This window comes from Argiope bruennichi, chromosome 7 (genome assembly GCF_947563725.1).
Source record: "Argiope bruennichi chromosome 7, qqArgBrue1.1, whole genome shotgun sequence".
Classification (NCBI taxonomy): Eukaryota; Metazoa; Arthropoda; class Arachnida; order Araneae; family Araneidae; genus Argiope; species Argiope bruennichi.
The window spans coordinates 109,135,342-109,261,717 of NC_079157.1; the positions used below are offsets into that span (position 1 = coordinate 109,135,342).

The window sequence follows — 126,376 nt, forward strand, 5'->3', positions numbered from 1 at the left end:
AGGACAGCAAAAGCATCACTATTCCAAGTCTTACCAAGTTTTCTAGAAAACGTACCATTTGAGGATTACTAATCGGTTTTGTTTTCTAATGAGCTTTTAGAATAGATTTTAACTCACTAGATGTTAATTCACGAAGGAAGTCATTTTGGTGGTCATTGAATCTGCAGGAACTCATTCTGAACCACTTAAATCGGTTAGTCATTTAATAAAATCCTACGTAAAAGCTCACTATTCTAATGTTTCTAATTGTATGACGCAATTTTTTATACGCTAAAGAAAACCAGACATGTCTTTATCCGCACATCGGTCCCTTCAAAAATGAGAAAGCATTATTTGAAAACAACTTGTCATTTCCTCGCCTTTTATAAATGGATTTTGCTAAAAAAAAAAAAGGGGGGGGGGTATAATTTTGCGAGCGAAATAGAAATTCATTACTATCGTATGAAAAATAGGTTTGAACTTAACAACCAGGGGATAGAACATTTAATTTTAAACATATTTGTTATAAAACGTTAAGAAATCGCTCGTTTAAAATTTTGGAAATCAAGAATTTCTATTCATTTATAGAATTTCTAACAAAAATGAAATTTCTGAGAAGTCAATAGAAATGCAAGTTTAAAATAAAGCACTGTTCTGGTTTTTTTTATTTCAGAAAAGATTAGTGAAGACTTTAAATATCATCATTTTACAATTCGATATAATTCATATTAACCCTCCAGCTGCGTATCCCGCGATTTCCGCTTGTTGGGAATCTGTTCATTTCCTATTGCATCCCGCGTTCTACGCAGTTTAGATTGTTTATTTTCACGATCACAGAATGTTATTACTTATCTTGCAACATATAGTATCAGCCCACTGTTTGAAAAATATTTGGACTTATTTGCAAACTTCGCATCTAAATAGTGATTTTAAAAAACAGCCCTTGTTATTTTTTTAATCAATAAAACAAGCCTTATTGTTGATAATTTTTAACCAAATCTAATTCGTAACAATATCCGTAGAAATCGGATTAATAATAAAGAAAAGGAAAATAGCTGATTAGGTTTTATTTGTTAGATTAGAAAAGTAAAAAAGTTCTTTTAAAAAATTTTACTTATTTTTAATTCTAGCTCAATAATAATTTTAATAGAATCTTGAATTCTAGTTCACTACCGGTTACCGCCAACTTATGAAATGCCATTTAATAAATTAATCTTAATTCTAATTAAGTAGAAATTGAATTAGTGTATCGTCGTTCGGAGTACTTAAGCGCACAATATATCACAACATAAAAATAAACACGCCAGTCGTGAATCTATTAGAAAGTCCTAGCTTTGTAAACAAGTGGAGAATTAAGTTAAACAAAACTGTATAAAAATTTTACAAACATACATAACCTAAAAGTAGACTTATTAACCCTTTGAACACGGATATCTCCTCTCGAGCATTATTCAAGATGGTGCATCATTTTAACGTTTTATTTATTATTTACCAAGTCCTTTTGGTTACAAGTTTATTCGTCCCGATTCCCCGACTTTATAAACTATTGATATGAAATAGATAACTTATCGATTGCCTTTCTGGCAACATTTAAGCTTATGTGAGCGCTTGTTAAACTTCTTGTTTGATGGCTATTTATTTTTCATTTTGTTCCCTCCCACTCAACGGAATGTCAGCGAAGTACTTCTGAAAACATTTTACAGCTCCATTAATTAGCGAAACACTAATCACTAGCTGTGAAAACAATGAAGCGATCATCCATGTAAAGATTTGTTTACATTTCACTGTTACCATTCAGTAATAAGAACGACGAATGGGCCACCTACCTTTCCATTTTATATACAGACTTTAATTTTTGTTTAAAAGTTCCTAATTGAGTGGTAAGACGATTGATTTTTCTGGGAAATTCATTTTAAAATTATTATATTTTGATAATTATAAATATATTTAAAATTATGTTTTGGGGCAATAAACTTCTTGTATTAGGTAAATTACGCATCGAATTACTTTTCCTAGTGTAAAAGCTTAAGTATTTAAGATAAATTTGTTTTCGTCATTATCACAGTTCTCTTTTTGAGACGCTCTTTTTATTCATATGGTTCAAACTAAAAATTCTCAGACATCGCTTATTGTTACTAATTTTTGGTACAGTTGGCAGGATTCATTACAGAAGTTACATGTAAAACTAGCACTTCTTGAGTACAAGAATAAAACTAAAATGAAAATATCCCCCCCTTGTTCTTCGAAGCGTTTTTTTATTTCATAAAAAGTATAATATTTGGATTATTATAACTCTCAAGCCGCGCGTAATATCGGACGCGGAGACACCGAAATTTTTGTTTTCAAAAGAAAGGACAAAAATGCAGTTCACAAAACAGGTCAAGTTTACATGATTGTATTACAGTTCCGCTGGGCTCGACCTATTTTAGCAATAACAATCCTGAAAGTCAACAATGAATTTCCTGTGTTGATTCTGATCTGAAGAGTAGGAAAACAAGAATTATCTTTTTATTACTTTTCCTTGCAACTCCTCAGTAATAAACATTTTTTAGAGAGAATACTTGAAAGAACTATATAACAGCATTTCATTCTCATGTTGAAATTCTCTTTTTGCTATCACTAAAATGAAATATGTTTTAATATATTGTTTTATTTGATCTAGGGTGGAGGAAAAATATTTTATATTTAGTTTTTGGATTTTACCGTCTTGAATCTTTTTATAAAATGGCAAAAATCTTACAACTGGACCGACTATGAAAATTTTCAAAAAAGTGAGGTGGTAAATTCTTTTCTTCTCTACGAATATCAAAAGTAAAACTAGTGACATTTGTTACTACATTTAGAAATGCATTAATTTTACTTATACACATTCAATTTAAATAAATTCTAGTTCCAGAATTCAATACCAGATAGCAGTCAGATTTAGTACTTTATCAGGATTTTTTAATCATCTTTAGGGACAAGTTCATTTTTTCTTAATCTTCCACAGAAAGTACAGTAATTCACAAAAAGGAAAATAAAATAGCAATCAATAAGCCGTTATACTATTCTTTAAATTATACCTTATTCAAAAACTCAAAAAGAAAAAAAAACTCAATATCACACAATGCAAACATTTTTTATATCAGTTTTGAGAAATTAAACACTTTCATTTAAAACAATCCAATATTTCTAGTATTATATTTTTCTTCACTCAATCAATAACCGATATAAAAACAAAAAGTTTCTCCATTTACCCATTAATTAATCAGTATATAACACAATTCAGCAAACTAAAACATCCTATAAAGAATAAATCAAAATTTCTAAAATGTATCTTCAAAGCAAAAAGAAACTCGGAACATTCATTTCCAGTGATGGAAGGGATTATTCATTTGACTGGCGTCCAATGATCTCTTTAGAACTGCAGGCAACAATTACAAAAGAAAAAAAGCATAGCTCTTTTCACTAAACATATGTAGAAACACATTTTTTTCGTTAACAATAAAAGATTGCTTCTTTTAAATGGTTCACACATAAAATAATATAATTATGAATTACGAAAAAAAAAAGCCTAAGCAAAATTACAAGTTTCAATACCTTGAGAAGCCTTTAGTCTTTACAAAATACTTTCGTTTCACAAAGCACTGGCGTACATCTACTTTTGTTTTAAAATTAATTTTCAAGCGATACTGGCGTACTCATATATATATATTTCTAAATTGACAATTCAATACTATAGTAGCATTTATAAAGTACTGCCGTACATCTATACTTCTGTTTTTAAATTCCTTCAATTTTTAACTAGTACTGGCGTACTTAAATATGTATTTCTAAATTGACATTTTAATACTATAGTAACATTTACAAAGCACTGACGTACAGTATATAATTCTGAAAGTGATCTTTCAATTAACACATTTATATTAATTGAAATACAAAATAACTTTAAAAAAGCACTGACGTACTTGAAAAAATATATATGATTTATATTATTGTATTTGCACTGACGTACAATTCTATTTCAGAAGTACTAAATTTCTAATAACACTGGCGTGTTCATTTATAAAATAACTTATAGTATGAAAATTTTTGGTACTCACCCACTTAGCCAAAACAACTTTGAAGATAATCCATACGTGGGTCTTCCATTTTTTCTTATAATTTCTGGAATCCGAGGGCTGCCACCCTTTATTAGGTTGTGACGTCTCTTCAGAGCAATAATGGTCAACAATCCTTTAGTGCAATATTTTTTAATAGGTAATTAATTGCACACAACACAAGTCCACATATATAAAGTGGTTTCAGCATTCAAATGGGCCATTTGTTAACAGGAGACCATATTCCTCAAACACGTCACAGACACCGTTTTATCACACTGCGCCATTTTCACATCAGTCCATCATGGCGTCTCTCGTTGTGGGCTTTTTCTAGAATTCGCACACAGAGGGCGCTAGTCAGTGCAGCATTTACGACAATAAAGGAAGCCATTATGCATTTTGGATGCAACTGAAAGCAAAATTGGGCAGATGTACAATTTCAGTAGCAAGATTATTCATCAAATTTCATATATATCAAAATGGATGTGTTTGAGTTATGTATATACTATATGCATGCGAATTTATTAATCGACAAATAGTCAGCATATTGACAGATTTCATTCAAAAATTGACATTAATTTATTCTTTAGATGCTAAATCAATGCGTCAAGTTTTTCCGATACAGCTCTTATCGTTCTGAAGTTAGCATGTTTATTAGTACTCAGAAAACACAATGGAGCTTATTTTACAGGGAAAAATATATATTCTATGAATGGATCTCATTCAAAATTTGATTGAAATCTGAAATTCGGGGTTAAAACAAATCAAACTTCGTCTTACTCCAACTTTTTCCAGCTGCGTTCTTTAACTTAAACTTAACTTAATTCCAAAACTTAGTTTCTCGAAGGTTTTTGTTGCACAATTTTGAATTCGAATTTAATGATTACGATTCATTGAATACTTTACGAAAGAAGTAAAAAAAAGAATTTTATTGACATTGTTTTATTTGATATCTTCAGCAAGAAGAACAAGTAATGACCTACTTGTAACTTTGGCACATCATAAATAATTGACTTTACTCATTCTTTTTATTATTATTTACTGTACTCTGTATATGCACTTTTAAAAGTCTACAGTGAAATAAATATACATTTTCTTGAAATGTTATCAAAAAGCTCTAACATTTTTCCCCCTCAAAATTTTATCGCAATTTTAATAATTTACAGTTTCTGGATTATTGAAAGATGTTAAAATATAATCAATAAAAGTTCTACAAAAAATATAAACTATGTAAAGAAGTAAAGAGATATTAAACCAAATTCAAAAGTCTAAGATTCACAAGCGTTCCTTTGAAAAAAAACACGCAAAATAAATATTTAATTTTATATTTGATTTTACATGATTTTTCCTGAAGTAGTATTGTAACCTGGCTCAAAAAATTTCTCAAATTCAGAATTTTTATTTAACAATTAAAATTGTTTCTGAATCAGCATGGTAATTGCCATTTAATTTACGTAGCTTTATAAAAATATGCTAGACATAACAAAACAGACAAAAACAAAAAAATGCAAGCCAATAAAATTAATTAGAAACATAGAACAAAAGTTAATTGGAAACGTGTACAATTAGAATATTTCATACAAGCAATCAGGAAAAACTATGTTCATAAATTCTGCAAATCTTTTAGGGAAATATTAAATCATACGCTTTTATTTGTTCATATTTCAGTGTTTTAATAAAAATTGTAATTTTATACTATATTTGTATATAATTTAAATTCTAATTAATTTTCTAATTTCTTAATTCCACGAATATTATTTTTTTCTAAATTCTCTTATTTCCCTATTCAAATAACACTTATTTAATTCTAACACGCGCCCTAAAAAATTGCTTATTCTGAATTCTCAAGTTCAAAAAGAAGGATAAAAAAAAAAAACACCTGCGGTGTAACTTCTATAGATAACCAAGATTCCCTTTCGTGAATCAATACGTGTCAAAGAAATCCCTATAGGTATTTCTTGGGAAAATCCGAGGGGAAAAAATCTGGAAACATTTTCTCTTGTGTCCCTGTGCGAACAGACGCGTTCCATCAGTAGTCTCCACGTACAATCCATGCCCTCCCGTTGAAAAATAAATTGAAATTAAATTCAATTTATCATTTTGTCGGCCATTCATAAAGTGAAACAGAAATAAGTATTTTCCGATTTGAGCCTTGTATCGACTTAATGTGGATATTTTCATACGCATAACTGTAATTTCTGCAAGAGCAAGTAGTTAAATGAAATTTGCTGATGAGAAATTTTAATTCCATGATAAACTTAGTATAATTAACAAAATTAGAAGGATATATGAAATTTAGTTTAAAGATTGTTCCTCTCTTTTGGATTGCGCGAATACTCTAATTCAATTACTTGATTTTCTCGTGTAGTCAGGTAATCAAGAATGTAAATTCATATCAAATCCCGGTCTAATTGATCGAAAGAAAGGCATATTCAAATTTCTCAATATAAAGCACTCGATCCCCTACATTATGCCAATATAAGGTAAAAGAGATTCGCTTACGGTTTTGGCATACTTTTATACATCCTGGTGCTACATAATTTTACAAGAAGCTGCATTATTTTTATAAGAAATTTCATAACTTCACGACAAATCATTTATTTCTATAGTTCGTTTCATTTCCAAATAGATGAACGCTATTTAACCAGTAATGACTTCACATAATACATTATAGACTATAAATCCATGTTAAATTGTGCAAACATTTATTGCTGAAAATTTGAAGCATTAAGAATTGAATAGAATGGAATGATTCGGTATTAACCAAGCTTGCAATAGGACGGCAGAATATGTTAAAAAATTCCATTTCCAGCAATTTTGCTTCAATAAACGGGCTTAATTTATCTCTTCTGATTCTCACAACAGTTAAATACCATTTAGAAAGTTTAAAAGAATTAACCTCGGATACGACTTCATAAATATTTTGTTTTCAATCGAAAATAAGTTCCGAACCTAAACTGATAAAAATGTTTGGGAAATTCTGAAAATATTTCTGGCGTAACCTGGTTTATTTCAGATCATTATCATCCCAGTCTGGCATAATAACGATTAATCAAGATGCAATATTTCCTTTCAGTATATATTAAATATTAAACGGAGATTCGAAATATTAAATATGGACAAACCCAAATCAAACGACAAACATCAACATTTTATAACCTAATACCTATTTTTCAAGCCCAATTTACTTTAACTTTTCAATTAACTACGGAAGACTAAAAGACAGTATCTACTCATGAAATTTGTAGTTAATACAATATTTCATAGTAAAGTACAAAAAAAAAATTAAGAAATTACGAGTAAATTTGATACAAAATTATTTTGTTTGAGCTATATTACTGCAATCTATACGATTGAAAAATCCTAAATTGCATATTAATTACATGTTTTAGGAATGTTAATTACTATTTTAGCAGTGAATAAGCTGTTGAAATAAATTTTAATGCATCATTTATTAATCTATATTTATAGAACAGAAAGCAAATTCTTGCTAATAGACGAGAATACCGTGAAGTCTAATCATGCTATTCAGATGCAAATTCTTTGGTTAATTTGAAGTTAAAGGAATCGCAATAAAAATTCGTTTTAAGAATTTTTGAATATAAAAATGGGCACAATAAAAGAATTAGGATTTTTAATCTAAAAAAGGGATACTTTTAATATTGATGAAATACAAATAAACACACAATATGAAATTAATGGATATGATACTTTATAATCATAACCGTACTTAATTAAAAATAAAAAATTTTATAAACACCTAAAACAAATAATAATGAATGGTAAATTTTAATATGCATACACTTGTTAATAAAAATTCAATAAATTTTTCATTTTAGCAAAGAAATGCAGAACACTTCGAATGCAGGAATTTTACAACAAATCTTCGAAACACCACTAATATGTTCTCAAATTTCAAAGAAGTCATTTTTTTTTAAAATTTAAAACATAATACAGAATTTAAACCTTCTATTGAAATAAAGGCCTTAAAAATTATTAATTTACAGTCACCGAGAAATATAGTCATAATTCCGCTTTAATGGTGTATAACAAAATTTGTAATCTATATTTTAAATTATAAATTGAAATTGAGAGAGATAAAAAAAAATTCTAGTTACAAATGTTTGAATTTGCTAAGTTCCATCGAATAGTTCAATATAGCAAAAAAAAAAATTTTAATACTTAATTCCTAACCTAATAAAATGAACAAATATTTGCAAGATATGTTGGTTTTGCATCTTACCTTAAATGCAGTATACTTGTTTTCATCATCACAGAGAAGGAGAGATTTGGAACTACTGACAGAATTTTTATGATTATGACCATTTAAGATGCTTCCAGATTAGTTCGGTGAACATGCCCCTCTATATTCGTAATGCCATTCGATAAAACTGTTATACTTTATTATTTCGAATCACATTTCTGGTTTCAGCACATCTTCCATTTAACTGCTACTAGGATCACATTTTCTAGTTCTTTCTGCCCACCTAAGTTATTGTTATGACTCGGAACTCTACTTTCAAATCAGTTTATTTTTGTACAACACAAGACAGAGAATTTCATGAGCCTATTTACACGATGATGATAGAAACTGATGAGAGTATTTACAGATGGCGTGTACTTAAATTGACCAAATGATCCGTACATCAAAGAGATTAAATAACGTAACGTAAAAATTCTTTCTTTAAAGCGAACACAGCATATTTTCTTATATCAAAACCGGATTACCAGATTCCAAGTTGGAATAAGATGCAACACAAATCCTAAAATGAAAATAACAGGAAATATAAAACTTATTAGGAATGGCAGCAGCTATTCATGTTATGTACAAATCTCCACAAGCCTTTTACCGCATTTATAACTAGAATAGAGTAATTAGCTCTGTCTTTCTAATGTCTAGAATACTTTATCTCTCCAAAAGAAAGAATTCTATTACATATTTTAAAAAAAACTATTCAAAGCAACTACAGACATATATTGTTTTACTCACACTGAAATTTCTATATCTCTAAAGAGAGCTCAACTCTGATAACTTTGACCAAAATGACCAATAGAAAATTCACTTAGTTATGAAAACTACTGACAGCTCTTTTCATACATTTTATGAGATAATTCGTCACATTTGTTGAGAATTAATTCAACATAATATATAAATATATTCCTTACCTGATCTTCAGTTATTAACATAAATCTCGGTAAAAGTGAAGTTTAATCGCCCCTTGCTGTTTAAAAGATGCCAAGTCGCCAATGAAGATGGCGGACAAAGTAAACAAACACTTCTGCGTAACAGTTACGGTTACCATTTTCCACAATATAATGACTGTTTACTGATAAATATTGTTTTTTTTTTTTTTAGTCTGGATGCGCCGGTCTGTTGCGTGCAGAGCAAAAGTTAGAGCATGCGATACCTTCGGCATCTGTAGAAGGGCACCGAGCAAAATTTTTTAACTTTAAAAAAACATCCTATGGCTTCGCTATCAGCGGGAGTGGGAACCGAGTAGCTTCGCTAGCACATTGAACATAAGGACTGTGTGGATAACAGGAACAGTACATAATCAATAGAAAAGAAAGAATGAAGGACGTTATAGGAACGGATTTCAGAGGGAATTTTAAAGAATTAATGCATTTACTTGATTTATTTAATACACACTTAGAGGGAATCAAACGATTCTCCATACAAAATTTCAAACAAGCATCCTTTCCTTTCATCAAATCGTAAAAAATATACTATATATTCCACTCGCCCTTCATCCATTCTGCAGGTTTGAAATACTGTCTTCTATTCCATTAATCCGACATCCATTTTTGCACAATTGCCGATATAATAAATTATCAAGGGAACCAACCGTTACAACAACAAAAGAATAACGAAAATGCGAACGAAAAATTCCATTGCAGCTGACTTTTAAAGAAAGAATGCAGACGATTTCATAAAGTAAGAATTCAGACTATTTTTTAAAGCGCATACTGACAATTAAAAATTGCAAAAAAAAAAAAAATATTTTTTGTTCGTATTCACATTATAAATAAATTTATTATGTCTTATTAGTTGTAAAAAAACTTTTAATTATAATAAAGAACAAAATTAATGTCTTTAATGATATTTTTTTGTTATTTTTAATTTAATATTTTTCTTAAAATAGTTGTAGTTTATGTATGACTCAATCATTGTAAGAAGTAGTAAACAAAATAGCATTAGGGTTGGTAGAGGGGTGTTCCGTTGAGTTGCCATATTGACAACAAACTCGGGAGGCACACTAATCTTCACTTTAACCTAAATCTCAACTTATACACAATCATCCATCATGCATCATTATTATTATATCCATTATCCATCATGCATCATCATTATTACGGAGTTATTCCGGAATATTTCAGAAAGGATTAACTAAGATTCGGAGCCAAATTCTATCATGATGTACTTTCATTGATTCCCATGCTATTGAGCCACCACTTTTATCCCTACGTAAAAATTCCGATATAACAGGCAAAATAATTACTTGTGTTTGTTGAATGAATGACTGGCCACCTTTGCTTCACCTTGTCCTAATTTTCTACAAAAGGTTGCTGATTTATTTTTAAAGTAATCGCAACAATTACTACTTTTTTAATAACATTTGTATTTACTGCGTATGCCTCTTTCAGGTTTGAATCTAGATCATTTTTAATAGAGACTTGTTGAGTAGCTACCCTGTATTAATCTTTGAAAGAAGAGGAGGATTTATGAGAAATTTCTAGATTCTTACAAATCCTATTAATCGATTTAAGATTAATCGGTTTTCATTTTGTTCTTTACATAGCAAGGAAGATTTCTTTTAGAAATGACACAGAATGACCAGATTACACTTGAACTCGTCAGATTATTAGTATCTTTTAAGTAGATGGAAAAAGGTGGGTTTAAGCAGCGTTCACGCGAGGCGAACTATTGCGTACATTGGAAAGTCACGCCTAATTCAGGAAGAGCACGTGACCACAACGGGACAATGGCAAGTAGTTATCCCGATGAGACAACCATTTACCATTGTCTCGTAAGTAGGCGTCGCTATCCTTTGCGCGTAATAGTTGGCCTCGTGTGAACGCTGCTTTACACACAGCCAACTACAAACAGACCAGTAAGACCACGCATGCGCAGAAACTGTACAGTAGCAAGGACTTGTCTCGTCGAGACAAGAACTTTCTAATGTCGCTCTCTCAGCGCATGCGCAATCCTCCTTCTGCGCATGCGTAACTTGCTGGAATCTTATAAATAGCTAATTTAATGCTTTTAGTACCATGTCGCGCTTTGAACTGCTCAGCTTTGATTACGAAATGAATAACAATGGGTAAGTTACATTGTGTTCATGTTCTCGTAAATATAATAAGAAAGTATGGATATATATCGTTATTTTACCTATTTACGATTCGAAGAATTGTTTTACTGAAATATTCTTTCTCAGTAAAGTTGTTTCTTATAAAAAATTTATTGTTAATACTTCAAACTGGTATTTTCTTAAATAGAATGTATAGTAAATTATGAAATTATTAAGCAAACCATTAATATGTAAATGAAGCTAACCTTTACTAGCTGAGTGAATGAACTTATTTGAGAGGTTTTTGAAGTAACTTTTTGAAAATTGCTTTCTGTAAAGCATAATAGTAATACTATATAGACCAAATATTTGTTAATTGAGTTTTTAAACTGAAAATTCCACATAATTATAATACTATGGTAAAATGATAATTGTAATGGCAAATGGTTATTGCAACCAAGATTTCATTCAAAACGTCACAAAAAAATTAAGAAAAATAATGATTACAAATTTAGAATCTTTCTACTTAATTTTTTAAAGGAAAATTGCAGTAAGAGCGCAAAACTTGCCTGAATTCTTATTTTCATAAAACTTAAAATTTTATGGGAAGTAAATAAAATAAAACATGTATTCAAATCAGTTCTATGTAGAACTGCTATTGAAGTTGTTACAATCGTCCAATTTTTCAAAATGCATGTCTTCTATTAAAAAAACTCTTTTTTTTATGACTTGGAAATACCATCTGAATAGGAAACGTGCATAATTCAGTTCGTTATTTGACCAAGGTGCAATTAATTTTAATATTTGTTTTAATTTTTCAATGAATAGTTTCTATTCATTTCAATGTCGCCATTATAGTGTCGTAGATATTCGATAGTTCGACTTTTATTCTAAACTTCTTTGTTTTACTTAATCATCATCAATTTACAATCATTAAATTATTTAAATGCCTCTGCCTCCATGTAAGTATATAACGGTATGTTGCAAAATTCTTCAGAATTTTTTTTTAAAGTGTATTTCAAGTATTTTGAACTTTGATTTTATCACTGTTTTTGAAGGGGGGGGGAGAAACCGGTTGTATATCTTCAGCACAATAAAGCTAATAATAAGTTATGTAAGGATTTGATATCCACCAGCATTCAAATTAAAGCAAAATCCTAGTTTAGTTTGGCCTTTATTTTGCCAAGGATGCAAATAGAAAATAGTCGGGGAGCAAGCTGGCTGACCATATAGACTGAGAAAGATTTTTATTAAAATTATGAGATTAATTGAACATTTCTTTTCGAACCTTTATGGGTCACAACTGTTGAATCTTTTGAATTCTGAAATAATGAACTTTTGCTAACCGGCTGTACCGGTTTATACTTTAGGCAATAAAATTTGAACATGCGATGTCTTCGGCATTTAAAAAAGGCATTGGGAAGGCTTTTTTAAATTAAAAATATATATACATCCTACGGCTTCGTTGGCAGCTGGAGCGGGAACCTAGTAACTTCACCAGCTCGTTAAACTTAAGGCTTCTGAGAATAAGAACACGAGGGAAAATGAAAGCATCCTAATAGCTTCACTATTAGACCGATGTATACCTATATACCTATTGACGTCGAATTTATAAATGCAATGTCTCACAATATTTGAATATAATATATCTGATAATCCTAATCGTCAGACATCGGATTATTGAACACATAAAACTTATCGAATAATCGCGTGAAATCCAGGAAAAGAACAAGAATCGCAAAGAATTATTTTGGAATGTTAAGACGAAGAACTGTGAAATCAAGACAGGATTCAAAAAGCTCGAGCAGATGTTTTTAGTTTCTGTTCTGATAATTCATGAACTGTCCATTTTAATGAGAATAAAATAAATTGATGTTAGATAATTTTTTTCATTGTTCTCTTTAAAAATAACGTTGAAAGTTTTATTAGAATTAATACTTTCAATTATAAAACGTAATTTAATTAAATTCTTTAATGGATGTTCATTTGTCGATTATTTTTAATTTTAATTTCCTTCAAAACTGCTGTAGTAGATGTCAGCGATTTTTGAAGTTTTTATTAGAATCTTTATTAAAAATTTTACGATTTCTCGCTTAACGAACATAATTCATTCTCAAATCTTATTTGTAACGCGAAACAAATTAAGCGAGCTCTAAGCGAAATTATTTCCATTTGAATCAATATGAAATGACAAATCTGTACTATTTCCAAAAAAAGAGCTCTAATTTTTATTGTAATTTATTATGATTTGAGCAAAGAATAACCACGATTTCTATTCCAGCTTATTTCCCAAATGAAAATTTCGACTACGGAATTGATGTGAAACGTGTATCCTCGCACCCCCCCCTCCCCCTGATGGACTGCATACATTGAAGCTATCATCGCTGCTAGTGCCATTTTTCCCAAGTTCTCGATACTGATTCCAAGGCGATTTGAGAAAAAGAACACCATCTTAATCACACCGTGCCATGCCATTTTTGGATGACGGATGAAGACGTTTAGTTTTGGATTTCGCATTCTACAGTATTGGACTAACCAGGTATGTCTGCATAATTGTGGCATCCTAATCGCTTAAAAGTTTACTTGCATCAAATATTCGAATATTGTAAATATTTCTTTTCTATGCTTTCAGAATACCGAAAGTTACGATTTTAATGCCTTCTAGGAATTCTAAAATTTAATGCCTTCAAAACAACTTGAAAGACAATTTGGAATAGAACAACATGCAAATTCCCTTTCAGAAATGAATATTAAATCGCGAAGCAGAAGTAACGACAATAATTACAATCCTCTAAAGTTAAAACAAAAAAATGATTTTTCCGATGCAATGTTTATTAATGGAAAGGTGAATTTTACATAACGAATCTAGCAAACTGGAATTCTGTTTTATTCCTGTAATTTTCGTAATTGTTAATTTGTCGATCCATTGATTCTGTAAGTATTGATTCTAACTTTGTGTAAAGTCTTTCATTTAACCACTGGTGTTTCTTCTCGGGATATTTCTAACGAATATCGAATACTTCATCTAACTTTACAGTTCCTGGATTTTTTCCCTAACAGTTTTTAATTTCTGAAGTGAATATATTTAAATGCAAATGAATTTATTTGATTACAAGTTCTCATTAAACTTCTGCTTACAAATCGCGATGTGATAAATATCGGATTGCGTAACACAAATGAAAATTTGTCAAAGTAAGTTTTAAAAAGCTTAATCAAAATACGAATCTGTGCGTTATTGTACCTAAAAAAATTAATGTTTATAATTGACTAGGTTGGACCCGGCGAGTTGATGCTACCAAAGTAACTTTAGAAATATCGTTTGAAATTTAAACAGCCATCTTGTATAATTAGGAATGGTAGAATGAATATTTTCTTGTCGGCAATGAATATATTGATTGAAATTAAATAATATATGAAGTATAATATTTATTATTTTTAAGTTATTCAAGTGCACTTAGGGGTAGACGATATTTTTTTCTGTTTTCAGCAAAACCAAATTTTTTAGCTGTCCGACTCGTGATCATACAACTGGGCATGTGAAAAACATGGATTTTCTAGATTCAAAGCAATAAGTTGACAGTTTTATCGCAATCGGATGAAAGATACGGCAACGTATAAAATACGAACAAATTTATTTTTATGTATTGGATATTTGATATTAGGATCAAAACAGAATCTTTATCAAATGCGAGATCAACTGTTTCGAAAGATACTTTTGGTTTAGACATTAGAAATTCAAATATCAAGGTCTACTAATCTTCTGCATTCGAAGAATCTCCTGAATGTACTTTCTTCAATGGCATAATCCACGATTTATGTAGGGCCACGGTGGTCTGATGTTAAGGTACCGGCTTTGGAGACGGAGGGTTTATGGTTAGTCCTCATTCCACGGAAGAGTCGTCGTGTAAACGGGTCTAAAACGCGTTAAATCCGTCGATACAGCTTGGGTGTCGACCTTGTCATCTGTCCGCGGTAAAAATTAAGTTCCATCCCAAATAGTCCTAGTGTTGCTTTAAAACGAAATGTTGAAACATGGTTTAGTTTATATTATGTAAAAATACTTTGAATTTCTCTTATTAGCAGTTTAACTGTGTTATTATTCTTATTTCTCTACTTATTTTGAGCTCATTTGTGTACGTTTGCATTAATGGAATAAATGGAAATTGTATTAACATATTTAGTATTTGTCTTAGTATCATTATCTTAGTATCATTTTAGTATCATTGGTGTTTTCTTTATTCAATTCATGAATTCTCGGATATACTATTACATAAGGTGTAAAATCATTTCAGCCAAGTTGTATTAAAACAATTTTCGGACCCAAACAAACGACATCAAATTAACAAATTACAAAATTTTATTAATTGAAAGTTGGGAAAAATGCATTTAATCTTGTGTTCATCTGATATAAGAAGTATAAAAATCTAGAATATTCGAAACAATAAAGAAATGCCAAGGAAAAAATTAACTAAATTCCTGTATCAAAATATCCATTTTTAAGTATAAGAATACAACTATTCTTGTAGTATTCTATACAAAAAACACTTGAACCAAACTTTTATTAGGTATTTTAATATTTTGAAATATCAATTATATTAATCAATTTTATTGATTGTGATTAATCGAATTTTTCAGATTCGTGACCGAGAATTGTCAGATATCGGGTATGTACAATTTGGTACCAAACTTTGAGAAAATAAAAAACTTAAATTCAAAATATGACCAAGAAATCGGTATAAAATATAGAAAATACTTGAATAAGAATTTAGAAAGTTAATGGTCTTGAACAAACCGCACGTCCGGTTTTATCAATCTATTTTGCTGCCTTAACTTTACCTATTGCTCTTAAAAACTACCATAATATCCGCTGGTTTTAGTATTTTTTTACACCCGTTTTTGGGTTAAGTTCAATGAAAAATAACTAGTTTTCGAGGCCCAATGGGTGTACTGACATGCATTTTATTCCTAGATTGAGATGCATTAGGAGGATGAAAATTACTCATTAATGAGCATTTCTCATGTCTCCTCTAATGGATATGATGCACGGAAAAAAATTAATGTACTTAATTTTAGGAGTTGCATGCCTAATCTGTGCAGTATCGCATTTAGCAGTGAATAGTGGTATCATAGAGGAAGGAGGAATAGTCAATGCGTGATATTTCGCTATGGTTTATGGAAAAGAAATCAGTCGTCATGGTGAACGTGTTATCAGATAGAGTATGCAGTGTTGAGTATTGGGAGCTTGTTGTTGTAGTGGTATGAGTGATGTGTTTGCAAGTGGGAGAATTTTTATTGGATATAGCGTTGCTAGTGTAGGTAATACTTCCAAGATAGCGGACTGGAGGTTAAATTGGCGATGTGGGCAATGTTGAAGTTTCATAGTAGTGTTGGCGGGGTGGCAATGCGTGTGTTAGTTGAGATTTCTCGGTAGTGTCGGCGGCGTGGGCAATGCGTGTGCGAGCTGTGGTTTCTGGGTAGGGCTGGTGACGTGGGCAATGCGCGTGTGAGTTGAGGCTTCGGGGTGGTGCTGGAGGCGTGGACAATGCGCGTGTGAGTTGAGGCTTCGGGGTGGTGCTGGAGGCGTGGACAATGCGCGTGTGAGTTGAGGCTTCGGGGTGGTGCTGGAGGCGTGGACAATGCGCGTGTGAGTTGAGGCTTCGGGGTGGTGCTGGAGGCGTGGACAATGCGCGTGTGAGTTGAGGCTTCGGGGTGGTGCTGGAGGCGTGGACAATGCGTGTGAGTTGAGGCTTCGGGGTGGTGCTGGAGGCGTGGACAATGCGTGTGAGTTGAGGCTTCGGGGTGGTGCTGGAGGCGTGGGCAATGCGTGTGAGTTGAGGCTTCGGGGTGGTGCTGGAGGCGTGGGCAATGCGTGTGAGTTGAGGCTTCGGGGTGGTGCTGGAGGCGTGGGCAATGCGTGTGAGTTGAGGCTTCGGGATGGTGCTGGAGGCGTGGGCAATGCGTGTGAGTTGAGGCTTCGGGATGGTGCTGGAGGCGTGGGCAATGCGTGTGAGTTGAGGCTTCGGGATGGTGCTGGAGGCGTGGGCAATGCGTGTGTGTGTGTGGTTTCGGGATGGTGCTGGAGGCGTGGGCAATGCGTGTGTGTGTGTATGTGGGTTCGGGATGGTGCTGGAGGCGTGGGCAATGCGTGTGTGTGTGTGTATGTGGGTTCGGGATGGTGCTGGAGGCGTGGGCAATGCGTGTGTGTGTGTGGGTTCGGGATGGTGCTGGAGGCGTGGGCAATGCGTGTGTGTGTGTGGGTTCGGGATGGTGCTGGAGGCGTGGGCAATGCGTGTGTGTGTGTGGTTTCGGGATGGTGCTGGAGGCGTGGGCAATGCGTGTGTGTGTGTGGTTTCGGGATGGTGCTGGAGGCGTAAGCAGTGCGTTGTGAGATTCATCCAAAGATAAATATCAATAGGTAATAGGATTATTGTTAGCGTAGAGTTTGCAATGTAGCTTTGAAATGAGTAAGTAATGGGAAAAAATGTTTAATATAATGCTTAGATAATCCAGAAAGTTATTTAAGTTACAAAGCCCCTTTCAAAAACCATTGTCTTTGAATTTTAATTGGCAGTTAAGTATTTTTTCTCTAGTGAATAAGACAAATTGGTTCCCACCTTCCCTAGGAATAATCGCAAATTAGAAGATTGTAAAATGAATCAATTAATTGGCTGAAGTAATGGAATTTATTTCATGTTTTTATTTCAGAATGAGAACTCCCTGCTCATATCAACAATTGCAGTTCATAATGATTGTTATCAATGACGAAAGCTTTTATGGCATATCAATCATCGACGTGTGGCATTTCTATGCTGTCTTCCTGATGTGCCGAATCGATTCAATTTCATATTTTGTTAAATTCAAGATCACTTTCAAAGAACTCGGCCAGTGAAAAGTTTCCTTTGATAGAATCATATAAAAACACTAATGCTAGTATAATATAAATTAAAATATAAATGTAAATTAAATATTAATTAAACAGAACTGTTTTAGATTATGTAATTCTTTGGAATAACATTCACTTATTCTTATTTGGGGAGGAATGTTAAAATGAGGGATCGCTTAGTTGGAATTAAACCTAGATTAGTTTCAAAATTTTTACAACTCCGACTAAAAGTTGCCTCTTATTTTTTAAATTTCAACTCGCAGTTCTTACCATCTAGAACAGTTACAGCTCTGTTTTTGTAAAGTGCAATTTTAAAACACTTCGGTCTTTCAACCACCTTTCTGTCTTGGAATTAAAATTATCTTATGATATGAGAAGTAATCTTATTGGTTCCGTTTTCTTTGTATTCTATATATTAAATCTTCCTCTAATTGACTTAACATTTTCGTAACCCATAGAAAGAAAGAACTTGAGTTTGATTCGGTCTTGTATATCGATTAACCCTAAAATGGTAACATATTTATCAAGCGGAAGGCGTGTAATTCCCACTTAATAAAGTAGCTGAGCTTATTTGAACTTCTCCGCTTCCAGAATTTAGAAATAATTTCATTTATTCCATATTAAAATTAAAAGGAAGTTTTAATCGCCTTTTTATATATCGAATGTGGACGAATTCTAATTGCTTTTGAATTAAATGAAAGGAAGTAATCGGCTAAAACGGAAATAGAAAAAGGTAATTGCGTTAATTTAGTAGGCATTCGGAGTTAAAAAAAAAGTTTTAAAATGAAGTTATTCTGAACTTATTTAAACGCATTTCGCATTGCACTTCTCTGCATTTCGGTGCATAAAAAAATTTCATAAAGTCTTAAAATAGTAAAGTTAAGAGTAAAAGTAGTAAATGTGAAAAATATACTGGTCTCTTCTATTTGAGAACAAATTTGCTAATATTAAACGAAGAAAAGTGTTTTTAAATTTTGTAGCCTTAAAAATTTAATGGTAATTACTAATCAGTTGTCAAGATATTTTTAACTATTCGATAGCTTTTAAGGTAGGTTAAAATTTAAGCATTTCGTGGAATGGAGAAGAAATATTAATCTAAGGATATTCCATGCAAGTTGCTTTTAAGCGAGGTGAATGTTGCAATTATGTAGATTTTACATGGTATGGCCCAATGACAGAAGAATCATGGCAATGATTTTCTTTTGTCCTTTTCTACAAATGAGCAGAAATAATGCGCCTTTGATAAGTTTTAGGTTTAAAGATCTCCAAGGCTTCTATATTTAAACTGTCTCAACAATAACAAAGTTTCTGTTGGATTCATTAGCTTTTACTCATTTAAGTGAAATTCAACATCAGAAATCCTCAACGAAGGAAATACGCCTGTAGTTGTTACTGATGCAGCTCGCTCCAGAGGCAATGCTGTTTACTGGAACAATGGCTCAACGTTATTCTCCACATGTAGAGTAAACTTTTTGATAAAAATAGTACCGATAGAGCTATCTGGATGGCCAAGAAAATCTTTTCAATTTAGTTCAGAATTCATATAGGTAAGTTATACTCATTATAATTGTCATATCGTAATGAATGTAGGCTAGTCATTTGAATTTATCAAATGGCAATTAGAAGTATAAAAATTTACTCATTTTATTTCATTGGATATTCATAGGTTGGGCCACTCATAGATGCTATTTTGCGTGATAAAAGCCCTCCTTCAACCATCAGTAGTACTGATTTCTTAGTTTCAGGTGTATGCCATACTTCTACATTAGTTATGCTGAATGTGAGGAAATACTCTCAAGATGGTACCGAGAATTAATTGTATTAGAAGTTCAAGGACACGGTAAGTTCACGAATTTTAAAAGAAATGACCAAATGTCATGGCTTTGGTAACTATTTTAATTGGGTCGTCTAGAAAGTAAGTTTCTGGAGGCTGTGAAGCGATGTGAAGCGGACTTCAAACTTCTATTGAAGCAGATAGCACTTTTAGGTAAATCCCAGAATAAGAACTAACGAAAATGAAGTAAGTGTCATACTGTGAGACTGGCTATCCTATGTAGGTTTTGAAATGATTGACAGCCTGAGAATGGAATCCTAAACGATCATCTGTTACAGCACCTACGATACGACAAAAAAAATGCCTTATAGGTTATTTTGTTTCGTTCTTTATGATCTGCGAGAAGCTTACTCTCTGTAATGACCAATCTTTCGTTTTTTCAGTTCTTCATTAGTCGTTATCAAATTCATTATTTTCCCAGCATCTAAATGACATGCCATAAAATGAGTTGCAATTGTAGGAACAGGTTGTGAGAAAAGCAAGTTATTGTGGTTCACACGTAATTAAATATTATAAATTGTTAATGTTCTGTATTTGTTTAATTGTTATAATTGTTCATGTTTGTTTTTGAAGTAATTGCTGCAAAAATATTTTATATATTGTGTTAAATGAAACTGTTTTTCTGCTGCTGCATCTGGCAACGGGGATTATGTTGTAAAAGTAGAACGAGTGAGATGATCGCTGTTATTTGGAATTGACGTAGTCTGTGTTTTAATTTCTTTAAAACACTTTCAGTCATTGGTCGTAATATCCTAAAATAAGAAATGTTTATTTTATGTATCGAGCGTTTACAATCTGCACTTTAAAGCGCAGTCATACGCCGATACAACTTTTAAATTATTACAATATTGCTGAAGTGAAATTCAATGTTTTATCATTTCATCTTATGGGTTCTTTTGAATATCATTCAAACATTTGGCGAATAACCTTATTAAATAGTAATTGTGCTTAACGGAGAACAAATAATTGGATGCAAATTTGTTAAATAAATTCGCATATATCTGTCGGAAATGAATTCGGAGTTTTCTTTAGAGAAATCAAATGAAATACTTGCACGAATTATTTTTAATACTGCGAATACTTGCATTTTTAAAGGGAAATGAGCTGGAGTTAGCTTTAATATTTTATTTAAATGGCAGTTAATATAGTTCTAGCAATGAAATCGCAAGCAAAATCTTTTCGGATTTTTGAATTATCGATATGAATTAAAAGAGAAGTAAATTGTATAGTCTTGAATTTCATAATATTCGTGTTTTCGTATCTTATTTGTTATTTTAAATACTTAACCTTTTCAGGTGTTGACATGTTCGACCAAAGTGATCGTGGTTCAGCGGTTCAACAGATACCTGGAGCTTTCAACAAGAGTATATTGGAATTTTGAATCTGAAGAGTAAGTAGTAATTGGGCTTAACGGAGATTTAATAACTGGATGCACTACTTAATTTCCTAAATTAATTAATCTTCAGCTCTTGGGGGGGAAAATGGAATTGTCTGTTTGGAAAGATCAAATGAAACGTTTTGAGGGATAGTTTTAGAAATGTATTTAATAGTGCAAATTTCATTTTGAGAGGAAAAATGAACTGATGTGAGCCTTAGTGTTTGTAATTTAAAAGACGTAGGTAATTTAGTCCTATCATTGGAATTGCAAGTGAATTCATTCCAGGTTTTTGAATTGGATATAGAATGAAAGGGCAATTTATATACTGTAGAAATGAAACCACCCTTCAGGAGTACCATGAAATTCCAATTTGTTAATTTAAATATTTAATCTTTTCAGATGTTATTTCTTGTTCGAAGTTGATCACGGCGCAACAAATAATATCTGGAGTCTTAAGCGAGTACAGTTTGGAATTGGGATCCTCTGAAACCAAATTAGGGACAGAGATCCAACAGATTTCATCTATAATTTGTAAAGCTTGAAATACGCGACCAAGATCAAGTGCTTCATCTGTAGTATCAGAAGAATTGTTGAAACATAAAAAAAACATCTGCACGGTAAATTGAAACCGTAAGAAATGCTTATTTCTCCATATTCCACACATGTTGCTTCTAAGCCACGAGAGTATCGGAATTACATAGATATCAAATACCTAGACTGGGATAAAGAACCATGGCGATCGCTTCTTGTACAGTTTTTTCAACAAATGAATGGAAAGAACAAATGCGAGTCGGAATGATTTTTTTGGAGTACGTTTAGCAAGAATTTTGATATGAATTTAAAATACTTCACTTATACCATTAATTTTTTTACCAATTTCTTTACTTTTATTCAGGTCAGATAGAACGTTATATAAAGGAGTCAAAATATTAGACAATCGACGCAACGGCAGTGCATTGTGCAAAGAACACATTTGACGCCATCTATTGGGAAAATGGCATAACGGCACTCCCCATCTGCCAAGTGAATGCCCTCTCGGCTCCAGTCACAAATTCTCTATATATCGAAGAGATATGAATGGCCAGGAGGATGGTAAATTGTACGAATTATGATAATTGTCATATCAATGAAGATTGAGTGCAATCAGTTGACTTGATTATCAAATGATAATTATGATTTAAAAAGTGTACTTTTATTTTGTTAGGCATTTATAGGATAAAAAATTAACTTATACTGATGCCATTTTTCAGGAAAAAACATGACGCCCACTGTCGGTAGTAAAATGCCTTTGTTCCATAAACACGTCATCAATAGATACTAATTTTACTTGATGTGGAGAAGATACTCCATTTATGACATCGAAGTATTCAAGAACATGGTAAGTTCCCGATTTATAAATCCATGATTTGATATTTGGAAATCACTTCATTTGGGTCTTTCAGAAAATACCTTGGAGGCAATAAAAATGCATAAACCTTAATTCCTTGGAAACTTTTACTGTTTGTTTAGTTGGGATTTAATGGCGCAAGAGCCAGGTTAGGTTAAACTGCGCCAATAGAATGGTAAAACTGAAAACTTGCATAAATTTAAGATCAATCAATGGAAACTTTTACTGAAGTAGATGCAAGTGTCAATTACTTCTCAACATGTGAACTTTTCAACATACGACATATGCGTCATATCGTGATCAATTTTTATAAATGGTTGTCGAAATAAGTGGCCGTCTGAGAATGGAATTGAACTTTATAGGCCTTTTGCATGTCGTCAAGCAGACGGTTGTTGCATGAGTAGAAACCTTTTCAGACCCACGACTGCGACAGATGAGTAAAAGTTGTTTCCGTGCCATTTTGTTTCGCGTCTCCGTTTGACCTCCAGTTACTTGTTTTTTAGAACGAACCAAACAAAATCCCTTGTTAATTGCAATAACTTGTATACATTTATACCAATATGGTTATCAAATTCATTTTTTTAACATTTAAATAATACATAAAACTTCATCCGCAATTTTACGCAAAGAAATCGGAATGCTTCTCAAGCAAAACTTCGGGCCTTGCTTTTTTTTCCTTTACTAAGCACATATGTGTTCATTTTAAAAGCATTTTAAACGGTTCTACGAGCGTTACAGCCTGGCAAAATCGACCATATTCAGTACTGTAATTAATGATTGCGAGTCCTGGTTTACTGTTTGAGCATTCATTATTCGCTCCACTTCTGGCCCGTATGGAGAATACTTGCATAGCTGTCGGAAGATTCTGGAATAATTAAATTGTGCTTAATTATTTTAAGATTGTTTTTAAATCGTTATAAATTTAGTTTCCAAAAGCCGAAGTGCTGATGAACTGGATTCTACATTTTAATAAGGATTTTTATTTTCCCTTCTAAATCGAAACTAAACTTTTTCTCTCTAGGATTCTGAATTATCGGTATAACAGCAACGTTAAGTAATTTATACTCAAATATTTAAGGGCAATTTTAGTTCCAGATCTGATCTAATGTTAATTCAAATTTAATCTTTTCAGATATTAACACGATTTGACCGAAGTGATAATAGCACAGCAGATAACATCCGGAACCTTCATGAAGCGCTCATTGGAAGTTGGAGCCTTTGCTATGAAATTATGGACGGAGATCCATCGTATGAAGTTGAATTTGTAATTATAAATATTGGAACAAACTCAAAATGCATATTTAGTACCAAATCAATTATCGATATATAACCAGTCTGCAAACTGATGTAATCTTTAAATGTGTTTCATTTTTAGTCAAATCAAAATTATTTAAGGATGTCAATACAGTGCGGATGGAATGGCAAAGAACTAATTTTTTTGAAATAAAAAACTAAAATCATTTAATTTGCATGGTGCATGTTCTCGTCTTTTGTAAGTGCCGAATGCACCTTTATGCTGATGGATGATTTATGATTACTTTTCATCACTGATTGTTGTAACAAGATTCAAAAATTTGAGTATTTCAATTGTGAAACGATTATAATTTCTTCACATCCTAATTATGTTGTCTACTTTACAATTTATCTACAAATTCTACGAAAATTGTCCTTGGTTTCCATTTTTCACTGAATATAAATGCTCATAAAAGCGCTTTTATTATCTTACTATTTTTAGAATTTCAATTACGATACAAGAATTCACTATATTAATTCTAATGGCTATGTGCGCGTAATTCAAATATCAAAGAATTTTGCATTTCATAAGAAAATTTCACCTTTCACTCTATTCATCTTCTAAATACGCAAAGGAAATTTGTACATAGGCTTAATTTTTGTTTGTTTGATCTTAATCTCTAAATTTGCAATGATAATTTCTTTCTCAAAATTTACTCTAAAATAATTTGTAATTTTTAAGGTGTATTTGTAAGTTTGTCAAATTCAAATTAAAAAAAAAAAAAAACGAATGAAAATCTAGGAAGAAAATTCTTCTATACTATGCAGGAAAGATAAGGCAAGTTGCATTGTCAACATGCATGTTTGTCCTTCTAAAAATTATTTGAAATTTAGATTTATTTTCAATTAATATTCCTCATCCTTAAATCTTGTTTCTGCACATATGAAATGATGTTGTGCTTTGAAAAGATGTTATGTTTATATTTTAAATTTTATAATTCTTGATTACTGCAACTATAGATATTCTAAAATTATGCGATACGATAGATTTTTTATTCCATTTTTCATTATCTTTCACATTTGAAAATGTAACCAAATTCGAAGGAGTTGTTTCTGAATAGAAATTTAAAAACATGGTATCAATGCTCATTAATTTAAATCGAATTTCAACACTTTCGATAAATTTTACCATAATCTATACAGATAAATTAAATACATTTCTGTTCGTTGCATCCATTTGCAGCGAGTTATTAAATATATTAAACTTAATATTAGTTATAGAAAGATCAATAATTTAAAATACCAAATCTTAAATTCTAAATATCATTTCGTCTTTAAATTTTACTTAAATATGTACATCCGCGAATAAAGGATACTTTGATTGGCTCGGCCGGCCAGCCAATCAAAATGTCCTACGACTCTCAAATCATTTGATCACTGTGCCTGATCACCACGGTGATCAATATGCTTTTAGAGGAAATTGACACTCTCTCGTGATTAGTATGAATTACAATCCCCAAAAATCTACCCGAATAAAACAAAACCCCATTTATTGAGGGGAAAAAAGTGAATGGATGCAATGAATGTTAAATGTAATGTAGATAGCTTTTTGTTTTTTCAATAATATGAAAAAGTTAGATTCTGATGTATCAGTTTTCCAAAAGGATTAAATTTAATAAATTTTGTCTGAAGTTTTTAATTATTTAACTTTTATCTATTCAAATTGAATAAATTAACATGCATTGTAGAAAATCTTACGACTTTAATTAAGCTTTTATCATTGTACAATAGTTTCTATGTTTTTACCCTTTAGAATCAATGTTTGTATTAGCTGGACCAATTAACATATGAATTTTAGATTGAAGGTTTTAAATTTAGAATTGTTTTGAATTCTTGCTAAGCCTATTGCATTTAAAAATAAAAGGCTATTTAATTTGAGACCAGTACTGAATTTTTTTAATTCAATCCTTTCACATGTTATAATTGAGATGTTTATGTTGTAAAATTACAATTCTTTTTATATTGTAATAATCTTGTAAATGATCCGTTTTTGTATATAAAATCTTCCAATAAAGTTTATGTATTTCGAATTCAATTTTGTATTTAATTATCAAATATTTTTTTCTCGTTTCGGATAATTGTTTATTCTGATAGAATTAAAACTTCCTAGGACTACTTCTCTAACAAATTCATAAGTTGAATTTAAGACGGTACATACACCGAATAGTGTATTCTATTTAAAAGTAGAAATGCATAAGATTAATTGTTTCCATCTTTCGCCTAAAAATCATTTTATTAATTTCAATTTAAATATAAGTCATTATTATTCAACTAGACAATAGATATGCGAGAATAGAAACTGGTAATTCTCTAAAAATGTATCAATTTTACGAAATGAAATTTTCTCTGGTTCTTAAGTTTTCTTAGAAATTTCAATGCCTTTAATTTGAATTAAATTTAATTCGAATTTAAAACCAAAAGATCTAATTACATTCTTGGTCCTTCTGATTGTAAAGGGTTATTTTTTGAGGTCTTTAACGAAAAATAATTAGTGGCATTTTAAAAAACTTCTAATGAGTTAGATGTGAATTGTTTATTTTGAAGTTTCATTGCACTATTATTGCTCGTTTTCCATATTAATATATAGCATATCTATAATTAAGCTGAATGTTTCTTTTATTACTATATTAAATCCGTTATTTAACTACCTAAATCATGTGCCATGTTTGTTTAAAAATCTTGCCTTTTGATGTACTCGTTTTTAGACTGTTGTACAAAATTTTAGATTTGTACAAAATTGATAAGTTTGATTCACTCCTGTCGGTTGTGAATTTGCCAAATTTCATTGTGTATTTTCCTCCAGGTTGAGTCAAATTATTGGCCTATATTAAAATCGATTACTACTTATATACCTAAACATTCTGCCATTTAAGGTTTAAAATCGTCTTAATAGTTTTTAAGGAATATCCAAGAAATGCTCTTATTACATTGTCTTTTCTCTATAATATTTTAAGCTTTTCGATAAAATTTCCCTTAAGATTATAAAATGGCATTCGAAATATTTTTATATTCTATTTTTGCGTTTCATAGTTCATGCTTACAAATAATAAGAAACTTTTTCAAATTTAGATAATGCCCTATTTGTTAAACCTGTTTTTTTTTAAAAATATATTAAATGACTTAATATCTTTAAAATTATTAAAATGTCCCACCACGAATTATACTAAATGTCACAACTTTTACACGAGAAAGCGAGAGAAATACCGATTTTCAAAATTTAATTCGAAATTTCGGGCTTAATGATATGATACGCTAACTTAAGTAAAGCCGGTTAAATATTGTGAAAGGAAGTAAATAAAGTCGAAAATGCAGATAGTATTTACAGATTTTTAGAATGATTTCGATAGAATTTTGAAAAACTTAGCAAGTGCATTAATACTCATAATGACTAATAAGTAAATACGGATAAATTAGCCAATGGAAGTTTCGGTTAAAAGTGATAAATAGGCTAAGCATTTGTACGTTTATCTCATTTTTCTTTAAATATAAATTATTTTTTTTTTAGTTTAGATACAGATGCTTTAATAAACATCACCAGCATTTTCTTAAAATAACCTTTTCTCAAATTGATGAGATATATTTCCGAATCTATAAAACTAAATATTTCATTTATCTTTTATGCAGTTTTAGCACTCTTCGTAGCTTAAAAAAATCTTTTTTAAAATGGTAATTTATTTTTTTGCTCTTCAATTAAATACCTTAATAAAGCTAGTTTATTAAAAAATGAAAAAAAGAGTTCACATATAAAAAGAATTGAATGCGAACATTATAATTTTTTTCGTTATGGAGAAATCTCCGGTGCACTGAGAATAAAATTAATATTATACTAAAAACGTAAAAATTTTAAACTTTTAAAACTAATTTAGATTTCCTGCTATAGATTAAAAAGTATTTACATTTGGATGGATTTTTATGCATCATTCAAAATGTATTTAAATATTTATGAAGGAAGTGATATTTCATTCAAGATGTGTTTAAATATTTATGAAGGAAGTGATATTTCATTCAAGATGTGTTTAGATATTTATGAAGGAAGTGATATTTCATTTAAAATATCACTTTCATTTTTTTAAAGTGCTTAAAAATAAATATACATTAAAAAAAATCGCAAATTATTTTTGCTGTACATTAATTAAGCTAAGAAACATCTTGGTGAATTTAAAAAGCTAGGTTAACTTATTAAATCCAATTCTGCAAATTCGCAAATTACCATCAATATTTATTTTTTCATTGTTGACAATTGTTTAACAGCATGTGTCCCCCTCGTGAAAATTCTATTAGGAAAAGAGAGATTCCATTCTTTTTTTGCTCTATGCAAAATTATCCTGTGCTCTAGGACAGCGGAATTCTCAGGCTAACTGGGCTAGGGTAATTTAAATACGTGAATATCAAATCGTTTCAGTGGAGGAAAAGTATTAGTAATTGCAATAAGTATGGCGTTTGAATCTATTTAAGGAATAATACACACGGAATTTTTTGTAGCATTGAATATCTCTAAAAAATTCTTGGAGAAAAAATGACTTTTTTTTGTATAGCACTGAGCGTGAAAGAAATCTCGTTTACGGACAATGAGGTAAGTAACTTATTGCTTCCAGCGATAGTCATTATCACGTGATAGTCTTGGGAGAGTTCCTGTATTTGTCTTTGTGAAATGGAAGCCTCTTTGCATGTCTTTCCTGGAATATGCGACAGTGTGTAAGAGCCTCTTTCTATGCATTAAAAAATCCTTGTTTTCGAGCTTCAGAACATTTCAGAGAAATGTTGTGGAAAATAGGGAGAAATGTTCAGAAACATTAAGGAAAAGATACACAGAAATAGTGAAAATTTTAGTGAAAAACTGGAAAAAATTCTGAAAATTTTAGGAAAAAATAGGGGACATTTTAGAGATAAATTAGAGAAATGCTGGGGAAAATGGGGAGAAATGTTCAGAAACATAGAGGAAATTTTAGAGAGAAATAGTGAAAAATTTTGTGTAAAACTGAAAAAAAATTCTTAAAATTTTAGGAAAAAATAGGGAAAATTTAAGAGAAAAATAGCAGAAATGTTGGGGAAAATGGGGAGAAATGTTCAGAAACGTAGAGGAAATTTTACAGAGAAATAGTGAAAATTTTAGTGAAAAACTGGAGAAAATTTTAAGAAAAAATTGGGGAAATTTTAGAGAAAAATACGAGATATGCTGGGGAAAATGGGGATAAATGTTCAGAAACATAATCGAAATTTTAGAATGAAACAGTGAAAATTTTAGTGTAAAACTGGAAAAAATTCTGAAAATTATAGGAAAAAATAGGTGAAATTTTAGAGAAAAACAGTAGAAATGCTGGGGAAAATGGTGAGAAATGTTCGGAAACATAGAGGAAATTTTAGAGAGAAATTGTGAAAATTTTATTGTAAAACTGAAAAAAAATTCTTAATATTTTAGAGAAGTAGGAGATATTTTAGGGAAGAATAGGATGTTGCCAGCTCAGCAAACTAGCAACGATCGTGATGCCACCTATGAAAATTTCAATAAATATTAACTATTGCAGTGCCACCTACTAAAAGTTTAGTAAACACAAATGATCGTAGTGCCAACTAGAAGAGATCTAGTAACGATCGCAGTGCCGCCTACGAAATTTTTTGTAACCTAGAAACGATCGCAGTGCCGCCTACGATAAATACAGTTACTACATTTAGCAGTATTCAGTGCATTATGATCTGTAAAATTTCACCTGTTTCTGAAGATTTCTTTCCATTTTTCCCGGCACTTCTATTTTTCTCTACAATTTCCCCTATTTTTTCCTAAAATTTTCAGAATTTTATCCAGTTTTACACTAAAATTTTCCATATTTTTCTCTAAGTTCTGAAAATTTTAGGAAAAACATAGGGGAAATTTTAGACAAACAGGAGAAATGCTGGGGAAAATAGAGTTGTTAGTGAAATAAAGAGTTTTTTTTCTAATAGCGATGAAGTGCTTTATACAACACATCACGACGATTCCTTAAAAAAGTGCGAAAAATAAAAACGGTTTTTCTGGGGTCTAAAAAATAAAGGCAATTTAATTATAAGCATATTCAGAAGAGTTCGTAGCAGAAAATGCCGATTATCTCCAGGAAGTCATGATATAGTAATTGAAATTTATGTTCCGGAAATTTTTCTACGTAAAATTTATTAATTAAATAAAATAAAGTTTTGGCATAGGATATTTTAAAGTTAGTGATATATTAAACTCTCAGATAACCCTTTAGGAAAATTTAAGGCACATAACCTTTAAAGTGGTATCACTTCATCTCAGATGGGATCTGTAACTGGACAATACCAGATAATGTTTTTGAAAGATTACATATTTAAACAATATATTTATTATAATTAATTTTGCACACAACAAGCGTAAATTATTCAATATGACTTGCATTTTAGATCTATGAAATCTACACACACTTTCCAGCGACTAATCTTGAAAAAAATAATTTCATTTTAAAGATGAGTTCTAAATTTATAACTTAAGTATAATATTTGTATCTACACTATTATTTTTATTAAATAACTACGATTTTTGTAGGTAAACATTCCACGGTCTCTTAATTTTAATTCAGGTGTAAAAATAAAGACATTCGAGTTCACGGGGAATCCGCTATCTCTATAAATACATCGAGTGTCTAATTTAGTTTTCATCTATAATTCAGACTTTGAGTGCATATATAGAGGCAGTGTATTGTTTAAGAGTACATTGGGGGAAATAGTATTGCTTTTCAAATTTAAGCATTATAAAAATATTGATCAGACAATATATCAATCATCATATTGATAAAAAAGACTACAGCTGGCATATTGGACAAGGGACAGTTACTGTACCGTTTTTGGACAGCTGCAAATGAGGGAGTATGTGGCTCAATTAACTTGCAGGAAACATTCACTAGTTGTTCCTACGACCTTGCTTATTGAAAACAGCAGAACAAAAAGACTAGAAAAATTGAATATGATCCCTAAGTTTTTACCTTAGGTCATAATGCCTATTGGATTATTTAAGCCCAATACGTTCAATCATAAGACTATGATTGTATTCAGGAATGCAGCTCACAAGAGTGCCTACCAAAAATAAATTTAGTCAAGCATTTGTATCGTGTCATTGAATGGATATTCTTATCTCACGGTTTTCCATCATGCGATTTATTCGAATAGCCTAACCTGTAATTAATTATTTTTTGTGATTTTACTTTTGTATGTCAGGAATTATCGGAGTGCATGATTGCATATATTAAAACTGCAAAGCGTCGGTGTCTTGGCATAGGGGTAGCTCGTCCTCCCCATGATCTGGGCGTCCCGGGTTCGGGCATGGTTGTTCTTCTTCTGTGTTTTATCTGAGAGGTGTGTGAATGTGCCCCCTGTAAAAAGGGGTTGTGCAAACGAATGTGACGCATGAAGTAGCTAAGTCGTGCTCTTGGCCCCAGTTGGCGCTACTGAAAAAGCAAGGGAATCTCACTCGGCTTAAATCGCTTACAGAAAACTGTCAGCGGGCTTCTAAAGTGCAATAAGTCACAACACAACAACAACTAAGCTGTTATGTGAAGTAAAATTGGGTCAAAAAAAGAATTTAATTCAGTAATCCTATTTCTTTGGCTGAACCTTCGTATGCTTAACTAATGTGCTCATAATTTAGAACAAAACACATTCGCATAAGCGAAATAAACATAATCCGAATCTGTTTGATCGATCTTTGTAACTAGTTCAAGTATTTCGTACAGGCTTTCAGCAAAATTGGTTATAATAAATCATCTTCGAATTTGTATTTCGTTGCCGCATCTAAGTAATTTGAAGATCCCAATCATTATATTAAGATGTTCAGTGTCAGGTAGCCGTACTGCATATATACATATGCAATTAAGCTTTTCAATTCGCAATATAGTATCGAATCATCAATTAATGCACAAAGCAATTTCATTATGTTAATGCTTAAGGGCAATTCATTTTATGCTTCATTTTATTTCTTTTGTTATTCAAGATTATATGAATTATTATTAGAAACTATAAAATAAAGAAGTAATTTGATAACAAAAGAATTATAGAAATGAGTAAGATGAATGCTTATTTATTGAGTTAAAAGTACATATAACAAATAAATAGTAAAAACCATAATTGATGTCTTCAGTAAGCTTTATTTTAATGAATGTTAGTATCCAATTTTGAATTAAAAAAAATTCTACATTCTCTAATGGAGTTTACGAATCTGAGTACCTTCTCATGAAAACAAATTATTTCAAGAAATTTTAAAGACATCAGAATGATTTTGATTATTTTTTTTGTAAACAGAAAATGTCACACTTGAGTTTTTCCCCCCATTTTTCTGACCAAGCTGATTCAAGAAGTTTAGCACTGGCATTTCAAAGAACAATGATGCTGTGAAGGAAACCAAATATGTGAAGGCAGAGGTATATAAATACAGCGACATCTGAAAAACAAATAAAGCATAATGCAGTCGGTTCAAATAGATGTTATAGTACAGTAGAAAAATTTTATTTTCTTATGAATATTTTTTAAAGATAACAATTGTAATTAAATTAACATAATTATAAGTAAATAATTGTTTATTTTTTTATTTTTCATGAAACAACATCGTTTCGATCTTATAATAGCTGAATTTCTTCTGCTAAAGTTTGTTGTTACATCCATATAAAGAATATACTTTTCCTTTAGATAATTGAGTTCTAAAGTTTCATATTTATTTCATGTGCAAAGTTACACGACCAACTGTTTCTCTAGATTATTGACTATTTAGGCTGTTAAACGATTAATATGGAATATCGTTTCTATAAATAGTATAAAATTGTTATTTGATACAATTGGAAACTTGGATTTAGTTGAATCAAAAAAAAAAAATAGAAAAGAAAAGAAAATAATACGAAATAAAAGCAAAAATAAAAATCCCATTTCAGAGAGTATTCAAAAAAGCAATTTTTTATCTTATTTTTAATAATACCGAAAGCAGGTAATTAAATGTTTTGAAGAAATGATTTGAGCTTCATTACAATACATTTGTATTAATAGAATTTCATAGCAGTAGTTATAAACATTATAAATATATATGTATCGTTAAGTTTAAAAAATATTAAAACGAAAGAGGATAATCTTACTAAAATGAAATTCATATCAATGAAGAAGTAATTTTAGTGGGGTTTTTTTTAAATGTTAAGATAATGCAAAAATTGTTTTCGTGAAATTAATAGTTTTGTAAGACAGGTCATCAATTTTCATATATGTATATATATATATGTTTAGGATAAGTATAATTCTTCTTCTTCACAAAAATATTATAAGCGTTTTTAGCTATTGCATTATTGATGCTCTAGTTGCCATTTGGGTCGAGCCTAGGGTATAGCGAGATTGATCCTCATCATGGGTGCTAACAAAGGGAGAGGGAGAATTAATGGCTATTGATAAAGTACGATTTTTAAATTTGCATGATTTGCAGTATAAATAAGAGTTTTCTGTAATTTATTAAAAAATACGGATAAATACAAAATACATCCGAGTTTTAAAATGGTATTAACTTCAAAATTGCATAATAAATGAAGTAATGCAAGAAAAAAAATTTAGTTTGCGCAAATATTAGGAAAGAGGCATTGTGATATTTTCCATGTGCATAGAAAATAATTTCAAATGTAACTGAAAGATGGCGTTCACATGTCATATTGTGAAGTTTTATGGAAATCAAGTAATCACAAATGGACAATGAAACATATCACAATAACAAATCATTGTTATTTATTTTAAAGTAAATTATGTTTAACAGAATCACCAACATAAAAAAATTATTCAATGAGGCCTGCCACTACACTTATTACAGCTGGGTGTAGCAAGATGTCACTGATGCCATAGACGGTTAGCGCAGTTTAGCCAAGGATGGCTCTTTCGACAGAAAATCAAATCAACCAATCAAGTACAGCCATAGACAATTCGTCGAATGGCGTTTTTCACAATAAAATTGCTGGGGAATACCGATACGAAAGAGACTTTAAATATCCTCACGAACGAAAAGTCTAAAAGGGTGATGTGAACATGGAAGCAGTGACATGAAAAAGTAAACTCTGCTAATAAATTTCAAAAAATGACGTGGGAAAGAAAATGTAAGGTTTCCCAATTTTTAATTTTTTTCTTTCTTTTTTAAGAAAATTGATTATATAATTTTCTAGAATATAATGAAAAAAGAAGTGATTGCTGGATCTTTAAATCTGTCATTTTTTAGTAAACTGTTCGTTTTTGGTTTTCACAAATAATCGAAATGCCAATTATTAATCATAAAAGGATTGGCAGGAGTTTCATTAAAATAAACACATTGCACAAACGAAGCAGATTTCATTCTCTGTTAAGCATTATGTTAAAAGAGGTTTTGTTTTTCTCGTGTAATTGCATAAATATGAATGACGCCCATATATCTGCATGCAAAAGACTTCGTAGCAAACAAATAATGCCAATCCAAATTATTTTTATGTCGTTAGTACATTGAAGATCAGACTATTTTAATAAGAAATTAATACTATTTGATTTAACTCTCAATACCATTAACTATTTTTTAAAAATATATTCAGTGGATAAAAAAAAAGTTAAAAACTAAACTATAACAAATCACATCTTTCGGATTATTAAAATTCTCTAACGTCATTTACTAAAATTTATCAAAATCATTGACTTAATATTTTGAACGTAATAAGATATGTTTCTCTTACTACTTTTATTATTTTATTTATAATGGGATTCTAAAATGACTTATCCCCTCATATTTCTTACTATGTGAAAATCAAACGAACTATAGTCATACTTTGTATTAATAAAAGGAATATGCTAACACATTCTTAAGAGCAAGGAATCTCAAGTTGATTAATGCGACTTGCGCAAAGGCACAGAAAAATCTGATTGAACGGACCGCTACAAAACAACATTGACCAGAAATGAGATTTTCTAAGGGTCAACACCGGCAACAGTACTACCCCTTCAGTGGGAGGTATATTCTATCATCGGCCAGGGGTAGACGACCCCACATCATTTCTGTACCTACTCAGGTGACAAGAATTGCCATACTGGAATCTTTCCATCTTCATATCTGAGGTACTCCCGCTGGGCATGGTAGAAAGGGATATAAATTTTTGTAATATGACTTAATCTAATATATTATTAATATTAAAGTTTGAATGTATGGACTACACGATGCCAAACGATAATATTGTACTAACCAGTGTTATGAGACTGAAATCCATGATACTCTCAGCTTGAAGAAGTATTTTCATCAGAATGATCATATGAGTCAGATTTGAGCAGTAAGATAATCGGCTGAGAGGAAGAAAGGCTTTCCAAGACAGAAAATTATTCAGAAGCTCTGTAAATAAACAAAAACAAGAAAAAGTTGGAACATTTTAAAGACATGCTTTACACATCATTAGAATTCGTGCTCAATTTTGCAAAACATGTGTTTTACTCGATTGACAGCTGAATTGAGTATGGCAGATTTAACATTAATAAATGTTTACATCAACATATATCTTATCAGATAAAGATTCATCGGGAGGATGAAATTTCCAGTTTCATAATAGTAAAAAAAAAAAAAAAAAAAAAAAAATGGTTTAATCCTTTTTGTGCAAACAGAATCTTTTTGTTTGTATTCATTTACTTATAATTTATTTTTAAAGTTTAATGAATTTCTAAATTATCCTCACTTTTTGAACAAAAAATCTGATTAGAAAATCTAAAAAATCATTATTAGAAACTAGTGACTTTATTTAAAATGAATTGTTAGAATGAGGGAATGAAGTGTCTAATTTTGTGACGATTTTTTCAATTGCACTGTGAAGCGTAGATATACTGTGATATCATTTACCTGTGATGAAACCACTCTCAGCATTTTACATACCATCCTTTTCAATTATCACTGATGATAATCGTTACCTAGCACATCAGCATATATTCTGAGGTGCAGTTTTATTCATTAGGGAGAAATTCCAATTTACTATCGCTTAAATATATATTATTAATTGAAGAATGAATCAAATATGACTTACGGAATTCTTTTACGGTAATAATTTTATTTTATTGGTTTCTTATAAAATTTGTAATTTTTCATTCTATTCATTCATAAATTAACTTTGTCTTCAATTAATTTTCTTCAAAATATCAAAAAATAGAAATACTAATATTTGAACTGAAAATGCTTAAAATTCTTCATCTGTAAATTGCTTTTTTTTATGGTACAGAAAATAATACCATAAAAAATTTCAAAGAAAAAATGCAATGAAAGGTAAAAAAATTACAACTAGATTATATTGAAAATCATTTTAATTTACGCAAATATGCAAATTCCAAATAAAGATCTTTAATTGGAAAAACTCTAATTGAATGTAATGTAAAAGTTAATGACCTGAAAAGAACACAATTAATCACCAAATTATATATCTTTTATTTAGTTTATATAAAATAAAAGATTTCAATATATTTTTTTAAATATGGAATATCTGATAATTCAATGCATATCTTGTTCCATCCTTGTAAGTGTTAAGATATTATCTTTTTTAAAGATTAAAATTTTTTCGAAAAAAATTAGAATCCATGAAGACAATAGCTGCAAGAAACTTGATTTAATCTGTCGAATTTTAGTGCAAGCTTTCACATTTATTACTAATCAATCAGTAAAGTAGAAAATTTTAATTAATAAGAATTGTAAAAAAAAAAAAAAAAATTCATGAGGTAAAATGGCATCACTAACCTGCTTGACCAGTGAAGCAGACATAAATAATCCAAACCACGCCGCAAGAGAATAACAAAAATTTTGTACCATTATAAACAGCTGTTTCCCAAAGTACCTCTTCCTTTTTATAAAGTGAGAAAAAACAGATCCACATAAAACTAGCTGTAGTAGCCCATCCACAGCATAAAACCGTCTACAAATAAAAAGATTTCGTAACACAAAAATTCACAGAAAATATTATGATTGTTTTAATTTAAAAATTCAAATCCCATGTTGAAAAATAAAATTAAAACAATTTTAATGTTTTTGTTGTTTATCAAATAATTTCTGTGCACTTAATAATCAGGAATAAGCCAAACTAGCAGAAAATTCTTTGTAATTTATATGTATTTGTCTCTGTGACGTAGAAACAGCAGACAAAGAGATTCTGGAGTCACTCTTAGAAGAAACACAGAAATAAAACAAGTTGTGCATTTATTCCACTTTACAAGGAAAAAATATGAAAGAGATTCAAACTTCAATCCATTGGATTTTATATTACTTTTTAAAAATTATTTATAATCAAAGCAATGATAACATGCTTACAAAAAATGAATTTAATATCGGAACAAAGCGCTTATATATAAATAAAATATTTAAAATTATGAAAAGCATTCTTGCAAAACATACATAATTTTTTTATTTATTAAAATTTAAGAACAGTATGGGAAAATAAAATTGATATCATTGAAAAGATAATGTTTTAATCACGAAGTTATGTAAAATTGTTTCGAGCAATAAAACATTCAAAGATTCTCAGGAGAAAGTTAGCAGTTTGGTTTTAAATTTAATAATTCTTCTTCATTAAACGTTTAATATCCACAAAATATCTATATGCTAAAAATAGTATTTGTAGATCCAACGGTCTATCGTGTATCGCGTTTAGAATTATTTTTGAACTATAGGTGTCGCATCACGTATCTCGACTTTTGATTGTAGACAAAATCCTGCATTTTATATGGTACCAATTTAATTGTTCCAAAAATTATCAGCCGAGACAAACCTGGAATAATTGTGATGATATGTCATTGGTTTTAAAAAATTATATATTCTGAAAATATTGAAAAAAAGCTTTAACAGCACGATTTTGAATTAGAATTTAAAAGCAAAACCTTCGTTTTTGAGCGCCTAATACCCACAAAATAACTATGTGCCAAGTATTATATACGTAGGTCGAGCAGTCTGTCTTGTATCACGTTTAGAATTATTTCTGTTCAGTTGATGTCGTGTCACGTATGTCGATATTTCTAATAAATTGCTTTCTTTTCTTTAATACCTTTGAATTATGCTTTTGTATCTAGCACTAACTTTATAGTTTCGAGCAAACCTGGAATACTTGTGATGATAGGTAATAATATATTTTGAGCAGTTGGATAGTTGGATACAAAATTAAGATTTGTAGCATTTATAACAATCTCAAAATGAAGTACTTTGAGCAAGTAAATATTATTACTATAGTTTCCTGTTTTCCTTGAAAAATAAATTTTCATCCATATAAATACCAAGCTCAGGAATATCTTTTTCTGAACTTTCTGAAGTTGAAACAGTAATTTTATGTTTTTTGAATTACATTTCCTGCATTTGATGCAAATAATTAATTCCAGTTTCCTTTTTTTATGTAAAATGTCAACATCTTTGCTAAACTCATAAAAATAATTTGGCATCGGCATGCAAGTTTTAATAAGTGAATATTAAATTTTCCCTTTTATGCTATCATTTTTTGAAAATTTATAATTTGCCCCCAAAAAATCTCAGTAAAATTTTCTAAAACTTTTTCTTTTTAATACGAAAAGTATCTTAATTATTTTTTATATAAGCTTTTCGTTTTAATGCAAAAATATTTTAATTATCTTTATTATAAATTTTTCTTTTTAATTCAATAAATTCGTGTTCATTTTTAAAGTTTTTTTTATATATTTTCAATCGCTTATTCTTTCAAACTTGTCATCTAAAAAAAATTTAAATTCATTGTCTTTTGATAAAAAGGCATAAAACGCTAAAATTTTGTCATAAAATATTTTTTAAAATTATTATTTACTTAATTATGAAATTAAATCATCTTGAAGTATTATTAAATCCAATAATCATCTTGTAATGTGAATAATACTAACCTTACTATTTCTAATGACATTCGTGCTCATGCTTTTTTTATACAAATAATGACCAAGTGTGAGTCCATTCAAATATGGACCTATCCTCGTGTAAGGTTTCGAATGAATTATATTATAATATTTCCAAAACCTGAAAAATAATTGAAAGATGTAATTAAAACGATACAAAATTTGAATTAACCTGTCAAAAATGAACATTTGTAAACAGAAGATTTTACAAATTCCTACGACATGCTTTAATAACTTTATTTATCGTATTATAATCGATTATTGCTGGTTTGAATTTGGACTACAATCACAGACACAGATTGCTTTGAAAGGTGCCTTTCAAAATTCATTTTGGATAATTATTTCGTAAAAAAAAAACCCTACTAGGGACATCTGGCGAAATCATGTGTTATTACATCTGGTGGTATAAATGTAGAAATGTTTAAAGGAATTTACTGAAATTCAAAGTATTATAAAAGTACGAAATAAAAATATAATAATTCGTAAATATAACCGGCTAATTATTAATTATTATAGAGTCTACAAATTAAATTACAAATTAGAAACTTTTTATTTCAAATAATAATAGATGCGTTAAACGAATATTTATATATACTATAAAAGTAGAAAAAAAAGACCTGTTAATTTCAAAATTATTTAGTTAATGAAAAGCTGGATATTTTGTACAACTGTAATAGCTTTACAGCAGAATTTGGTGCTTAAACAGCAATCCGAATCTTTATACAATAAATTGTTCCTCTAAAAATAAGGATTTTGTATCCTGGAAGTCCTAGGGACTATGACTTCATGCAATGAGTTATCCTAGGACATTCTAAAATGACTTTCAAGGATTATGTTTCAGTTACGTGGTGGCGAAAATCTTATCGCTGGTCCAGCGAACAAGAATAGAACGTGGTATAACTTCTCAGATAGACTTACATTGGCAGTCTGTCCGGACTTTATTGTTATATTTAGCAGCCACAGGATACTTCGAGATTTCAGAAGTCGTTAATTCCCTGTGGCTTTTAGCATTTAATATCAGGTATTGTTCCTCAACAGATGACAATCGTAGTTGTTAATGCACCTTTAGAGTGATTTTATTGTGATTGTACTTAAAGTTTAGCATTGGTTTCATAACTTAAATATTAGAAATCGGGGGAAATATAGCCCAGCACCTTGAAGAATGTTTCAATTTCTTTCCTATCATATATTTACTGGTTGATATCTCAAATACAAGTTCTCCGCATATCAAAGTTTACTTCAAAGAAAATTTAATGTTTTTACTTAGTCGATAAAGATCGGATATTTCCAGCTAGGAGCTCTACTCTTGATAGCCCTTCAGTTAAATTGTACTGATATGTTAGTACGAACGAAGCAGCACATGATCCACTAATACAAGTCAATACTAAGGCATATCCTAGGCGTGGCCTCCTAAAATAGAAAGCTAAAAGTTATTAACATATGAGGAATAGTGGTCTTAAATAATAATAAATAAAAAATTAAATACCGAAATCTATAAACAGAACTACCATTCCACCGGAAGTTGGTGGAGTATGTTCTTTTATACGACTTAGAGTAATGGAATTAGCCCTTTAAGGATATACAGCTTTCAATTCATATAAAATTTCATTCCATTAAATGTCAAATGTAGGTATTTAAACTTAACTATTATTTAAAATATCAAATATTTTTAAATAAGTACTCAATAATTATATTCAAAACAATATACATCTGTATATAAAGAGGAGAATGTACAGTATGTACATAGATAGACAATGCATCTTGTATCTCGTAGGTCAAAATTAGGTCTGGAAATTTTTTAAACAGATTTTGATTATATTTGTTTTCTTCTTTCTAATTTGTTTTTCTCTTTCTAATTTTCTAATCTGATTTCTAATTTCTTCTTTTCTTCCTCTAAAAGTACAGAGAGATATCTAAACAACAGCTATTTTGATTTTCCCCTGGAAGTTTGGCATTACAAAAGGTAGACGAGGTGAAATATTTTGTAAGAACATTAAGAAAATGAATAATCAATATTAAAGGGAGAGGAATACTCCTCCGATTACAAATAATAGAGGAATCTGCATTATCAAAAAAGGCTAATAAAGGAAGTTTCTTTAATGAAATAAAATAACTTTTTTTGCTCTTATTTAATTTTTCTCATTTCATATAAACTTATTTTAAATTTGAAGGGTTGTTTATCTTCAATCAGTTATATTTTTTCATATAATATGTTAAGTAAAATAAGCTTTTATTTCAGATTAACTTAATGTGTTAGAGTGAATAACAAAGCCATCATACAATCAAACGCTCAGGGGCAATGACTAAAATCATTTTTTTTCGGCACTAGAAATCAAAAGAAATATTCTCAGACTAAAGTAATATTAGCTTGTGCTTTTGAAATACTCAAATTCCTAAGTATCATAAATCAATACACATAAATATAAACATCCTTTACACACATGGAAAAGGCTAATTTATAATATAGTTGCTTAGCTAGTATTGGCAAATTAGGATTGTTTAAAAAAAAATCTCCAAATACTTCTAAAAAATGCTTAATTTGCCAAAAAAAATTCTTATTTCTATTGTCAGACACATAATGATAAATTAGTCATTTTAGCATTAATGGTAAGAAATACTTAAAAATAACATATAAGAATCAAATCGCTTTCTCATTCATAATGGAAATTTCTAATGTATATTAGAAAATTTCTAATGTCTATTATCTTCATCAAATTATTTATTCAAGTAGTTATTATTTCAAATAATTTAAGAAATTATCTGCTTGGATTCAAGTGCAAACGAACGACATTATTTTTAATCATTTAATAAGTTTCGGTCAGTTACACAAAATAATAATTTTTCTAATGGATCTGCATGTATTTGAAAAAGAAATGTTTAGATTGTACGAAAATAACACTAATTAGAGCTTGTTTTCCTGTATAGAAAAGGGCAACACTTTTTTTTTTTTTTTTTTTACAATTACAATTATAATGAAAATTTAAAAGTGCAGCAAAATAATGCAAAGTATTTGTTGCAAAATCAAGTGTGTTTTGTTTTTTTCGTTTTTATTTTTTTTATTCTCGTTTGGATCTCACATCACTGAAATGTTGCATTGGTATTATTTTTAATGCAATTAACACATGAATAAGTGAAAGTATTTAAAAATCTCCTTGGACACTTATTAAATTGTAGATTTATTACATTTATCAAATCTGAAGAAATCATGCAGAATGTAATGAATCGAATAACTATACAAGCAACATTTTACAAATTTTCGTGTTCAGATGCATGCTATTTTGATAAGAAATAAAGTGGTTAAGAATAAGAATTTTTATTTCCAAAGTAGTTTTATTTCCTTTTTTATGGAACATCCCGAAATATTATATCTTTAAAAAAGCCTTTTACATATAAAATTGATTTACAAAAGCAAGACTTTTATGGAGTTTAAATTCAGCTTCTGATTCTTAAAACCTCGCAGATCTAGGGCTTCACATTTTTCTAATATCGAAGTTCCTCTTTCTAATAAGAGAGAGATTTCATTCTGTTTCTCAAAATATTGCAATGGCAACTCGCGTTCTAAAGAGATTGATATAAAAAAGATCGAGTACATGATTATTATTAGTGGATTTATATTAGAAAAAGTTTCTCTACTTGTTAGTTATAAATTTTAACGAGAAATCACGTGTTTTAGTAGTTCTGTCAATAAGGGTTTACACCATTTCTCAGCATTCGAACAATTAGCGTAATTTGTTGACATGGCACAGAAAGCGTGAATTAACTATAATTTTGCATCAAGAGTTTTTTTCTAAATTGATCTACAAATAAGAATCACAAATATTTCGGGTTTTTTTTATTATGGCATAGTTAAGAATTCTTTTGTTGGAATTTTTATCAAACTATGTAATTTAACTGGACTTTAAATTCTAATCAAAATATGAAGTAAAAGCAGGTTAATCGGAACACAAAATTTGTTGATAATATTCAGAGCAGCAATATTTTACGATTAATTAAAGGATTGAAGAAATTTTTCCAGCTGATAATCGATATTACAACCTTATTAATAGAGAAATAATTCTGCACAAATCAGGATCATCAAATGAGGCATTTAAAATAAATATTTGGCACTGCATTCATTCATAAAATCTAGTTTGGACTCAGATAATATTATATGATTCCTTTTAAAGACCAAGAAATCCAAAGACATCCTCTGGCTGTTAAAAGCTAAAAAATGAGTGATAGTGTGCATTATTACTTTGGTTCCAAGGAAACCGCATTCATAAAACGCTCACTTTTATTATTACATATATTTGGTCATTTTGATGACATGCATAATACCAACAATGGTTTTGCTGTAAATAATTCATTTTTTGACCGAAATTAATATTGAATAAATTCCATTGTTTGATGCTAGTTAGTTTTTTTGTACGGTAGCAATTTTAAAGCAAAAAAAAAAAATTCTAAAACTGTAATTTATGTTCTAAATCATTATATTGTCCAACTATTTTGAACAGAATATATTAAAAATATTAACTGTAATTTTAAATAAAAACTATTTACTAATAAGCATTACATACCTCATTAGGAGTGTCATGAATAAAGGACTGATGATATAGAATTGCATGTCAGCAGCTAAATACCAACCCCAGACGGTGCACTAAAATCAATACAGTTGAATAATCATTAGAAAATGATACAAAAAAGAAATAAATGATGTTGATATTTAATTTCCAAATGAAAATTTTTTTTTTTAAAAATTAGAAAAGATGTTTGATACCAAACAAAAACATATTTAACTTTATAAATAACTTCAACCATACAAACAAATTTTAAATTCGTAAAACGAGCTTAACGATTCTTTAAATTAATACTGAAGAAAAGTGAAACATTTCGTCACATCATTTGCTGAATAAAGAAATAATGAATACATGATTATGGAAATTATTCTCCTCGATTAACCAAGATTTCAAAAGGAATCTTTTTTCTCAAGAATTTATATCAATTTTTACTTTAACACATTTGATCTCCTAAGATATTAAAAAATGTAAAGAAAAATATCCTAACTGGAAATTTCACATATTTTTAACGCTTTAAATATGACTACAGGTTTTAAATATTGCCTGAAAACTGCGTATGTGAAAAAAAATTACAAAAATTTAAAATAAATTGAAATAAATAATTATGGTTTTTCTGAACCATGTTTAAAACATTATATGGACAGTTATGGATATATGTTTTTTTCATCTAAGAAGAAATGATTTCAAAATCTTAATTAGATAGAATCTCAATAACAAACAAATTGCAACAATCTTTTTTCTTAGATATATTTAAGATTGGTAAATATTTTCGTATTTTTCCTTTATTAAACTATGTTAGGTCATAATTTCTTATACAAAATCTAGTTTTCAGTGTACGTAATATGATGCAGGAATGGCCTATTTCGGTTTCTAAGAATAACTGCAGAACAAATCTCATAATGATAAAGCATTTGTTATAAGATTCTTTTATATATATTTCAGAATTTGTTCAAAAATCCTTCTTTTGTTGAATAATTGAACTAAGTTTATCTTCAACATTTCGGATTCTTTAGTTTTGAAGCGAAAGTCGTTCGTTTAGTCGAGAAAAGACAAACACGTTGGATAAGGATAAGGACTCAGAAGAAAACACAAATCTTAAACAAGAAGAAAAAAAAACACTGAAGAGAACAGCACTCTAAGAAACTAACAGAAAAAAACAGGCAGCACACAATAATAGCCCTCAGAGGGCAGTTAGAAAGTTGGCTCGCAATTTAAAAAAATTATCTCGAACGTGTAAACACTTTCGTAACAGGGTATGAAATTTTCTACGAGAATTCTGGATATCGGATCATAATAGAGGTGCCATAATTTTTGTTTTTTTGTCACCTGAGTCGGGAATCAGTTCAGCCTGTGTTAAAAATATTTGTAAATCATTCTTCCTTAGCCTGAGACTAAAAATAGAAGAAAACAATATAGCAGATTTCTAGCAAATGCTTCGTTTTATAAAATATCATTTCCATCACGAAATTTCTTGAAACAATTTTGCTGTATATTTCTTGTTTTAATATACTATTGAAATCTAAAGGTTCCTGTTATTTCAAATCCCAATTTAATCTCATGTAACAATAATGCGCGATTTTTCTTCTTTTTTATCTTTTTTTTAATCTGTGTAATATATGTCACAATATATGTAAGTAAGAAAGTGAGACAATTAAAACAAAACATAAAAATTGACACGTAAGGTTTACATTTTAAAGTAAAATGTAATACAATTCATATACCACAAATCTGCATCAGAAAGTATAAAAAAACATTTTCTATTTTCCTTTTAAAACTCCCGAATAAAGCTGAGTTTTCGTCCTTGTTGCCACGATATTCGATGTGGGACATCGAATATCGTGGGTAATTTCAATGTCCTTCGTTGAATTTGTTATTGGTATGCATCAATATAACATAAGGTATATATATCGGTTGATTCAATTTTAGTTAAATATTAATGTAGAAAGCGGAATTTATTTAGTAAAAATATTTTCCAGCATTTCTTAAAAACATTTTCGCAAAGAAATACATGAAAAAAGAAGCTAGAGGATTTTTGAACTTCAAAAATTAGTTTCTATCTGGGGGTAAATTAGAAATATCACATGCACCACTAGTGATAATTAAAAAAAATCGAATTTCATGTTAAAGGTACTTTGAATATTTAAAGCTTAATTTATGAACTTAAAATTCCTTGAGTTCTAAGCTTCATTACAATAGACAGCAACTGTATATGTAAACCTGTTTCCTGGGAAATCTTTCAGATCAAAATACATCGTTACATTGTTATTGAATCTACTTAAAAAAATTCGGTGCCATTCAAATGCTCCATCCTATTCATTTCACCATGATTCCAAAATTTAAGATCCTTCTTTTCCCATTAAGTAGTATTAACTTAAAGGACTTTCGAAACCAAAAAATCTAACAGTAAAGTTCTCAGAAATAATTTTTGTCCATATATTTCTTTTATAATTAATTTGTAAATTTTGTATCATTTTTCTTTTTTAAAGATATCATTTTTCCTACCTGGTTTTCTGCTTCTTCGAAATTGTTGATATAAAGAAGTTGCCACCACCAATCTTTCTTGCACACTGGATTTGTATCATAAGTAGGCCATATTATTCCGTTACCCGTGTATGTAAGCAACGTGGTATAGCACCCCAATACAATCATGTACACAGGGGTTAATCTAATAAATTTGATTTTAAATCAGTAAACATTTTCAATTATGATCTTATGCTGAAAATAATAAATTATAATACACAATATTACAGTTAGTAAAAGTTATCAACATAATTTATGTTTAAGAAAAGATTTTAAAATGATTCGATGAAATAAATACACAATCTCTATTTTAAATGAATATCAATGTATATATATATAGAATATGAATATAGATATGTAGAATATAAATCAAATTTCTTAAATAGCATAAAATTGCCATTTATCCCAAAATCTATTTTAAAACCACCATTTAATTACATGAATTTATCTTGTCCATTAGAAATCATGGTAGTAGTAGACCATTATATATATATATATATATATATATATATATATATATATATATATATATATATATATATATATATATATATATATATATATATATATATATATATATATATTGGATCATCCACCGAAGAACCGTCGTATAATCGGATCTGATGCACGTTAAATCCTTCGGAACCAAACGTTCTCTCGCTGGTGTGGTGTGGAAGTTTCGGAAGGGGGTGCCAGCTCAAGTGTCATCCTCGTCATCCGACCGCGGTTCAAAATGACGAGATCCGTACCAAATAGCTCTAGTGTTGCTTTAAAAACCGGACGTTAATATAACTAAACTAAACTAAATTGGATAGTGTTCGTTAATATTAATATTTTTCTCCGGACAAGTCACACATCTATTTGCCAGTTTTGTATATGGAGACAATGAACTGAAATAATGAAATGTCTGATATTTTATTAAGTCTTAAAACACTTTTCAGAGTGTACATTAAGAAATAATAAGAAAATTTAGCGTAGCAACTGAATAACAGGAAGTAATTATACGGCACCAACCATAGCGGAACAAAATATTACTACGTTTCTATCATTTTTAATGTCAAATTTGATGAAGAAAAGGGACAATCGTCTGACTTCATTTACCTTTACTGGTATACTATTGGCATTTACTGGCGAAATACTAATCGTATGATCCGGCGGTCATTTATGTTACTTACTCTAATAACGAAACATGGCATCAGACGGCAGAGAAACTCCGGGCATCTGAGAAGCAGAGAAAATATATATATATATATATATATATATATATATATATATATATATAAAGACATAATAGAAATTCTAAGCTCATATACAAATTTTGAAAGCAATTAAATACAAATGGACCAAAATTTAATAATTTGAAAACTAGTAAAAAGAACTGGTCAAATATTTTCTTCCTGACATTTCTCTGCAGGCCCCCTATTCAGCAATTCATCTTGGAATTAGAACCCAGAAGAAAAAAAAAAAAACTGAATTTTCAAAAAATGTTGATGACGGAATTTGTACTGATTGTAATAGTATTAAATTTTTTCTCTATAGTATCTTCTAGTTTACTAGAAGTAGTATTTTCTATTTTTTCTGGAGATAGAAGCCAAGATCCTGAAAATTGGTTAAAGGAGTTTCATTGAGTTACTAAGTACAGCGGATTTGATGATATGATGGGCTTATACCTATTTCCTCTTAATGGCCACAGCAAAATAATAGAAATATGAAATAGAAATATGAAAACAAAGAAATTGTGCTTCCAACATGATGAACTTTCGAAACTCATCTCAAAATTACATTTTCCTGATAGCGTACATTCACATGTATGTAAAACCGAATCTTTAATCAAAATAAAAGCAAATATCAAATTCATGGAGCATTGAATAAACACTTTGCCAATCAGATAAAGAATCTATAAAATTTCCGCAACCGAGATAATCAACATACAAGAAGAGGAAAAAATGCTTTTAATGGATATTATTCAAGAATCGGCATTCCTATTGAGGCCAATGGAAACGATGGCCTCATAGCTATTGTAATCGAGAAGGGGAAAAATTTGAAGCTGGCGTTTTTGTGTCGATTATCATCAATTAAATAAATGACAAAGAAGGATGTCTATGTACTTCTCAGAATTTGCGACATAATGGTCTGTTGAAAAGGTGTCTTTTCATCCAGTAAAATTTTTTCTGGCTTTTGCAAGTAAAAACGATGAGGCTGACAGAGAAATAATAGCATTTAGTATCCCCAGATGGCTTATGGGAGTTTAAAGTCATTATCTTTGGACTTTTTAATGACCCTACAATATTCGAGAGAATGATAGCAGTATACTTCGCCAATTAAATTTGTTTGTGTTGTGTTTGTGTGTGATATATAATCGTATTTTCTGTTGTGATTGATGAGCATTTGCTTCGCCTAAGGTCTGTCCTAGAATGTGACCCTATAGCAGGAATGCAGTTAAATGCAAAAAATGGCAATATGAAGAATGACAAAACATGGCAGTCAAATTAATTTCGGATTTGGTGATAACTTTTAAGTGATTTAGAGTATAATCGGATAATAATAATGTTAAAACAGTTGCTGAATATCCTGTTCCACTTTTAATACCATGTTTCAAATTTCTGAATTTTCTCATACTATCGAAGATTTATCAAAAATATTTTGTTTCAAAACATACATTTTCCTAAAATTGCTAATGAAGGATACAATAGATACAATATCAGCCATTCACAACTTTAAAAATCGTTTTATGAAATTAACCTTTTTCTCTTTGATAAAAATGCTCACCCCCCTCCAGGACTGCTTGTAAATTCCAGTGCCTACATGATGGAGAGTGGTGCAAATTCAAAACGACATGGAAATATAGCATATGCGCCTAGAGTGTTCAACAAAGCGAACAAGATTTATTCAGCTACAGTGCTGGAATGTCTCAATGTGATTTGGTCGATCACTAAATTTCACTTTTACGTCCTGAGACGTCCCGTTTACACATATTACCGCCTTATGTTCAGTGTACCTACTGTTTTTTTAAGAACGGGAAGTTTCATCAGGAAAGCCAGTTCCTTGAGTGATGAGACTACAGGAGCATGATATCAGCATAGCATACAAATGCGGATGCAAGCACAAAGATTCCGACTGTTTATAAGGACATTCGTTGCCATCTACAATTGACGAAAAAATAAAAAAAAAAGTGTATTTCAATCCCAACACCTTTTACATAAAATCATGATAAGTTTTCTGAAATAATACAAATAAAAAAGAGTCTCCCTTGATTATAGCGAACTAGTTGGTATTATTTGCAAATTTACCTTAAGAAAGTCTCCGACATTTCCATGGTGTTTGTCTTGCGGATTATTTATGTTTTCTTAAGACAGATAGAATAAGGCAATAATTTTATTGGACTCGCATGTATAGAATTATTAGATGATATGTTTAGTCGTAGTAAAAAAAAAATGTTGCGGCTAATTTGCATAAAGCGAAAGCTTTAGTTCATGTGCAAAGAATGCAGCTTTACCATAATTTTTCATGTCAACCAGAAAAAAATTAAACCGAAGATGCTATTGAAAATAAGACAATGAAAAATAAATAACCCATAATTGGCCCTTTCTGTAAACGAGCCTCTGAGCCAGCAATCATTCAGAAGAAAAGAATTTTGGATACAATGACAAAATCATATGATCCCAAGTTGAAAATTTATCAATACATTTCTAAACATGCCTGCATATGTAGGGAGCGGATAGTGTTGCTTTAAAAGAAATAATAAAATTTCTACTCTTTCTTCCTGATGTTGAGAGTTATTTATTGCACGAGAACCCAATCTACGAGCTTGAAGAAAAACTGAAAAATAAATAGTAGAAAAGGAAAAGCAATTATTAAGAACAATTATGAAGAAATCATCTTCTACAAATTCCAGAAGCTGCAAGTACTTTAGCTCTTTTTTGTATTATTTTTTTATTTTGATATCTGAAGCGAGATTGTGAGGATTTCTTTTTGCTTTTTTCTTTATTTTATCTTCAAAAATAATTTTACTTTCCGAAATGTATTTTCTTCCTAGTAATATACATAAATATTCATGTTTTTTCATTTAGAAATTATTCTCCTTTTACTTTGACACTCTTTTACCAAAGCCATCTTAAAATTTTGCACATAATAATGTTTGTGCTAATATCAAAGTATATACTAAGTATATATAAGTTATGGGTAGCCACGGGTAGTCATTTTTATCTATAACCATAATATTCAGAGTAGAAATAAGTATTTTTCAAATTTTCATTAAATGAAGTTCTAGGAATTATGCATTTTAAGTGAAACTAAATAATGTTAACCTGACTGGCTATGAGCGTGGTAAAGACGTTTGTAATCAAGGTACATTTTGGCATTTTTTTTTTATAATGCAATGGTAAATAAAAGAAAGTTTTGGAAGAAGAAAAAATCTTCCTGTTGATAGATTTAATCTAAATTTTTAAAGCCTTATTGTAATTCTATCCATTCAGTCCATGTTAGCAAAAATAGGATGCTCGTTTCATATTAGGTTTTTCTTTCCATCCGAATGCGTGTACACAAACTGTTGATGATTCGAACCCCGTTCGCAACGATTTATCACATGAAGTGAAATGATGCTTCCAATTATTTATGCAAGAGGTTATTTGACGGTTTTATGCAAATGTTTTTTTCACTCTTTATAAGAGCGGAAGCACTCGTGCGCGCTTGCTTAGACGTATATTCAGATTCTTTTTTTTCCCCTTGTGTTCATAGTCTGTGTCGGTGTAATATGTGATATTTTTATAATGTATTAAATGTTTGTTTGTCGCAAGAAATAAAAGTCTGTGTTTTTAAGAAGACTTCTCGACCTGCAACATTTTACAAGCACCAGTCACATGCATTTTTCACTGCTATTATTTGAACATTTTACTCTGCGGGCCTTACAGACGATTGATCTTGACAATTACAGGGTTTGAACCCAAATATCGTCTGACAGTCTATTTAGTTCTTGATTTGCCGTCTCCTCATACATATGGGAAAATTAATGCATTTCTAGGTTTTATATTTTTCGTATAAAGCATGGTGTGAAATTTCTCATGATTGCCAGGTTAAATATGGGAAAGAAAATATTTATGAATCGGTAATTTTGTTAAATTGTATTTCGCCATTTGGTTAAATAAATATTTGATTTAAATCGAACTGTACAATGAAAATGTTAAATAAATTTAGTAGAATGCTAAATTTTACTTTTGTTGTGAGAAGAAATTCAAATCAACTTTAATAAATGTGATTTTTATTCATTCACTTAAATTTTTGTGCGAGTTTATTTCGAAATATTTAAATACATTGACGAAAAATATTATTTTTAAAATATAATCTATATGAATTTCGTTTAAAACGTGAAAAAAATGAATAGAAAAGAAGCGTGGGATGCCATTAAAAAATATCATCTCTATGAACATTTTGATCAGAAATATTTCAAAGTAAAAGATTTTTAAAAGGTGAAATCATTTTGGATATTATTGTTGATTAATAAGTGTTTTTCTAAATTATTCATTACTATTTGGATATTTTTAAATTTGCCATTCATATGCGATACGCGAGGCATAACACAAACTTCAAAGTTCAGATAATGTTTTCTATACATGAAAAATACAAGAAAAACTGGAAAATACGAAGATGGACTTTACCTTGCAAATCGTTTGAAATAGAAAAAACCCCAGGAGATGTTTCCATTGCGCTTACTATACTTGTGAAAAAAAAGATAGCCATTCAGGAATCCACTAAAATTTGAGAAGAAAAATAATAAGTTATTAAAATATTATAATTTTCATATTTTTTATTTTATCAAGATGTTAAACTAAAGATTAGGAGTGAGACATAAATATTTTCTAATAGGTATGCTATCTTAGAAGCCGTATACCCTGTATGGCAAATTTTGGAAGAACGGGCTCTGCCATTAATTACAATGGTGCTTTCAATGTAATCGCGCATGCATGGTAAATTTCATTTCGATGGTATGCTTAAAAAATATTCTTTTTATTTTTTAAAAATTAATTGAAAATTTACAGTTGTTTATTGGAATACTAAATTCTTTCAAGCTGTAATATTAGGATATAACAATGTAAATTAATTGAATTCAAAAGAAATTTTATAAAAGTGATTTGAAAATGTACCAATGCATGAATAAATTCTTGTAAGTTTAATTTAATTAATAAAATGCTTGGAATAAATTTTTTGTAACAGATGAATTCAATTCAAGCACGATAAGCACATCTCCAAATTGTATAAAATACCTGAGATTACAGCAGAAATGTTCGATCCCATCATAAAATTCACCATTATCATCACTTATAATGGTGAAAAAAATCTTTAAACACCAATGTGAGATATTTAAGGTCCAGACAAACAAAATGTTTGTGTTTATTTTGCTCCACATAATTTAAACCAATAAATCATCACAAAATGCGCATTGCTTTCAGATAAGCTGCTGGAAATGTATCTGTCTTCAAATCAATGTTACATGTGATAAACCGAAAAGATAAGAGTCTGAAATAGAATAAAGGTAAAAATTACACTAGAAACTAAAAAACGAAAACAAAAGAGTTAAAATTTAAAAAAAAAACATTTTTTAATGATAAGAGCATTAAAGAATTTGTTAAAAATGGACAAATAATCACTAATGATCATTTATATATAAAACGCTATGATGTTTGGTAGCAAAACTGTATGGAAGTTTTTTTTTTTTTTTTTTTTTTTTTTTTGCTTATTTACCATTTAGTTTGTAATCTCAAGCTAAGCATATCTTTAAATACCTCGCATGTTCTTTACTATTTATGTAGAAAGGGACTTTCTAATATAAAATATTTCTCACAAAAAATATATAAACTTATTGCATAAAGTTAATAATATTGCCTACAATAAGTGTAGAAGAAAAGAGCGTGTGATTGAAATTATGGATGCACTGATTGAAAAGAAATGAATTAAAAATGAAGCAGAGAGGACTAGGAGAGTTAGAGAATGCCATGATGAAAGTCAAATTAAGCTTTGCACAGCGAAAGACAGATCATGCTGATTCAGAAATTTAATATGAAAGAGCATAGATGAAGCAGCATGACTAAGGGGGTGAAAGTTTTGTCACGTAGTTTATCGGAAAAAAGGAAACAATCTTGTGCAGAAAATATGCAAAATTCTATTACAGTGTAAAGTTTTGTCCTTCAAATTTCATAGAACATGGTATATATATATATATATATATATATATATATATATATATATATATATATATATATATATATACGGGGATCAAGCTATTTCCTTGATTGAAATTCTATATATCTATGTAGATTCTGAATTGTTCACTCAGTTTTCAAACTAGTTCTTACTTGGTATCCGATTTCAATCTGAAGTTTGAAAAAATTATTCAAAATGCATCGTGTGCATATCATTTACACATGCGCATGCATTGTTAGCTATCTGCAAACTTTTATAGAGCATTAGTAAATTTTGTTAGCTGATTCGATGGAAAAATAATCCGAATGAATAGAATTTTCCTTCATTCCTTAATTATCTGTCTTGTTGAGATGTTCACATTTATAGTTTTAAGTTGTCTAAAGAAATAGAGACGCTATTTTGAATTTTTAAAAATGTAAGCACTCATGATTTTGAGAAAGAATTTGTAAGAATTTGTTGTAGTTTTAAGTTGTCTAAAGAAATAGAGACGCTATTTTGAATTTTTAAAAATGTAAGCACTCATGATTTTGAGAAAGAATTTGTAAGAATTTGTTGTAGTTTTAAGTTGTCTAAAGAAATAGAGACGCTATTTTGAATTTTTAAAAATGTAAGCACTCATGATTTTGAGAAAGAATTTGTAAGAATTTGTTGTAGTTTTAAGTTGTCTAAAGAAATAGAGACGCTATTTTGAATTTTTAAAAATGTAAGCACTCATGATTTTGAGAAAGAATTTGTAAGAATTTGTTGTAGTTTTAAGTTGTCTAAAGAAATAGAGACGCTATTTTGAATTTTTAAAAATGTAAGCACTCATGATTTTGAGAAAGAATTTGTAAGAATTTGTTGTAGTTTTAAGTTGTCTAAAGAAATAGAGACGCTATTTGGAATTTTTAAAAATGTAAGCACTCATGATTTTGAGAAAGAATTTGTAAGTTAACTTTTGCAAGTTGAATAGTGTCAAATTTGGAAAACAATAGAATTGCCCTAATTTTCCTTTGTCGAAAATCCAAGATGCAATTCAACAAAATTGCAGCGATACAGATTTTAAAATAGTGGTCGTCCACCAGCTCCAAGGACTAACCAGTCTTATAATCATAAAAGATTTGTCAGTCGGAATTAAAGATTATGAATTACAATGCATGATGGAAACTGTAGTAGAATCGTGAATGCTTTAATTTTATAATAACTGAAGTTTCAAAAGATCATTTTGAAAAGATCTTTTAGAAGAATTTTACAACGATTTAACACCTACTGGAATGCTGCCTAAGTTAACATTAGGAGTATTCATTACATTATTTAGGAATTTAGTAGCTTCTTAAAATGTGTGTAAATGGTACAAGTCTTATAAATAATTGTTTAAAGAAAATTACTACTGAACCAAAAAAAAAAACATTATTCTAGAATTGATTAATTTTCCTTATGCCTTGACATTTTTCGAAATCAATCATCTCATATGGCTTATATATGCATTTTAAATAAAAGCAAGAACAATTCCTAATTGAATTAGCTTTTTCAATGTCTGCAATTAAAATTCAGACTGAGATTGTTTGATTCTCTAGCTATTCCAACTCCAACCTCCGAGATAAACAGTTATGTATATTGGATGATTTCAGATTAATTTCTGTTTTTAATCAATTATATGTATTTCTACCAATATTTATACATATTTTTTTTTCCAATTTCTAACGGTGCATTTAGAGAAATTGCAGAAATTTTAAATATCCATGGTAAAATATTTATTTCTGTTTATATGATTATAAAAACTGTGTATTTTCATAAAATATATATAATTTTCTGTTTAGATGAATAGTTATTATTTTGATGTTGTTCCATGTGGAATCAATTAGTTATTTAGATAACCTGAAAATTTTTCAAAGATTTGATCGACATTTCAAAATATATTTTGTAATTTTCAGGTCTTCCATAAGCAATAAACCAGTTTATCCTTGTTACAATAACTTAAAAGAAATTGGATTCATTCAATTGAGTTTAGATGCAATTACACAGATCGGCCACTTTATGGATTTTGGGTTCATTATCAGCAACAGTAAAAATATTTGTATAGTCTGATATACAGAATTAGACCAAAACACAAAAAGTGCATGAAATCTTGTTAGATACAATTGATATAAAAAACTTATGTTAGTCTTCCTCAATAAAATTTAACAAAGGAAACTCAAACTCATGTTGGAAGATAGTATCATGTAAGTATTTTGTTAATTCATCTTCGCAGCAATGCATCATCCATAAGTGGTCAGGTGGAAGAAATAAGAATTTCTAAACAGTTTTGATTTCACAAATTTCATACATCTTGTATTTATTGTACGCAAAATTCATGATTTTCTTATAAAATAATAGAAGTTTCATAAAACTATTGAAGAAGAAATATGTTAAAAATTTACCTGATTACGAAAAATATATCAACAGAAAAAATTCCACCCAGCATTAACTGTGACACTCTCAGTTCAAAAGGCTGCTTCACTTCTTTCATATCCTCTTAAAAAATAAATTTAAAATTTTGTTAAGTTCTTAAAAAAGTGGGAATTTGTAGGAAAATATAATTGAAGTTTTATTTTTTCCTTTTTCTGTTTATGCCAGAAGTATGTACGTATTTTTGTATGCAAAATGTGGCTAATTTTATGCTGTATTAAAAAGCAATATTTTAGGAACTTCTTTATCTAGTACTTTTATTGAATATCCGAAAGTTTCTTAGCACTGAAATAATAGCTAGAAATTCTTTTCATTAATTTGTATCAATGAACAATCATTCGATATTTATATCGGTATTATTTATTATACATGAAACTGAAATTATTAGAAAAACTTATTCGCAAATCAGTGCACTCAGTAAATTGTGCTTAATTTTTTCGAATCTTTATTTTTGAAATTAATGTGTGAGTGTGTTTGTTTTGTCTTTATTTTACAGTTTAAAATAAACTAAATTATTTTCTAAAATGCCATTTTTCTTCAAGACAATCATAATCATTCACTAATCATGAGACCTCCTTAAGCATTAAATCAAGAGACTTGATATTCGAAAAGTGTTTCCTTCTTGAGTAGTAGTTCCTTCCTTAAATATGATTAAACATTTTGGAAAGATAATTATTTATTTGCCATCTAAACAAAATGCTTTTCATGAAATTGATTTTTATTGCCATGTTTTCAATTAAGTAAACGGATGTCTGTTATCTTACTAAAGTGAAAAATCAGTTGTTCTTCACATTTTGAACTATACTTTGTAATATTTATTACATATTTGATGTTTTCTATGTAATCCTTTATACTTTGTGCAATAACGTAAGTTTTTCTCATTTCAATTCTTCTTTTTTTAATGAACCTCTTTGATCCAGAGAATATTTTAATATTTCAACATTTTAATTTCATGAATGCGACGCAGCTTAATCAAAGATGGCTTTTGTGCCATAAAAAACAAAGAAACTCAAACTCGATCCGGAGCTTTTACTTGTATCGGTTCCTTAGTCCGATGTCCACCCCTTCATTAAGCGTATAATACGTTAAAAGTGGCAACTTTTACACATTTAATATTGTTACGAACCTATAATATTGCTACCCGGCACGAATAGAGTCGTCGTAAGAAAGACCGTTGTACAATCGGTCCTGTACGTGCTGAGATCAATGAACTTAGAGCTTGGCGACAGACTTGGCGAGCATTTGGCGGCTTGGCAATAAATTTGGCGAGTTTGGCGACTAAATGGATAGTACCGGAAAGTTCGAGAACTTTCAAGATCCATCCACTAACAACCGAGATGCAGCCAGGTACGCCCTGATTGGTCAGAAGATTCTAGCCCCGCCTCCCGGAACTATAAAAGACGGGCACTCAGAAGCTACGAGGTGGTTGTTGTGTGGATATCGGAAGAAGTCGTGTCGTGTGTATCGGAAGAAGTTGTGTGGATCGGCGGAAATTGTGTGTGAGAGTGGTCGTAGTCGCCGACAAGTAAAAAGACTAGAGGATTAGCAAGCAAGCAAGTTGCTGAACTATTGGAGATTAAATGCGCTGCGTCATTACAATTGAGTGGCGGTATTTGCTGTATAGAAAAATTTTGTAACATTTGGTGTCAGAAGTGGGATTAGTTGGACTTTCCTGTGTATGCCTTGAACCAGAAAAATTGATGAAAAATTCGCATTGTTATTTGCCATGATGGCAGAGATAAAGAAAGGACAAGAGGAATTGATGAATGAATTCAAGATAGAAATTTTAGAAAATAAAAGTAACAAAACCGAAGACGTCCATGATATCACAGAAGAAATTGAAGGAAACAGCGAGAGCCAAGTGGAAGAAAAGACTGAAGATCGAATGGAGACCAGTGTCACCGAAATGGAGCTTAGCCATCCGGAGGGTGAACCGAAGTTCAATGAGGAGATGCACGAACAGGGAGACTGTCAAATATCTGCAGGACTGAAACAGGCTTCTCCGAACGAGTCCCCTGAAGTGGAATCGAAGGTGCAAACACTTGGGGATGGAGAAGATGAACTCTGTTTGGACGGGTCTGTTAGTGGCGACCCGTGCTCAATGCCTATGAATGCAGGTGTTAAAGAGACCCTGTTTGGAATGGATTCATCCCGAAGGTCGATGGGACAACCTCTTAGCAAGCCTCTTAGTGTCTCCTTGCATAATGAAACGGATGAAGACTACGTGGCTCGAATCGCTGATCTCTGCAGTCTTGGCCCCAATTTCCTTCAAGAATTCGGCTTTACTGTGGATTTGCAAAGTGGTGTGATGCAAATAGAAGCCGAAGAATCGCCTGTGTATCTGGTCAAGCTACGTCGTCGCAAAAGGACCCTTCCTGCAAAGACAGATGCGCTCTTCAGAAGTTCCTGTGTGGAGGACGGCGGACAATTCTCGAGTGTTGAGAATGGACCGGGAAAGGGTGGACGTATTCCCGTGAGAGCTCTGCCGACAAAGTTGAATCCCTGGCTTTCAAGTGGACTCCAGTGGGCACTGTTGGACCTTCCTGATAGTCGATTGGTTCGATGGAGGAAGTTCAAAATGACCAACCGACCATCCTGGCAAGAATTCGTTCCGGAGAAATCCGTTGCAATACGATGTTTGGCTCCATGGGACATCCTGCATTTTAAGGAGCGGGATCAAGTCTGGGTGTACAATCCGAAACGACGAAGAGGTCCGTGTCAAAAGCATTGAGAAGGTTCGGATAAATCGTTAGTCGCCGCCAAATTAGCGAATGATGTCATCTTCGAAAGTGCAGAAGTCGCCAAATGCATCAACATCATCACATCGTTCGGAAGCCTACGCCAGCTGCTGGATTGAAGTGGACTGCCGGGACGTCAGTCTTTAAAGAGGGGAGCAATGTTACGAACCTATAATATTGCTACCCGGCACGAATAGAGTCATCGTAAGAAAGACCGTTGTACGATCGGTCCTGTACGTGCTGAGATCAATGAACTTAGAGCTTGGCGACAGACTTGGCGAGCATTTGGCGGCTTGGCGATAAATTTGGCGAGTTTGGCGACTAAATGGATAGTACCGGAAAGTTCGAGAACTTTCAAGATCCATCCACTAACAACCGAGATGCAGCCAGGTACGCCCTGATTGGTCAGAAGATTCTAGCCCCGCCTCCCGGAACTATAAAAGACGGGCACTCAGAAGCTACGAGGTGGTTGTTGTGTGGATATCGGAAGAAGTTGTGTGGATCGGCGGAAATTGTGTGTGAGAGTGGTCGTAGTCGCCGACGAGTAAAAAGACTAGAGGATTAGCAAGCAAGCAAGTTGCTGAACTATTGGAGATTAAATGCGCTGCGTCATTACAATTGAGTGGCGGTATTTGCTGTATAGAAAAATTTTGTAACAATATATTTATATTAAATATATATGTTGTATTCGTTCTTACTCAAGCTAGTAGTTACAACTGAAATATTTAAAAGTGGAACACACAATAATAATTAAGAAAAGAAAGTAATATTTTCTTTCCTAACAAAAAAAAAATCAAGCGACGAATTCATAATTTTTATACAGAAATTTTATTCTCTGCATTTAATTATCAGATAATTACAAGCGATTACATTATTGAATAATTACAAACGATGCATTTTATAATTATTTGGTATTTATGTGTTGTGAAATTGCTATTATCACATCTTTGTCACATGTTATTGTTGCGTTTAACTTGAAGTATCTCTTGGATATTATGATCAGAGGACCCCGATTCCCGTTCTAAGCTTCACCATGAATAATATCAGCCAAATATTCTCCAAATCAAGTAACTTTACTGAACATCTTTCATGATCGTGTATCATAAATGCTGATGATTCTAGACATATCAATGATCCAACGATTTTTACTGGCTATAAATAGCCACTTGTATTTATTGCTACGGTTAAGAGTTCAATTCCATTGAGGACACATTGTGAAGTTACTTGGATATACAGTTCATATATCAGGTTAACGTGTTTTCTTACTGAGATTTGGAATTTTGGAATTGTAATTTAAGCTTTTGGTGTTTTCTTTAATGCAATGAATCAAAATATAGAGAGTCCTCCATTCATTCCAAAAATGATTCTCCTATATCTTCAAAATGGAAAATAAACCTAATTAAATTAAACTTCCTTTCAACCAAATCAAATTTAAGGCACATGAAACCTGAATCATATTTCCAATATTATCACAACTAGATTTTATTCAGCAGAGTGTTAATAACCTAATATTTTAACGATTCTTACAATTATTTTATGCATGATAATTAAATTCCTTAAAATACTTAAGGTTAATAACGTAGTAAATATTTCTACAAACTAAAATACCTACTTATGGTGCTGATGTAAGCCATAGAAGTATGTAAAAGAATGAGCCAAGCATTAGCGATAAATCTCAGACCATGTATACAACCAATCTGGTTTTCTGAGGAAGTAGTCCTTAGAATTTTACTTCCATTCTTTACTATGCAAAACATCTTCAGGAAATATGCGCAGTCTTCTAACCAATCTATAAATTGAGAATAAATGAAGCGTATAAATAATTTTTAGAATGTATGATGAACATTTTGAATTACTTCAAATGTGAGACTCGGAGACTTATAAATTATAGTCAAATTATAGACGAATAATGCCAAAATTTTACTCTAATGTTGATTTAATATATGAATTTAATACATTTTGGATTCTAGTGCAATGCAGAAATTGATGTTTCCTTACATTCAGAAACTATTTAAAGATAATGAAAAACAGGTACGTTTAAAACGTAGAGTGGTTCGCATTACACATCATTCATTAACTCATATCTGAAATCACTTAAAACAAAGAATATGAAAATACTTCAACTACATGATTTTTACGTCAGACGTTACAACATTACGTTACGTTACAACATTTTCTAAAATGAAGAACAGAGAAAATGATCATTCAGGGTAGCATGGGTAGTCAGTGCTCAAAAATGAAAAATTTCTTCCATACACCATGTTTTTGTCATTTTAGCTGCGGATAATATTATTACCATTTCATCAGCTCCTTATCAGGTATCCAGTATAAGGCCATTATATCAGGATTTCTAAAGTCAAATTGTATCTTCTGCAATATTGTTATCTTTTTAAAAAGTAAGTGGCAAAATTTTTTGACTTCCTTAAGTAAACAGAAGATGATTGTCTTCTGATTATTTACTATATCATTTTCTTTATGAAATATTTTTTCTTTAGTTTTAATAAATTTAAAAGAAAATTCATTCTTTTTTTTGGAATAATGCCTACAATAATAATCTTTTTACTTTAATGGTTTTTGTGAGGGTTCATAAGATGCAACCCAACTGACCGCATACATTATGTTCCGGATATTTTATGCTCGATAATGTACATAATATAGTCTTACTTTGACACTTGCATAAATCTAATTTTTTTTATAGTATCGAATATTCCTTAATTCGCTTTTTGTTTTACAAAAACTTAAATAACGAGACCTTATTATCTCCTGCTACTATGTAAGTGTTTCTTAGTATTCTTATATTGAACTGAAATAAAAGAAAAAGGAATATTCTTTCAAATAGGTTCAATCTATCGAATGTGGCAATAAGATTGAAGTGGTTTGGATTTGACTCATTTCAATTTAAGGGTAGTCGTAGTTTTTGCATTTTCAGAGATTTAGAGTGTAAATTACTTTCTTGAAGTTTCTTTCACAGATTAGATAGATGCAAATTATGAGCATCGGTTGACTCCAAAAGTAGACTAACATAAAGTAAGCTTCCTAATTACATAAAAATTTATTTTTAGCCATATTTTTAAATAGTCACTGATTGATGAAGAAATCTTTTTAAATGTTTACGGCATTATTTATACCTTAATAATTAATTCAGCAATTATCGAACATAATGAGTTTAGTGTAAAAATCAATGCAAAGTCATGTGAAATTAAAATTTAATTTAAAAAAGGAGTAGTAATTTAAATTCTGGGAAAGGACGTTATTTGAACTAGGTAATCATCCAAAATCACAACAAGTTGAAAACAAAGGTGGCTGCGAGACCTAATGGTCAGCAACTATATTTTCTGGAGATCTGAAGAGCTTTGTAATTATTTAAATTAAAATTGTAATTTTTAAAGTTTTTTTTCCAATTATTCAAATTACCTTCATTTTAATTTCAAATTCATAATTATTTTCATAACGATTCATTTTTTTTAAATATTTGAAAACAACTTTATATAATGTCATTATTTCAATAGTAATTGAAAGAATTCTACAATGAAATTCTTGGAACTGAGGAACATTTGAATAACAATCTCACAAACTCTTAGGATGTTGAGTTTCTTTATATATCATTAAATTAAAATTGACTTTTAATTGATATGAAAGGGAAAATGGTATATTATTTTCCTTGTCAATGTAAAAACCTTGCATTTTCAAAAATAATTGTACATGTGAAAATATTATGCATTTAATTCTTCTCTATAAATCATTGCTGTTTTTACACATGGTTTACCAATTTAAATTAGTGTTATTAAAAGTTTTTCTTTAGCTAAATTACCAATTATAACATTTAATAAATTATCCTATGGATGAATCATAAAAAGAATTAGTAATAGTTTTTATGAGTAATATTTTATTTGACAAATATCTAATCATATTCTAAATTCATACCAGACTATTTGGCATGATGGATTCCTTTGCTCTTCTTTCTTTTCAATTATTGAATGTTATTTCTAGCAATTTCATGTCATATAAGGGAAATCATATCCTTAGATAATGTTTTTTAGGTAAAGTTATGAAAAACGATGTTAGTAACACATAGGATGGCTTCTATATGAAGGTACCACTTATGAAGTGCTTCAAGTAATATATATAGCGTAGACATCTTAATTTTTTTTCGTTGCAGCTATCCCCAAAGTTTGTTAAACGTAATATTTTAAATTGGAGTTGAAATGAAAATTAAAATTTCAGTTTTTATAAAATATATAAAAAAATGTTCTACTATTCTACTTCTAAGCACTATTTCAGAAATCAAAAAAAGTTATTACCATTGCGTTTGAGGTATTTATTTCCATCCCCTTTTTTCTTGACTTCTTTTATGTTCTTATCGCCATCTTCATATCTTGACATTTTCTTATTGTTTTTACAAAAACACTCATAAACAGTGATTGAACTTCCTAAGACAGCAAGCAGCACGAAGAAAATTATCACGCAACTAAAACAATTAAAACAGAAAAAGTTTCTCTTTAAAATCGAAGAAATAACGCATATCGATTTTTCTTCAAACCAAAACTAAAATTACAAAAAATAATAAATAATTCAATAATTTTAATTTAAAAATTTGGTATTATTTTCTTACTTTCTGAGCTTAATGCAATTATTCCTTCTAAAAACAAAGGATTATTTGCAAAATGATAAAGTAATAGAAATTATAAAAATCATTAGAAGGTTACATAAATTGCTTTCGTCACTTAATTAAAGAATTTTATAGTTTTCACATTCTTAAAAATGTTTTCAAAAAGAGTGTGTAGCTAAAAATAACTTTTAAAAATGCCGGATTACAATTTTTTTCATTACCTCTAAATATGTAATTCTTTAAATTGATTTAAGTCATTATAATGCATGCAAATCATATTTATAAGACAGAAGCAAATGTGATATTTATAATTCTTTAAAATGTATATGATCACATTAATGAAATCATTCTTTTATTCTAAATATTCTAGATGCTCAGCATTATTCGAATCACTTATTTTAGGGGTTTAGTATGAAGGTATTTCATGTTCTTATGCATTCTCGTGTTCGTTTAGAACGTAAGGAACTTCAAAGAAGCCATAAAAACATTCTTTCGAAGAATTAACACTTGATGCTGAATCATTCATGAAAAAGGTTGTAAATTAGTAAAATAGAAAGAACAAAAGAATACTATTCTTTTGTCCCTTCTAATTCATATATCTCAATTGATTTACTCCTCTCAAACATCTCGATATGCATGTGGAAATTGTTGTAAATGTGAATTATTTCCCATCACATCTTCAAATCTTTCAATATTTATTAGCGAAAAGTGATATAAAATCTTAAAAACAGTTCACTTACCTTCCAATTTATGTTATTTATTACAATCGCTAGTGAACAGATTATACACAGGTTAAGTTTTAACTGGCACATAACTTAGAGTTGAAATAAATTCTGAATCGTTGCAGTTAATACTACAATTTTATCTTTTTTTAATGATATCTGAACAAAAGCAAAAATTTAGCATTTTTTATTGAAGAAAATGCCTGGAAAAAGAATTTAATATATAATACTTTCAAAGTGAATTCCTCGAACACAATAATGTTATCAAATTATTGTGTTGACTCCGAATTGCAATTTAATCAAAAAGTTATTAGATAGAAGTACAAATATCTCCCTTTATTTATCGTCCGCTTGAAAATGGGAGACTTATGGAGGAGTTTTAAGGTTAATAAGGTCATTTGATTTTTTTTTCTGGTTAATCAAATATTTCCTGTGATACAAATATCAAAATGTCAAAAGGATAAATATCTGGCCAATAATGTAATAAATTCAATGAACCAGAATAACAAAGGATTGATAGGTCATAACTCATGTTCCGGCTTTACTATGGCAGCTTGAAATGCAAATTTGGAAAGTACAATGAAAAAAGATATACATTGTTAACAATTTTTTTTTTGCTTCCTCTCTCGTTATGCGCATTCCTAGCTCTGTATAGTGAGGTTGTTTGTAGTTATTTCTGTTCAAGGGTATAAGCAAATTCAAATGCACTGTTTACATTTACAGCAGGCTATAAAGAAATCCAATCATACTCTTTAAGTTTATAGTAAACGGGGTTGCTATATTTAAGAACCCTAGTATTATAGTACAATCCATAACGGCAATCTCATGTAAATACATTTATATAAAATAAAAGAGACGTAATCTGACATTGTCAGACCAATGAAAATTAACATACGGTGTGAAATTCTTTTTATTTGAATTTCTTTCTAATTAACATCAATTATTCCTTCCCTTTCTATAGTCTAATTACTCCGAGGTTGCAAAAGCTTTTTCGGAACATAATGGTGTCTTACATATTTTTCCAGTTGACATCGAATCTACGTTGGAAAACTTACAATATTTTGCTTTGATGGAAAGAAAGATGAATAATGGAAATTAAGTTTGTTTTATATAAGCGTTTAGAACTATATTGTCCATCAACAGATGCATATTAATTGAAAAGGAAAGTAATAAAATAAAAACATAAAAAGGAATACATGTAAAAAACTAAACAAAATATTAAAAAAATAATTACATCATGCAAGCAGCCTCTTTTGTTAATTCCTTTGGTGATCGCTGATAATTGATTACAGGTGACTGAATAGCAGCAAGTAGCTCATCTATATATAATAAAAAATATTGCATATGCTGTAGGAAAATGAAAGTAAAGGGTTGAAAATAAGCATGTAATGTTTAAATATTAGTTGCATTTTATTTCAATTTACTAAAACACGTTTTTGTTTACAGACATTGATCTTTTTTTCTTTTTGATAAAAAAAAAGTTTGCTATATTTGAATGTAGTATTGTTTTCTTTTCATACGCCTTTATTTAACTTGTTACATTTTTGTAAAGATTAACTTTTGTAATCGATTTTACCTTCTATTTCTCATGTTTTAGACCTTAAAATTAGTGATCAACATCAATTTCTGAAGTATGTCTGCGGATCCGGATTCTTATACTTGGTTTCGGAAGAACAATCGTCTCCATGGAATGATTATGAATCCATACATTCCTCGGATACAAAGTGTGGACATCACTTCTTATACGTTTGTTATTAAAAATGGTGTAACTTTAGCGGAATGATATCTATCTCACAGAAACACTTATAATAAATGAAAATGTTATTTTAATAAATGATAAAAGTAATTTTTATTTGTGCAAGAGAAAAATCTTTAAAACAATAATTTTTTTTAAAGAATATTTTATAATTGTAAATAATATACACAATCAAATATTTGTATATTGTATGGTTATATGCATCGTATTTTAATATTTTTCAAACATTTCATTCCAATTAAAAGTTAGTTAAAAAAATCTGTAACGTCTTCATTCTGCGAATAAAAAAATAAGAATCTTAACTGTCATGAAATCTATTCCTTTTGTATATTGTTTTTTTAATTCCTTATCAGACTCAAAATTTTTTACAATTTTAATTTATTTATTCTATTTTTTTTACTCTCTGTACTATTGCACGAATTTATTAGTAAAATCATATTAATTTGTGAACAAATACTTTTGAATTTTTAATTCAATTTAGCGACTGTCTGCTTCCATTAATTAAAAATCGTCTTTAAATGTGCTTCTTAACAATTTCCTCCTGCAAATCTTTGATGTTTAAGGACATTCTTCACAACTATCTCAAAATCTCCCAATTATGATTATATTGATTATTTTTTATTAACATCTTAATGATTCCAAAAAAAAAATCAAAAAATTATTAAAATCACCGTAATTTTGAGAATATTGGTATTGGGAGAAACTGGAATGATGGAAAATAATTTGAAGTTATGAGTATTATTTTAATCGATGCCAATCTGGTTGCATCATGAAAAGTTAAAAAGATTTGCTTTTAATTTTCAATACCATTAAGTCCAATTCGAACTTATGAAAGTTTTTCAATCATTCTTTTGTTCCATTATTAGCTTCTGGATAGTGTTAGTTTTGCAATGCAAGATTTTACAGAGAAGTGAAAAGCGTATGAAACAACCAGTGCAAATCAAGCGCAAGAAATAGCCATTATAAGTTACCCCCCCCCCCTCTCACCACCACTAAAATAAAGTTCATAGATTTGTTGCACGATTACTACTGAATAAAATTTCATATTCAAATAGTTTCATTTATTTTTATCAAGCTTTTTAAGAAATTTGCTATTGGAAATTATGCATCGATTTTGATTGAAAGAAGAATTTTTCACATTTATGTAATTAAATACTTCACAAAAAATTAAATGATAAAAAAAACCGACAATTTAAAAATCAAAGAAAGCACTTTTTTTACTGCTTTAGTGAATGCTGTCGAGAAAAATAACAATTTATTTTATTACTTTTTTCTTCTCTTTATTTCTAAGCGTTTCACATCACATAGTGACATGAAAAATAGTTTTGCTTATTTTCTATCTACTCTAATATACAAATCCTTCTAGAAGCACAATCGAGATTATTATCAATTGTCAAGTTTAATTTGGTATGTGGTATCCATATTTTCTAACATTCTATTCATTAAAACATATTTAAAAATTGTGTTTTAGTTATCAAAAAGGAATCTACATATTTACAATTACTGTACCTAATGGAAAAAATGCATAATGCCATTTTTTACCTCCTGTAAACAAACATAAAATTCACATTTTGTTTTGAAATTCTTTACCTTTAATATTCAGCATTATTCCAGGAGCAGTTGCTTGCCATGGAATTGCATCGTGGATAACATCCAAAGAAGGTTCCATTTTGGAAGTAAGATCTACGAAGAATAGGGTATAATTTATCAGTGTTATCTTCCAGCGATGATAAATGTGAATAAAGTGCATCAGTGTAATATATCTGAAGAATATAATCTTGCAAAATATATTATTTTATACATACAATTAAGTAGTTGAAGTTGAGGAGTTTATTCTGAGAAATGGGCTTTCTTTTCTGGCATTTTATCTGAAATTTTCTTGCTTCATTGTTGAGCTGTTGGATTTTGCTCTTCAATTAAAGATATTAGTTCTAATTGATTAGCTTTCTTGTTCCATTACTATTTCATTACTTAATGTTTCATTTCCTCGACAATTATATTAGACACAATTATCTTTGGCGTGTTAATTATATTCATATCATGGCAATGTTTTGACCTCTCAAAAAACGTTACAATTAACAATTACCCCTAACTTATTTTCTGGTTTTATAATATTTAAATTCTGCAAATAAAAGGCCCCTTCTAGATCAGCTTCTGTTATATTCTACGGTCACTTGCTTAAGAAAAAACAAAATAGATTTTACATATTTTTCTCCAAGATAACAGGGAAGCTAGATGGCTTATATTTAAGTATAATTTTTTTCTACCTCATTAAATATTTCGCTATTTTTTTAAAAAATGTGTACTGTAATATAAATAATAAATAAAAGAACTGTTATTAACCTAAAGAATGTGGTTAAATGATTATGCTATGGTAATTTGGCTTTTTGAAAAGTAAAGTTTTCATAGAGTTTCCGGAAACCTCACATAATTTTTTTTATATTCTTGAACTTGAAAATTCATAATGTATCGTTCCATTATATTATGTAATCTTTTTAATCCAAGTAATCTATGTATTATTTAGTTTCTTTTTATATTTAAATTTTATTGAGATTTTAGAGAACGTCTTTGGGCCATTTCATGATATTTATGTAATCGTAAATATTCGATTTTAGTGATTAATGATTTCTATAATTAGATTTTTTCGTTTTATAAACACAGTGCAAATATTTTAGAATTTTGACACTTTTAAAGGCTGCTGTGCGCCTGAACACCTACCAAAATATTTGGATAATTATGGCCAAACATAGGCCTTACGCAAATAAACTGATATTCCTTATCTTATCCGTAGTCCAAAAGCAAAACTAAAAAATAGTAATGAAGTAATTCTTAATTTTAAATTGTCCAAGGGAATAATTCGATGAGCCCAAGGGAATAATTTTTAATTGTAATTCTCTTGATTCATTCGATTGATATGCGATGTATTAAATAAAAAAAGCAACTAGATTTTGTCATATTTACAAAACTTTAAGCAAACTTGATGCCCCCCATAATGCTTATTTTTAAGTTTTATTTCACAAATATTGTTTTCAACGTTCTGAATATTGTTTGTTTATTTACCTTAGAAATACTAGGTAGGAATTTGAAGCTTAATATAATATGTGGGGTCATATAGTGTCCCCATAATCTCAGTTTGTTTACCATAACAAATAAAAGCCAAAATATAGTTTTTAAAATAATTTAATGATACGTATAAGACCTGCAGCCTTGAAAATAATATAAAATGCAATATATTTGTAAAAACCATTTCATAGCTAAAATGATAATGAATTCAACTTGGGATTAAGAATTCGAAAACAAATTGTTAAACTGAACTTAATCAATCATTTTGTTTATTACATTCATGACATGATGTTGTTGCTACAATATTGAAATGCAAAAAATTCCATTGCCCATTTCTTGATAGTTTTTGTAGAGTGTTCTAAGACACGAAAAACATGGAATTCGTTTAGCGAAAATCTCATGTTTCTACTTGGCTTTCTGTTTTCTACATTATTCATCAAGTTTTTGTACATTGTCTTCTGCATTTTCCCAAAACAATGATTTGCTATTTGTGGTATCATTTGATAGTCGACTAGTTTGTAGGATTGCTGTAAGTGGTTTTACTAAGGCCATTTCTAAATTGTGAAGAAATATTCTTCTAGAAAGATTTCAATTTTCTCTTAATTTTCAAATAATTCTACAAACACAATAATTATGTCTATAAATACTATGTATACCATTTAAAAATAAAACTAGCTGTCATCGTTTGGTGCGAACACGGACATTTAGCCATCATTTGGTCCCAACGGGACGCATTACTTTTGAAATAATTATAGACAAATATCAGTTATTCGATGTTTTCAATTTAATAATATCAAGTCAAAGTGATTGATTTAAGACTGCTGCTCTCTTACGCTTAGGTACATATAAAATATATCATATATTCTTTAGAAAATGTTAGTTTTCTAAAAAGGCTATGGTAGTTAGAAAATCTTAGTTTAGACTATACAATTTCTGTTTAGATGAAGTTCTACAGGAGCCTCTTTTCGGTTGAAGTGCCAGTGATTGTTTCTGGCGTTTATAGTAATTCTGTTGATCTTCTATGAGTATAATTGGTAATTTTTTAAGATTTTCTGAAAATCAAATGTTCTATTGAAATATTGTGGTTTAAGAATGCTTTCAACTCAATTTTATAGCATTAATGCCTAGATGTAGTTATTTAGTGGCCCCAGATCAAAATGTAATTTTTTTATGCAATTATTTTTCTTCATGGGGGGAGGTATAAATTTCCGAATTAGTTATAAAATAGAGTGAAACTCAGTTTTAAAAATACTGGAGGGACTACAATTTTTTTAAAATTAATTTTCCGACAGAAATTGGCATTGAAGTCCTTTTATGACCCTATTTGATTATCCTAAAATTAAAAGTTTTTTTATTTATTAAGATAAAAATAAATCTGTTTTTGTCATTTTTTTTATATAAAAAAAGACAAAGTTTCTCTCTCTGAGCTCATTTCTATCTTTATTCTATTTCCGTCCTCGAATTTTTCAACTACATTAAAATTTTATTCTTATGAATTTCGAATTTCAAAAAGTTAAAGACAATATTTTCAAATTAATTTTATTAAAATAAGGATTAGATGATGATAAATGCTTTAAATAGGTGCATGAAATCGATAGTGCCTTAATTCTTTAATGAAGTAAAGATTTAATGGCATATGGAATTCTGACTTTATTGCTAATCAGCCGTCTCCAGAGACCTATCGGCATGTAATTTATAAAATATATGTCAATGTCGTATTATTAATGTCTTATATTTTTCAATATTCATTTCTAGAATCGTTAGTTTTATATTTCACAGTCCCTCTCTTTCTAACGTGAGATTTTTCTTGATTATGATAGTTTAGAATAAAATGTTAAAATATATAATCTTACCAGTTACTTTTTACGAAAAATAAGATGGAAAAAATGATGTACTTACATTTTTTCAGACAGCGAAACTTTTTGATAAGTATTGCATAAGTAAAAGTATTTATGCATTAATAAAATAAACAAAACTAATTGTATTTGCAACGCAGCTCAATATAAATGAAAAGATTACTCAACAGTCTAAAGCACCTACAATGCTTAATCACATACTGATAGGGAACTGAAATTTTGTTGATCATGTCTCAATAAAAAACACGTGTTTAACTTTCCACGCATCCTGCTAAAATTATATTGGTTTTTGTTTATGTATTTATGTGCGCAACAGAAAATCCAATTACTTTAAAACATACCTCAGAAAAAAAAGGTCGAAAAATAAAGCTGTCTAATCGTAAAATAGGCAAAAAAAAAAAAAAAAAAAAAAAATTTTGCTCATCATATAACGTTTGCACCATTAAAAAAAACCCAGATCACATAAAGATATTATGAGATTAAAAGCAGAAAATCGTTAATCATAAAAGAGATACAAAAATATTTGCGCATCATAGTGTTATACATTACGGGGTATTGCCGAATTCGACCGATAGATTCAGAGAGATGATAGTAGGCATCAAGAGGATAAAGAATCACCGTACAACACGGGGTCCCAAACGAAGTTTAGTAGGTGAAAATCGCAAAAATATAGGGAGTCCGAGAACTGTTGCAAAATGTAAAAATTTAATAAAAAATTAAAAAATCATGTTTCAACTATTTTCATTCTTAAAAGTTTATTTTCATGTATTTAAAATACGGATTTGATGATCTAGGGGGTCTTTAATTATTGAAAACGAAAATGTAATTTAGAACCCATGTTTACAAAAGTATTAAAACTTTAAGAAAAATAAAATCTTGAAAATGTAAGGAATTTTGTATTCTATAGTTTGATATAAGCGTGTAGTGCGAAAATTGTGGAGTTTTAAAGATATTCAAGAAAAACTAAAATAGGAACCAGAAAACATCGCTCTGACATCAGTACCGATATTTGCTGAAAACGTTAACAAATTCGAAAGATAAATTCAGAGAAAGGATAATAGGCCTTAAGTAGATGAAAAATTGCCAGAAACTGCAGGGTCGCAGGTAACGTTTATTCAATGAAAATCGCAAAAACAAATGTTGAAAAGACAATGAGCCTGGCGAAGAGAATTTAGGAACAATATAATCGAGAAGAAGACTTTTCGTATGTAAATTTTTCATGTGTTCGAGGAAAATAAAAGCAGAGAGCAAGTACTCATTAATGAGCATTGCAGAATCGATGGTCGTTAAACTTCATTCGCAAACAACATGCTAGATTTTTCGAATGCAACTAAAATGTGCAGGTGCACCATCATGCATTAAACAAATGCTTTGGCTTATAGTTGTCGGTATTACCTGGAGTAAATATGGAAGGATATGCTGCAAGAGAATAAGGTAATTTCTGCAACTGAGGTGTTTGGGCAGAAGATACGGCCTCAATAGATACCCTTGCCCACATGTTAATATTAAACTTGTATTGCATGTTCGATGAGATAGTGATGTGAGAATTTTTGAATTACCAAATATGTCCATTGCGCGTGTTGAAAACACCTTTTCTCGTAAAGCAGGCTTCTTCTGAGATTAAAACTCTAGCATAAAAGTGTGCATCTTCCTGGTTGGTATCAAGCATCCTGCATGCGAATTCCACCCGATTTGAGATTTTCACTGAAAAACGGTGCCTGTGACCCAATGTTTTCACTTAATTTTTCATCTATTAAATGTCTCTTATCCTTGCTCTGAATTTATCTTTCGAATTTGTTAACGTTCTCTGCGAACATCGGTGATGTTGCGGCGATATTTTCTGATTTCCATTTTAGTTTTTCTTGGAATATCTTTAAAAATCCACAATTTTCGCACTACACATTTATATCAAACTATAGAATATAAAATTCCTTACATTTTCAAGCTTTTATTTTTCTTCAAGTTTTAATATTTTTGCAAATATGGGTTCTAAACTACATTTTAGTTTTCAGTAATTTACAAACTCCTATATCATCAAATCCGGATGTTACCTACATAAAAATAAACTTTTGAGAATGTGCTTTCACTTAAAAAAATCCATAGTTAAAACATCATTTTTTATTTTTTTGTCAAATTTTTACATTTTGCAACAGTTCTCCGACTTCGTATATTTTTGCGATTTTCACCTACTAAATGTCGTTTGGGACTGTATGTTTTATGGTGCTTCTTCATCCACTTGACGCCTAATATCATCCCTTAGAATTTGTCGTTCGAATTCGGCAAAACCCTGTATAATTATCAAATAACATATATCACATTAAGGTTATATCAGTTTAAAAGAAATTGACATTTAACCTTAAGAACGTTGAAAGATAAGTATTTAAAAAATAATCTCTAGAATGTTTATCAAAAATACCATAAAATTTATATAAGAAATAATAATTATTATAAAATACGCTTAAAGCATTTAGAAATAACTTTATGTCTCTGAAGGTTTTAGTTCTTTAAAGTTAACTAGCTATAATAATGTTTTGAAGCCGCTGCTATGTGCTTTAGTTTCCAAGTGAATGAGTGTTTCTTATGTGAGATTAAAACCTACGTATTTTAATTTTCAAATACATGAGAAGGGAGAAATATAACCGCTAAAAATTCTACTGTCAGCTTTTGATAAATTTACTGGTTCTGACCACTTGAATCAATATTTAAATTACATGATAGCAATTTCAGAACGAAACTCGTCACTTTAGTGTCAGTTTGTGATCGAATATCAAAATGATCAGTTGGTGATTCATGGCCAGATAGAAAGTCTGACACCTCACCTTGTATGATATATTATAAAAATTACTTGTTCAAATTTCCACGTCACACTACCAGGCGGACTTTTATTTTAAGGCGAACGATTTAACATATACACCAGAATCAAACAAACAATGGATCTTTGCTGAAATTCGCTTCTGAAATTATGATCGTCTTATCTTGAAGCCGTGACCTTACCACCAAGCCACCATGACAGAATTTGTCTATGCAATTTTTGATGATATACGGATTTACTTAACTTTATACATAAGGAAATTTCTATTTAAAAAAGTGGATATCTATAATATTTTTTATTCGGGAATCTTGACGATAGCTGTTAGAGTAAAATATCAATAGAAGTATTAACGCATAAAGTCATTTTGCATTTCGATTCAACTAAATGCAAAGCTAAATTTTGCAAGTAATAGACTTTTAAAGGCTAGATAGTGAGTCACATTATACATCATTAAATGCAGAAGATCTTGAATACTGACGGTGCCCATTTCTTCTTGCTGCTTGTGTTACCTGTTAAGAGAAAAATGCTACATTACACATTAAGGTTAACTGAGTTTAGTAACATTAAATCTGTTTTGGACATACATGGTAGCAATTTTAGACAAAAAATTCGCAATTTTCATACTATGCCGTGGTCTGATGGTTGACTATCCATGGTAAGATAATAATGTATTAACTTCCTTTCGAAAATCCAGCGCCATACTCACGGAGGGCAATTATTTTGCGACAAACAATTAAAGTACACCAGGCCCTCATGCACAAAAAATCTTTGCTGAAATTCAGTTCTAAAATTATGAATCTCCATTCTTAATGCCGAGATCTCATTTTGAAACCACCTAGACATCATTAATATCTGACAGGAGTTTCCTGACGGCAAACGTTTAGTTTAATTACATAAATATTCTATTTCGAAACAAACACGATAGTTGTTTTGAACAAATCTACTTACTACTAGTGTCAAACTACTTACTACTAGTGTTTTACTAGTATCAAACTATGAATGCAGTAATTAAACAAGCATATCATTTCCTTCGCCATTCCGACAGAAGGATGTTTGATTATTGGCATTACATTGAACATATGCGAGGTCCACACATGCGGTTGAGTTACAGAGTAGAATATCGAGGCTTTACAACAAGACAAATATCATTGTTTTTGTTTCTAATGGGGTTTTAGATAAAAGAATGATTATCATGACATTTATGAACTTCATTCATAATATTTTGATTCAACTCCTGAAGAAATGGTCTTGATAGGAGACAAAAGAAAAAGGTAGGTGACAACAGTTCTGAGAGTTATTTAAAAAGTGCACAAATTGTTCAAATTGCTCTGTTAGTGCAAAATTTTTCATTTCTGGTAGTTCTCCTATTCCAATTAATTGAGAAAGACTTAATCTAATGTCATTAAATGATCATGTGGATTCAATCCTTTCTGCAAACATTAAAGACTCTGCCATACAAATGGTCTACAAATGAAAAAGACAGAATTATAAATAAGACAAATCAACCAATAAACCGCTCGAGATTCTAATTCTCTAGTCATGTTTTAGAGAAACTTCATCTCAATTCATTTAAGCTGCATTCATTCCTTCATAACCGTCGTCTATTTCGTCTATTCATAGCATTGATCCTCAAATATATAAGAGAAGCAAGGAATTTTAAAACATAAAAGCAAACTGCACACAGTGCTCGTGACAAAAATAAAGGGTTATAAAAGTGTCAAGAAGTATCCACGTTGTCAATGATGCCATTATGTAATTGTTACTATTAATTTTTCAACCCAAAACCATTTTCCACGGTTATATTCTCTCGAGAATTGAAAACACATTTTCAGAACAAGGTGCTTCCGTCAGCAAGAATGAAAAGTAATACATATAGAATGTTTCAATATATCTTGAAGCCTTGCATAATCAATATTAATGCAACTTTCAATGAAACTTTGCTTGATTTGAAAGCTTAAATTCAGTGATTCCATTAAGGGGATAGAATTGCAGAAGCTCGCTGAAATTACTTTTTAAATTTAAATTTTGCTTTTTATTCAAATGTATTTATTTTTCACTTTGAAAATTGCGTTTTGCTTGAGAGTTTAATGTTCAAAAAAAATGACCAAAACAGAAATGAAATAAAAAAAATTTAGAGAAAAAATGAAAAAATAAATAAATGAAAAATAGGGGAAATGAAAGTGGAGCCGCCGTTAATAATCTAATGAATGTCCACTGCATATACAATTGATTGATTTATATAAAGACAAAAAGTAACATCTCCTTATTTTGAACAAAAGATATTCCAAGTAATTTCATATTGCTATAAAGAGTATTCGTTAAAGAATCAGTAACATTTTTTATGATTAATAAATCAAACAACCTTATGTTACTTATCGAATTACAATTATTATCCGATCATTGCGCATTCAAGATATTTAGATTTCTGATACAAGATATCTTTTCCCAATAATATTTTCTTAGTTTATCTAAATAGTCAATGATAAAATTTTCTTCTCCAATGCTTTTTTGAGAAGCTTTCTGTTTTACTCAGATGTTTGAGGAAAAGAATTCTTTGAGACATAATTCCGAAGAAAAATTATTTTTGTGGCACATTGGTGAGCAGTTTTATTGAGAATACATTAATATGTTTACATAAAATTTCATCACATTTCAAAAAATCATGTATCAAAAAAAAAGAAAAAAGAATTTGTAAATTCACATTAAAATCAATATTTTGAAATTATCTCTTTTAAAAGTGTAGAAAGTACCAAACATTTTCCATTTTTAATTATTACTAGGCTATTTTGATGCTTCTATTTATAATTACTATTATTCATTATTTCAAAACTGCAAAAAATGAGAGAAATTTTTTACACTATACTTTGAACTTAACATTGGAACATTAAACAAAGAGAATAGAGAAAAATTACATGATATTTGTAACTTTGCTTACATCCTTTTTATGTTGTTTATTTATTTTAGAATATTGTTGTATGCTAATCTAGAATTTGTGTTAAGGTTATTGTAGGAAATCGATCTTCAAATTTCTGTATATAAGCAGCCTAAAGAAACTTCCCTTCAATCTAAAAATGAGAATGACCAAGTTTCAGTTCAAACGGCAGATTTAAAGACCTGCCTCATCAACCTTAAATCATTCAAGAACAAAAAGAAATCAAACTTTGCCTCTATAATACTAAAACCTAAATGATTTGATTTTAGTTTTGTACAGAATATTGATGAATCCCTTTTTATTTCCATAACTGTTTTTAGAAAAGTAGTCAGGATCAATGTAACAGATATTGAAATTTTACTTTTAAAAAAAAGGATAAATATTTATGTTTTCTAAAATTTTTAGCAATTTAGTATCAGGTAACTGAAGTAATATGCTTTTCATTCAATAGATTTTTCATAAGATAGTTAAGTGAAAGGAAGAATTGGATAGATGGGGGAGGGGAGAAAATAATGACATATGAATTAATTATTCACTATAATCAAACTGTAAAGAATATATATCTCTGAAATAATTTTTACAAAAATAAATTTATGAAATAGAAATAATTCACCTCAGTACAAAATCATATATCGAAATTTGAACAATATTGAAATAGATATCTAAGTATATTAAACTAAGTGTCCGAAATTAGGAAAGTGGTAGACAATTTAAAAAGTTCTTCTTCATAGGTTAGACTTTGCGATTAAACTGCTCTGTAATAACATATTCTGCAATTGTTTGCAAAATATATTGTTACAGATTTTCCTCTCACTATCGGGTTTTTTTGATAGTGGGTGTATGGTGTGAAAACACAATCAGCAGGCGACAGTAGAAAACACGAAGACACGAGTACACAAAGACGACGAATATTTACAGCCGAGAAGAACACAGAACAGCACACAGCAACCCATTACAGCATACCGTAACCCATAAGTAGTAATCGGCCACAGCACACGAAGCGGCCAGACAGAATCCAGCAGGAGAGGGGATCTTCGGCGCTTCGCTCTACGGTCTCTCCAACAGTATGCTTCTCACTGTCTCTTCTAGCTCACTGTCTCTTCTTGCTTCACTATTCTCTCGAAGACTCGTTAGTTATCGGTGACTCCGACTACAATTTCCGACGACGACCCAATTCAACAACACCGCCATAGCTTGAGAGTGCCGTCCTTTAATAGTTCCCAAAAGGCGGGTCTAGAATCTTCTATACCAATCAGGCGTATCTCGGTTCCTAATGGACGGATCGACAAAATTCTCGAAATTTCGAAACATTTCATCACCAAAGTCACCAAGTTTGCGCTAAGCTCTGGGATCACTAGATCGGCATCCGGCAACATCCAATACGGATGACTCTAAATCAGTCTTTCTTCGGGACACCATTCGGACTGGGAAACAAAATTATACGTTTGCAACAATATTGTTTCTGTTTTCCATCTCTCACAGTGGTTATGTTGCAATATTATTCAAAATGACATATGACTTTCTTAGCTCTTTTTAGTATATGTTATTGTTGTATTGTGACTTATGGCACTTTATAAGCCGCTGACATTTATTTGTCAGCGATTTAAACCAAGTGAGAGGCTCTTTTTTTTCAGTAGAGCCAACTAAGGTCAAGTGTACGACTTGGCTACTTCATGCGTCGCATTCGCTAGCACAACCCCTTTTTACAGGGGGGGGGAGGGCACATTCACACACCACAGAAGAACATCCATGCCCGAACCCGGGACGCCCAGATCTTTTAGTATATATATTTTATTTGTAACTAAACTTGTAATTAATTAAGCGCACCTTCAAAGAAGCCAAATGTTTTTACAGCATCTGAATCTTAATGGAAGAAATGCATTAAAGTGTTGAATCTATTGGAGAAGTTTGAATGTTAGTGATATAATAATAGTAAACTTCTTTCTCCAAGAGATAATGATCTCCCTTCACATTTGTTTGAATATAGCAATTAAGTAGTCTTGCATGATTCTTTCATCTTCAATTAGAACGCTTCCTGCACCGCCATTATTAACATAGCATTATTGCACTTTTTAAAACTTAATTATGTTGATTTGTTTGCATAAAGCTCAATAAAAAAGGTTTTGGATTCAAAAGAACTGTCAATTTAGGTTCTGGAAAATATGAAAAGTTCCATCAATTTTTTCCTAATTAATTAAATTTCAGACATTTGTGAATCCTGATTGATACATAACGTGGTTTTAAAAAAAATAGAATGAAACTTTAACATATTTTTTTTTTAAATATAAATAAGTAACTAATTTTGATGACATTTATTTTAAAGTTTCTAAAGAAAAATTTCTACTCCAAAATGAGACGCTATGAAAAAAAATAGTTTCGGACCAAAAATCTCAATTTTGGACCTAAAAAATCACAAACACAGCAATAAAAATTCTTTATAACTTTTTCTGGATTGATTAACTCTATGATTTTAAACTCTGTGAATTAAAACTAGTTACCTGTCCTGGACCAATTACATTCATTTTTCACTTTTACATTTTCATTTATATTCTTCTGGTAATTTTGGTCTCAACACGGTCTGCTTTTTCCGTTTTTTCGTTATTTTCCACAAAACATTGTGAATTTTTCTAAAAAAAATTTGCTTCTCTTCAAAGTAACATGTGGGAAGGTGTCATTCCACTAAGAAAAGTAAAACTCCTCCGTTATGAGCCTTGTATTGTTATCTATTTTCTAACTTAACTTTAATATAAAAGAAATTGCATGAAACGTAGCTATTGATTGGTATTTCGTAATCTTTAATTAGATAAAGGACATGAATAAGGGTATAAAAGTATTCGGATAGATTTGGATCTGAACATTTTTTTCTATATTTCTTCAAAAAGAAATAATAAATCATGATGGCGAGGAGTTAATTCGGATTTACTTGGAATTTGGTATTTATTTATGGAATAATGAATTCTGTTCTTTATTTAAATAATTTAAAATTATCAGCTCAAATTTCGTGTTTGGAAACAAATTTATTTTTTATAAGGGTATTTTTATTTATTTTTATTGTCTTTGGACGCTATTTCTAAAAGCCGAATTTTTTCTTTTTACTTTTTTTTTTCTTTGACATAATAAAATGTTTACATTAGGAATTTTTCAATAAATTGTCTGAAAAAAAATAGTTTCATACAGAAATTAAAGATTGATGTCATTGTAATAGAGGAAGAAAAAACAAACAAATCAAGCTTAAAATATTACTATGCTATAATTTTTCGGTTAGAAAGTTCAATATTATTTTTTTACTTTAATATTTTGAAAAAAATAACTATACTTCCAAATGATTTGGTTCTTTATGACAAAATTAAGTTCCATTATTACTTGCCCCGTTATTTTCAAATTTTGTAATGCTTGCATCATATCAGCTGCATTATATTTAAATCAGTGAAAAAAAGAACAGTACAAATCCTAATTATGTTATTTTTTTTTGTGTGAATCTGTCCGATAAATATAGATCTAAGCATTGAGTGCACTATTCAAGCCCCCTGGCTCAAGGCAGATTTATAATGTTAAGGAATTTAAAAAATTAGATTATTGTCGTAACATAAAACTTAACCATCTTGAAGTGAGAAATTTAGGCACTTATTGTTCTTTTTTCTGATTAATTCAGTTACATATGTGTTAAAAAATTGGAACTAGATAAATCAAAAATAGAAAATGCAAGGTATCAAAAGTTTTTATTGTATGATGTAAATTGTAATAAGAATTTTTTTTTCATTTGTAAAACTATTTTTAAGAAATTGTCACACTTTAAAAATTATTATACTTTCTATTAAAACATCAGTTTTCAAGTTGCTGCATAATTCTTAGTCTCGGATCAAATTAAATTAGATGAAATTGTCGAAACACGACAGTTGTCAGTCAGTAAATCAAGCAACCAGAAATTATAAGAACAATATATCGAATGATTGATATCAGCCAGTTGTATCTGCGAAAAGGAAAATGACTTTAATATGAGATGTATTGTACATTTTGTAAAACAAAACTATTTTACAAACTAAACCAACCAAACTAAAAAACTAAAATACTTTCACGTCACAATACATTATTCTTATGATTGATTATGGATTCTTGGATAATATTTATGAGAAGCTGGATTAAGGAATGATTTATCAAGCGGCAAATAAAAAAAAACATGATTAGAAATAAATTATTAGATATCCTTTGTTAATGAATATCTATCCAATTAATTTGAATTAATAAACTAAAAATTGCATTCAAATAAGAGTTGATTCTCGAATTACTATAAACTAGAATACTACCTAGCTACATATTGTGTTAGAATTATTTAAATTTTTTTAAAATTCCAATCAAATGATTAGATTTACATTTCCAAATTTCGGAAACATATCAAACAAGCGGGGATATTTTAGGGTTCAAAAGATTTATTGCGTTTGGTACTTGTATGTGTACATAAATGCTTAAAGTCATTATTAGAACTTTGATGGCAAAAAGCAATAATTTTTTTTTATCTATTCCACTATCTATGATATCGTGGAGTATATATTTTTCTAACAACACTTCAAAATACCTAAGAAATTGGACTAACCTCCAGGGACTCAAGAAAAATAGTCTCTTTAGTCAAGTCTTGTCTCAGAATATAATTCCTAAAAATGTAGAGCCACATTCTCTTCACTCCTGTATGAATCCTACTGAAGAACTTACCAGGGTTCACTTTCATTTCAACCTCCCTGTTCCCATTAATAAAAAGGAAAATGCGTCAGAATACCTCAGACAATTGGCCTTGGAAGTCATTAATAAAATCCCTAAATGTGACATTAAATTGTATACTGACGGCAGCAAAATCGACAATTCTGCAGGTAGTGGCATCTATATTGTAACTCCTCAGTCTAGTTTTTCTCTATGTCAGCGAAATCCAGACTTCTGTTCCGTTTTTAGAAGCGAACTTTTAGCAATCGATGAGGGACTTAAGAAAATTTTACACGAAAATAATTATAAGAACCTTTGGATTCTTACTGATAGCCGCAGCTCAATGGAACACCTTAACAATTGGACCTATGTTGGAGATAAAGCAAGTTTGTCTATTCTTCAGAAGTTGAAGCTGATTTCACTTCAACATGATATTCATTTCCAGTGGATCCCATCTCATGTGGATCTACTTGGTAACGAAATAGCAAACAGGGTTGCAAAGAAAGGAAGCAGCCTAGCGACTTCCTCTTCTGCTGAGCTCACACACTTAGAACTATTCTCTCAGGCGAAATTCCTAAATAAGAAGAATTGGATGGTTCCCCCTACTCATGATTGGTATAGAGCCAATAAGCCGGGGCAGTCCTTAAATCTTCCTTGTGATAGAAAAACCAACACTTGCCTGTCGCGCCTTGCCAGTGGCCACCTTAAATGTCTTTTCTTTTCTCAGGGTGAAAAGTTTTACCCTCTTTGCCCGAAATGCTGCCAGCATCAGGCCTCTGCTGAACATATTCTGGACTGTCTAGGATTTCAGTGGGGAGAAATTTATTCTTCTCCCTTCCTCGTTTTTGACTTTCTTCTTGTCAACGGATTTTTGGATTTGGTCTGACTACGTCAGACCATGGAGATTAGCAACATATATTTTTCTTTGAACTGAGAATCTTTTTGGTGGAATCACTGCAGCACCTGTTGCCATTTTCGCTCCCGAAATTGAGTCTGAACCACCATGGCGAACCTTTTAAAAGAAGTCTTTGTTTGTAAACAACGAAATATAGTACAGCAACCTCTTTTTTATGCACGTATTTTTAAATGTTATAAATACAACAGACTCATTATCAAATGATTATAGTCTGCAATGCCTGCAATAAAATATAACAGAGAAAAAAGATCTCACTTTTATATAATAATGCACACTCTCAATGAAATGGAAAAAAAGGACAAAGTGAATTTTTTAAATTTAAGAAATAGTGATTGTGATTTAAAAGTTTTTCTAAAGCGCATTATATGAGCATCCCGAAATAAATTTTTGTATACGCATTTATGATAGATTGCTAAATTTCAAGGCCTTTTATTAAAAAAATATATATATAATATTTTTACTCAATATTCTTATTTTCTGAACTGTTTTCTACAAAACCGTTTGAATTTTATTTTTTATTTCATTCTTTAGAAAGCTACATTAATTTTTAATTTGCATAAAACACGTCTTAATATTATTTTGTATCCTTTAATGCTATTTTCTCAAATTCTAGACTTTTGTACAATTTTCTTGCAAAAAACACCATAATTAAAATGTGATGCATATTTTCTATTTGAATATGATATAGTAATTCTGAACATTTTCTATAGTTTCTAACTAGAAACTAACCAAATTGTTCATTTAGAAACAGTCTATAGCTGTTTTAATACTTCAATAGTTGTTTTAATACTTTAAAAATCCATGAATGGTATATTAATTATTAGTTATATCTCAATATTAAAGGCTAATTATAAATATAACCCATTTTTTAGTTCCAGAACTAAGTAATAGGTTTCTTACGCTATCTGCAAGTTTTTAAACAAATCAGTTGATAAAACCTCTAAATTGGAAAGTGTTTGCTTTATGTTTCTTTTTAGCCAAATCTCTCTCTCATTACTAATTTCCACCGATTTTTTAAAAATATCTTCTGACATTGAATTAATATATTTTTTTATAAATATATGCCAGCCTATTACATGCAAAAAATTTATAAAAATATATATATATAATTATTTTATATCCTTTTTCTTAAAAAATTCTTTCCAAAATTACCACGCATTTAAAAAAAGAATATATAGTAAGAAAGTTAACTAAATTATTCCTTTGATAAAACTTGATGTAATATTAATTTAATTTCCCCTAATATAGAAAAATGGATGGAATGGATTGATAAACAACGAAGGGTAAAACTATATCTGTTTCTTATACAAAGCACTATAGCGTTCCAATGTAAATGGTATCAAATAATCGCATAACACGCCTCTTATACTCTACACATTTAATTTCGGAATGCATTGCGCATTTTGCGTATATATGCGTTTTATTGTAAGGGACTTGAATATTTATGTTCGTCATGTGATGTTAATTGACTTCGTTATAATAATATTTCTGAATTCAAAAGGCAGATTGTTAAATGAAAGTGAAAAAAGAATATTCATTTTTTTTATGTTCAGCTTATGCCATTAATTATTTCTTGGTTGTCGATTTCTCCATATATAATCAATTAGTTTCACTTCATGTTTAATAAATCAATGCTAATAAAAACTAATAAAGATATCATGTAAAGTCTTATTAAATACTGCAGGGAAATATAAAATTTTTAAACATTTCTTTCATACTTTAATATGAAGAAATTTAGACTTTCAAAGAAATGGGAAAAAAAGCCGCAATTACTGTATTATGATTTCGTGTTGCCTTTTCCAACTGGGAGATAGAAGTTCTTGCATAGTAGGCTCCATATATTCATCTAATTTTATTGATTGGATACCATTATCTAAAATCTGTAGTAAGAAGAGAAAATCTGTGAAATTACTTAATAAAATATTCGAATGTATTTGAAATAAACTAAAAAAATAGTCCTACCTTACTTAAAATTAGGTTGATAAATTGTGGATTTATATTATAAGCAATATTCAGAAAATATAATTTTCACTTCGAAAAATATAATCACAAAACAATTTTAAAAGTTTTTTAACCAATTTAATAAAAATAGATTTTGTAAATACACTTTTATTATTGCATTTATAGACATTTTTTTAAAATTTATATCCCCCTCCTGTAATCTCACATTTACAATTTCCTAATATATATATTAAGTAAATTTGAAATCAGTTACTCTTACTAGGCGATGATATATCTGTTGAATTAAATATAGTTAAATTTATAATTTAATGGTAATTAGTATCTGAAAATACTAAAATAATGTATTATAATCGAAAACACATAAGTATGCATAGTTTCAAAACTCATTGCAGCGAATAAAAAATTCTGTATTTATAAAAAAAAAAGCAAAAATAGCGATAAAATTGGTGTTTTTCTAATTTCAAGATTTCTCTACTAGAGTTATGCTTAGTAATTTCAGTTATTTTAATTCGTTTAACAGATGGATAACATGATGCATAAAAATATGGAAATAGCAAGTCAATGTGCATTATATCTTATTTCATGAAAATTTCCATTTTTACAGACTGTGAAAATGTATTTTATATAGCACAATTTCCAGTCCTAGTTTTCAGACTTTTAATTATATTATGTACTTTTATTTAGGTACCATTCTACGTATGATCATGTACCGGTACTTCATTTGCGTTCATTTTCTCGATGCAAGATTTAGTTCCACATCGCTGCATTCGTAAACTGCTACACATGCCCCCATATAATCGGAAATTTATATAATGACATCTACTAGCGGACTTTTAAATACCTCCAACACCATTTAGCTTTAAATTCATCTAGTTGGCTTTAAACTTCATTTTTTCTGACATGATTTTTTTTCTCGTTTAAAACTTTCTGTTCCTATCTCGCTTACAGTTCTGTGAACTAATATAAACTGTAAAGTTTTGAGTTTCTGAGTTATTGTATTTATAAGCATCTGAAAGTAGAAACCGATAGACGTGTAACCCATTGGCAGATTTAGTTCAATTTTTTATAAAAATTTGCATTGTTCGCATTAAATTTGTGTGCCAAATTTTACCTATATATCTCTTTACGTTCTGATGTTAACGAATTCATTTGTAATAGAATAGCCATAGGGATAGGTGTTCTCTAAATGGATTTCCTTCAAAATTTAACAGAAATTTGCTAATTTGGATTTTAAATTCATACTAAAACTCTTCCTATCAGTTTAAAGAATTTTATAAAAATCCGATTCTCAGACAGACATAATACAACAATGAGTGTTTTCGAAATTATGGAGATCTAAAACTTGGAAATAAGATAATATTTCAAATAAAATTTCTCTAAATTTACCTTTAACCTTGAATTTGCACGTCCAATATTTTTTTTTCAGAAACACTATATTTATTTTTTCACTCGTTTCTGGATTAATCCATTTGGTTTGACCCCACTCTGTTTCTTTTACATTTAGATCGATATCAATTGATCGGAATGCAGGATGATTGAAGTTTCGATCATTACCTTTATTCTCTGAAAGAAAGTAGGTATTCATAAAAAGTAATATTTCGTACCTTCTTTTCATTATCGTGGAGCAAATCATTCAAGAAATCCATGTTAATTGTCTCACATTGAGGCGTCATCATCTGCGCATTTCCAATAGCGAACAAAAATTTGTGAATAGCGTAATACGTAGCAAGTACACTGAAAAGAAAGAGAAAATAATCCAAGAATAAAAAACATGAAGTATTTTAATAAAAAGTAATTTTTTATATAAAAGTACTGAGATTATCCAACAAACAGGAGGCATCAAATTAAATGTTAAAAACAATAAAATGAACAATTTTTACATTAGGATAAATGGTGTGATACGATACAAAAAGGTACAAGAAAAGCGAATAATGTTAAGCCGAGAAAACCAAGTGAAAAAAACTGGAAATCTTGTAGATTATAAAATCAATGAGAAAAAGTACAACAATACTTTAAAGAAGCATTCATAAACACACGCAGTACATAGGCGAGGTTGATCAGTGAGAGCAGTTCCGTACAGAATACTGACATACCGTACAGAAATTTCAGTGAATAAAAGGGAAAGAAAAACTGTTTTTTGCTACTGAGTAGTTGAGATTAACATGCGGGTTTTCTCTTTTCCTACAGAGATAGATAAATAATTTTATCTCAAGAGCTATATAAATTAATTATATCCCAAGAATTATTGCTGATTTAGGTACGAAATCGCATATATACATTTTTACATAAATAGAATAATAAACACATATAAAATATATAAATATGACATATATATTCTAGGAAACCCATTATAAAAAGTCACGCTTGATCGAGTTATTAAAAATCTCGATTACCTTAATGAAAAAACTTTCGTCTTTATAAATAGGATTAATTATGTTAATTTGAATTACCAGTTTGTCGATTGAAATAAAAATGTGTCCTCGAGTAATTTCCATCAATCTATTTTTTTAGAAAATTTGATAATATATGACAAGGTCATAGAAGTGTCCAGTAATTTGCTGACGAATGTACATTCGCCTGTGAAAAGTTCATAAGCTTAAATATATTTGATTGTTTTGCTTAATTAATGAGATAAATGGATCTTTTAAAGAAAGAAAATTATATTGATGCATTATGGAACTGTACAATGTTATCCAATAGGTTCTCCAATGCTTACTCCTTGTTTGGCAGAGTTCATTCTGTTTGAGAAGATGTTAACTAGAAGAAAAAAGATTATATGGATAATCCGTGAAAATCTCCCCCAAGAATAAAAAATGAAAATAAAGTATTTCATAGTCGAAAGTGATTCAATGGATGATATATTTCTAATGTGAAATCTTTTGTGCTTTTTTCCATCACTTACTGGAAAGATCGTAACTTTATTTCCAGAACTTTTCGAAACTTTGTTTATATGAATAATTTATAGGAAGTCAATTCAAGTTCTAGTAATAAATTTAATTGAGATAAAGCATTAAAAAGTTTGAAAGAAGACTTTCTGACTATCATTTTGATAACATGGCAAGTTGTTTGTAATAGTTTTTCACTTTACGTAATTCCTTATTTATGTATCATTTTATCAATTGATTTTTTTTCTGTACATTACTGATGATATTTCTGAAAAAAAATTATACTAAACGCGAAACAAAGAAAAATGTCTAATGATATCTTATATTAAAATTTTATTTTGTACATGATTATTTTAAATCTACCCAGAAGAACTCTTTAATTTATATGAAGAAAATAAAAGTCTATTTAAAAGGACCATATTCGAGTAGAGAGAACGGGTGACACCAAAGAATCTCCTTTGAAATATTCTGATTATTTTTTCTTTTGATGAGTCCGAACCTGAATGCAGATTGTATTCATTACGATTTTCTGAATACCTCATAGAGATATCTGGACAAGGTGCATAAAATGTCCTCAAGAATTCCACAATCTATGTAGTGAAAATTAAAGATTGAAAATTATTATGTTGTTTTGTATTTCAACAAAACATTTTTATTCAGTATCTTTATTTCCTCAGTTGTTCTATACATATAAGATAAAACGAGTATTTTTTTATTTGTATTTAAACAATTTTATTAATTTTTCTTTCAGATTCTTTTTTTATAGCTTTAATTATCCCAAATCGTAGTTTTAATTTCAGTAAATCATCCAAAATCAATAAATTCCAGACACAACCAATACTTCTTCAAAAATTTTTGAAATTCAAAATTTCTCGCTTAAATAATTTTTTAAATATGTTTCCTTGACAACTTTAATGCACAATTAAATATATAGATTATCCTCTATGGACATAGTAGGAATATTTAGTATGTGATAGGTTTTTTTTCTGTAACAGCTGATTTCAAAACTTTTACATGATAATTTTTTCAATATATTTGTTAAAAAAATTACAAATACTTTCTGATGTTGGTTGATAATGACAAAAAGTCAGCTGATTTATTCATGAAATATTACATCCCAACTTTTTAAAATACATCTAATATTAAGAATGTTTACCTTATATTGATTAATTGATCAAACCAGCCAAGTTTATTGGCTTGGTTGGAATGATCTCAATTTTAAAAGACTTTATAAAAATATTATGATGTCGGTCTTCAAAAAAGACCATAATAAATGGTGTCCATTAATTAGTTATTAATAGTTTCGTTACTTGCTGGAATGACTTTATAAATAGGAAATAAAATATCCTTCAAAGAACAGTATAGAAATTCTCTTAGAATTCATGTTCCATGCTAACAGCACTTTCGTCAAGCAACGTTCACATGATGCCAACAATTGCGTGCAATGGAAGGCCACGCCCACTGTAGGAACATTGCGGGATTCCAACGGGACAATAGCAAATAGTTCGCTCATCGGGACAACTATTTCCCATTGTCTCATTGCGGTTATCTGACCTTCCTGAAGTAGGCGTGTCCTTCTATTGCGCGCAATAGTTGGCCTTATATAAACCCTGCTTCACGCTATGTACAGAGTCGGATGGTTCTATCTAAATGAAGGTTTTTAGAAATCAAAGGTTATTAAAATATCTCATTTTTCATTCACAAGAAATTCATTAGTGTTTAGAAAATGACGCATTTAGAAAGATGAGTAGATTTTATAATAAGCATCTGGAAATACTTGAAATAGTTTTAATTTTTCTTGCAAAATAACATGTGCCCAGCATAAGAACAAGTTCTTAAATTTAAAAAAAAAATGTGTTTTAAATGTTACAAAAATCCACAATTCACAATTAAGTTCCTGATTTTAAAATTCGATTAAAATCATTAAAAATTCGATTTAAAATATTTAACAACTGTTGATTCATTTTTCCAGAATATTTGCAAGGAAACTATTTTTCCTTATTTGATAAAACATGCTTCTTACACATTACCAATGTAAATAAATCTATATATAGAATATGAACATAATCAATGAAAGAAAAGGAAAAAAAATTGTTCGAGTTTTAATGCAGTCTCTTTCATATGAAAGAAAGAAATTGCATTGAAACCTTTCAAAAACTCTTACCTGGGTTCCTCGCCTTTAATTTTTAAAATAATATCTACAATGATTCCTGGAAGTAAGTGTTCGTTGATACTGGCAGTCCAATACAAGAATTTATTTTTCACGAATGTAAAATTTTCATATATTTAAAAGCATTTTGTAGGACGAAAATTCTGACAACTTTTATTGAGTTCGATCCATTTATTCTTTAGGGAACCTGTAGAGGTGCAATTTACAACTAATGGAGATGATACTCTGAAAGCAAAAGAAATAAAACTGTTATTTGGTCATGAATTGAATTACGTAATAAAAATTAGTCATAGAATGTATAATTTTGAAGTATTTTCATCTTAAATTTTCTCCACTCGGGATCCCTTTCCATCGCAAAGACGTTCGTTAATACCATCAGTCAATCAAAGAAAATTTCGCAACACTGCATTCTGCATTCACGCAAAAGCAAAATGAATCAGTAATTCCCAGAGGATTTCCTTCGTTACAGGGCGTGCCTGGTTCGTGAGTGCTTTGAATAAATAGGCAAATAGAAAACTTAACAACAAATTTATTGCAGATTCGTTCGAGTTACTCTGCTCAGTAACTCCTTCTTCTCCAAGATCAAACACTCGAATGGCATCACTCTTTTAATTACACTCGCGCTAGTTGTCTAGCGCGAGTGTAATTAAAAGATTCATTTATTTTAAAATTAATTAATTAATTTCATTTAAATTAAAATCATTTATTTTATTCATTTATTTTTTTCATTTATTATTAAAAGTTGTAATTTATTTCCTAACGCTTCAAAATCCAATCACTACAGCCATAAATTAAAGCAATTCAAAATTGATAATAAAAAATGTGATACCCGGGAAAAAATTCGTTTCGTGCGAATATAATTAGAGAGACGTTAAGATTTTTTTTAATTAAAAAAAAATATTCCAGACGTCATACGTCATACTACATTCATTTTATGTAAATCAAAATAGCGTTGAAACAACTGGTTCAAAGGGATTCTTCATTCGATCCCTAAAGCAAGCTGTATTTACCAGATCGAGCCTTGATGGTTGAATTGTTCTATAAGAATAGGGAATCGACAACTCTTGCACTGCGATAGTGTAGCTTAGAAAAAGTTATAGCGCAAAAATATCATATTTCATGGGAAACCAAATTTAATTCGAAATCTTCAGGAAACGGAGAGTTGGGAGATTCGCAAATAAAGTGACAGACCATCCATGACAGACATAACTCCTCGTTGTACAGATTGTCGTGAAAGAATTGCCAACCAAGACATCAAAGCGAAATACCAGTGCTTGTGAAACACGGATAATAAAGGGGATTCCGGAATAGTTCAACTCATTTTGGACAGAAACTTGGATGCGTATTCGTATGAGATATAGGCACTTCTCCAACTATTAACAGCAGACGCAGCTGAAAGAAAAAATTTTGATGAACAATCATTGGCTCAAACGGAACGTGACCCAAACGGCTGCTGAATGTCTACAGTCAAATAAATTCAACTTTTTGATAATGAGGACTACATGGAAAATAACTGTATCTTTGCGATATTAAACCCTCACATATATCTGCATTAGCAACAACATTCTCCTCGTGCGATTGTTTGGTATCGTTTTTCATTTTGGATTATTTCTTTTTTGAAAAGAGAATCTAAAATGAAAAATGATCCTTGTATCTGGCTTGAAAACATTTACACTTATTTTAGAATAATATATACGCTTTTGCATGACCACTTTGTGTCTGCATTCCAGAAAACGCTTTACACCTTTCGCAGCTTTCATACAGGATAACACTCTGTTACAATCTGAGTATGGCGTTTGTGTTCTAGGATTTCATTGAAGGTTGATGTTATAACTGGCCTTCTCGATCGTCAGACTTGACTCCGGAAGATTTTTGTTTGTCGAAATATTTAAAATCGCGTGTGTACCTAAACTTCTCGTTGTAAAAATTGCCATTAAAGAATTGTCAACCAAGACATCAAAGGATCATCAATGTTTCACAAGACTTCTTGCGAAACACGGATAATAAAGGGGATACCGGAATAGTTGATCACATTTTGACAGAAATTTGGATGCGTATTCATATAAGAGACAGGTACTTCTTCAACTATTAATAAAAAATTTTGCTGAACAATCATTGGCTAAAACAGAACGTGACCCAAACGGTTGCTGAATGTCATGTAGTTAAATAAATCCAACTTTTTATTGCATAATGAGGACTACATGAAAAACAACTGTATCTTGGCGATGTTAAACCCTCACATATATCTGCATCTGCAACAGCATTCTCCTAGTGGGATTGTTTGGTATCGTTTTTCGTTTTGGATTATTTTTTGAAAAGAGAATCTAAAATGAAAGATGATTTTTGTATCTGGCTTGAAACCTTGTACACTTATTGTAGAATAATATATTACGCTTTTGCGTGATCCCTTTGTGCCTGCATTCCAGAAAAGACATGCGGTACCTTTCTCAAATTTCATACAGGATAGCACTCTGTTTCAATCTGAGCATGAAATCAAGACGTTTCTGTTGGAGGATTTTATTGAAGGTTGATGTTATAAATTTAAGTGACTTTCTCGATCGTCAGACTTGTCTCCGGCAGATTTTTGGTTGTCGGGATATTTAAAATCTCATGTGTACCAAAGTTTCCCAGCCTATTTGGCAAAACTTAAAGTTCCCATGCGACGAACTTAAACGATAGCTTCGATTCAATATGCTGCACTCAGGTGTAACAGATATAAATAGGGGCTCATTTTGCGTAATACGTTGTGATAGTGGAACATTCTTTTCTTTAAAGTATATATACAGTGTCATGCTATTGTGATCTGTTTCCGTGTTTGTTTGTGCTTACTGAGTGGCTTCACTTTTACCATTGTATGGCAAATAACCGTCCTCTTTCGATTACTTTTGCAAATATTTTTATAAGTGGTAAAAAATCCAACACTTGTCTGATCATAATCTTACAAACAGGAATAGTTTCCGTGTATTGCTTCATCCATCAGTTTTTTTTTTTTTTTTTTGAAATATGCAATGATGTACGATATATACACAATATATAACATTTTGAGCAAGAAAGAATCGAGAAAGCACTTTGGCCTTAATTCGAATTGAGTACAACATTTATTAAGTATTTATACTTTTCTTAAAGACCAAATACTTGATCTCGTCTAGTCAACATGTTGCATTTTTGAGTTCTAAGGCAAATATCGGCAGATAAACAAAATGTGGCCTGGCAGATTTCTGTCGAATCATTTCTTTCAAAATTAGGGTCTAAACAAATATATTAGAGTAAAGGCAATATACTCGATTTCATTTGGAATTTTTTTTTTAAATTTCACACAGAAATACAAAGATAAATTGTCTTTTTCAAACTTAAGGATGCATTAAAATACAGAAATTTCTCAAAATGTCGAGGTCGAATATTTTTTATAACTTCATATACCTGAAGGTAAAAAGTGAAAGCGATTCCTTTTATTCTTAAATACTATTCTTTTATTCTTTAATGTGGTTATAAGGTTAATTTTTAACCTTAGTATTTATTGCCAATTATTTTTGAATTGCATTTACCAATACTTTTTACAGCATTTAGGCACATTACCAGTAGAATAAATGAAATTTGTTTTGAAATAGTTATTTCTAACTATTTTGAAATTTATTTTTCGATTTTTTTTCTCTAATAATTTCTGTAAATAAGAAGATTTACTCATGAATGATTATCCCTTATTTTTGGCAAATTTTCATTTTATTATGTTGTCTGAGTTTAATATTCTCAGTTGATAAAAATAAATTTTAAAGGCAATAAAATGTTTTTATAGAAATTGGTCTCTTTTTTAACATTTTCATAAATTAAAACACGATGTTTCATTTTTAACAAAATGTAGTTTTAAAAGGAAGAAGGATTGTCTCACTTTTTGGTACCAATGCTCCATGCAGCCATAAGGTGCATATTCGCCGCAACGTCGGCGGGTATAACATTTAACTTCCTGTTTGCATCACCAAGTAAAACTTTGATAAATCCTTCGCCAACCTAAAAAAATAGAATTAAGATCTTCATCTACTAATTTAAATTGCACTCCCTAAATATAAGAGGGGGCAATGGGAGTTTAAAATGTTCAAAAAGAAAGAAGAATGATGTTCTGGATATACAATTTCGAGATCCAGTTGATTAAGTGCCATTTCAGATAATCATTATATGAACTAATCAATAGTTTTAATAATTAAATCATAAAATTATGTAAATTATCGAATGATTATGTAATATCTTAAAAGTACTGTTCATATTAATTAGGTCAAAGTTCCTTTTTCTTAAAATTTGTCATTTTCTACATGAAAACGGTTTTAGACGCCTTTTGTTACATTGGGGCTGCTCTTCTGATATTTAAACTAGTTTGATGATGTAGTCATCAGATGTCGAGCAGTTTTATAACAATTCCATATCAAGTGCTGTTCGAAGTGACCGATTTTGTGAGGTTTTTGATTGTCTAGTGTATGAAAAAAAATGAAAAAGTTTGGAATTGTAAACCTAAATCAGAATACTTTTATGACTATGAAGGACGTTGCTGAGTTGTTAAAAATAGAAAATCTGTTTTCCAGGATTATTAATCAGCAAAATGAGTTCAGGACATTTTCCCCAAAATGAAAAAGTAAATTTGAACGCAACTCCCAATTTTGGACAGACAAGTATTGTATTTGAAATAATAAAATACAGTTTTGCAAAACAAGTAGAGAGTTTCTCAAGAAGAAAAGAGTACAAGTTCCTCAAAGAGAATTATCTTTTGCTATTGTGGGCAGCATTCCATCGATAATATGACAAAGATGTGTTTTTTAAAGTAGGAAGGTAAGCAGGATCATCAATCAGAAAGCGGTTATTGGTCCTTGTAATAAAGAAGAAAATTAATGCATTGGGTAAGGAAATATCAATCCCAGAATTAACATGTTTGGAAGAAGGTTGCAGGAAGGATAGGATCTCTATCAACATTTTTCAGACAAAACTTTGGAGAGAAATCAAGGAAGAACAGTTTAATCAAATAATTAAGCACCCTCAAAAGCAGATGTTTGGTGTTATTTTTGATCTGGAAGACATGATAGTTTAGTATTAGTTCAGATAATTACGAATTAGAAATAATAGATTTCATTACTGGAAGACAAAATCGGGCCTTTCATGCAAATGTTCTCTGTTGGTGTCGGTGTATTTTAACATAAACCTACACCCTTATTCTATCATTGGAATCTATACCATAATTCTAAGCTTTTAAAAAATAACAAGAATAGAAACCAAAACTTTTGGATTGGCTTGATGCAGATCCTTCCGAAAATGTTCGAAGTGTGGGAATCTACGGATTCGAACTTCACCAGTGAAGCCTCGGATTCGAATCTCGGTGGCCAGCATTTCAACTTTTTCCATATGTAAATACCCATATATTAAAACTATAATCGCGAATTTGTGTTGGTGCCTATATTAGATTCAATATTTATAATAATCTGCACAGTATTAATTACATCTCTTGACATAAAATGAAACTCTTTGTTTTAAAGTGGTTCGTCTTATCTATCATCTCATCCAACATATAAACACTGTGAAGAGATTAAATTCTCAATAATTAAAAGAGTTATGCTGAATATGATTCCTTTCTGAATCTCCTCAGTTTAAAGATAAGGATTGGAATAAATGAGTATTAAATGTTCAGAGTAATTAAAAAATTTTGATAAGAAGGCTTTAAAACGAAGATTTAAAAGAATAAATAGAATACCAAAATATCAAAAAGAACCATAAGCATTTTCTACATTTGCGAAAGTTGAAACTAGTTGGCTCCGTTTATAAATGGCTTCGAATTTTGATCTCTAAGAGGATAATATGTTCAATAGTTGAAAACCTTGTAAAAACCCCTCTATAACGCCGGAATTCATGCTTTCTTTTAAATTTAGACATTTTCTAACAATAATAGGAAGTTAGGTTATCAGTTACATTGGTGCGTTATTTGTAGAAAATTTCTTGTTTATTGAAATTCTATTAAAGTATCTTCATAAAAATTCAGTTAGTTCAACAGAGTTTATCTTTGCTGAAGTCAAACGTAAAGCTTTTTACCTCTTTATATATTTTATTGATGGACTACTCAAATTAAGGGCTTAAGAATTAAGCTTTGTTTTCTTCGTCACATCAACTGAATTTTAAAAAATTTATTTAATTTCATTTTTGAGCAATCAAAGTTTTCGTAATTTGAATGGAATTTAAAACATAAAAAGCAGACAAGTTTAAGAAATTTATTATTTTTTATACAAATTATACAAATGCAAATGTTTGAAAATAAAATACTGCTTGTACTGTATGTTTTTGCAATCTTCTCAATTGGATATTGTATTACAAAGTTTTCATTTTCGAAATTCGAACAATAAAAACATCTTTTCAAAAATATTTTTATTCAAAACGAAATTCATTTGATACCATTGAAAAATTTGACTGTCTTTATCAGCCGTCAAATTCTGCAACCTCTTTTAAGGAAGCAGAATTTTACGTCATCTCCAATAAGTATTTCTTGCACATGATTCTTAATTAACTTGAAAGATAAAAGTTCTGAAAAGCAGACCATTAAGCCCATTTCTTTTTCGCTAAGCCCTTACTATCCCTTCAACTAACCAGTTGAGTTCTGTGGAGCAACAAAGGCAACAGAATCCTTCCTAATCAGAAAGCTTTCTGTGTAAGATATATTACAAAACTAAGCTTCTCTTCAAAATATTTTTTGTTTACTAAATTACAGCTTTATTTAAATATATTAAACTGTTTCATTTGAATGTACGAAATACGAGAAGGGAAAATATTAAATGTAAGTCTAATGCAATAATTAAGAAATTTAAAGTCTAATGCAAACAACTGAGTAAAGTTAGACTCCCTGTACTTTGTCTATCTGGGAATATAATAGCTCAAAAGAGGAAAAAGAATAGAATGTGTTTTGGAATATTGTAGATCCTTTTTAAATTTTAGACGAAATCTTTTAAAGACAATCTCATCTACCTCTTTAGATGTGAACATGAAAACTAAACCACATAGCAAGATAGACATTTTTCTATCATTGGCAATCTACTCTCACGTGATAATTACCAAATAACACTAAAAAAAAAAACTGAAATTTCGTCGTTTCTGGCATTCCAGAATATTTACTCATAACAATAAGAACCTAAAAGATTGAAGCTCTGCTGGTATGGAATAAAATCATTTTCTAACGAGTAATTTCCGATCAAAATAATGAAATGTTTCAGCTTTTATTGTTTGCAAAGCATCCCTACTGATTTATTCGATAAATGTTCAATAATAAACAGTTTTTAGTATTATAATTTTTTTAATTTCATGTTTTAAGATCAATGAATCCCCTCTTATTCAATCTTCTGAGATGGTGTGATATTTCGAACATTGAAATAATACTGTCTACGGGGTGATCGTAGAACTTAAAGTTAAGTTCACCTTGACCGATTAAGAGACATTTCCCAGTAGTTTCGGTTTCATGTAATCATATTTTCGCAAATATTCAGGAGATATAAATAGTGAAGAACATAATGTATTCAGATAGAAATTTCAGGAATAACATTTGAAAAATTAGAGAAATTAAATAATAAATAAAAAAGAGAAGAAAACATTAATGTTTAAGAACTTACCAACATATTTACTATTGCAAACATAGAATTTTCATCCAAATATCCCTAAGAATAATATAAATAATTAAAAGAAATATTTTTACACAAATTTTAGGATAAAATCATAAAAATTATGTTAGGTATCAATGCTTATATTCTCCTGTTCAGCCACTCCCATTCATCCTAAAGTACAATCCACAGTTATGTAAGCTGCCAAAACTTGCGCATGCACTAACTGCTAGACATTTACGTCACATGCATTCTATGTGATTGAACACACCTCTGATGCTGTCCCTAATTTTCATTCATGTTCTTAGTTATTCACTTACTGTAATGACTTCGAGCGTGTGTTGCTGCATAAATAAATGCTTTTGGCGATTTATAATATTTTCTGTGTAAATCTCCAAAAATGTTTTGAGCCCAGGAGTAACTGAAATTGCAATTCGAAAGCAGCGATAGTAACACAGTACACACAATAAAAACGAAGTTGCAAAAGATGCACTTTCGATTCCTGAACTGTCAGCAGCAATGAAAGGCCTAAACTAAATAATATCCAAGAATTGACTAAGGACAATTTCGATACTTGTAAGATTCAAATTGAAGGACTTCTAATTAAGAACAACCACTGAGATTACATCATCTAAAATCAAGTTAAGTCTGAGGAAGCGGCCACAGCTGAGGCGGAAGCAGTATTAGAAAATTGGATTTTTAACTGATTGGAAAGCTCACGTGGGCATTATGTTCTCTATCAGCCCAAGTGAAATGTATCATGTAAAGCACTGTACCATGTCAAATGATATCTAGAATAAATTCTAAGCTGTTTTCGAATCTAAAAGTTCTGCTAAAATGATTTCTTTCTTAAAGCAACTATTGTTTCAAAAATTGACCGACATGGAAACAAAGTCAAATCACTTAAAAGATCTTTTTGAAACTGTTGATAGTCAGAAAGAAATGCAACTTGAAATCGCCAATGATCTTCTATCCATTCTACTCCTGCATCCGGAATATTTCGAAAACTTCAGATGTACTATCAAATCCAAAAATGTACTGCCTACTATTGAAGCATTGTAATAAAATTACTTTAATAATTCATAGCTCCTACTAGAATATTCGTACTGGAATAATCATTTGCATCCTTCAATCTTCTTAAATTGTGTGTGTTTCGTTTCTGATAACGTGGACGAAATATTTAGCTGCCAAACTTTCCCGTGCATTCTAAATACACTTGACTCAGTTCAGGCTCATTAGTTGCTACACATTCTCTGCTAATATTTGAAGACAATCTTCTAGCTTCAGTCATCTTATCTTCAACTCAATTCGATAAATATAGAGGTATGGTGACTCTTTGTAAATCTAGTCTCTAGAGCGATCTCGATATTTGTTACTTCTAAAAATTTATTATTTGATATTGCTTGAAAAATATTCGCCGCTTATCCTCGGAAAGACACTGTAAGCTGATCAGCTTTCTCAAAATCCAAAATCGGTTTGTGACACTCTTAACGTCGAGCTGAATCTTTAAAATAGTCAATAATAGTATCTACCCGTAGAATAGGAGTTTTATATTTTGAAAATATATATTTTTTTACAATATAGGAGTTTTGATTTTTGAAAATTATTTGATTTTACTTCACAATTGCGTATTTCGATAGTTTGAATTTCACCATTTATTTCTTCAGTTTTACTTTTTACACCTTGATCGTTTTCTATTTTGTATCTAACGAGTGCCTTCATTTCATCAATTTAGGGCCTTTTTTTTCAAACTCAGGCTAAATTATTTTTGGTTGCTTTTATTAGATTCTGTTCTCTGTGTCTTTTTTTTTTTTTTAAATCTTGAACAAGAATTCTCTTGTTCAACATTCATTTCTTCCTACCCAGGACGTATCTTTTCTTGCACTCTCTTGGTCCAAATTTTATATCTTGTATTTTCTCTTGTCTAGCATGCAAGAAAGAAATCCACTCATCTTGTCTAGCACAACAAAGAAATCAAATAGACCTTTTAAGTAATATGCGTCTTATTCGTCATATTCTTGAGATCTGTGGCATCAATATTACCGAAAATGTCTGGTGGTCATAAGATAAAATGAGTCCAAGCCGTTGTACAAAGGGAAAAAGCGCATTATTCCACAAAAAAGCCCGAAACACTTGTAACAAGAGCACACCTGAAGTGTATAAAAAACTATTCTTTTAGATATTAATATTGAATAAGAAAATAATAAATCGATCTTTAAATAATGACATTGCAGTGTTCCTGCCAGCTAGTAATAAAGTTAAAATTTGAAAGATAAAGTTAATTATCATTAGAAGGACTCCGGTTCTTTTATTTCTCCGTAAAATTTGGAGTCACATATAATTATCTAATAATTTTATATATCAGTTTTAATCGACATGAAACTATAACTTTTACATTTCTCAGAACCTAATAATAACCTTTTTAATAATCCATATAAATCTCTCTTTTCAACTATGATATTAACATGGAAGAGGAACCGTATTACAGTTTTGAAAAACTATTTATAGATATCGACACAAATGTTTTCATTTTAAAGTTAGAGACGTTAAATCAGACTACGTTAAAAATTAATTTCAATTTTGAGGATTTCTGAAAATATAGTTACTGGCATTGGGTTTTTCCATGTACTTCCAATAATAGACGGACGAATGATGGCAACTGACAGATCTGACGCCATATATTGAAGGATATTTTCGGATATACATTTGCTTAAACAATACCAATCGGGCCAATCAGATTTATATTGTGAAACCAATTCCAGAAGTTTATTGTTGTCTTGCTCCCTGAAAAAATAAAAGAATTATAAAATTTGCTAATTTGTCTATTAAACTCAGAAGTCCCTGATGCACGGAAAACTTTAACGAAAGTTGAAAAAAAATATAAGTTAAAAGAAAAATCAAATAAACAACTATTTACATATGTAGAAATTTGAAATAATATTTATTAATTGCTACGAGTAACATTTGATTTCTAAGAAAAAGAGCAGACATTAATATTTACTATTTAGACATTTTAACTAATTACTATTCTTTTATCTTCTATAGATGAGATTATTCTTGGGGAATAACGACCATTTGAAAGCAAAAAAAAAAATTTAGTGTAAAATTTGACAGATTGTTTTACTTTGATTTTAGATTCACTTTTACAGCAATGTTTTATAAAAAGATTTTTGATAATTTTTATAACATATAGATAGAATGAAATACAGTCAATTCCCGTTAACAAGATGCAATGTCAAGGGAGACGAGTTAAATGACAATATGCACCCTACTAATAGAAAATGTGCACGATAACAGAGACATTTTGTTATTTACTAATATTTATACTATTGTCTATTAAGGAAATCGTACTCTGAAACAGTGGTGTTACATTTTTGATGTAAATGTGTAATTCTCACACTTATTAAACAAACAGAAATAACAAATTTCTGAAGGACAATAAATTTTCTTCTTCAAGTTAATTCATGAAGAATTTATGTTATATATGATCACAGATCAGAACTAGTCTTTAAGAGTTACATCGTAAATTATATGTTACTTAAATTTTTATACTGCTCTGTTTTCTTACTGCTCTATGTTCTAAAAATAATTTTTAATGACTCTAATAACAAGTTTATTGCAACTTCTGAGTTACTAGGGATATTATCTCTATCTTGAATTCAAAACGCTGGGTTGAAAAAATTATTTCCTATTTCTATATAAGTTCAGATACTTTTTCAAGTCATCTCTTTCTTTCTCTCTGCCTTCCTATTCGATATTCTGCCCTTTACTCTCCAAGGTTTGGATCTTACTCACCATATATACATTATGCTTATCCTTATAAAGAAAACTGATGTTTTCTCAGTTTTAAACAAAATATTATTGTTGACCACTTAAATAATGAAAACCTATCTTATTTGGCAATGATATAACTAATTGTGCCATCAAATACATTTGTTTAGTAAATGATTACATGGATCGCCCCATCTTCAATTGTAAGATTGACAAGAGTAGGAAATATCGCCACTTTTAAAGCAAAACAGCATACCATAATTTTCTAAGCTTTATAAAACTAATAAAACTAATCTAAAAACCAGATAAGTACACAAAGTTTCATTTTTCAGAAACATTGATCCATCTGTTTTTTTCTCAAATTCGATGTACCCATGAGATTGAATGTTCATAATAGATGTGCGATAATGATAACATTATCAGAATTGTACTTTATTACTCAAAAATTTAAATTTCTTCTTCTTGTAAAATTTGGGAATTTGAGACAGATGTCATTATTTGTTATGAAACGATATAAGAATGCACCTAAATCAGTGATTTTTTTTTGTTTCAAACGTGTTTTTAATTTCTATTCATGATTAACATGCTAAAAATTTGTAATTGCATAGAGAAAATTATCATTGAGTACGCGTAGTACGGATTAGAGAGGAATAAAATGTAAAGTAACTTTATTTTGCAAAGAAAAAAATGTTGAGTAGGTATCCGCAATAAAAAAAAATGATAATTTTCTTACTTCAAGGCACTGAGGAAGGTTTGTACATGAAAAGGAAGTCTATAAACCTCTTCTTTTATTGGTAAATCAACGTGGCAGTTAGAGAAAGATGATGATGTATATACTAGGACCTAAAACATAATTCAAAGTCACTTAGCGCTTTAATTTCTGTTGTAATATACAATATTCAAGACTAAATATACAGTAATAAAAGCTGTTCATCTGCATCTGGATCTGCTTCACTTCATGAACATGCTGCCTTCAGCAGGCATATCCAGTAAAGAAAAAAAAATAATTAACGTTTTATGCAATTAATATTAATTTAGTTAATACGAATAACATTAATTCAACATTTTGGAGTTTTATGATATCAATATTCTAACTGTTATTATCCTGAATCGTTACGAGATATCGATAATGACGTCTCAACCGGCGTGATATACTAAAACTCTCATTTCCGCTTAATTTCCGCTCAAAACCACGAAGTTAAAATTTAACATACAATATGAAATTTCATGTAGAAAAAAGTGAAATAAGAGTAGATGTTGTAATTCATCATCATTATTTCTGCTATCTAGAGGATATATTCATCTAGTCGAGGAGAACATAGTCCATTAATTACACTCCATATTGAAAATGAATGTCGATATATCTCTGCAAAATTATACGATATCATGTAATTCAGACTTTTGTGTAGGTAAGTTCACAAATATAATATGAACTCTCTAATTTTTTTAGCTATAAATTATATTCTTTTCAAAAAATTTTAATGTTATAAAAGCTCTAGTTAGTTCAACTTGTTAAATACTTACCAAGTATTTATATTCTAATAAACAATAAGGATTTGTCAAGCATCTATTCTAACAAATAATAAGAATGAGGCAAAATCAATTGTTGCGTGATTTTGCATCATTTTAAAGGCCTTTAGTTTCGAGTTAATTAACTATTTACTCTTACCCCTCAACATTAAGATTTGTGGTCTCATTAGTAGTGGATCTCATTGAAAAGGAGGATAATTCTATTGTCAATAATTTATTAGCCGATTACTTTCAATAATTCGAATTAGAACATTGGTTGACATTTATTTTAATGTGCATCTTTAGTTCAATGACAATATGGTAACTCAAACTAACATGTAAAGGTGCTTTTCTAGCGGTTTGCTTTTCTTTTGAAAAGAGTTGAGATCTTTTTCCAGAAAATTTATTATTAATTGATTCATTATTAATTTTTTTATGTCTTGTTATATTCTAAACCTACCACATTGGCTAGTTGGTACTGCAAGCGTTCTTGGTGATGTGAAGAATCTCAATAAAGTAAATTTCAATTTCGAAATAAATCGACTAAAAATTAACTCGCCAAATGTTTGAATAAACAAGCCAAAAGTGGATTTAGAAACTTGAAGCATGGTTTGCTAATAGATATATCAGTCAAAATACAGAAAATTATGATAATAGCTATGCTGCTTCAGATAAAAATGTTTTAGATTTTGTTCTCGACATATTATTAAGTCCTTCTCAAGATAATAAATATGCTACTTCAAAGAACTACTTTTTATTCTTTTCTAATGGTATATTTAGATGTTTTTCAACTTGAAATCCTGACATTGCCACATTAGTTATAGACCATGGGGATCAGTGTACAATCTCTTATGGCGCACAATCTCCATGCGCTCGTTGCTCTTTTGTTTTTACAATATTTTCGAAAAATAATTCAATCCCCCCCCCTCAGTTTATCACTGCTTCAGACGTTTCTCTAAGCTTCTAGACGGTTTTAAAATGAAGACATCAGAACTGAAATGCGTAAAGCTATGAATTCAAAACGTAGCTCTCGGATGTTTCTTGGCAAAAAGCTAGTTATATTTCCCAGTTTGTTGTACAAAATCTCTAATACCGATTTTCAGAACGATATACTTTGAGCCAGGAAACACTTTTATTGGAGTATCGACGATAATAATGCGAGACTAACGAAAAAGATGATGCAGAATACACAAGAGAAAGTATAGTTTCACTATCTATTATAGCGTGCAGAAATTTCCAAATGTTTTTGCAATGGATTGAAAATTTTTCTTCCCCAAAAGATGGCTCATCTTAGTTTCCCTTGTTTGTGAAGAATCAGAGATTACTTGTCTAGGCAACCGTTACGAGTATCTGATAACTGATCTCCATTTAGAATGAGAATGAATCAGCGAATCAAATTCGATTTTAAAAAATTTCAATACATGACTTGATTGACATTTTTTTTTTTGGTGAATTTGATAAGTTTTCAAAATAGTTTTTCTTTTTCGGTAGCAGCCTATCCAGGACAATTGCAGTAAAATTAGACTGGTCAACTATTCTTCATTCATTCCTTCAAGGATTGTAACCTCTTGATGTTATTTCTACATCGGTGTGTGTGAATCACTGCGGGAATTCTGATAATCATTCCAGAAATATTCCAGATGCCAACAGTTTTTCATCTTTTTCTATTTCTTCGATTAGGTTGATGTATCTGAAAGTTAGTAATTTGATTTATCGGAGGAACTTCCTCTATTACAATTCAATTTATAAAAAATAAAGGTTTTTTTTTTTTTCTTTTTTTACAATTGAAGCATTTGTTGAATCTCAACATTCGATAATTTTTCTCGGTTCATTTGTTAGAGCCATTTTAATTCCTCTCCTTTTAAGATGGAGATATTTCTTAGCACTTTGAGAGCGAATGATATTTAGGCGAGTATGCATGCAGCAATTTTATGTCGTATACAGGAAACTTTCTGGTTTCAAGCATTAATAATGAGTAGGCGATAATACGATTGACTCGACTTCATCCAGAAGTTTTTCTATCTTTTTTTCAGGGATATATGGTACAAATTGAGATATTTGTTTTGAACGGCAGCTTTTTAGAAGGCATGGTATACCCATGCTCTTCGAATCTCTTCCTGTCGCTTTTACTAATTTTCTCACGAAGTCTTGAGGAATTACTAAGCGCAATTTAGTAAAAAATTATTTTTATTAATTCGAAGTAATTAGTGATGAAATATAACAAAGAATTTGTCACCAATTTGTGATATTTAGCATTTATGCAACTAAAGAATATTTTAGAATAATTATTCGAATTAAAAAAAATACCAAGTATTTTCTAGAATAAATCTAAGCGATAAAATTAATAATTCTTATTGATAATTGAAATTCATAGTTCTTATATTAATTTACTGTTATCGGTATTCGAACCACAGACAAGCAGTTTAACGGTATAGCAATTAACACCTTAGGCATAATCGATAAATCTTCCTTATGCTGCAATATAGTATAATAGTAAACTCGTAGTGAAAATACAAAACGGAATTATTATATTTGTACACTTGTATGATTAGACTGCTTTCATAGCTAAAATTTTTAAAAAATATTTGAGTCACAAGAAAGTAAGCATTTAGACGATATAAATGCAATTTAAGGATTCATATACAGGGTGTTTCAGTGAACCGTTTCAGAACTTCTTAGAGGGGTAGGGTACATCCTAACAACTCGAAATCATAGAGCAATGTGGGGTCGGAAATGGCTTCCTGAAGTGGTGTTGTACACAGAAGCACCATAAAGAAAAGAGACCGTAAATGAGAAATAGTTTTGAAAATACATGAAAAGAAGCAAGAGGTACATGGATTAAAGTAAGTGTTCGAAATTTCTTCCACGGGCTACAATGCACGCCTCACATCTTCAACGCATGGACATCCGAACATTCTGGAATACTCCAGGTATATATCGAATCTCTCCGGCAACTACTGCAATTCTTGCAACGAGCTCCTCAGCAGTGTCAACAGGGGTGTCATAAACTAGCGATTTCATATGACCCCAGAAATAAAAATCAAGACAAGCAGGCCAACGCACGGGACTCCCACGTCCGATCCACCGTTGACCAAATGTGACATCCAGGTAGTTACAAACATCTCCGCTATAATGGGCAGGAGCTCCATCGTATTGGAACCACATTGTCTGTTGCGTCGATGCAGAAATCTGTTCATCTCTCTAAAGTTGTGGCAATACTTGCTGCAGAAAGAGCAAGTACGTAGGTCCGGTTAGACGACCTGGTAACAGGTAAGGTCCGATGAGGTGATCTCCCACAATACCGGTCCATACATTGACCGAAAATCGATTTTGTGCTGCACGGCGTCGTATTGCATGCGGGTTCTCGACCGCCCAGATATGGTCGTTATGCGTGTTAAAAATTCCTTCCCTTGTGAATGATGCCTCATCGGAAAACAACACTTCAGCAGGAAAAGGAGGATTTGTAGCACATTTTCCCAGGTACCACTGTGCGAAAGCAATACGAGGTACATAATCCTCCGGTTTCTGTGTCTGGACACGCTGCACGTGAAACGGATGCATGTCTTCTGCTCGGAGAATCCTCCAGACGCTGCAATGGGAAACCCCGAATGCGTTTGCTGCACTTCGTGTACTCGTTCTTGGATTCCCCTGTACATGCTGCCGCACATTCTGTTCGGCGTCTGCAGTCCGTTTTGTTCTTACCCTGTCCCTGTGAGCTCTTTCTAATGAACCTGTCTCAGCTAACCTCTGGTGCAGTCTTGCAAAGAAATTATGACTGGGAATACGCCTCGTCGGATATCGTTCCGCGTACAAATGCTGTGCGGCTGGCCCACTACAATTTGCAGCCCCATACGCCAAATGCAAATCGGCTAACTCTGCGATCATGTAATCATCCATCCTACAAACTTGGCGTTCTTGTGCGAAATGAAAATTCCCTGCACGAAAGCTCGGACTTTTCGCACAACGCGATCTACCGCGTCAGGAAAGCATTTCTGACTGCCCATGGGTATATGATTTTGGTTCGTCAGGATATACCCTACCCCTCTTAGAAGTTCTGAAACGGTTCACTGAAACACCCTGTATTATGGAAAATGCAAAATTAGGGTCAAGTATTTTCATTTAATTATCATCAATTAAATATTAACAATAAATGAATAGCAGAAAACTTACAGTAATTTTGGTATTAAAATTAGTAAAATTACTATTGAATTCATACAAAGCAATTATTTTATATTACTTGGAAACTTATTAAATTTAGTTAAAACTTAGTAGTAAATAACATTACTGCTTTTTTTTTTTAGATTTTTGATAAAAATGAATTGTTCAAATATTATTCAGAATGAAATGACCAAATTTTTTTACTTACACAAAATCTCTTCATCTTTCGACACAGATCGATTATGGTTTCGGTACTACTAACATTTTGCTGCATTGTGTACCTAAAAATCGAATAAAACTGATTAAATCTTTTACTCAAATTAAAATTACAGCATACATTAAACCTTTTTAAATCAAGAAAAAATGTGCTTCATAAGAGACATATAGTATTTTTAAACATCCCTGATAAACGAATTTTTTTTAGTTCAGTTTAAAATTCCTACCAGTTATGATATCAAATCCGCAATAACATTAATAAAAAATGTGAAAGCGATATCAGTATACTAGGACATAATTTTAGAATTTATCTTTTCAAAAGAAAGAGAGAATATTATTAAAAAAGAACATTTTTTTCTGTATTTATCCCCTTTTTCAATAGTTTTGATTTATTTTGAAAGCTTTTTATATAATCAACACAAAATTTACATATATGGAACATTAAATAAAATCATAAATTTCATTTTAGATTCATTCCAACAATTCAGGCTTAAGAGGAGAAATGGAACAATAATCAGAAATCAAATTTATCAATTTACGATTTTCTTTTTCTTTTAAGAAAAGACATTTTTAGCATCAAGATGAACACTCAGTTGGAAAATGGCTGTTAGGAAGTCTCCACAAGATTAAAACTTTCGCATTATTGCTCAATATCTTTCTAGGTTTTTGTTTCAAAAATGAATTTGTGTATCACTGTCTGGAAAAACAAATGATTCATTTATTTCTTGATTCTTGAAACGCACAGGACGAGATTACGGTAAAGAGAAGTGACAGTGTTGCAACAAAAATTATAAAATAAGCACATTTGTTGTAATTTGTCGTGCAATTTCATATTAATTTTCTTAATGCATTATAAAAAAATCACCTTATTGGCTTTGCTAAATTTATGTTCGCTGCACAATGATAAACAACGGAAACTTGTTCTGTAATGTACTGCAAGTCTTCATCATTTAATCCCAGTTCAGGCTTTGATATATCTCCAGATACAACATGAACTTTATCGAATATTTTAGGATTTCTTTCTTTCAAAACAGCAAAAACCTTTTAAAAAATGATAAATTTATTGTTGCAGATTAAGAAAATACTAAGAATTGCAACAAAATTTTAAACTCACACATATATATAATAGAAATAAAAACCAAGTCAATAGGAAAAAAATAACAAAAATAAACCAAATAAAATAAGAATCCGGCCTGAAGACTTTCTCAAGGGTCATCCTCAGGCAGGGATTCAAAAAAAGGGATTTTTTTTTTTTTTTTTTTCTGTGAGGAAAAACAGACTAAAAAGTCTAAACATATAGATTTCCTAAAAAGACTAAAATTCTAACATACTAATTACCTAATGCTAATTTTTTTGGTTATATATATATATGTTACATCCAAAGAGTGAATTAAATTTAAGCCTATACGTGGGAACTTCCAAAATATATTCAAAATGCAAATATAAACCTGTCATTTGGTAATCACTTTAGGTTTAAAAATAAAATTCAATAAATTTTATCCTAATTTCTAAGGGAATTAATATATTTTTCTATTTATTAAAGAAAAAAATTAATGTGTCATCAAATATCCATCAAAGAATGATGCCTTTTATTTCAAACCACAACACGATCATAATATCTTATAATACGACTACAAGAAAAATCAAATTTCTTATATAATTTATATCATTGGTGATATCTTTATTATCATTTTTTACATCGATATGACCATTGTTACGTGATTTTAAATTTATATCTTATGATTTGTTACATCGTTAAACTTTCTTTTTTGATTTTATTTCATATTGAAATCGTATTTAATTTCTAAAGAGGATTATAAAATTTTAAATAGTGTTGAATACATTATTTTTATTGAGCACAACATTCTTATAGAGTAAATTGTTTTATGTAGGAATTATATTTTAATTGCATAAAAATGCAATAAATTCCTATTATTTTTTTTGTCAGAATTTTTCTTTATTTCTAATAACAGAGGGCAAATAATAGAGACGTGTACCATCAAAACATTTTATGCAAAATATTAATCAAAAACAATAAATAAATAAATAAATAAGTCGCTTAAAATATAATGAATTTTTTGGCAGAAAAGTTAATAGTCCCTGTTTTTTTACTTTTTTCTCAAAAATCATTCCCTTTCTTTGCGCTGGCATCAGACCTCGTTTGGATCGTAGAAGAATGTGAACTGATGCAATTCCTGGACAGCATCTAAGAAGCGTTTCCAGTATAACCTAAGATAAGGAAAAAGAGGAGAGAAAACATTATTTTGTACTCAATTAAATTCTAAAAACATACAGATTGCTGAAAAAAATTCAAAAAATGTTAATCCAGAGAGAAATTTAAAAGTTGCGGTATGTTAACTTCTTACCTATTAAAGATACCAGATTTCTGATAATTTGGTGTTTTTTAAAGATAATACACAAATTACCTCTTAATAGAATTTTTTTTAAGTGCAAGTAAATTGCTATAACCATTAGCAAATTCTAGCCTTTCCATTGTGGGGTTATTAACTAACAAAGGCATATTTTATAATAGATTATTTTTCATAACTGTAATTATGTCCATTTAATTAATTCTTAATAATTTGGTAAGTTAAAACAATCATTAGAATTTTTATTTTAAGAAGTTTATTTTTATGAAGAAGCTTAAACAACTTTTTTAATTCTTTGATTTTATTATCCTAGTTAAATTATTCTTCTTTTATAAAAATAGTCTGTTATTCTCCTTTTATTTCGTCGAAAAATTCAATGAACTGAAATTTTTATGCATTTTCGGGATCTTATTTTGAACGCTAGATCTTACGAAAATGCAAAAGAACACAGAAGCAAATATTATTTTTTATGGATTTTGTCAAAAATTTTATTAATACTATTTTTGTGTTAAAACTTCATATCAAATTTTATTTCAGTATTTTGTTTTGTTTTTAAATTATCATGATCTTGTACACATGGACACACATAATTTCATAATTTTTGAGTAAACTTTTAGAGCTCTAAATCTCGGAAAGTCATTTCGAATTCATGAAAAAAGAGAAAATAATAAACTTATTTTTATATTTAACTATGCGTGTGTCTTTTCGTTTTCTGTATAAATACATCTATTGAAATTCCATTAGAAATTGTATTTATTATTTACTTGCCGCCTTTGGCGACCAACCTGTTCGCCAATCTTAATGCTCGTTAAAATTTCAATTATTAAATATTTTATGTAACTTCTATTTTAATAACTTTTTCATCAAAATATTTTAAAGGCCTTCAGCCATAACGTAATATGTATCTCTCTAATTTTCTATTAGTTCGGCACCAATGTTTACAGAATGTATTGCAAAATTCTATCGAAAAATTCAGAGGAGTAATAGTAGGCATCAAGGCGATAAGAATTTTCAAAGAAATATAAAGTCTCAAACGACGGTGAAAATTTATTTGCTGCAATACAGATACAGCATACATTTATAGCAAAGAAATTTTAACATAAGAAAGGAGATGATGAGAAGCTTTTATAAAAATTGCTCAATGTTGCGGCCGCAAATGTAATTACACAACCGACACCGACGTTTAAAGGCCCACCGGACGCGCTCAAACATACCAGGTGTGATTGCGATTTCTCCAGCAGCGACGACGATCAGCTACGAGATCTTTCAATGTATCCAAAGGTGTCTGATAAACAAGAGATTTCATATGGCCCCAAAAGAAGAAATCAAAGGGATTGAAGTTCGGGGAACATGAGGCCAATCAACAGATCCGGCACATCCAATCCACGTCCAGGATATGTATCATCTAGGTAGTTACACACAGAATTCAAAAAATGCGCTGGTGCACCATCTTGCATTAACCCCATGTTCTGGCGTGCAATGGCCGGTATTTCCTGCAGTAAATCCGTAAGGACGTGCTGCAAGAAAAAAAGGTGCTTTACGCCACTGAGGCGTTCGGGCCCTGCATTTGGCCCCGTTTTTTTGAAGGATGCTATCTAACGCAACCGTTTATTAATATTTGCAAAGGTGCTGTGGTGTGGGCAACGTCTACTTGGATAATGCTATTGGTATATTTTTTGTGCTAGCCGTCCATTAACATCCGCTCGGTTGTAAATTAAATGCATATCCGCATATTCGGCATTCGTGAAATCTGACATGTTGTTTGCGAATGAAACTTATCGACAATAAATTCTGCACTGCTCTTTAATGAATACAAGCTGCCTTTATATTCCTCGAACCATCAATTCTGCAATGCTCGCTGCTTTTATTTCCCTCAAACGCATGGAAAATTTATATACGAGAAAGTTTCTTCTTCTCGACTATCTTGTTCAAAGTCCTTGCATTCATAGGGCCATTCTCTTCGCCAGGCTAATTGTCTCTTCGATGTCTGTTTTTTCGATTTTCACAGAATAAACGTCTCCTGCGACCCTATGATTTTATGATAGAGTGTGTTCTCCTTAATGCCTACTATCACTTGTCTAAATTTACCTTTCGAATTTGGCAACACCCTCTGTAAACCTCGGTACCGATGTTGCAGCGATGTTTCCTGGCAAACATTTTAGTTTTTTCTTGAATATCTTAAAACCTCCTCGGTTTTCACACTACATACTTATATCAAATTAAAGAGAATAAAATTCCTTATATTTTCAAGTTTTTATTTTTCTTAAAGTTTTAAAATTTTTGCAGATAAAGGTTCTAAACTTCTTTTTTGTTTTCATTAATTTACGACCCCCTGGTTCATCAAATTGGCATGTTACTTACATGAAAAATAGCCTTTAAGAATGTGCTTTCACTTAAAAAAAATTCATAGTTGAAACACCTTTTGTTATTTTTTTATTAATTTTTTACAGTTTCCAAAAGTTCGCCAACTACTTATTTTTTTGCGATTTCCACCCCCTAAACGTCGTTTGGGATCCCATGTTGTATGGTGATTCTTTATCCTCCTGATGCCTACTATCACCTCTCTGAATTTGTTGGTCGAATTCGGCAATACCCTGTATAATAATTTGCATAACACATTCGTTGATTTTTGGGCAGTCTTATTCACTAAAGAATAATATGGCTCCATTTATAAAGTTGTTAACAATGTGGTAAAATTCAGTTTCAGAAATGAAATTGGGTTTTTTTTTGAAATTTAACTATTTAAATAAAATTTAAATAATAGATATAACGTACAATGAGCACATTATAACAGAAGTTAATAAGAATTCATATCTAATGATACCTTATTCATCTCATAAGACATTGTATTAATAGAGAAAAAAACGGTGTTTCCAGGGAAATGTTATATTCAATTTCATGACAAATATTAAATGATAACCTTTAAAATAACTTACAATCACATTTAAAATAACTTACAATCACAAACAACTTACAATCACATAACATACAATCACAATCACTTGTTCTGCTATGCGGCATTCAGGAAAAATGTTTTATAGAAGAAATTAAGATTAAAATAAGCGTAAGAATGTTCGTCTTACCATTCCAAGAAAACCTGACGCCCCTGTCAGAAAGACAGATCTACCTTCGAAGAAATCGGACACTGACTGGAAGTCTCTTTTCTCATTTGTTTGATCCATATCTATTCAAAAAAATGCATTTTATTTTATTTTAATACTACAGGGGAAAATAATTTAAGTAATGTTACTGAAACTTATATAGAGACCCTGATAATTGATTGTTTTGTTGATATCTGTTATAAACATTATTTGGACCATGGGGAAGTAGAACTGCAACGGAGATTAATACTTTAAATTTCGACATCACATAAAAAGGTGACGCATTAAGAACAAAAACGCAAATATAATACATTAACTTTATTAAATAATATTATTTGCTAAATGTGCGTTCCATTTTTATTACTGATGTGCTCAGTACTTTTTATAATGTGTTCATCAACAGTACGAAATGTTTCCTGGGGAATTTTAGTAACATTGTGTGGTATTCTTGTTTCCAACCCAGGCTTTTGTAATAGACACGACCTTCTATGAATTCTTCCCAAACAAAAATATTAAGAATTCAAGTGTGCAGAAAGAATAGGCTAGGTAGTCAGAAGATGTTTCGACATTACCCGATTGTTTCCAAACTGACCAACTTCAATCATTCTGGAAATATAAAGTGCTGTGCTATCTTGCATTAAAGAAGACAATAAAGAAAAAAAACACGTTCTTGTTATTCAGATATGATTTGTTGCCGTAAAAGCTCGCAGGAATGGGCACTACTGACGGCGCAACATTTGGACCTATAATGAGTGTTCTCCCCAAACTAATTGGAGCGAAGAATGGAATCCGCAGTAAACCTCATCACACAATAAAATAATCAAAATGAAGAGATTGTTCAGACCCAACGTTAAGACATACATAAACCAGTATAATTCTAAGTATTTACTATTCCATCTGGAGCAGAAACACAGTAGAGACATTTTTATTTCTTTTATACTTTCATTTCAAATCAGTTTCCATCCTCTTATTGGCAGTATACCAAACATCCATCTTCAAATTTGGTAATTATTATCTCCAATCCATTCTTAGATATAGGCAATAGTTTCTTAAGTCTTTCAAGCTTCGATATTTTTGCAGTATAATTACACTATTATTGTAGTTCTTATGAAACAACTTGATCTATGAAACTCAGTTTTTCTTCTCTTAATGTATGGTGAATAATTGTTGACACTGACTATTGGCATTTTAAGCTTTCCCAATTTGTATAAAGAATTTTCTAAGTTAGAAAGAAAGCCCCACCTGGTGGCCAATATTTTTTTAAAAATCTTTTTGCAGTTTTGTTATTTTCTTTGTTGTTTTCTCTTTAATTAGATATCTCATAACATTTAATTAAAGCTTTTTATATCAATCTTACTAGGGTTTTATAATACAATTAAACTGTATGTAAAAAGTTCTGTATCTATGCGTATTTAAAAAAAAGCCAACCCGTTTAATCTCCTAGTAAATAAAATAATCATATATCCATCTCAGGAATAATTATAAGAAAAGACACATAAAATTATAGAAAGTAGTGTTTATTAAAATTATTATGCTTATATTTAAAAAATAATTTTTAACATAATATAGAATATGTGTTAAAATGACTTCATAAATAAATAATTTACAATTTCCTAATGAACAAGTATTAAATGTAAGGCCCAAATGAATAGCAAATTATTAATGCATTAGGGTTTGCAGACAATCACAGCTTTAGTAATTCAGCATGTAAATTATATGACTGCTTGTTATTTTTTTCCCTATGCCCTCTTAATAATGGGGATGTATAATAGATCTGAAAAATCAGGTATTGTTTCATGAAATTCATTCTGATGCATCTGTTTGGAAGACTAAAAACAATACTTCCAAAATAAACACTGCTTGCACTGTACATTATTCTACTTTATGCACTTTACATCAAAATATCTATTTAATCATATTCATGGGAAGAAAGAAACTTAAGAATAGGAAGTTTCCAAATAATAACCACAGGAAGCTAATGTGCCAAATGAAAGGAACAATTTCAAATTCTAAAGTATCGAAGGATAGACCCATCGAAAATATGTAAAAAAGTAGAATTTTACGTGTTTCGAAATTAATATATAACTATGAATTCTTCCTTGATTAGCCGTATAACTTTCATTATTTCACATAATAATTCATTTATTTCATCCAAATTAAACCTGTATTACTATTTTAAAAGTTGTATCTAATTTTTCAGTAAGGGAGAATTTAGGAATCTATTCTCATACAATTTATCAGTCTGGGACAAAACAGCAGCAATAGCTTAACTACACTGCGTGAATATTGCCATTTGAAGAAACTGCTGAAAGGCCCATGTCGAAGATCAGTTTAAAGAAGATGATTATGAAATTCGAAGAGATTGAGACTTGGGTGTGCTGCCAGGAAGAGGGCGGAAATCGGTTGCGAATGAAACTATTGAAGAAGTCGCAACTGCTGTGGTTGAAAGAGCCTGAAGTTTCATCTATTCTTCAACAAGTGCTCGGTGTCACGACAGTTGGTGATTCCATGGTCGTTAATACGACAAATTCTGTTATCCATTTTGAAATGGTTATCCCTATAAGATCCTCGTGTTGCAAAAATTGGAACCTCAAGACCTTTAAATACGATATGAATTTGCTTGTCGAATTTTGGCTTGAATGGAAGTTAATGATGCGCGGCCTTGGAAAGTTCTACGGTCAGATGAGGCATACTTTTATTTAGATGGAGCTGTAAATAACCCAAATTGCCGCAAATGGGGTACTTCACATCCTAATGTCCTGCACCAACAAACACTATATTCTGATTATGGACTGCATGGTTTAGATTTATCATCGGACAGTTTTGCTTTGAAACTCTCACGCCTCAAGGTCTTAAGACGTGATCTGTCATGAGCGAACTGTACAGCGAACTTCTTCAATAGCAGGGCATTCCTACTTTACAGGAACGGAAATGTTTGCAGATAACTGTATTTCTGAGAGATGGAGCAACACCTCCTATTGGATGCCAAGTGAAAGAACTGCTGCGTGATAATTTTGGCGAGAATCGTGTAACCAGAGCTTTTTCGGATACTTGGCCTCCTGGTTCACTCGACTTAAATTCCTATGATTTCTGGTTGTGGGGATTCATAAAAGACCTGTTTACAGAGGAGGAATTATTACTTTACCGGAGTTGAAAACCAGCATTACATGTCATGCTGCTGAAATCCGTCGAGAATTTCTTCGCTTTACCATTGAACACAGTATGATGCTCTTTCAACTCGTGATTGTTGTCAGTGGGGCACACGTTCAGCACATTCTGTACCTGAATAAATTTTAATGATTCTGACAGATATTTTGCTCTTCTTTCGGTGTCACAATTTCACATGGTGGTCACCAATTGAATTTTTTTATTGCATATATCTTTTTCCCGAGGTTCATACAACGTATATACCACATTTCATTAAAGTCCGAACGATGAAAGGGAGAACGGACACTATAGGACTCTTCTCAATAGGGTCACTTTAATTATTATAACCACCCTGTATAATCGTAAAATTTTAAATTATAATAGTATTGCATCGAATGCTGTTATAACTTTAAATAGTCATGGGAAAAAATGAGAGTGGGGAAAAATTAGAATTTTGAACTACTTCTATTTTATTGTAAATGCAATGTACAATTTTCAGCCTCTTTGTAAGATGAAAACTCAAGAAGAAGCGTAAACAACTTAACTAATCAAATTGTATATAATAACTGAGAAAATGTTTAAAAATAATTAATTTAAATAAAAAAGAAACCAATTTTTACCATTTTGTTACAGTTTTATTACGTCAATCTTTGACTATAAGAAAATTATTAATGAACTTGCTTTAACTGAAAAAATATTCTAGACATAAAATATATGGCTGAAAATACAAAGTACTGAATGCAAATTTAAGCAGAAAGTATTCTTTTCTTTTTATTCAATTTCAATATAAATTATCGTATTTTGCAATACTGACAATTTAAATTATCGTATTTTGCAAGACCGATAGCACTGAAATGCTAACATTTCCTCAAACATAATATTTATCATCATAAAATAAATTTAATATGCAAATTTGATAAAGAATTGGATTTTTTAGTCATATTATTTGCAAATTCATTTTCTATAGTAAATGGCATTCAAGCGACTAAAGTGTCAGTAAAGAAAATAAATACTTTAGTTAGATAGTAATCTAAAATATAAATACAATTAGTGTTCTCTTTTATCTTTAAGTATAATTAGTTTCCTGTAATTTTATATAATTTTTACAAAACGTAAAAGAATTTTCTTGCAAAAATCTATCATTTATTAAAATACTTTACAGGTAAATGAAGCTCAGTTAAATTTAAAAGTACCTTTACAACTAATTTTGAAATATTTTAATATAAAGTCATAAAATGTAGAGAATCCAAATTTTTAGCTGTCATTAATTCATTTCTCTAACATTTGACGATAGACTAATCGACTCGGATTCCGTTTTGAAAACAGGCAATGGTATTGTCGTGGCTGGTTCGTGAGTGCTTTGAATAAATAGGCAAATAGAAAACTTAACAACGAATTTATTGCAGATTCGTTCGAGTTACTCTCCTCAGTAACTCCTTCTCCTCCAAGAGCAAACATTCGAATGACATCACTCTTTTAATTACACTCGCGCTAGTATTCTAGCGCCATCTATGAACGTTTATTTCCTAACGCTTCAAAATCCAATCACTACACCCCCAACGTAAGAGTAGTGTTTATATGAAAACATAAACATACCTCTGAATTAAAATTATGAATTGGATTTTAAAACGTATCTAATAACATCAAATTATCCTAATAAAAATAAACACAAATGCAAAGTTCGAATGAATAACTAATTACTAACAAACATTTGAGAAAGCAATGAGGTAAAATAAGAAATGCACAATTGAATACAAATACCATCTTGATAATAAGAAACTCACTTATCAGTTAATATACATTAATATATACTTAATAATGTATATAATCACTTAGTAAACATTAATACATAATTAAGAAAGTATTTCACTTGATAAACATTACTCAATTGATATTTCAAATACAACCAAAACTGCTGCTGAAGGAAAATTTATAACAAACACTAGAAAAAGTTATATTCCTGTAACTAATCATATTTCAAATAGTTTTGCACATTATACTCTTAACCAAACTTGCGAATACCAATTATTCAACATATTAAGAAAATGATAATAAAAAAAACATTAAAACAAATATACATAAATATCAAGCACAAATTATTATTATTTTATATTCATTAATCCCATATTGATATATAAAACAGAAAAATGATATTAGTACTAAAAAAAATGTTTTTCAGTCTATTTTGGTAATAAACGTGACAGAGCATCAGCATGCGGCATTTTAGAAGCAGGGCAATGTTTTAATGTTATGTTGAATCTTTGCAAGGCAAATACCCACCTTTGTAGTCGAGATGACTGAGGAGCGCACTTGGTCAGATAAGGAAGGGGGTTATGATCGGTAAAAATGTGGATCTCGGATCCAAACACAAGGGTTCTCAAACTTTTTCAAGCTCCAAACTATAGCAAATGCTTCCCGTTCGATTGTCGACCAAGATTGTTGACTTTTGTTTAATTTTTGACTTGCATAAGCGATAGGGCACATTTTTCCATCAACAGTCTGTGATAAACACGAGCCAATCCCGATTGACGAGGCATCACAATGAATCACAAAGGGTTTGCTCATATTCGGGGTGTGTAGAGTAGGAGCGTGTAGCAATGCTGATTTTAATTTTTCAAAAGCAACATTATGCATTTCACACCACGGCAACACATCAGGGCTTCTTTTCTTTGTTAGTTCCGGTAATGGAAAGGCAATCTCGGCAAAATTCGCAATATAATCACGATAATAGTTGAACAGGTCAAGAGCACTACGTAGTTGTTTCTTGGTTTCAGGTACTGGCAAACGAGAGATCGTTTCTAACTTAGCTGCATCAGCTTGATGCTTTCCTGAGCCAATTATATGTCCCAGGTATGAAATTTCAGATTTCGCAAAAGCACACTTTGAAAGATTAACAGCGATTTGCAGATCTTCCAATCTATCCAGCACCAAATGAAGGTGTTTCAAGTGAGAGGGAATATCATTGGAGAATATAGTAATGTCATCAAATAAGCACGGCAAAATTCTCTGTATGGCGACAATGCTATGTTCATTTTTCTTTGAAAAGTTGCAGCTGCATTATTCAGCCCAAAAGGCATTACCTTAAAACGATATTGTGCTCTATGGGTCTTAAAAGATGTATAATCCCGCGAATCTTCTTAAATGGGAAGCGAATAGTACCCCTTCAAAAGATCTAACACACTAATCACATTTTCCTGTCCTATGGAATATATTAATTCCGTTGCGTCTTCCATGGAGAAATCGTCGGTTTTAGTAGCTGCATTCAAAGCTCGATAATCCACGCACATCCTGATAGATCCATCCTTCTTGTTTACACAGACTATAGGATAAGCAATGTCAGCTGAGCTCTCTTCGATTAGATCTAGTCTTAGGAGTTCTTCGATTTGGGAGTCTATTTGAGGTTTCAGCGCTTCAGGAATCCTGTACACGTAAGGTTTTTTCCTTTCTTTATCGGCCTCTAATTTTATCTTGTGATGACCAGCCTTTGCAACTCTGACTTGTCCGGTAAATATTGAATGATGATTCTGTAATAAGTTCAGGATTTGACATTTCACTTCCTCAGAAAGATGTCGCAAATCCACTTGATCAAATATCTCTTTCCAGTAACATACATTTTTATAACTGGGAGATGAATAAACTTCTCCAAAGTCTGCATAATCTTCAAAGATCATGCCTACAGCATTAATTCTTGGATAGTATTTCGGAATTTTATTCGCGTGACAATCCCGAATTTTTACATCGCTCAGTTTTACTTTATATGAATGTGGAGGGCAGTGCTCGATAACTTCTCCAGGACCAATCCATCGGGCATACAATTTGTTTGATGAATCAGGTATTAATAAATAAACTTGGTAACTTGGCTTAAATTCCTTAGAAGCGGTTCGGCGGTTAAAATATTCTGCATATGCCTGCTGTTTACCAGAAGCGATGAGAGATGCTTCCTCTGCAACTCTTCCTAAGTTTATTTTTTGCTTCTGTAAATAATCCACAAATGATTTCTCCATGTTTAACGGAATGGCAATATCACTACACCAGCTCGATTTTAAAACACTGAGAGGTCCTCGTGCTTCACGTCCATACATCAATTTGAATGGCGAAACACCCGTAGTACAGTTAGGAACTTCCCTGTACGCAAAAAGCATATACGGAAAGTTTTTATCCCAATTACTGTGATCAGTTCTGATAATGTGATGGAGTGAATTTTTGAACACTCTATTATATCTTTCTATAAGACCATTACCAGCCGCTGTGGTTTATGCTTTCTCCCAATAAGTTTAATACAGAGGAGGGGGGGGGAGAGGATGAACTGTTCTTGAATTCTATCCGTGATAGCTGCAACTATCTCAATAGGCCTGGAAAATCCTTCGTTGTTTTTATATTTTAAAGATATTTGAAAACTCAAAAGAGTAGCGTTAATTCTTTCTCCAAATGCACTTTTTAAAATGATTTTTCCTTTTTCTTTTTGTTCACTTAACATATATTTAGAATTTAAAACTGGTATCATAGCACCTGAGTCAACTAGGGTTTTCAGTTCTCTATTGTCCACACATATATCAACGTATTGTAAAGTGTTGATATTTAAGTTTTTTTCACCATTAATTAATTCCGACTGAATTTCCGCGGTTAAAATGTCTTTCCGTTTCTTTTCTGCCGCAGATTCTCTCAACTGCGATTTTTTATGTCTATTTGGGCAGTATCTAGCAAAATGCGACAATCCACAAACGTAACAGTCTCTTGTTATTTTTCTTCAATTTGTAGTTTCGTTTTTATGAAAGTTTTTGTTTCTGAATTCTCGTTGATGCGGGGGTACATATTTCCATGCCGAAAAATGTCTCTCTTCCCTTTCGTCTTAGGTTTGATGTTTAGAATAGTTATTCTCTTGATATAGTTCTTTCTTTTTCCTCACACTGTTTGATCGCACATTTTCATAATCATCTAATTTGCTTGAAGTTTCGTTTGGATTCGTGAATTGTGACCAAACAATAAAATGTTCTTTAATATCCGTAGGTACTTTTCGCTTTATCTGTTCTGTTATGATTAAACCCGACAAACTTTCAAAAGTAGTTATTTCCAATCCTTGAATCCATTGCTCAAAATAATTTTTAAGTTCGTAAGTAAAATCGCACCAGGTAGTCTCCGGTCTTTTAAAATGAGTCATAAACTTTTGCCTGAATTTTTCCGGGCTGAGTTTAAATCGTTTCTCTAATAAACTCTTGATGTGATCATAGTCCTTAACTTTCTCGATTGGCTGTCGAGCAATGAGTTGGGTTATATCCGTTAACAATAATCCTAATAGATGCGACACGTAATCTTCTCGTTTTATTTGTGCCCACTCGGCTTGTCTCTCGAACAACAGCAAATATAAACTGATATCACTGTTCTTTCCCTCGAATTTCTGCATCCTGTGCCTGAGTTCTATCTTGGGAGTTGGTAATTCGATATCCACGGGTACACTGGAATATTGCATCTTCAGTTTCTCAAGTTCGAATTCTCGTTCTTCTTGTGCCTTTTTCTCCTGCAATTCCCACTCTTCTTTAATTTTTCTTTCTTCAAATTCTCATTCTTCTTGCTTTCGTTTTTGATCTTCTCTCTCTTTTCTATCCTCTATGATAACTATCATTTGTTTCTTCACAAACTCTTCCTCGTAATTTTTACTTCCAGTAATTAATTTTTTTTAAGTCCACAATTTTCATCTCTAATGAAACAGTTTCACCCAGCTCTTCCGCAAACAACTTCAAATCTTCCTTTTTCGCACTGCCTAGGAAGGCCATATCGATACCGAAAGCACACACCTTTATCGAATGAAGTTCGATTTCAAGTTCGTCAAAAATAGCACTCGATTCTCAATCCTGTCGACTGCGCCAAATGTCGTGGCTGGTTCGTGAGTGCTTTGAATAAATAGGCAAATAGAAAATTTAACAACGAATTTATTGCAGATTCGTTCGGGTTACTCTTCTCAGTAACTCCTTCTCCTCCAAGAGCAAACATTTGAATGACATCACTCTTTTAGTTACACTCGCGCTAGTTGTCTAGCGCCATCTATGAACTTTTATTTCCTAACGCTTCAAAATCCAATCACTACAGGTATAGAGTGGCCATCTTATTATGAAATTTTTATGTGGAGGTCTGAAAGACACAGTGTATCTCACACAGCTCTTAACATTGGACGACTTGAGAGCAGCAATTGAAACCGAGATCAAGGAAATTGGAACAGATATTGTGTAGATAAAATTGCGAACTTTTATTCCAGACTTCGCCATGTCATTTGTTCGATCGACCGACATTTCAAAAATCTTTGTATTGAGAGTTCTCATTGATTGTTTTTCTCATTTCTTGAAATTTTCATAACACAAGCTTCACACTTTAATTAGACTATGACGCTATATTCGGGGATCCTACACGATGTACATCAAATATTCGTCTTGATGTATTTTATTCCAATCTGTAAATATTAGACGCAGCACACCTTGTGGGATACCCTATATTATCTCATAGCGTGATATTTGGGGGTGGGAAAAATAAGTAGCTGACATTTATAAGCAATTTTTCCCCCTTAAACAGATTCGGTCTTTCTCTGTAGAAAATAAAAAAAAAAGTTCGCTTAGATTTTTCAGGTTTGACCCTAGAATTATGTTAAGATTGATGTTAAATTGCATTCTAAGGACATTTTTATTTTTACATTTAAGAAGAAGAGTGAAATCAAAAGTTTAAAAATTCACATATAATTAAACGCTAAACATGGTTTTTTCCTAATTGTTGCATTATCTGATTTTGTTTCATATTTTAATACTTTAAAAATTTTTAATGCTTCTAGATTGTTTATAATTCGTCTTATTTTCACTGTCATTTTGTCTTGAATTCACCGAATCCGACTTTATTTTATTTGCTAAATTTGTCAATTCTTATTGAATTATTATGTATCAAAAGACGGAATTAAAATTGTCATATATTTTATACTTTTAGAGTGTATTATTATTAAAGCCAAATATCTTAAAAACTTTTAACGGATTGAATATAAAATTAGAAAATATTCTTTTAGGAGAACCGGAATAAGCTTAAGTAGAGGAGCAGGTACTGCGGCTAATTTTATATGTATAAAATCGCATATCCATTTGCGCTTTTGTTTGAACCTCATACAATTTCATTTTCCTTAACGGAATCAATCTGGCGCTTACATTCCTTACTCCTTCAGAGGATTACTGGCTCTATTAAAAAAATTTCTTTAGTTTATGTGAAAGGGAAGAGGAGGGGTATTTCAAATGCCATAACTTCAGAACATATCATCCCATATAAATTATTTCTACACTATCTTAAAATTAAAAATAAATAGCATTTCAGTAAAATCAATTTAAATCCTATAAAATAATTCTTCGATTTTTAATCAATTGTTTAATGATAATTTTAGCCTAAAATTTATCAAATGCTTTTTTGACGAAATTTTTATTTAACTCTTTAATTAATTTATCTGTTTTATCAATGTTAAAATTAATTTGTGTATCCAGATATTATCATTTCAGCATTTACTGTCTAGAATATAAGCTAACATTTTAATATTCATGTACAGTAATTTACATTAAAAAACCTCTTAGAATTGTTGCATTTCTTTAGAGCTACTTGAGCCAATTTCAGTTCAAATTTCAGCACGTTTAAAATTTAAACATATCAAATTGAGTCATTGTAGATATTTTCTTTGCTATTTTTTTCTGTTTTGGTTTTTCATTGATAAAAATTTTACTTTACTTGATAAAGTTAACAATATTTTATACTTTATCGGAATTGGCTTCAAATTTTTGAACTTTTGATATTTCTTCTTTCTAAAAATCTTCGATATATCAATATATTCGAGATTTAGAGATTTTAAATATCTATATAAATAAGATTATAAGTACATCTATAATCCTTTTCTAAATTAAATTGCATACATAAATATAACAAAAGCATTTGTTATATTTATGTATAACAAATAACCATCTTCTTTCATAGTTATTCATTTTTCTCAAAATTAATTTTTATAACATTTCTACAAAATCATCAAATAGGAAATACCCTTTTCAATAGAAAAGTGTACTGTTTAATGTATGTTAAGGAATGTATCATTATTTGAAAAATATGTGATATAACTTACTTAATATCCAAAGGCTCAGCTCTGTGTCCTGTATTTGCTATAAGTTATGAAGCAATTGTTTCTTTATCGTAGAAGTGAAAATAAATTGCTCCGTTGTTATGACTTTAATCACGAGCCAGACAACTGTTTAAATACATATTTACGAACCGCAATTCAAAAAACCGCTGATAGCTTTATCATTAGAGTTTGCAATATCTATATTAAATCTGGATAAAGTTTTCATGTAACATAAAAAAATCTCAATCTTTACTAAAAAAAAATACACATACAGCTAAAAAAAAGTACAGCTGCTTCAATGGCTTATGGATGTTTTTTCTTTGGGAAATCTCTTAAACATGCTGCAATTTTTTTTTCAATTGGTTATATAGGTACACTAAGTAATTACTTAAAGAAAATTGCATTTTCCTTGTTTTAAGAGTAGAAACATCAGCATCCATTCGTTTCCAGATCGTTGTTCAACTACTAACAGCAGAAAAATGTCTATATTTTCAGTCAACATGTTGCTTTAATAATTGGAAAATTGTTTTTATGTTTCCCTACATGACATTAATGATGTTTCAGCTCTTTTGCCTTTGTTTACTACTTTGAGAATATGAAAATTTAATATCTAGAAATATATTTAACATGAAACGCATTTTGAATATGGGGGGGGGGCGAAAGAGTTACTATGAATTTTGTATATTTTACTGTGGAGTTCCACATTTTCTGATTTTGCTTCTCGATTTCTTGAATTGGCAAGGAGAACATTCTTAACTCTTAACATTCACCACTCTTTTTGCTTCTTATATCTCATAAACAGCTTAGGTTTAGGGAGTAACTATATTCGCCGTACTGCTAGTAGGCGAAATAGGCAGCACTTAACATAAAGGATATAATTTTAACATTTCTTCCCAAAACTGCCAAAATGTATAAAGACCGGTTACATTAAATTATTCCAAGACCTTACAGTCCAAATCTTTTAAGAGTTTTGAAGTATCGGCATTTTGGCCACTCAAATGCTATTTGCATCGAGACTCGTTGTATAGTACTATACAACGAAACTGAATGTACATATATCTAAAGAATAATAGGTCAATTATAAAAGAGAACATATTCCTCTCTTTCACTAGCGTCCTGCTAGAAAAATTCCAAAAGACAGAGTTGCTGTAAAAATTAAAGAAAAGTGACATTTCTCTGAAAAATTATCAGAACTTCTATACTTGCATCTGGTACATCCACACTTTTGAGGTATAGGGACCGCTAAGAACTGTCGGAATTCAATACGACACAAGAGATCTTAAACATTATTTTGAATCTGATGTATCGGTTACAGTTGCTTGCAAATATGAGTCGGTTCAGCTTCTTAATGAGGCTTCTATTGCAACTGGGCCTTGTAAAGAATGCAACTAAGCTTCTCAGAAACCCTCGACACTCAAAGAAAGTCTATTCATAAATAGATGTGAAAAAAATACCTTCTATTATTGCATAGAATTCTGTCGCTTTTAGATTAGTGACTGATGGTTTAGTTCACAAGAATTTGTTGTCCTTATTTAGCATGCCCAAAATTATTCTCCTCTATCGTCTGAAAAATATAATGGATTTACAATAGATTATGATATTTCGCCAACTCAAATCACTTTTACGAATGATTACATTTCTAATAAAGTTTCTTATATGGTACCTTCGTTCCAAAACGATCCTAAGTTTCAAAATGTTTAACATTAAGTGCATCATTAACATATTTTATCCTCCCCTTTTTGGAATAATAACGCTTCTATTAAATTTCGGGATTATAACATTATGATGATGATTCAGGGAGAACCAATAATTTTTGTGGTGTCTGTGTTTTAACTTTCAATTTTTTTCCACGTACACCTCTTACTTTTCATACTTCTTTGAAGGCTGTGATAGTTCAGACTCATAAGACATCACTTATTACAGTTTGCTTTATACATTTGGCTCAATGATATCATTAATCAGAAACAACTTAATAACTTAATTCACCAGCTCTCTCATCTTTTCTAATACTCTGCTATTTCAATGGACACAATACTTTGCAGGGTTAAGGTAGTACTAAATATTTTATGAGTGATAGAATGAACAGTTTATCTCTAATAACTGTCTCTGCCTGTTCAATAACAATGAAAAAATGTGATTCCATGAATTCACATGTGCATTGCATAGTCTTGATCTGTCCATCTGTTTTCCTCAAATGTTACAGTTGTTGAATTTTTCACCTCCAACTGTAAAAGTTAGAGGTGATTTCTATAATAGTGATGATTTCCTTTTAATTGTCTCCTAATATATTAATATTAATTAATGAATATTAATATTAAAATATGAATTAATATTAAAACATGATTAATATTAAAACATGTGCATGCGACTCGCATTCCTTAATATTCTTGCAATATGAGGATTCTTCGATCCTAGTATAAAATTCTATCAATGTTTTGTCATAAAAGTATAAAGTAAAATGTTGGCCTTTAGTCATTTTGTTTAGTTTTCGCAAATTGATGTCCCGTTTCCAACAATATTAGAATTATTTTAGAACACGCATCGTGATTTTGAGCTGTGATCAAATGAGAAGAACGACACTTGAGCTAACACCTCTTTTCCAAACTTTTGCAACAAATTAGCGTTAGGACATTCGGCCCTATTGGATTTAAAGCGCACTATACATTCTTGTACGGCAGTGTTTCGGTGGAATCAGGGTTTCAAACCTGGAACTCTCTGGCCGCGAAACCCACATCTTTCCACCAGTTTGTTGCAATCCCTGAAATTGTTCAAGATATCCAAGCAATCAAAAGAAATGAAGAAATGTTATACTTCCAGTATTTTAAAACCCTTTCGAAATTAAATTAAAAACAAAGATTGTAAATGCTAAAAAAATTATCAGTTAGATCAACAGATGCAATAATTGAATTTTAATTAATTCTTTATCACGCAACGTTTTAAAACATTGACGAGTTCAAAACTAAAAGTTTTGACACGGAAATACTGTGATATTAGAATTAACCCTCTAAACAGCTGGATCTCTTTTATCCTTTTTGTTGTTTAAATTAAAAGTAGATGTATGCACACTTATATTAAATTGTATTTAATTTAAGTAGAATAAAATATTTTAAAGATTTCAGTAATTTAATTAAGCATAGAAAAATTATGTTTATCCAATTTCAAAATTATTATTATTATTATTATTATTATTATTCTGACATGTGAAAAGATTTCTCGCATTCTAATTTTTTTTTAAAAAAATTCATATTCAGTGTTTAGTAAGGAATTAATAATTAGAAATCCAAATTTAAGAGGTGTGTTTTTCATAATATTAAAAACTGGATGATGTAAAAGATTTCCAAAAATTAGTAATAGGGAAAGATGTGTAGACAATCTTAAAAGAAATGCGATTCTATTGTCCTCGTAGTCACAAAATGTATGACTTGCAGAGAAGCACAATAAATGTTAAACATTTACCATAAACATCTTAAAAACATTCTAAATTCATGAGTATATGATACATTAAGTCAAAGAATGTTAATTAAGAAAATGTTGTAATTTTTTAGTCTTGTTTCCGTTAGTATATTT

General features: G+C 30.3%; 1 protein-coding gene and 1 long non-coding RNA gene across 4 annotated transcripts; one reads left to right on the plus strand and one right to left on the minus strand.

Annotated features, from left to right (window-relative positions):
* Positions 1-19,599: 19,599 nt before the first annotated feature.
* On the plus strand, positions 19,600-24,683 carry LOC129976161 (uncharacterized). The gene is made up of 7 exons (XR_008785092.1): positions 19,600-19,777; positions 19,897-20,070; positions 21,360-21,454; positions 21,842-22,251; positions 22,338-22,541; positions 22,693-22,820; positions 23,962-24,683. It is a non-coding gene; the product is annotated as an uncharacterized LOC129976161 (long non-coding RNA).
* Positions 24,684-32,254: 7,571 nt separating this feature from the next.
* Positions 32,255-88,919, minus strand: LOC129976391 (nose resistant to fluoxetine protein 6-like). Of its 3 annotated transcripts, XM_056089927.1 has the most exons (17): positions 88,798-88,919; positions 85,353-85,482; positions 83,560-83,666; positions 73,693-73,755; positions 67,106-67,198; positions 64,994-65,078; positions 62,730-62,896; positions 60,041-60,217; positions 55,663-55,756; positions 51,721-51,813; positions 46,049-46,211; positions 43,547-43,626; positions 40,254-40,400; positions 38,982-39,111; positions 36,850-37,024; positions 35,327-35,469; positions 32,255-32,547 (listed from the first exon to the last, which is right to left on the minus strand). In XM_056089927.1, exons 5-17 carry the CDS (start codon positions 67,182-67,184, stop codon positions 32,356-32,358), a joined length of 1,725 nt encoding a protein of 574 aa, XP_055945902.1. In that variant the 5' UTR covers positions 67,185-67,198; positions 73,693-73,755; positions 83,560-83,666; positions 85,353-85,482; positions 88,798-88,919; the 3' UTR covers positions 32,255-32,355. The 3 variants fall into 3 exon arrangements, with proteins under 3 accessions (XP_055945902.1, XP_055945901.1, XP_055945899.1); XM_056089926.1 differs by lacking the exon at positions 73,693-73,755; XM_056089924.1 differs by lacking the exons at positions 73,693-73,755; positions 83,560-83,666; positions 85,353-85,482; positions 88,798-88,919 and having other exon boundaries at positions 67,106-67,616.
* Positions 88,920-126,376: the final 37,457 nt, after the last annotated feature.

What these genes read in the sequence shown, in the direction of transcription:
- LOC129976391 (XM_056089924.1), bottom strand. Translation starts at nt 67,265, where the DNA reads ATGCACTTTATTCACATTTATCATCGCTGGAAGATAACACTGATAAAT. An exon ending in AATAATGCTGAATATTAAAG is followed by an intron (nt 65,079 to 67,105) that starts GTAAAGAATTTC and finishes TATTATATATAG; the next exon opens with ATGAGCTACTTGCTGCTATT. An exon ending in TTCATGACACTCCTAATGAG is followed by an intron (nt 40,401 to 43,546) that starts GTATGTAATGCT and finishes TTTCTATTTTAG; the next exon opens with GAGGCCACGCCTAGGATATG.